At 39.7% G+C, this 144,179-nt stretch overlaps 2 long non-coding RNA genes across 5 annotated transcripts; one reads left to right on the top strand and one right to left on the bottom strand.

The window, feature by feature from the left end:
* Nucleotides 1-56,567: 56,567 nt before the first annotated feature.
* LOC113970244 lies at nucleotides 56,568-121,790 on the top strand. 3 transcript variants are annotated; one of them, XR_003535094.1, is made up of 7 exons: nucleotides 56,568-56,655; nucleotides 87,442-87,536; nucleotides 101,640-101,799; nucleotides 106,694-106,789; nucleotides 110,179-110,249; nucleotides 110,337-110,496; nucleotides 120,906-121,790. It is a non-coding gene; the product is annotated as an uncharacterized LOC113970244 (long non-coding RNA). The 3 variants fall into 3 exon arrangements; XR_003535092.1 differs by having other exon boundaries at nucleotides 101,637-101,799; XR_003535093.1 differs by lacking the exon at nucleotides 120,906-121,790 and having other exon boundaries at nucleotides 101,637-101,799; nucleotides 110,337-111,487.
* LOC113970245 lies at nucleotides 113,712-120,919 on the bottom strand. Of its 2 annotated transcripts, XR_003535096.1 has the most exons (4): nucleotides 120,611-120,919; nucleotides 119,783-119,874; nucleotides 118,801-118,907; nucleotides 113,712-114,313 (listed from the first exon to the last, which is right to left on the bottom strand). It is a non-coding gene; the product is annotated as an uncharacterized LOC113970245 (long non-coding RNA). The 2 variants fall into 2 exon arrangements; XR_003535095.1 differs by lacking the exon at nucleotides 113,712-114,313 and having other exon boundaries at nucleotides 118,662-118,907.
* Nucleotides 121,791-144,179: the final 22,389 nt, after the last annotated feature.

Raw genomic sequence — 144,179 nt, 5'->3', positions numbered from 1 at the left:
TGAGTTTTGACAATTTTTTTTAATACTTTATCTCCAAATTACTGTTTTTTCATCATTCAAGTAGGACCATCTTGCCTGATACAGAATTATTTTTATTATTTTAAACACTAGATTTCTGATTTAATGTTGATCTGGCTTTAGAAAGAACTGCTTGATAAAATATGTGCATTAAAGTTCATGTTTTCTCTGAAGCATCATTTCATTGATATGTTTAAGGTCCTTGTTTGGTCACTTACATTATTTCCTCCTTTGGGCATGAGAATCTGTGTGTGCACATGCCTTGAAATCACCTTGAATAATTCAGATTCTGCAGAGACCAGCCTCTGCATAAATGATAATGCACAGCTTTTCCAAGCTCTTAAGAACCACAGGGCTATAGATAAGAAAATTCAATAAAAATGAAACTCTCAGTCTTGCCTCCAAGTAATGGAATCAACACTCAGCTTCCCAAATTTAACACTTCTAGATTTTCAAGACTTTGTGAATTATATTTCCCAATTCTACAACAAAAATCTCATAGGAGAGAAAGAGATGAAATCTGTGTAAGGGAGAAAGAAAGAAAGGAAGAAAGGTGTTGTGTCCAGTGGCTAGCCTGAAATGTACATTCTAAGTATTTATCTTTTTTAAAATATATTAAAAAAAAAAGGGTTGCCACTGATTGATAAACTGAGGCTTCTTGGTTCTACTTTGTGATCACTCTCCTACTGCTTGCACAAATAGCCTGAATAGTTGCTTTTGGTAGTTTACCTTGTGGTCGTGTTTAGAAGCTGCTCCACCAAAACAAGATTTTATTATTTTCAGAAGTTTATGAAGCAAAGAATTGGAATAGCTGGAAACATACAAAATAGTCTAATGTCACTCAGTAGTTCAGTTATAAACCTGAAATATGTAAAGTAATAATAGAACATTGACATTTACTGCTCAAAATAATATCTGCTATGCAAATCATGTTTTCAACAGCAGAGAAAAGTTTTCAACCAAATAAAATTACCTCATGGGACCTCCCCATGCAAAATTCAAACAGCCTCTTAGAACATCATTGTAGGTGAAGCCACTGAACATCAAGCAGTAGGTGATAAGCACTGGCAATTTTAAAAATGCATCATTTTCAGCAAATGATTGAAGAAATGTCAGCATATAACTTTGCTGTTTCATTCTCATGTGTGTATAACTAATGCATTGCTACTGTTTCTTTGCTATTACTGTTTAAAAGAATTCCTGCAGTCAAATATCAATTTTTTTTTCTGTTAGAGTTTAAGAGGATCCCAAATGTGAGCAATTTATGTCCAGCAAAAGTAAATTTTATATTTTGTCAGTGGTATAAAGATTGATCAACTAGAAATTAATTTAAATAATTCTTAATACGCTTATTGATCTGAAGGCACATTCCTTAGAAGGTTCATATGCACAATCGTAATATATATACATATGTTCATATGTAGTATTTTAAGTATGTAGGATTCATGCCTGCTTTGTTTTTTGTCCTAGTTTGGTGAGATTTGGTCTTAAATTTTGTTTTGATTCTGGTATAATGTAAGTAATAATGCATGTCTGGATACAGGAGAATAGGGACATCTGCATAGCTTGAGTGCTGATCACATCAAGTTTGCTAGTGTGTGGGGAGATGAGATTCTTCTTGGCCCTCAAGCCTGTTTTAAGGGATAAGAATTGCAGCTCATGATGTGGTGCCGACTGACTTTCCCGCTTAGCCCCCAGGAGATTGCAATGGAGTTATTGAGCTACCACGCTGTGCAAAGTGTGCAGCTGTTAGAATCTTTGCCTCCCCACAGCCCTTTAGGGTCTAACTACAAGTTCCTTGAACTCCTCCACAGAAGCGTGGATGGTTCGTCACATAGTGTTGATTTTGCTGAGAGTCAAACTGAGACTGGCTTTCAGATTTAACAGTTTTGGATGACTCACTCTTTCAGAGAAGCAGCTGCAGGGTATTCAGGAATAGGTGAAAATGGCAAGCCAATGACAAATGTCGTTGTGGTGGTGACAGGAGTTGCTAAATATGGTGTAGCACCTCACAGGTGAATAGAAGTGGTGAGCAAATAACATTAAAATACTTGGGCATCTTCCCACAACTCCTAGTATCCCGGGCAAAAAAAAAAAATCTGACCTTAGAACTTCAAAAATAAATAATTAGCCTGTTGCATTTGGAACATAAGCTTAAACATGTATGTTGTTGTCATTACCTAAAGTATTTTAATCTTTAATTCTGAGCTTTGGATCTCTTGTACCCTTAACAGTGAAAGATTCTTTTGAGGTGGCACTCTGGACTTCAGCAGAGATGTGCCAGCCACTGGAGTGGCCTGTCAGTGCATAAATTGCTGGGAGAAAATGCCATTAGTATTTCTTTAGAATGTGAACTAATGTGACCAACCTACCTGCCTGCCACCCTGTTGTTTCTGTCTTCTCTGCTGAGCTACTGTTCAGAGGAACAGGACAAAAAGACAGGCACTGAACTTCCCCAGCCAGATTTACAGAAAAATAACAAAATTCAAAAGCTTTGTTTTTCTCATTGTTACGGTTCTGCAGTCCTAAGAGACCAGCTTCTTAGGGGTTGATACGAGTATCTGTGGTGTACTTAGATGTCCCTGTGAAGTTTTCTAGCTTGGTACATTAGAAGACATTGAATCTTCCACTCAGCTGCTGACACCAGGTTATGCGGGCTCCACTGAAATAAATCCAGAGCTTGTAACCTTTACCATGTTTAGTGAGTAGCCCCAAGCTCCAATTGAAGTGTCTTTTCCCAGTGATCTCTAGTTTAGTTGTGGATTTTTCTTTTCTTGCCATACCTATGTTACAGATTTGCAAAGTCACACCTTCCTGAAAGATAAGGTCTTGTTTTAGGGATGATGTGTTGCAATAGAGGCTCCAACTGGGAGCCAGGGCAAACAATTTACACAGTCTTGTTTTACACAGACTTTAAATAATACAGATGTTAGTATCCAGGTAAGTACACACAGATAAGAGTGGACAAGTTTTCCAATATAATCAGAAAGCCTCTGTGATTTGAAGCCCATTGAAACAGAGATTTGATCTCCTTCAATCCCTTCCTCCCTCTTCTCCCTTTCTCCCTTTCTCCCTTAACTGCTTCTCACATTTCTAGAGCTAGGGGATACCCAGTGAAACCTGTTTAAACCACACCAAGTATTCATCCATAAACTGAAGCCTGAGTTTGTCAGTGCGCAAAATATAACTGGGTTAAAGAACAGTTCAAGAGATTTATGGGAACAAGGTGGCTGACAACCTATAAAGCACGATGATGTGGATGTAACCTCCTAGTTTGGTGGCCCCCAAACTCCCAGAAGTGAGGAGGGCATAAGAGAAGGAAGCGATTGTGTGCCTTCTCTGTCCTTCCATTCCCACCCAGTATCTGCTAATGACTGTTCTCAGAAACAAGACATTGTTTTGCAAAGTCTTATTGGTGTGACACAGTATGTGTAAGTTTTTTGGCAGCCCTTAGCAGAGGGCTAAGGAGTGCAAGCAGCACTGAAAGTAAATAGTCTTTTCTCCCTCAGAAGCTGTCTCTGTCTTTAACGTTTGTGGAAAAAAAGATGGCTTACCTTTACTGAATTATTCCTCTTTTGTAGAGAGTATCCTTCCTGTCAGGTACCAGCTCAGATTCTTTCTTAGGCGCAGATGGAAATTTTCTTTGATATAGTGTCCACTGTATGACACAGAGGGCTGCAGTTAATCTAAAGCAGGTAGCAAGAACATCTATTCATGATTCCTGTATTTTAGGACTTGGTATTTAAGACAAAGTCATATAGGCATATGCATTGGGACTTACTTATAAATAATTCAGTCTAAAGGTGTTTGGAAAGAAATATTTATGTTGATATTTTCATCTAATATGAACATAAATCTCAATGATCTACTAAGCTATATACCTAAATATTTTTAAAGCTTTCTAAGACAGAACCTTGTACAAACTGTGTGAAATTCTATTACTATAACTGTGTTGAATCACTTGGGTTTAGACTCCTTTCCTTTCTTCTTTCTAATTGCATAACATCATCTCTTGAAATGGTGGCTTGAACAAAAGGCAGACTTTAAAGGATTGAGGGCTTTTCCCTCACACCTACACAAATATCTAAAAATACTCTTAAAATTATTCAAGAATGAAGCTTTTTATGTTGAATTTTCTCAGATACATCGTGTTTTGCTTTTCAAGGAGTAAGTCAGTTTTTCATTCGCTGTCATATATTTGGTTTGTGAATATTGCTTTCATTTTTACAGTTATGGAGCATTGCAAATGGATGCCTGCTTGTGATTCGATCAATGAAAGAGCTTTAATGCTATTCTTAGGGGAGGGAATATGTTTGATCATAAGAGCTGAAATGCATACTCTATTCAATTCATGAAAAGTCAAAAAATATAATAGTTAAGTTCCTACTAATTAAGTAAGTCGTGACTGACCAAGAATCAGCCATGGTAATCTGTGATGGTACCATGAAAAATGCATTGTAATTAGGTATCACAGCTTGATTACAAATCATCATTATTATTAAAGTATGCCTCTTTGTTGGTTCCAAGTATCAAACTTGTCACAAGTATCAAGTTTGTCACTGAAAAGGAAAATCAAGTAATAACAGCAACAACAACAACAAAGGAGCATTTATACAGTGCTCCAATATTTAATTATTTAAATTTAATACATAAATACTTTTATTTATTAATCATTATTCCAACCTTCTTTCAAGAAAGACTAAAATGCTGTTCCAAAGAAAATACTTAATTTTAGGAAAGAATTTTTAACACTAAAAGGTTTTTTGTTCAAAGCTGCCTGTCCTTTTCTGTCTTTTATGTGAGAAAAAATGAAAATATGAAAATATATGAGGGCATATGAAAGTAATTCACCTTCAACCCACATCCCTCCTGAAACTCTAAACTCTGTTATGATTCTACAAAAAATATGACAAGAATTATATACTTAGTATGCAGGGACTAGTGCTTGCAGTAACGATGAGGAGCATTTTAGAAGTACAATACACTTTTTTTAGTCTGTCTACATGTCCCATAATTACTTTCATATTCCTTGTCCCTATTACATAGCTATAAAGTTGTATAGAGGGGTAATATTGGAAATTTTGCAAATATGCATTTGTTCAAATGTTCACTTTGCTTGAAGAAATTCCTACCTCAAAATTTTTTTTCCTAAGTTCCTGTTTGGGATGTACATGTTGGCAGCAGTAGCGTATGTATGGTGCACACTGTTGTGTGCCTGTAATAGCAGGTGGGGATGATCCTGCAGAGGTGAGCAGAGAATGCAGGAGACCCAACATCCACACTAACATCTTCGTAAAGAAACACTTCCATCCTGCTGAATAAATGCCCACGAGCAGATGGAGCACATTCAGTGCACCCCAGCTTAGTTTCACCCCAAATGAACACAGTCCGTGTGCTCTGAGATTGCCTTGCAGTGAACAGCAAAATGAAGTAAAGGGGATGCTCAGGAGAGTCTCTTCAAAAGCACACTCCTTACCCCAGCTAAAATACCAGTGAAGCTGGGATTTTCAGACTGAGGTAGAGTATTAGTTGCCCAAAGAGTTGTATTCAGACACTTGGAAAAAAGTATTTCTCAACAGGATAGACTACTGCATCATTTTACACCTCTGAAGTGTAAAACCCAGTGAAGTTTTCTTAAACATAATCTCTTCTGCTTCAGCTTCCAGCCCTATCCTGCCATTTTTAATAGGAAAGCTAACTATCTTACCCTGCAGCAGAGGCATGAAGCCCTGGAGATAATGATGTGCAAAGGTGCAATAAATATGTTTTCTGCACACAGTTCCAGTCCAGGCATGGTGCTGGGAGAGGACTTGCATTTTTTTACTGTATGACTTTTTATAGGGCCAGGTGCCCTATGCTCTGCCTGCTGGCTTTCACTAGGAGTTAAAAGTCCATCTCTTTCATGTTCCTTGAGTTGAAAAGCTTATTTTTATTTCATTAGTATAGCTCTCTAACCTCCTGCTGACTCAGCCTTTCCTCCTGCAGTAAGAGATGTCATGTGGACACAGTCATTTTCAAATATCCTTGTTCAGACTTCATTATAATTTATTATTAGCTGTATTAAGTCTCTCATACGTAAGTCTTGAACAGCTTAGCTATCAGTATGGTGACTGAGCGAGCATACTGGGAAAGTATGTCAGTAATTTCTTTATCTCATCTGATTAATATCAAATATTACAATTATTGCAATTCATTCTTGGCACCCACATTTTTTCATTAGCAACATACCGCTCACACCTCTTTTCTTACTACCTACTTTAATCAGATAAATGAGTAGCTAATGACTTATCTATGCATTGTGGTAGAAATGAGTTTGGGAACTGTTACACATGCATGTAAGTGATGCATAACATAATTATACTGCTAGAAATAAGACATTCCCAGACAAAAAAATCACTTGTGGTTACTCTGAATAAACCAGAAGTCAGGTATTATGTCACAACTGTATCAGAAACTTACTTTTTGTTGAATGAGTATTTTATTTTTTAAGCCCTAAATCTAAGTGTCACAATTTTAAACACATTCTTGATTTTAAAAAGAATTATAGATTTGGATTCCTTTTAACTTTATAGATTTTTGGGCATGTATTTTTATTTTAGAACAGGTTATTGCTCAAAGGGGATTCCATCTTCACAGCACTGCAGGCTGAAATTTTTTCTACATGGAATACCTAATTGGGTCAGTATAAAAAAAAGTTCACAAAGTTCAAAATTCTATCTGCAAAGCAGTACAATTTTAAGTTCAGCAGAATTTAGGTTTGTATCTACTATTTTGAGCATTATTTTGAGGTTGGTAAGTTTTCAGAATGGGTTCTTCATTTTGGCCATGTAGAATACCTGCACATACGATATGAATGGCAGTCTACAGGGCTTTCCCTTTCTCAGCAAGGTTATCTCTCAGCAAGCTGTGAGCAAAAAGCTTCAGAGCCTTCCAGGTGCCCTTTTAGGTGTTGTATTTCATTTCTTTAACCTCTTCAGTGCACTCCAGGGGCAGAGCCTCTCCTGCACCGGTTCAGTGGGTTGCAGCTTTAAGGTTTAGGCACATCTGCTCCACTGTTGGAAAACAAGTCCTAGAAGAAACTTCTTGCCTCCTGGCAGTGCTCATTACATGCTTCAAGACAGCCCTTTTTTCAGGATCTGGTCTATTCTGTATCTTTCCAGAAATAGTGAAAAGGTAAAACATCTGTACCAATAAAGCCTATCCATCTAGGTCTTATTAGTTTTTCAGCCTTTCCTTGCACATCCTCGCTAGTTCCAAAATTGCTTCTGGTTGGTGGGTAAGAGCCTGCTATAATTTTCTTTTCCCTGAGTTATGTAACATTTCCCTACTTCTCTGTTTTAATGATCACTTACCTCTGAATGCAACAGCTCTAAATAGTGGCTTTAAGGCAAACCCCATAGATCTGGAAAAAATAAGCCAATAATATGCCTGAAAACAGAGAGACAGTTATTTTCCAGGTGGTTAAACAGAGATTCTTCACATCAAGGTCCTTTTCCAGCTAATTCCTTTATTTCCTGTTTGGTTTCAGCAGATCTGAATTAAAATAAGATTACTCTACCTACATCTTCCATTACAGCTGTCTGTCAACTGTCTTGAAAGGTAGACTATATGTTAATTTTTGCATTATTGATACATCTCAAATAATCTGTTTGGTAGAAATACTGAATATGCTACAGAGGTTCAGCTAAAGAAATCTAAATACACTTAGAGGCTGTCTACAACAAAGGTGAAGATTTTAAGTACAATGTAGTAACTTATCCACTTGTATTACTTGTAATTAATTTTTCTATACTGTTCTATGTGTGGGTGCAAATAATATGACTGCAAATATTTGCATTTGTTTTCTTCTACATGTTTTTCAAGAAGTAACCTGAAAAGCACACATACAACCTTGTTTCAGGTAGGAAACAACTTTGTTTTGCAGAGGAACCATCTCTGGTTTCTGGATAAAAGTATCCCTGTGGAAAGCAAGGAGGGAACAGTCAGATTGGCCTCAGGGACACGAACACCCAGCTCTTATTGTAACAGCACATGGTCTGGGCATCTCACCAACATCCCTTTGAAAGACTGAACTGTGGAATTAGGTCAGAAAAGGCTTTGCTCGATGCTGTAATTCACTTCCCTGCCATGCAGAAGAGAAGACCCAATGGTGTATCTCAATCAGCATTAGCTGTGTGGCAGCAGGATCAGAGTCCCAGTCACGAGCCAGGCAGTACCATCCCACTGTGCTCAGTCTTGGACAGGCATAGATGAAGAAGCTGATGGCTTTTCCGCAGCTCGTGACTTACTCGGCAATAGATCTGTTTCCTGCTTTGCTCTTCTTTTCTCGGGAAAACACTGCATCATGTGTTATGGAAACATCAAGGATACTGTCTTGCCTGTGCTGTTTAGTAAATGACTTAGTGCTTCTTGGTAGAATATAGATGTCAACATGAATATTGAAAACGTCCAAGGGTGTCATGAGTCCTTACATGCAGGGGAGAGATGGCATGCTATTAATGATCCTTTCCTCCACAAGCAACCTCCAGTCATGTTATATAAGGTTAGGACAGAAATAAAAATAGCCCTTCATTAATCGCAGTCTTGTCTGCTGTACCTATGGCACACTAGACTTATTTAAATAACATTGTGAATTCTTGGTGAAAAAGGACCCAGAGATGTTGCTATTATTTCTGCTGTAGTGTGGCAAGTGTGCTGCTGTGAATAATAACAGCCATGTTGATGGGTAGATCTAAATTAAAAGTGAAAGAGGTTACTCATTCATTGCAAAAATCCATCTTAATGTGAAGATGAGGGAGTTTGGGGAGTCTTTTCATTTTATTTTTGCTTTTAGGTCTACTATGTAGTATTTAGGGTCTTTTTAAAGTTGGAAAACTCTTAATAATATGACAAATCAGCAAAGTTTTAAACAATTTGAGTTCCTTTTTGAATTCTCCTCTACTAGGCAATTACAAACTCAGTGAGGGATTTTCCCCAATGCAAAGTGACATATTTGGTGTCTAAAAGAAAGTGGTGACATTTTTCTTCATATATTTTTTTCCATATTTTTTTTTGCTTATTTTGGTCAACATTTATCAAAGTGCGCCTTGCTGTAACGTCTGAGGTCCTTCTACGTTTGGAATTAGGAAATATCCTTGGTATTAGAGATGCTAGAATGCTAACCAGTGGCAAACATCAAATGATACAGGAACTTGGGGGAGTATAAGCATCATATTTGAATGGGCAGGGCTGGGCGATGAATGTGGGTCAGTGGAACAAAGTACCTGATCTGTTCTGTGTGCTTTGAATGGTTTCATGGCTTCAGGGACTACTCTGGTACTGATGCTCAGTGCATTCCTTGTGGCCCGCATATGGTTCACTGAAGTACTACTTGGGAATTCCCCCCTGCCCATAGCCACAGGAATGGCCGTGCTTGAAAAATATTTCCCAGTTTGCTGCCGTCAGGAGGTTTAAAAGCCACCCTGCTGTCATGTAGCCTCCACTTGCAAAGATGAACTTGTGTATTGAGCAACTTCAGCAGCTGCTCATTGAGGAACTGAAATGAAGATACATTTATTAAACCCAGATTTTGCCTTGCTGCCTTTTGAGTGAGGGTGGCATTCCCATGACAGATCAGGAGTAAGATGTCTGAGGAAGCAGCTTATGATTTGGGTTTCTGTCGTTGTCTAGGGGGCTTTCTCGGTGGCGGAGAACTCAAGGCATGGGTATGTGAACAGCCTCTGAAGTCCTGTAGCCACGGAAACATGTGCTGTGCCTGAGGTAGCTGTCTGCCTAAATAACTTGATTATTTAAAATCAAACACCCTGGTGCAAGAGCAAGTGTAGAAAAAGTTTTCCACTCTACCTATCAAAATGTAATAGTATGACTGACTGCAGATGTAAAGAGGAAGGGAGCGATTTAGCTCTGTTATAAGATGTAAATAAGGAGAAATGAATTTGCTTCCATCTTGAATTATGTAGAAAGTAATTAAATGAAGCCAAGTTGCAGAATTGGCTGATTTGTGTGCCTGAAGATATTATTCCAAACACAAACAATGGAGAATGGATCCTGAAATATCCCTGAAATTAGGCTCTATAAAAAGGTCTTTTTATTTACTTTTTTTTTCTCCTTTGGAAAAAAGTAATTTTGTTCTTTGCTATATGTAAATGTGTATGTGTGTTCAGTGGTTCTGATAGATTTACTTTGTTTTCATTGGTGTCATTTCCTGAGGAGGGGAATATGAATTTTGAACCTATTTTGAACTTTGTGTGTTGGTAATTTACTCAAGAAGGTGAACTGGTAAAAAGCTTTCATCTTCCACTATTATGGGTCCTTGAAGCCAGAAGTCTTCACAGCAGCATGCTGAGAATGTCAGAAGGAATCTGTCCTTTAGTCCTTCCCCTGGATAAATAGTGGTGGTGTTCAGGAAAATGCAATCTGAAGTCTGGCTAAGGAAATGAAAAAGCAAACAAGCAGGAGCTTTATTTTTAAGGAGGAAAGGTACTTGGGACACTTAAGCATCTGCAACAAGAAAGAGAAATAAGGCTAATAAGTGGTAAGATTATGCATCAGCATTAATTTAAAAAAAAAAGCTGAAATTCGATAAATGTAATTCGAACATGTCAAGAAGAACAAGTACTCTGGACTTAGTAGTAGCGGGGTTCAGAAGTAGCACCTAAACTTTGAACTAGAAAGTCAATTATCAATAGCAAGCACATGTAAATAAAATTACATTTTTCTCTTAAGAAAAATTACCCTGTGCCCTATTGCTGTGAGGTGCATTATTTAGTCTTCCCACCTGATTATTTTAGGTAGAACCAGGCAAGTACTTCTAACGGGCAGAAACATTTCTTGGAACTCTTGGAGTTTTATCTTTACATTTTTATTCCTTACAGAAGAAAGTATGCGAAATGTAATTTCCCCATGCTAGGTAGTGATTCTGAAGGAGACAAGTGAGGAAACAGTGCAGGAAGCTTCAAGTGACTGTGTGACAAGGCAAAGCTTTCAACATTTTCTGTAAATTCAGGTTAAGAGATTGGTGCATAGTGAACGGGTTGGGACAGAATAGAGTGCCTGCTGGTTTGAAAGTCAAGGATTCAGTGAGAGCACTGCCAACTTATATATTATACTTAATCAGGTATAACATATATTACTGGTTGTGTTTTAGCCTTCCTTTTCTTCATCCCAGCCCAATGTTTATTACAGGCCTTTGGTGCCTGAAAGTTGATCTATGTGCAAAATCACAGAAGGAAGATGTAGACGTAGATGTTCTCCAGTAGCAAAAAGTTTCTGGACCATGATGGGAAATTCAGGGTGATGTAATACTTTGGTGAGTTCAGACCTAGTGCAACATCTTCCAGCTGGGGTCTTGTGAAACATTAGGACAGTTTTTTGGTCCCCTGAGTCTGTCAGGGCAAATCTGTAGGCAAGACAGTAGCAGTGGGTACATGCTGTGAAACACAACTGCAAGTGAAAAGAATATCTCTTTGTAATTCTGCCATTTGTTGTAACTTTGCATGTGTTATGAATGGCTCTCACTCTCCTACATATTTCCCTTCTCTGTACACTTGCACACAAGTCCAGGATTAGGCAGCTGCCCACACTGACAGGGTATTTCTTTTATTGAGTCACAGCCATGCTAGCAGCAGATCTGAGATCTGAGGACAAACCTTGGCTGCTTCTTGGGAATACTAACAGAAGCAATGTTTTGATTTTTTTCTGGGTTAAAATAATTTCCAATAAGTTGATGTGAATCAATTTGCACCTACCTTATAGATATGCATTTCACTATTTGTATTTTTGAAATATTGAGAGTGAGTTTTTGCCAGTGAATGATCTGTGAGCATACTTTGACATTCCATTAATGTGTCATAACTATTATTCAGTAAGAGGCTTGTATTTAAGCCTGGTAATTGCTCAAGCACTAAAGGCCACAGTAGCTTGAATGCTAAATTTCTTCTGTAATTTTGGACTGATTGACTAGATAAATTGTCTGGTACTGTTTCTACCCCAGGATTAGATGTCTTCCAGATCCACAGACAGTTTTATCAAAAATTGCATAAACATTTCTGCCATAAATAGTCATAAAAAAAGTGATGGCAGATATATGCAAAATGTTTTTTCTTCTCATAGTCATTCCTTGAATAAAACATTGTTTGCAAATTAAACTGTAGTGTTGTTTGGGAGTTTTAATTTACAGGCAAGCAGTTCTGTAGCTAAAGATGTTTATTTCTGTGGTGTGTGAGCTTTAGCTGACAAATGGGGGACATGCATGTGAATGTCTACACAGCGGTTGCTTGTGACATCACTGCAGAGACAAAATAATCCAGTGACAGCTAGGTATCTGGAAACAAGAGTCTCAAAGATGAGGCTTTGATTCCAGTGACAGAAGGATGTCAATGGATTCTAAGTAGTCCCACAAGAGTTGTCAGATGTGCCACATTAAAATTAAAATTTAGTGAATGAGGATAAAACTTTAATGTAGCTTCACTGCCCTGACCTAGATAAAGTTGTTAATTTTTGATTTATAACTGGGTAGAGGATTTTAATCTGCATTAAAAAGAGAAATTTTTCCATTTCTGTGAAAATAAGCATCTTCTTTAAATACTGAGAGTCTTAGACCAAACTCCTGTAACATGACATAGTGGCACCAAACCTATTCTACAGCAGCACCAAGTTCAAGATTTGACATATCCTCTGGACTCTGCCAATGCAAAACTTGGTTGTTTGCTCTCTCTCTCTCTGGACAAAACCGATTGTGACTATATGCAGTTTCAGATGCCTAACAACCACTATGATTTTTGGTCTTAAATGGAATTCTTGCTTGCTTCTATGAAGACTTAATTTCTCCTCAAGCTCTTGCCTCTCTTCTGTTACTGCCTGTTGTTCTGCAGTATCAGCTTGCCAGGAGGCCCAGTTACATACGGGTGTCCCCTGACCTAGTTAACTGTTTGCCAGTTACACACCGAGCATTACATGTGTTTTGCAAAATCCCACATCCCTCGGTTTAATCAAATGGATTATGCTTAAGCAGGGTCTTGCTCTAGACTGAGAATGAGGTTGTTCTCATTTACACCTCAAAGTAGAGCTGTACCTGCTTTGCACACGGTGTGACCATGTCCGAAGGTCAGTGCTGCTGTTCTCTATCGCAGGCTGTGCCCAGCGCACCTAGAGCGTCCCAGGGACCATGAAGCTCACAGAAAACACGGGCTAGACAGGCTGCAGGGGGACGGGGGTGGCAGGAATGGGACAGCTGTAGTGTTGCATTGCCCTCTAGTGACAGGCTACCTAATTAGCTTGTTTCCACCTCACCTTTCCAAGTGAGCCAGATGTTACCTCCATCGGATTTGTTGACATCCAGGCAGGGGTAGCACAGCAGTGCAGAGTAGTGATGTGGCTCTGAAAATGAACTCCAGGAATCCCTAAGCTGAGTTTTGGTTGTGTAGAGCCACCGAGAAAAACTCAGGCCCATCATAAGTTTCACGTTATTGGTTTCCAGACCAAAGAAACATCGATAACCTACCTGCCAACATCACACATTCAGTCTGCCAGGAAGAAAGGGATTTGCCTCCTCTGTGCCCATCCTGCCATTAATACATATTTTTGAAAGCAAAAATGAGCTTCCAGTTAAAGCCTGTCCAACAGCAGTTACAACTCTCTTCACACCTACGGAATAGTAGATAAGAACTGAAAATATTCTCAGAATTTGATGGTATGGTCTATAACAACTCTTTTTTTCTTTTGCTAACTGAAAGTAAGGAAGTTGAATCTGACATCACTAGTGATTCACAAACATCTAGTAACAAGAAGGAATCATATGGAGGAAAAAAACAATTTAAAGTGGCCATCAAGCCAAGGTTTTCACAGAATCAGTGAGGTTATATTTAAAAAAATTACCTGATCTTTTGCTTACTTTCATAATGTCTTTGAATAGTAGACATTTCTTGGCAGCTTCTTAAGCTATATGATATAATTCCAGACAATTAGAGAGCAGGTCAAAGGAAAGAGATTGATTTCCTGATGATTTTTTGAAGGTTATATATCTATTTTTATTCCATACTGGCACAAAGTCACAGCCTTGTAATTCTGTTATGTGAAAATGTTTGACTCAAAATGTCAGTTTTCAAATTGAGAAAGGAAGTGTTTTGATTCCTTTTTCTCTTCCTTGTTTTCCTTTTGAAATTGGCGTGGACCTCCTTTAAAATGTCATTGAAATGAATGCTTCTCTGCATAATATTTTAGACTTACCAAAAAATAGTCTGATTGACTTTAATCTATATGGCTATTTCTCTGTTCAAAAATCCTGTTAAAGAAAATGTTCATTTTGTAATTACTGTTTACATTTTCAGATTTATGATTAGGTTCTTTCTCTTACTCATTCCAGATTCGTATACGAAGTTCCAAAAATTGAGTCCTCCACACTTTGGGAGAACACAAAAACAATTAAATCATAGTCCCACTGCAGTCAGTGGCAAATTAATGCTTCATTGGTTCACAAATTTCAGCCATAATGGTGTCCCAAAGGGCATTAAATCTTGTGTCCATTATTTGTATTTGAGTGATATTGTCCTGCACTCATCCTGCAGATTATTTTACCTTGCCTTCTCCTATGGCATAGCGGGTCGATAAGACCTTGTTTCGTTCTTAGTAATGAACTACTGCCCAGTGTGCCAAGCTGAAACTTAGCGAGTCAAAATTTTGATTTATCCACCCTTGCAGTATCATTACTGGAAGAGGAACTTTTTGAGGTACTCTGCTTATGACTGAGACGGAAAGGAGTGAGTGTGACAAAATCAGAATAAGGAGGAATTTTGTTGCACAGGAAAGAAGAGAATAATACCCTTGTGCCAGATCTGCCTTTCACCTCTGGCTTTGTCTGTCCTTTTTAGTTTCACTGATTGCAAAAAGCACTCCTGAGCATGCAGAGGTGATTCTCAATTGTTTCAAGCTGAAGTTAAGGGAAACCATGTGGTTTTATGTTTCAATTATGAAGACATAGAATTTTAAAGGCATTTCTATTGCCTATGTATTTCTGCTTGGCCATTCTTTTCCTGCCTTTAAAATAATACGTTTAATTGGATGAAATCATTACTCTGTCCAGATGTGCATGTGACATAATTTTATGTGTCTGGGTTACTCTAAAGATAAATAGAAAAGTATCCAAGGTTGGGAAAATTCTCCTAGCACAAGACTGTTTTCAGTAGGCTTCTATTTTTCCTTAGAAGACTATTGGGACACAGACTGTTTAGCCTGTGTTCACATTTAGTTTAGCTCCATCTGAAGTACTGTTTTAAAGGACTGGCATTATCTTTCCAGTAATTTCTTGACTCTTGTTCTTTACCTGCATGCTGTGGTTCTCCACTGACAGTACTGAAAAATAGTCAACCTCTTTTCCTAGTATCTAGCTCAACACACTCAGAAAAGCTACCTCTTAATTTTTTTTTGTGATTAGCTTCTTTTAATGTGCAAGGCTTAAGCTTTGTAGAGTCAAAATCAGAAAGATAAACAGGTTGCCACACAAGTGGTGACAGGGGATATTGTCATGTCACTGATGGGCATGTATAGTACACTTGAATCAGACCATCCACTTTGCAACACTCAGAGGAAAGAGGCCAGTGTTTGAAAACTAGGAATGCCCATCCAGCAGCACTGCAGTTCATAAAGGTTGAGAGCATTGGGTTTGTTCAGTCTGGAGTAGGGAAGGCTCTGGGGACAAAGGGAAATGATTTTAAACTGAGGGAGGGTAGGTTTAGATGAGATATTAAGAACAAATCCTTTTCTGTGAGGGTGGTGAGGCACCGGAATGGGTTGCCCAGAGATGGATTTGCCCAGGTGGTTGCCCAGGGTGGATGCCCCATCCCTCCAGTGTTCAAGGTCAGGTTGGATTAGGTCCTGAGCAACCTGGTCTAGTGAAAGCTGTCCCTGCCAGATGGGATCTTTAAGGTGCCTTTCAACCCAAACCATTTAATGATTCTATGGTAAAGCGTGTCCACCTCCCACTGGTGGGTAGTGAACATGTGCTGAGGCTGAGTGACTTGCCTTTCATTATAAGCAGCAGCAGGTAGTTTAAAGCTAACTCAGGTTTGCCCAGGATGCAGTCAAAAACCTAGTGACTGCAAAGGAGCTGTGCCCTAGCAAGATTCTGGTCAGAAAGGTGGAAAAAATGCATAGGAACTGCAATCCTAATGTCTGTATAACATAGGTTAATAAACTATAGGTTAACACTTACCCTATGCAACTTGTTAGTGCTATTACCTGTACTACATCTTCTATGTGGAGTAAATAGTCAAGTGCTTATTCTGTTTTCCTTTGGTGCTTATTGAGGTCTTTAAAGCTTTCTTTGCCTCTAAGGGTAGGGTAAGCTGAATCTCAGCTCTCTCTGTTTCCAACCAAGCACTTCTTTTTTTCTCCATCAGCGCAAAACCTCAGCTTATTAGGAAGGTCTCTCTTGCAGCAGTGTCTGAATGTACAAATTTTCTCACAATCACAGCTGGAGTGGCTTAGAGTGGAGACAGGTCATGCTGGGATCTTTCACTTTGGCACCAATTAAATTCTTCTGTGAAAGCAGAGGAAGAAGTAGGAGTTTGCTTTTTAAAGTCAATAGAAGCTGCAGAGCATGGAGCAACTTGTCTTTTCGTATGCTGTTCTTTGTAGATACAATATTGTTCAGAAGTGAAACTCATGCCTAGCCCTTGGGCTTAGTTGCCTGTCTCTACTGTCAAATCTGTCCAACTAGGAGAAAAACATCTGAAAATAAGGCCCAAGAATGTTTTGAAGAATGTGCTATTAGGGTAAGCCTTGACAAGTCTTTGTAATGATCAAACTGGAATGTCTTAATATGCAACGTTTTAAAACAGTAAAATGTGATGTCCTTCATGGGCTTTTTAAACCTTGCTGCTTAAGGTAATTCAGAGAGCATACTGGACCTCAGTGATCCTGGGCATAATGATCATTGAAACTTCCCCAAAAAATGTTAGAAATACAATGATACAGAAATACTAATGAGTTGGTGATGAACTTGCTCAAGAACTTAGTGATTCAGGACATATGCTTTCTTAGGGCTTTTGTAGCATGTCCCGAAATTTCAACTATAGAACAGCTAATCTGTTAAATTTTTTACTCAGTGTTAATAGAAGCTGAAGCCTGGTTTATCATTTCCCTTCTTTTTGCCCACAAACACAGGCAAAATTTGCCTGCTTTGGCTGTAGTTGTGCTTTGAATTCTTAGGTTCATTCCAAGAAAATGGAATGAACCTCAAGAAAAGCCGATAATTTATTTGAAGTTCAAAACACGAATCCCATCAAGTCAGATCTAAAAGAAGAGCTTAAGGATTTTTTGCACGATTGATTGACAATTTGCAATACTGTACTAGGTCATGATAGTTACCACTTAATTTTCTGCAGTGACATAGAAAACTGTGATTTTTTTTAAATAGTTTTGCTACCAAGTTAGTGACTAGTTTCAGATCAAGAGAAGGAGTCTGACTGTTCATATAAATATTTCACAGAAATTGGTCTATTTTACTCTTTACAGGTAGAAAATGTTGCTTGGAGAGCAAGTAGAGGAAGTGCAATACATAGGCAAGTGGCATTTAGACTGGATTTGCTTTTGGTTAGTTCTGACTTTTTCTACCACAGAGTATGAATGTAAAGTGTCAGCTCACCTGCGTGATATTTACACCACCTGAAGTTAGAATTAGTGGATATTTGCTCTGGAAGTATTTGCTCCCAATGGAGAATTGATAGAACAATGTGTGACTCATTTGATCAATCATAGCCAATACAGCTAAAATGATAAATATTGAGTACTTCATGGAATAACTTGTGATGCATCTGGAGATAATATTTCTCCTAAGTAATTGTTTGGATAATTGTGTTATATAATTGTTTTGGATAATTATCTGAGTAATTAACATATTTAGAGAAACTGTGGTTTTCTCTTACTGTATAATGATCATAAAAGTTACCAATTAATATGATAATCTATTAGTTTTGGTCAGTGAGTAATTTATTTTAAATTGCAGTGGAGGAAGAGTGCTAATTCTCTTTTTGAATTAAACTGCTGTAGCAAATTTTGTGCACCAGCACTCACATTTGAACCATGCTGCCCTGTTTTCTTTTTTCTTTACCTTTAATTTTCCATGGAGGAGTTTAAAGCAAATGGACAGTTGTGCTTTATGGTTAATTGGCAGTGTGATCTCTGCAGTCATGTCATCTTTATAGAGGTATGTGCTCAGCAGAGGTCCAGACTTAGTGCTTTGTCTCTCCTTTGTGTGAGGATTTTGATTTTGCTGTAATTGTTTTGGAATTAGATTGTGCTGTGGAATGAGTCATCTCCACAGACCGTAGACCATGGGTGTCTTTGCAGTTTCTTTCTCAAAGAGTAGCTACACTGTTTGCCTTTTTTAGTTTGTATTGATTATTGCTGTGGGGTGACAAGAGGTAAAGTAGCTGTGTGGTGGTGCTGCCAGTTATCCTGGAGGAGCAGAGGAGGAGGGAAAGCTAGAAGCCCCAGTTCTCAGGCATATATCAAGATCCCCCAAAAGCTTTTCTAAGTCAAGTTTACTGTGTTAAAATCAAAGTCAATGGAAGCTCAGCCGGCTAAAAATAAACACAGGAAAAAAGTCATAGGGCTGACTTTGAAAAAGCCTTCAAAGTTTAGTCTAAAACCTCATGCTGCAAGGTATAAAAATGAATGTACAGGAAGTATGAAGGAAAGTATCTGAGAAGTTGTCTTGGTTTTGCACAGCTTTAAAAACATGGTGCTATCTAATTCTCCAATTTACTGGCAGTGGGGAGACTTCTCTGCAGTGGTTCAGCTGAAGCAGATTACTTTTCCAGCATTACGAAGCCTGCTGTTACGTGGTCGCAGTGTTGTGTTTTGTCACCTTACAGTGTCACTGAGGTTCCCTATTGCTGTGTGGCACAGGGTTATACCAACTTGCCGTAGCAATATGAGTTAGCTGAGTGTACACATACCTAGAGATCTGGCATGTTTGGGTGGTAGCTCTTCCCTGGACTGGTTCAATAAATAAGAAAAGGCAACCTTATGGCACTCTGTACGCTGAAGCATTAAATACAACCATTTTTCCAGTAATATGAATAACTACATTGCTATCAGCACATATTTATTTACTGTTTTATGGTCTCTAAACAGCTAAGGTTTTCCAGAAGGAAAGGTTTTAGCAGAGAAGGTAATCTAAGCACTGAGAGAAAGAATTATATTCTTCTACGTTACTCCTAAGCTAAGCAGGTTTTAATTGTGTTTGAGTCTTTTAAATTTGCAATGTATTGAGAGTATTGATTCCTTCTTTTTGTACGTATATATTTGTATGTGTGTATTTTTATATCCACCGAGTAGAAGTTTAGTTGCTAAACGAGCTAAAATCAACCTGTGAATTCATGGAAGTTTAATACAGTTACAATTTAACTCAATTAACATGCACTGAGAGTCCCTCGTGCTTTGATCCCTGCTGGCATCACCTATTTCTAATAGTAGGGCAGTTGACTAAGCTATTGATGAATGATGGGCACAGTGGGACATCTGAGGATTTCTATATATAATACCTACTCTACTTTCTGTCTCAGTTCTTAACAGGGTTGTTACATATCTCAGAAACAGAATACAATTTTGAACTGATGGAGGCCAGTTAATGCTTGATCCTCAGAAAAGAGTTGTGGAAACACAACTACCAGAATGGAAATCAAGACAGTAAAGTACCAAAAAGCTTTCTAGGGCATATTGTAAAGGAAAATATGGGTGTCCAGGGATATGAAGGAGGAAAGCTAGAAAAGGGAAATCTGTGCCTGTTTACAAATATCTAGCATTCACGTAATGTTACCATGGAACTATAACTGAAGTGCACTACCCTTTGTAATATTGCTTTGGATAATGCTGAAAGGTATTGGGGAAAACATAAAAAGCTATTGGTTGAAAGAACTGAGGACCAGTGTTCTGGCCTTTCTTCTGAAAGCAGAGGTATCCCTGTGAGCAACCACACACCTCCACACCCAGGTATCTCAGAGTCATACAGTCATAGTCATAGGGCTTCTGAAAGGGCTTCAGAACCCAAGCGGAGGAAGCCAGGTGGGCTTTTCCAGAACTTCTTATGCCCCAGAGAAGATCTGCAGTTATATGAGGCAGAGGCTAAATTGACCTGTTTGAATTCCACTGTGTTGTGGATAATGAGGACTATCCTGTCCACTTGGTAGCTGTTTCAGAGGTAGCCAGTGTCTCTGGAAATGCTACAGTGACTACTAAAAGCTGGTGGTTACCGAAAGCTCTGAGAGGCTTTGACAAAAAATGGCTTTCTTCAAGTTCCAAGGAACTGGTACTGAATTCCCAGATATCAGCTCCCTACTTCTTTTTCCCCTGAGAAAGACTAATCATATGCTTGACCCTTCCCCTGTTTGTAAAAAGTACATGAAAAAATAATTGGATTGACAGTGTGGTATTCCTTCCTTCCTGTGCTGATAGGATAATACAAAACCCTCAGAAGCACTCTGATAACATTCAGTAAAGCTAATTTAATAGTAATTGAATTCTCGAAAGTTCTCATTAGGATGCTAAAAGCAAGCATCTGTGTAATATGAGTGTGGTCAGTGTCACAGAGGAGCATGGGGAACTGATGTTGCAGCTGCCTGTTCTTCACACAAACAAGACTACTTATTTTGCTTCTTAGTAACTTTCTGCAATTGTATTTGAAAGGTTGCAGTGGGGAAAGAAGAGGGAGAGAGAAAAAGTGTTCACACTCTTTTCTTTGCCAGAAACCTATTGGTGTATGTGCAGCTGTATATATTCTCAGCATATACTAGGCCTGATCAAAAGGTATTGTACTCCCTCTAGCTTAAATTCAGTCACTTTATGTTGTGCTGCTGGTATTGTTCCAGTTCATCATATGCTTAGATGACTCAGAGTGTATCATTGTGGTATTTAACATAATATGTTTTCCTCTTTTTAAATTAGTCTGCAGAGAATGATGCGAAATACAATTCACAATTAGCATTTCAGCACTATTAAATCCAGCTTGAAGTGTTTTGATGGAAACAGCAATCTGTTTTATTATTCAGATTTCCCTAAACAAAGCAAGTGTATCAATAGCTAATAGTATATATATTATACAGAATTAAGTGTTGTCTTTCAAATACAATAATATTTAAGGATTGTTCTTTCATAAGCCACTAGCAGTCAAAGAACTCTGTCTCACCTCTTCCAACAGTACTGAATTATAGCAGGTTTGATATGCTTTTGGTTTATCCCCGTCACTTCTGTTGCTCATAACCTACAACAGTCAGACGACAGAAAATGAAGTGGGCTGACTGACGTGGTGCTGGATTGTTTTTGCAAGCGAGATAGTCAGAGTTATTGGCATGTCCATGTTGATTGTGAACCCCTTCCATGTTTGGCATTTAAAGTGATGATCTCTGACAAGGCCTCAGGGACAGAAGAAACCCCAGCTGCAAGAGCTGAAGAGAAGCTAATAGCACATATATGCATTTTAGAGAGATGCAAACTGTGTTGAAAAAAAGGAGGCATGACTCTGAAAAAATGCTACAAACAGAAAAAATGGAGGAGGTGCACGGGACAGAAAAACAAAACAAAAATGAAGTAGAGAGGGGGTTCAGGTGAAACAGGGAGAAAGGTGAAAAGAGCAATGATCTAAATGACCATCCCTCAAAAGCAACGTGAAAATCAGATGGCGGGGATACTGCAGGGTCATCAAATAAAGGACAGAGGTCAGCAGAACATTGCTCTCTCTTTCTCATTAGCAGCACCATGTGCTGTGATGTTAGTGCAGCAATGTGTCTGAGCAGTAGTGCAACCAGGGCTGTCTGATGATCACACATACTATATAGAAAGTCTCTCTCCCATCTAAGATTGCCTGTGCATACACAGTAAGTGTGATGCCTTGTGGAAATTTTGAACTAACCAAACCTATGTGTATCTTGTAGAATTTGCAAAGTATTAAATCCTAGTATATCTCTTTTTCATCTGCTGAACAAAAATATGAGATGTTAACAGGCAGTCTGCAGGGTATTCAGTTGAGTTGTGTCCGCCATCTGGACTGGGGGTTCTTTGCTTCAAGCCAAGATCCCTCTACCTATGACATTTCCGATGGTTTCAATCAAATGGTCCAGTCAAATAGTGCTTAAAACTGTGCTGATGAGGTTTTTACATCCTCCAGAAAAAATTTATTCTACTGGCTTAACCAATACCAAAAGCTTCTCAAAGCCCTTTTCTCAATGTAAACTTTCAGTATTTCTTCTGATTCATAGACAGCATGTTTTTTTTCTTTCTTTTTTTTTTGTGCCTTGCAAGCATTCTTCCCCAGATAAAACAATTCCAATAGTTTCAATATTTTTTTTCACAGAGATCAAATCTCTTTCACTTTGTTCAGCATTCTCCTCTGGGTTCTCTTTTGATTGTCTACATCTTTCTCGAAAGGTGATACCCAACACCTGACACATCAGACCTGCTGAGACTCCAGGGCTGCTGAAGAAAGTAGAAAAGAAGATTATTTTGTACCTATTAGAGATTATACTCCTGTTTGTATAGGGAATATAAGTTCTCAGTATAAGGAGCATTCATTTCCATAGCAGTAGATCAATGCTGAGTCATTTTCTGTTTGCATCCTCCAGATCTTTTCCAGCATGGCTTCTGCTATGGTTAGTTGTTTTCCATGTTGTATTTGTTTACACTGTTCTAGAGCTAGAATTTACACTTAATGAATTACATTTTTCCAGACCATTTCTCCAGTTTGTCAAGAACATCTTGCATTTAATGTCTCCCAGTATTTGCAGCCCTGCACATCCTTTCGTCATCTAACAAAGCACGACCTCTGTTATGCTTGGGTTATCAAGAAAATGTTGAATGTACAAGGCCCCATTATTACTGACCAGTAAGTAACCCCACTAGGAATCTAATTCACTTGCTGACCTTTCTGAACCAAAGTGGAGAGAGAAGATTCACTTTTGATCCTAACTAAAGCAATAATGTAATTGCATGCAAGGAAAATTCTAATAAAGGGAAAGAGAAAAGAAAAAAATGGAAATTATTGTTTAAGTGGTAAGATGCAGTTTTGCTTTCCAGTAGTTTTAGCAGCTAAGTAGCTTGTAACTACCCTCTGTCTTTTCTTCATTTGCTTTTAATTTTGTCCTTATAATTCCTTTTGACGATAATGTTGTATGTTTCCTATGTAGCAGTTCAGCCAGAAGGAACTGACAGACTTACAGATTCCTAAACCAGCAAAATCTGTTTCCTAACTCTAACTTTGAACTAATGATCGACAAGCCCTGGATAGGATCCACAAATCTACAAATCATAGAATGGTTCCAACCCCCTGCCATGACACCTTCCACTAGACCAGGTTGCTCAGGGCCCCATCCAACCTGGCCTTTAACATTTCCAGGGATGAGGCATCCACAACTTCTCTGGGCAACCTGTTTCAGTGCCTCACCATGCTCACAGTGAACGATTTTCTTCTAATGTCTCACTTAACCTGCCCTCTTTCGATTTGAAGCCATTCTCTCCTGTCCTATTGCTGCATGTCTTTGTTAATTCTCCAGCTTTCTTGTGGCCCCTTTAGGTACTGGAAGGCTGCTCTGGAGCCTTCTCTTCTCTAGGCTGAGCAGGCTAAACTCCCTCAGCCTGTCTTCTGATCACCTTCTTTGCCTTCCTCTAGATTCACTCCAGAAGGTCCACATTCTTCTTATGCTGGGGGCCCTAGAACTGGACACAACACTGCAGGTGGGGTCTCAAGAGTAGAGGGGCAGAATCCCTGCCCTTGACCTGCTGGCTATGCTGCTTTTGATGCAGCCCAGGACATGGTTGTTCTTCTGGGCTGCGAGTGCATATTGCCAGCTCATATCCAGCTTCCATCCACCAAAAAGTCCTTCTCCTCAGGGCTGCTCTCAATCCATTCTCTGCCCAGAGATTATTGTCACCCACGTACAGGACCTTGCACTTGGCCTCACTGAACTTCATAAGGTTCACATGGGTCCACCTCTAAAGCCTGTCAGGGTCCCTCTGGATGGCATCCCTTCCCTACAGCATATGACCACACAGCTTGGGACTGTTGGCAGACTTATGAAGATCACATTCAATCCCACAGTCACCAACAAAGAGGTTGAACAGTGCTGATCCCAATACTGAGGAACACCACTTGTCACCATTCCCCACTTGGACATCGAGCCATTGATTGCAACTCAAAAAACTTCAGTGTCATCATTCAGAAAATCTGTTATCCACTGAGTAGTCCATGATCATGAGGGCTTTTGCAGATTGAGAACTTGAGTTTCTGCAAAGTATTTTTTTATGTTCTGCCACCAGGTAAATGCAACAACAGAGCTCATTATAAGATTGACCTGGAGTCTGAATTCAGTAGAAAGATAACATAAGACAACATGAATTGCCACAATTAGTATGACAACTAAAACCCTATGATAACTCAAACATAGGGTATCAAAAGCAGCTACCGCAACCTTGAAACATAGAAAAGATCAAATGGCTCAGAAAACAGATAAAAAATTAAAATTTACATCATGGAACAGCTGAGTATAGTAAATAGTATATGAAGAAAGAATGAATGTTCTTTTTCTGCATTGTATGACACAGACCAAAATGTGCTGTAGTTCAGAGCATCTTTGGGGTATACTCTCATACTCCATACTATTACCCTCCTGATTTTTGATTTAGATTCAACCCTTTAGAGGATTCTTGGAGTGTGTTTAGTGTATTAAGGATGTTTTCCTCATAATGGATAGAGCCTGTGTTTAACACCCTGTGGACTAAGGAACCTCCAAGGATATGGCCAAGGAGAGAATTTGCCCTTTCTGTTTTATAATTGAACAGCCTGATACAATGAGAGGCATATAGAGACTCTAAGTTTAAAAAAAATTTTTGTTATTAGTAGTAAATTGGATGAGGTAGTTCTCTAGGTCTCAAAAATAGAAATATATCAACAAATTGAAAAACAAACAACCAGCAAACTTGTGTTACTGTTACAGTCACCTTGTTATTTCACCCTTATTATTCTTCTGGTAATGTCCTGTGAAGCTTTTCTTCCTTGTCCCTGCCCTGCAGAGTCAGATAGTCTTTTGCGTAGAATCTCGTTAATGTATTCTGAACCTTCAAAATATCAGGTGCTTTAGTCCATGCTAATGATTTGGCCTCCATCTATCAGTGTGGAGAGAGAGTGGCACCTCTGCAGAGCAAGTTTAGGGCATATAAGGTGAATGAATTGCTGCCTTAGAGGTGTGTTTGGCTTTCCCATCCCCTTCTCCAGGTTAGGAGAGACTGAGTGCATGCCTCTGATCTCCACCTCACCCTGCAAGCTGTTCACCTTTCACTGTTTAGTAGCTCTCAGCATTCTTGTTTTGGATTCTGAGATCCAAAGCTCTTTTGCTTTTAAAGCCTGATAAATGATTGCAATAGCCTTGTGCTGAAGAATGGGGAGGGTGGGGAAAACAAAGCAATTATACTCCTCGTAGTGCGGAAAGTCTTGCACATCTGACAATATATGTATAATAGTGACAGAGTAGTAAACAATGTATATAAAGTAAGAGTAAAAAGACTAAATAATAAAATGTATTCCCTCAGCTCTGAGGCTGCATTTAATTTGGGGCATTAATTTTCCAGAATTATCTGAGCTGATACTTACAATGTCATTTGCAAAACGGTTTTGCTATTACAGTAATTTCAGTGGAGAGAGGCATTAGTCTGTCTCATAATCTGCGTACTATGTGTGTGTGAGCATTACGGGACACGTAGGTGAATAGGGGAGCTATTATATATTATTTCTGATATAAATCAAGTAAAAATTAAAGCCTGATGTAAGAGTGTTTCTTTGCCTGAGTGCTCCAGGGCTCTGGGGCTGAGTGCCTCCAGTTATGTTTTCTTATGCTGGAACTTGGCTTGGGAAAATTTGGCTGCCAGCTTAACATTTTTTGCCTCCTAAAGGAGGCATCCTACTAACCAGTAGGCATGAAGCATGTTTTTTATCCATCCTGCAAAGCAGTGAGGTTGTCAGGGTTTGTCCCACAGCTGGTAAAGAAAAACTTGCTCATAGCAAATCCTTTGGAGTGAAACCCTTTGCCCCCTCTGCTCTTGCAGAAACCCCAATCCATTCTCCTTAGCTTCCTCACCTGTGATCTCTTTTATTGTGACACTAAACAACATACTGTTTTTCTGTTTTCACTTCTCCAAGCAGCATTTTATGACAGGATGCAGTGCAACCATTTCCTTCATTTCATTGGATTGTGATTTTTAATATGGGGGGGGTAAGTGTGCATAATACAGCAAATAATAAATATTCTAATTTTGAGATTAATCAGCTTCATCTCTCATATTTTTTGGACTTAGTATATGGACTAATTCTACATGTGTGAATAAAGGCTAAGTCCCTGGTCTCTATTTTTTGAGCCATTTCTTGTTTTAATGCCTTGTTAAAAGGGATTTTTTTCCCCCTGTTTTTGCTGGTTGATACAAAACTTAGCATACCTAAGGACTCTGCAGACTTTTAGTTCCCTAAATTGATTTCTGAATAAAGACCTGCCTGCAAGATATAAAATATCTTGACTGTTTTTTCTTCCTATTTTGCCTGGTTTGTGATGACTACACTCAAAGTCTTGGTGCATACTCTTACTTTTTCCATCCTGTAATGTATTGCTGCAACAGCCTCTGACTAAGAGCATAATTTTTGTTCACCTTATAGCATATTTTTGTGAATGTTCCTTCAGTGCTTCCACTTCTTGATGACTTCCTAAGTGCATTCATTGCCTGCCTCTTTCTGTATCTGATGTCCTTGACATTTAATGCTCTTCATTCTGTAATGTTATCTGGTTACTGGGTGTTCAATGCATACAGTGTACAGGACACACAGTTTGCACTTAATTTCTGCCTTGTCTCTAGTATCTACTTTTAACAGGTTGTCAGCTCCGACAAGTTGTTTTTCACTGAAGTTGATTTTGGTTTGATTTGGTTCTGATGAAATTCTCAACCCTTCAAAAGTTGTAGTATGGACTGATAACACAGCTGCATTATTTTCTCAGTTGTGGAAGTAAAAAATGGAGAGGTTTTCGAAAAAAAGTTTCTCATTTCAAAAAAGCATTTGTATTTATAAATAGTAAAATTTTGTGTAAAACATCACTTTTGATAAAATCTAATTAAGGAAAAATGATGAAAATCTCATTTTCAGTCTTATACATAATGAAATGCTGTCATTTCTCACTTAAAATTCTTCTTATTTTCACAACCTGTATCCTGAACATAAATTAAAACCTGAACAAAAATATTCACTTTTTGAAGTGGAACATATTTATCCAATTATTTTTGTTTTATTAAATTTCCTTACCAATAAAATTCAGCTTTTCCCTTTCTCCCTCTCATAATGAAAACAAATCTGGTGTTTTCCAGCAGAAAAGAAAGTCTGTGTTCAGATCAGCATGCACTGACTTTATTTGCTTAGCATTGTAGGTTAATTTTATTTGTCATGCTATGTCGAGTAGATTCAATATAAAAATGGTGACTGTTTTTGGATATATATGTCAGCATTTGAAAAGAGGGAGAGATTTTGCCCATAGCTGCAGTCTTTTCTGGATTAGTACATCCTGACAATGTGGTTACCCATGTGTCTCGAGTGTATTGAAAGTTCCTTGTCTGTTTTTTTTCTGCTCATAACATTCAATCTACTGCTTCTTTTATTTATATTTTCATAGTTTACATAGATGCATGAAAGACTTTATTCAACTTTCTGTTATTTTTCTGTGATGGGAAGCAATTTATAAGTGATTGCACCAAATTTCCATGGAGACTATTAGTGATCGCCTTGGTGAAAAAGAAATTAACAATGGAAGGAGATATGTGATGAGAACCAGAGATAGTAATGTGCAACTTGACAAAGAACACTGGTTTTTGGAGGTCTAGTTAAAAATTGCAGTATTTGGAAGGTCTGAAAATAGAAAAGAAAGGGGATTCTATTTAGTGCAGTAGATGAATGTGTCTTCCATTCATAGTAATTAAAGGCCTGGCCCATTGAAACCACTTTTATAAGCCTGGATATTGCAGTAGGGAGTATCCAACCATGACATTATGGGAGATGTTATCACACATCAAAAATAAATGTATTGCCTTATGTTTGTCTTCACAGTTTCCTACTTTTCAGTTTTACATATCCACTTGAAACTTACATCTTCATTTTTATGTAAGTCTTGCTTTTAATAAAGGATTCATGACTTTCAGTGGAAAGCAGGAACCTAGTTCTGGCCAAAATAAAGCTGACATCAAACACACTATCTCTCTTCTCTGCTTTTGGAGTTGACTTGTAATATTAGGAAGTCAGATATCAGTCAGTGCAATGAATGAAGATGACCAAGAATCTAATAAAAGCAAATTTTAAGCCCTTCATTGGAAAAATGTAAACCTAGCTTTGAGAAAGGATTAAGAAAACTGCCTTTGAAAGAACGGTCCTATGTGGGAAACTCTGAACTAAAAGACAGGTAATAGCTTTTGTTTTCATTGCTGCTTACCAAAACTGTTAGTGTTTTACACATTGGGAACCTGGTGCTGCCATTCAAATCATTGCACCAGACCCTGTGGTTCCACACCTCCACACTCTTGGTACAATTATGAATCCCCCATTTCACATGCTTTATTGAAAACATCTTGCACATTTCCACCAGAATCCACAGTTCAATGGAATGCAAAGTTTAGTTGTTTGGGAATTTACCATAGCTAGGCAAATTGAAAACCCTCATTCTAAGATTCTAAGGCATAGAGGTATCAAAGATATTGCTAAAGTTCATCCTTACAAAACTCCATCTATTAAGATTAAGTCACTTAATCTCTCCAGGCTATTTCCCACTACTTTTAGCGTGAATGTTCTTAGACTGATGCCTGGAAAATGAATGTATAAACTGAAACAAAAATATTTATCTTCAGCTTTTGCTTTGTCTCTCTCTTATATCCTGTGCTGGTGCTCTTTGTGAAGAGATCTGTGGATACATTCTTTCCCTCCACTGATTTTTTCTCATCAATACCTTCAGTTATGAAAACTACTAATTCCTACAGTGCATGGTTTTTAAAACAGAGTGGCACTGGGGCAAGCGGAAGCCACTGGTAATGAAGTATCCGGAGAACTCTGGCCACACTGCAATTGCACGGCTATGCAAAGTGTTGATTGACAGGAAAATAGTGCTTGCTGAAGGATAGCCTGGTTTTCAGAGTTATGTTTACTCAGATAAACATGATTTTCAGAACCAAGAGCAACCAAAAGCCTTTCATTTTGAACGTTTATTGTGGAGATGTTCTTTATGGTTATTATTCCATTGTCTATTTTGTTAAAAAATTGGTGTCTTTAACAAATGATATTTTCTGTCTTTTTTGTTTTCATGCCTAGACATTTAATACAAGCACTGCACCAAAGATTTCAAAAAAGTTTGCCATTGTTCTCACACAAATCATATTTTATTGGATAAAATAGCTGTGCAAAGAACAGGGAATGACAGAGTCTTTTGAAAACAACACTACCCCTTTATTACCTGCACTATTAAAACCCATTCCCAGAAAGAAATTTCATGACTTTTTTATTAGATTCCTTTAGCAATGAAGAAATTCATCAGATTCTGTGCAAAGACTTAGCCACTACAGTACTTGTTGACTCAGTGGTGCCATTTGCATATTTTACCATTTAGGAGCACATTTTTCTTCTGAGGAAGTAGTATAGATTTTCTCTGCTGTTTAATATTGTCCTTAGCCTGGTATCATCAGATGTCTTCTCTGTGAGGTTCTCTGCATCCTCTGGTCATGTCCTCAGTGGTCACACTGAAGTTTTAGCAACCCATAATTTCTCTGAGTCCACAAGTTCAATGCCAACACGAAACCTCATATGTCAGTTCCTACTTTGCAGCTCAGTGCTTTTCTGCATTCCTAGCCAAGTTTGTTCAAGATCAGAGTGTGGAAAAGTTGCACGCCTGTTCTTTAACATGTTTTTCTCTAAGTTTTGAAATTCAGAAAGACAAAAAGAGCTGCAGAAATTCCTTTAAATAGTCTGATCTAACAAGGAAAGAACAAGCATCCTGTGCGAGCATATAGGACATTTATTACATTTATATGTTCATTCATGATTTTACTCCTCAGGAACTCTGAATGATAAAATTGCAAAGAGCGTCTGGTTAGAGGCACAGGCCCATAGGGAGAATTTGAAAGGCACATGCAAAGCAAACACAATGTAAGAACTTAGATTACAAGGTTTCTTTTGTTTCTTTTTCTTTTCTTTCTTAAAGAAGTGAGAAAATACTTTGAAATATTATGCTTCACTTCAGACTTTACTAGGGCATTGGCAGAGGCAACAACTGGGAACCTAACCCTGGGAACTGCACTTTAAGTTGAATTGGGTATAGACTTTTTTTTTTCTGAAACAGAAGTGTTTTCCTTGTAATTCTGCAACAATTTTCCATTAGGTAGCAATCCCTTTCTTGACTGTTTTTGTCTTTCAGATGTGTTATTTTTCAGTACTGCACTGCATGAATATTTTACGTTTTTCTGTTTCTGATTGTATTGTTCTTTCCTTACTGTTAGCCAGAATTTACTATCAGGAATAGACAGCAGAAACTTTCGATGCTATTGAGAGGCTGAAGATCTCCTGATCTCTATTGCAACCGCTTATAAATTCTTTTCCTCTTCAAATTCACTTCCTCTCCTTGGCCAATTTGCAGCCCAGTGAGCCAACTTTTCAGCTATTTCATATTTCTGCACTTTAACCTTTGATGAAGTGCTTGGCTAAATGCTCTTTGAAGGTGCAAGTACTTAATTCTATTTTTGCCAAATACTGTAGGATTGAAAACTCTGCAGAGCAAGTCAGACTGTTTTTACCTTTTTAATAGTTTTTATTTTTGTTTATACACAGATGCTTTTCTCAACAACAAGAATAAGAAATAAATTAAGGACTTATGTATCTATCATTTGCAAAATTATGCTTGAATTAAATGTCAGGATTAATTCTTGGGCCAAGAAACCCCCATGGAAACAAACAAAAAAAAGGTCAAATTTTGCATATCTTCTGCAGAAGAAGAAGGGCAAGAGCACAGCCAAGGTGCAGAGGAGGGCACGGCCGGGTTTTGCTGGAGAGGCAGCTGATGCTGGGCCAAGGCTGCCGGTCCCTGGTGCCAAGTGCAGGACCCTGGGCTGTTGGCCTCTGGCTGCTGCTGCAGTCCAAGTGTTTAATGGTAGCAGTGGCCACAGGGGCACAGCCCCACTGGGAGATACATGGTGGGTGCACTGCAAGTTCACTGGGTGTTTGCTTCCTGGCGTGTGTGGAGCAACTTCCAATAGCTGTGATTTCTAGTGACAGGGTTCCTAAGTAGTTGGGAGGCAAAGTCAGGACTCTTTTTATGCACATCTGATGGATTCGAAGGGAGATTTCCTGTGGTGGGCTCTCCTTGTGGCTATGGCAGACCTCTCTGGAGGTCAGATCTGGCTCTGCTGCCTGTTCCTGCCCTGTCTGGGGATAAAGAAGCTCAAGGCAATAGCACAGAGCTAAGAGTGGGAGGCTGATGGATTTGAGGATGAGGTGTGCTCGTCTCCTGTGCTGAAGACCTCTGGGACATAGAGACCTCAATGATAGTCGCAGCTTTTAGATTACCTCTGATACATTTAAAAACGTGCTAATCTAATACTGATGTTATTTATAAATTAATATCTTTGATCCTAAACCTACCTGAGGCTCATCTTGACTGTTTCCCCAAATGCCAAGTGTCAGTGCCACAGATTAATGATCAAGCAGTAGGGAGAGCTGCTGTATTGCAACTGGGGAGAAGGATGATATTACAAGGCTGGACTGTGCTCTCAGAAGTCTAGACCAGCTGGTAGAACTATCACTGTCACCAGTCCAGGTGCTGCTCTCCAAGCCTGACCATGCAAGAGTTGCACTGGACTACTGAATCACCTCCATACTTAATGCTAAGCCCATGCTTCCTGTTGCTATTCTGAAATGTAAACATGTGCCAAAGGCATGTACATCCTTTTACTCATGAACTGGGCTCCAGTTTCCGGAAATAAATGCTTTGCACACTGCTGTCAGTATATGAGCTCTAAAAATTGTTTTGTCCTGGATCCGTTGACTTTATTCTGAAAGTCATGCTCTAGTACTTACCTGTCAATCCCCTATTGAGAGCACCCTAACTCTCAGCTGTATTTGTCCCTTTATATATTTTCTTCTCCCATAATAGATCTGGTGCTTTTTTTCACCACAGCCCGTGCGTGGGAATGAAGAAAGGAAGGGTGGGGAAGGATAGGTGGAAAGGCTCTGGCACTTTTGCTGAGGGGTTTCTTGTCATCCACAGGGTTGTAACACTGTCACACATCTTGGAATTTGTTCAGCTGCATTTTCCTGTGGAACGTACTTTCCTATATTCTCTGTGTCAGATAACTTAATCATTGGAGGGATATTTGCTCCCAGGAAATTTTGTCTGAGATCGGGGATACAACTGATTGAGCAGCTGCACTTGACCTAACGAAACTTGTGGAACTGAACTGCTGCAGTCCTCAGCAGCACTTCCCAAGCACACTGCCACAGTCTTAGCTTGTATGTTTTAAACCAGATCTTTGCTCTAGAGTGACTTCAGAATATATGTTTAAGGTTTTTGGAATGATTTGTCTTTCTTTCTGGAATCAAACTATGTCCCACCTTCCCTGAAAACATCCTAATTCAACTCTTCTGGTGAAGGATCACGGACATGGTGGCTATCAAAGCTTGTGTTTGAAGCTTGTTCACTGCCTCACATCCTGAGACAGAAGCAAAGCAATCCCATCACAGGGATGGCTGTTGGGAGGGAGGAGGGGAAGGAGGCATTGAACAGAAAACTGAGATTGAATAACAGAACTGGTATTTTAAGGAGATGGTTTAAAGGATTTAAAATTTTGCTGAGTCTCATGTAACTATAGGTATTATAAAAAGAAATTATAAATCACTATGTTTTCATTATTTGCTGTTGGTCCCACTGGCCTTTGTTGAAAGTAAATATTCATAGTTATTTTTGGTACAGCCCCAAAACAATATCTTACAGCAAGGCATTGTTCTTATTACAATTTTAGAGTGTTTATGAAAACGAATCAATTAGTTAGCTGGCAGAATTGAATTTCAAATGTGAAATGAGCCACCCGTATTAGGTATAACCATACACAGAAATTGTGTGCACCCTGCCATAAATTACGCAGGCATTCAATGCTGAAATGCTGAAATGCATTTCATTGCATTTGAAAGATTTGAAAATCCCTTAATTTGCATACTTTGAAAGATGGCTAATAATTCAGACCTATTCCATGGAAAACACAGCTAGAAAGAAATGTACAAATGCCATAACAAGGAAGCTTTTGTCACTATTTTGCTATTGTAAAACAAGCTAAAATTTTACCATAGGAAGACCTGTGCAGGTAAATCTTCACCCCCATAAAAACAGCTCTAGATGGGCAAACAGATCAAGTTAATACTTTTCAAATTCCGTGGACTAATGATGGATTTTAGACCTCATTATTCTAGAGAAGTCTATTTAATTCTGTTTTCAGTGAAAATATTCTATAGTCTAATCGCTTGCAGTACTGACTCACCAGCAGTAACCATAATTCCCTTATGTGTTTGTCCATTTTCCTTCTTTTCCTACACTCCAAATGAAAAGACAACTCTCAGTAAAATGAAAAATCAGTTTCCTGAACAAATCTTCATCTCTTCAAGAAAAAAAAAAAGGGCTATTTTTCTTGGGTTGATGCAGAAGAACCTCCAATATGACATAGCTGAAAATGAATGTGCTGATATATGCAGAAGAGGGAGTGCATTTTTGACAGGCTGTGTTTCAGTCAAGAGCAGAGAAATAGGCAGCAGTATATAGAGCGGAAAGCCATTCGCAGCAGCACAGGAAACCACGGTGATCTCTTAGGGTGATGTCCCTTGCCATCCTTCCTATCTCAGTGTCTAATCTGTCATGGTTCATGAAGCAACATTTTAAAACCAGCAAGGTATCTTCCCACCATTGTTCCCACTGACAGCTCTCTTGGAACCTCCTGGCTCAACTGTTGGAAGCCTCTTTCTAACTTCAGGCCTGAATACATTAAGGAACGTAACATAATGTAAGGATATAAAAAATGACTGTTCCTGATCAGCCTAGAGCTCTTTCCAAACAAGCAGTCCATTTCTGCTGCAGTCAGAGTCAGGTGACTCTTCTGCAGGAGCACTCGAGCAGAGCAAACAAAATGAGTCCTTGGTATATCCTCCCCACTCTTTTTGCCCCTGAAGAAAGACATTGGCTTGAGCAGAGGTGTCCTGCAGACTGAATGCAGCTTGCAGTCCAATATTTGGGCAATACAGCCCTGTGTAATAACTGTGGAAGAAATTGTTCTTCTTAGGCTATACCATATAGCATTTCCTTTCCCAGAGGCCAGGTGGTGATTTTCTTGCTGACACTGAGTGCTGTCTTATTTCTAGGGGAGTACCACTGAGACTGTGAGCAAGTCACATAAGTAAGGGAATCTTAGATGTGAATTTTGCATACTGAGTTCAGAATTTATTTCACTCAGCATGTTGTAGCCTCTTGTCTTTCTAAAAAGGGTCGCACTTTTTATGCCACACTGTGAGGCTAATTATTCTCAATTTATTTGCACAGCCCTGCATTTACCATCTATTATTCCTGAAATATAAAATGATCTAAATTCTTTTATATCTGGCTGCACTACCTAATTATTCCTCATTTGTTTTTATTCTCTTCCAATTTAGTATCATCTGCAAAGTTGGAAATCATGTTTTCATATCATAATTAGACCTCTAAGAACCTAAGAAAGTTGCTTGGTGAATAAGCATGCAAAGGGCTTGTTTTTTTCCCCTCTTCTATTTTCATTTTAATGGAGATTTAAAGTGAGACAATAAATTAGAAATGCATGAAATTATGAGCTAAAAAAATTTAAGTTGTTTGCCTGTGGGCCATAATGTTTCAGCAACCAGAACTGATATGAAGAAGTAGTTATGATGAGAAAGTTGGTTAGGAATGACTGATAAGGATGTAGAAGATGAGCTGACATGTGCCCAACTGTACTGCATTAAAAGATGTGCTTATTTGGACTGTGTTTTGCTAGTGTTAGTGTAGAAGTTCCTCTTCTGCCCTAGCTACATGTAGCCAGTGTGCAGAAGGAAGTCAATAAGCAGCTGTGACTGTGATGCAGATGCAATTTTCTACCTTAAGCAAGTAGTTTTCTACCCCCAACATTAAAAATGATCCCACCTTTAAAATATGGCTTACAGTACTTCCCGCGCCTCAGAGATACACGTAACCCACACTGAATAACAAAGATATTAACACATTTACAGTATGACAGAAGAGGGCTCCTTTAATTATGTTACTTAGCATAATGCAGCAGAAATCAGCCAGTTTGACATTTTCTAAGGCCAGAAAGGCAGAGCAACTCAGGAGCCTTTGCTTCAGTCATCTGTATATCTGGCAGTCTCTATCTAAAATAGAATGAGCACCGTATAGCATGTCTTTTTTTGTCTCCCTTTGGCTCGAGTTGTAGCAGTTGAATGCATTGTTTCAAGATGTTACAGAGCTGTAGGCAATTCAAACCAGGTCCCTTCCAACACAAATTATTCTATGATTCTGTATTTTTTTCAAATGTGTAGAAACAGAATAAGAGGATAGCTGTCCCATAAACAGACAAACAAACAAACAAGCAAGCAAAGCACACAAAAGGTCTCTCTCCACTGTTCATATTTCATTCCATGTTCTTCTGAGCAAGACTAATGTTGGGATCTGCAGCCCTCTCAGAAGAGGAGCAAATCTGATGGACCAACCCAGTACAGGATCAGCCCTGAGGCCACAGACCCTGTTCAGACCCTTGATTACTCTTCTTCTTCATTTCCACATGGAAGAGACGATGTTCTGCTTCCTGCACCATAGGCACATAACCATCCTCAGCTGATTTCCAGCAAGGAATCACAGAGTGTTCCCTGTGTGAGTTCACACAGACTTTGCAATTGTGACAATAAGTTTATGTTGACTGTGATACCCTCCTCTTTCCAGTTCAGACAGTGCTCAGAACAGCGGAGCTGCATTAAGTTTCCTCCTCATGCTGGTCTATGCCTTGGCTTCACTGTGAGAAATCATAAAACTAGGGGACAGGCCTAGTTTTATGGGAGCTCAGCCATGCCTTGGTGTCAGCTGCTTTGTTGCACTTGAAAAATCTGACGAGTGAAGCTCATTTTCCACTCATTGGCTCTGGGTGCACCAAATGCTGTTGGGAATGAGACAGGCCAAACCGTCACACCTGTGGAATCCATTTGGTGATCTGAGCATCTCTGGGCCTGATTCTGACTTCCCCAATGGTGTCAGACAAGAACAGCCCCTTCAAGTTCAGAACAATTGCACCAATGACAGTATTGTCATGTGACACAAGAGATCAGAGTCACGTCAGACCTACCAGAAGGAACAGATTTTTAAATTGCTTTCTGTGGTGTTTTTAGCCCCCACTTTTTAGGCACATTCAATTACAGATGCAACTTAAGTTATTTATATGTCTTCCTGACTGACAGATATATTGGTTAATGTCCTAGCTGCCAAATTATGCCCACAGGTATGTGCAGCTGTTGTTCTGAGCCAGCAGAAGGAATGTATAGGCATGGTACTTTAGCAGCTGTATCTCTTCTCTGTAGGATGTCAAAAAGAAGAAACACATTTTTTAAAAAATCCAATTGATCCTAATAGGATAAGATATTTAAATGTAGTTATTAAATATCATCTCTGCAGGACAAGGTTAAGGGCATTTGTGTAATATAACTCCATATTTTTCCCTAAATCTGTCAAACATTACTCTTAATTGTAGCTTCAACTATAAATTTACAAGGTTTGGAGTGGCTTGGTTTTAGATGCTGACATTCCTGCAAAACCAATGATGGGTGAGTGAGTCATTTATCTTGAGAAGTAAAAATGTTCATGAAAAGGTTGGAGTGAATACTTTAAAGTCTGACTCTTTCTGTAGAGATCACACTGAATATGGATTAAATTGTTCTTTGATTGCATGGTTAGTCTCCTAAATCTAAGATAGACTGTCTATTCCTTCATGAGATGACTCAAAGATTTCAAGGGGAGTTAATTAATTAAAAATTACAGATTTCAGGAAAAATGCTATTAAACATTAACACATGCCTATTTTTTAAAAAAATTCTGTAACACTTTCAAGCATACCCAGTATTTCTTTAAATATTCAAAATAATTCACAATGAAACCCAATACATTACAACAATCTGGATGTTATTCATATGTGATTAAAGTGATAGGGGAACTCTAAGAGTTTAGAAATTGTGCAAAAAAAAAAAAAGAAGAGGGACAAAGACACCTGAAAATACCATCTGAATGATATAATTTTAAAGCTTGGAAATTGGAACTTGACTTTTATGATAAGAAACCACACCATGATAAAGGATTGTCACCGGAGTTCTCTGTTTTCATTTCCACCAGTTTACCACAGCTCATACTGTTTGTGAGACAACACTGAAATGTGGATAAGGCAAGCACGGATGTACACAATGCCATTTTTTAAAAGAATCAGCACCCTGTTGTTTCCTTTATACCCTAACTTGTAATAGCTATTTAGGATCCAACAGAGTCCTAAATGTCTCATTTTCCTCCTCCCCATGTCCCATGCCATCCCTGAGGTGGTCGCAGTGCTGGCCATAACCCTTCCAAACCCGTGGAGGAGCTGAGCATCTGTGGGCTCTTGTGCCCCATCTTTTCTATTGTGATCAGTACAGGTACCTTGCTGTTCAGTACCTGGTGAAAAGCTAGCACAGAGATATTTTCTGTAGCAATAATTGGTCCTAAAATTCCAGTCATATCTTTGCCTGTATTCCCCCAGCCCCCTCTATCTGGCACTATCGAAAATATAAGTCGCTGTAGAGAGCACTGAATCTCTAACTTTGTAAAAATTTAATCTGCAAATGGCTTTCAATATAATTAAGGAGGAATTCTACCAAATTCTCACATTATGCCTTGATTCAGTAGAGAGGGCTGTGGAGTAGTTTTGAAGAAATTAGTGTGTTCTTAGGCTATTTGTGATGGAAGCTCCTTCAGATTTCATGGCTTTGTCACGCTTGAGATCATGGGTACTGCACTGATCAGCCGTAAAACTGTCCTTTATTTGAAATTAAATGTGGAGAAATTTAAATTGTTCTGTGTGTATACAGACATAAGTAGCTCATCTTTGGCAGTACTCAGATTATTTATACTGCAGCTGCAGTAAATTTGAGTTGCACCAAATGTAGCTCTCTAAATGTCAGCCTGATTTTCTCAAGACCTACTTTTCACTCGTTATAAATATTACTTGTTACAGATGCTAAGACTCGTCAAAAGAGGAATGTCACTGTGTGCAGAAATACGTATCATGACAGGACATTTATTTATTTTTTTCTAAAAATTTAGTAAAATTTTAAATTTTTTTAAAATTTTTAAAAATATTTTACATTTTTTATATGCATTTAAGGATTTGGGGGTATTGGGAATTCACCTTCTCTGTAGGTAGGTACACACAACTTTCGCATAACTTCTGATGACTGCAGTTAGTGTTAATGTAATGTTTTGTACATATGTATGGAGGCACATCCAACAATCTTTTCTAAAATTGAATTAATGCAATCAAATCTAGGAAATGTTAATTTAAAAGCTGACAAAAGAAAAAAAAAGAAATATGAATGTCAATTTATATAGACTTCTTACTGATTATGTTATTTATTATCTCCAAAAGCTGTCTACTTTTTTTTTATATGTATAACAAAAGCAAGAAGATAATTCACTGTTTATAATTTAAGACCTTCAGTTGCTGCCAGGCAATTAGGTGGTCCATAATTCACAGCTTAAAAGTGAAAAGGAATACCCAGCATCTTTTTCAGAAACTCAGCACTGAGCTCAGTCCCCGTTCATATTTTTTATTCATTGAGACAAAATAAAAGGGTCAATGCTATGTATAGGAGTTGGATTAAAATAATATTGATTGTAATTTTCTTGATCACGGGGAGTGTCAATTTTCCCTTTTTACACCATGGTAAAGCAGAAATGAGGAGAATTTGTGTGCATGTGGGACAGATCAGCCACATTCGGAAGAAAAATGGCCTGTCTTAGAAGACAGCTTTAAAGTAGACAGGTCACTCTTCAAAGAGTGTTTTGCTTTCATCATGCAATTATTGGATCTGGTGAAAAAACCGCAACACCTGTGTTCTTAGCTGTAGAGTTTTTAAGACCCTCTTGCCTTGCTTATTACTGTGGATGTTGATTCCACAGTGGGGCAGTCACATTACACTGATCCCAGTTACTGTTTGGTAGTGTTTTCCTTTCTGGCCAGTCACCTTTAATTACCCAAAGTCTTAGCTTCACTTCATTGTTAAACAAGAAGCTAAGGTTCTAGAGAGAAAAGAGATTATTTTTCATTGGGCCTTCATTGTTTACCTTATTTATCTAAACCAGGGACTGTTTGAATGGGATGGTATCATGGAAGTAATGTCAGTTTGGGCAAAGGTCCACAGAAGTTGTCTTAGTTAGATATATTTTTTTCTGCCTCATATATTCATTTCTGACATACTTCCAAACCATTTTATTTACTGTGTCTAGGCTGTGATTTTTATTGATCTCGCAGTTCGCTCATTGAAATTTTCACCAGAGTTACACCAGCAGCTACCATCTTATTGGCATGGTTTTATTATTATAACTTCAGTTATGCTTCATTACTAGTAAAAAACAATTTGAGCAGGGTTTGCAACACTTCTTGGCCATCCTCAGCCTCCAGAGGGGTCAGTGGTTGCTGCCTCCAGGGCCTCCAGGAGGGGTGATGCAGAGGGATGCTGAGCCTGTGGAATACTCTCAGGCACATTCTAGAGGCCAAACACTGCTCCACATAGTCTGGGGTGAGTTTGTGGCTCCTGATATAGTTAGCAAAGTTTTCTGTACAAATTAAAGCAGAAATTGTTCTTTGCTTTAGGTCCAAGCAGGAAAGAAAGAATTTGGTTTGATTTGTAGTAAATATTCTTATATAATTTATGAGAATTAGGAATTGTTGTGTATTCAGCAATACTAGTCCTTTTACCCATGCAGAGCTAAGACACAGAAAACCTGAAAATAGATGAAAATAATTTATATGTGAGACAGAAAGGCAAGAGAAAAAGAAATCAATTTGGCTAGAATATTCCAAAACGAATTCATATTTTGCTGGAGGATCAAGTACAAGGACTTTGAACATTTGGGTTAGCTGGGGGACATCATCTGAATTAGATCCACTTGAAAGGGTGAAAAAGCATCACTGCTCTGTTCAGTAATGCCACAAGTCTTCAGCTTTTGTGGTTGCTGTTATTAGTGTGGCATCTTGCTTTCAGTAAGGAATGTTTACATTTCAATTGTAGCTTCCAGCTTGAGCTCACAGTTCACATTTTTTGTAACAGTTAAGTTCCATTGCAGCAAAGCCTAGTTTAATTCTTCATCTTAAGTTTTCTGTGTAATCTTGATTTCTTAAGCATATTTTCCAGCTCTGGTATTTTCTTACTAGACTCAGGATATGATGAAATTTTCAAAATGCTTTCTATTTATAACTTAACATTATAGAATGTCAAGAATAATCAAAAGCATAAAGAGATGACAGAGAAAAATCCCATTTATATGATATTTTTGGGTCACAGTTTCACTTAGAATGCCTGCTTCAGGAGCTGAAATTTCCCTTTTTAGTGAGTGCAATGTGAACAGAAGTTAACAGAAGATGGTCATGATCACTCAATACCTTTATTAGCACAGGTTATCAAAGTTTAGATCTAGGTGGTTTCATCATAGGTGGTTCAGGACCGGTATCTGGCCCACAGTGTGACTGACTCCCTCAGTGCATGAGGAAATCACCCCAGCTGACAGTTACTGTTTGGCTTTGGGATAAAGCTTCTCTGAGATTTTGAGGGGCTGTGGAAGATGGGGATTTAACATCTCGCTCTGTCTTGCTGACTATGGAGCTGATGGTGCATCTGACCAGGGAGAGAAGAAGGGGGCCTGTAAATCATGTTGCAAGTTGCAGCATAAGGATGTCAGGAACCTTGAAACTTTCCTCTTCCCTCCACTCCTGAAATACAGACCCTGTACAATGGGCTCTTCTTGCAGGACCGACAACTCCGGCAGCTCTGCCCTGCTCCTTTCACCTGCCCCCTGCTACATCAGTGGGATCACACAAGGAGCACTAGACTGGCTGCAGTGAGGGGAGCAGTGGATGAGGAGAAGAGAAATTCAGAGCTATAGCAAGGCCATGAAAACCCAGAATAGGCTGAGGCATAAACAGTGACATGTCATATATGGAATAGTAAGGCACAAGAGTGGAAGAGAAGGCACACATCAGTGGTGTCAACACCTATTGAATTTGCTGTCTGTTGGTACATTAAGGAAATAAATCCAGTACATCAGTATGTCTCCTGATAGTGCTGATATGCATATGCCTGTATATCGTGGTCTGTTCCAGGTGCTGAAATGTATCATGTCTGAATAATCAGAAACATAGAGTGTTATATGTGTAAAAGAAGTAATTAAGTTATTGATAAGTTATAGACATTTAAGTTTTGGTCAAACAAGGACTTTGATACTACATAATATTTGGACACTCATGGCAGAATCTGTAGCCTTGAGTTAGAGTCGTGAATTTCCTATACAATGGCAAGGAAAGAATGTATGATTCACAGTGTTATGCACACCCCTCAGCAGTGAGCCATCTAAGGTAGCAATAGCAGAGCCCTGAGGACTTACTCATGTTTTAAATCCCCACCCTCTTGGAGGCTTAAGTGCTTAACTGTGAGTTTCTCTTCATGCGTTTCTCTCCACACATGATTTACAGCCATGAAAGTAGGAACTTAATCCTCTTCTTCACAGAAAAACACATAGAAGAATCAATCTTTTCTTTTAAAAGGGAACCAGAGAAGTAGGTGGTGATTCCTCTCACCTCCTCCTCAGCTGTTTTTTCAAGAGGACATCTCGTTTCAGTCCTTTTTTCTGCTAGTACAAGCACAGTCTGACCTGGAAAGTTCCCCAGCACACAGGCTGCTGGGGAGGACAAGTACTTTCGAACTCTGCCCCGGAAGATATGGCAGATTGTATAGATTTAAAGATTCAATGAGCTAGGGAGTAGGGGTAAGTGTAACCCTGATTTTGCAGTATAGCAGTTAGATCACTTCCATGGGTTTGGAAGGCTCTAGTCTGTGCTTCATGGGCAATTTAGTTATATTCTATTACTTACTCAGAGACTGATACGTGGGACTCTTTGGAAACAGTTTCCCCAGACAGTGTCCCTATAGAGCCAATCTTGCTTCTTTAGCTCTGTCCCAATGAATGCAAAAATGCTCCAAAATGGCCTAAATGAAATTCCGAAGCAAATTATAATGCAAACCTATGCATTATGCATTTCCTCTGGAAAATTTTAAGAACTGATCAAAATAATTTAAGTAGTTACTTCATTGTGAGCCAGTTAGACAAAGTGTCAGGGTTTAACGCCATCCAGCAACCAAGCACCACACAGCCACTCTCTCACTCCCCCACCAGCAGGATCGGGCAGAGAATCATGAGGGTAGAAGTGAGAAAACTTATGGGTTGAGATAAAGACAGTTAAATAGGAAAAGCAAAAGCCGCGCATACAAGAAAAGCAAGAAGGAGAATTAATTCTCTGCTTCCCTTGGGCAGACAGGAGTTCAGCCACCTCCAGGACAGCAAGGCCCCATCAAGCATTACAGTGACGACAAACACCATCACTCCAAATGTCCCCCCCCTTCCTCTTTCCTCTCCCCAGCTTTGTATACTGAGCATGATGTCATATGATATGGAATATCCCTTTGGTCAGTTTGGGTCGCCCGTCCTTTCTGTGTCTGCTCTTAACTTTCCATGCACCAGCGTGCTGGCATGAAAAGCAGAAAGTGCCCTGCCTCTGTGTAAGCCCTGCTTAGCAATAACGAGAACATGTCAATGTTATCAACCCTGTGTTCAACACAAATCCAAAACATAGTCCCATACTAGCCCCTGTGCTGAAAATTAACTCTACCTCATCCAACACCAGCACACAAAGCAGGTTGGGAGAGCTGCAAGCTTGAACTAAGAAGCAATAAAGTGAAATATTATTCTAAGGAAAAACATGATGACAGTACATGAAAGGGAAGTGATCTGCAGATAAAAGGCACAATAGCAGTAAAAGTCACACAAGGAGGGTGATAGCATGAACTGATGGGGGTGCAAGTGGGATCAGTGCAAATGGGCGTAGAGTCACGGAATGGCAGTACTTGGAAAGAACAGCCTTGCACTGCAGCAGTCTTCAACAAGGACTTGCTACTGCTCAGGTAATGATCTAATTGTGGAGAAAGCCATGCAAAGATAGTTATGTAGCATATATAAAAAAATATATTTATATATTTTAGTTAAACTAGTCAAATGCTTACCTAGTGCTGTGATGTGTTGTTGTAGGACTTTCACAATAACCACTATCTCCTTGTGTGTTTTGATGATTTCAGTTGTTGGTAGTGTAGTTAGCTTCTCCAACCCCTGTACACCACACAGATTTTTATATACACCAGATTCTCTTTTTCTGCATATCCATGAAACATTTGTCAGGGAACATTTAGCAAAATGATATAAAACTAATAACAAAGGACCTATCAACAGACCTATGTCGGAGAGAGTACCAGACAGATGCTTCATACCTGAGCAGTGTGGAAAAAACCTGAAATGTACAAGTTTTCTAATGTGTGCAGTATCATGCATATATACATTGGCCCAAGCTCTATCAACAGCATAGAGTATCACAGTTGTCAGTGCATTGCATGAATGAACAGGCTGAGCAGGGCATGTATGTTATGCATCCTCTTTCTCCCCTGCTCTGCACCGCTAGCAGCACTGCTAAACTTTTGCCTCCATCTTATAACTCCCAACATCACATGCACAAGTCTGGTAGTGTGAAGCAAATTTAGAATTTCCCCCTTTCTCTCTGTGTTATTATGAATGGCTGCAGATGGTTCTGTTCTATACAATGGCCTGTTGCAGAAGGTAAAAGCTATGAAAGTACACACTTACATATGTGAAAAGGATGTGAATGTCAAGTGTAAGCTAGATTGGTTGGACAAGATAACCCGGAGTTTACTTCAAGTTCAATAGAATTACTTATGGAGGAAGAAAATGCGTCACACGAAAAAGGGAGATCTCTTATAGCTGCAAGGAAGGCTGAAGATATTGATGATAAATTGATGATAAGCAAAATTTAGACTTTAATGTTGTAATAATAATGCTAATTAATGACATTAATATGGTAAAAAGAAATGGTTTTAAAAGCATAGAATATGTACAGTTATCTGTCAAATCTAGCTTGTAAGGTCATAAAGCAACATGAATAAGAGCTATTGTTCGTAAAGAATGTATTTCAGAGAACTCGTGTTTTCTCTTCCATAGTATAGACATTTCTGAAAAAAAGCTGAAGGTCACATCTGGAAGGTGGGAATATATTTTCCCACAGAAGGTGCTAAAGGCTTTATGATTTTGCTAGAGCACACAGTTAGGTATATGAAACCATTAAATTTTGACAAGGCACCTGATCTAGATGAATAACATTCACAAATTCTAGAGAAATCATTAAGGTGAAGTAAGAAAAGCCTTTAGAATATCTTTTTTTTTTTCACATCTTTTTAACAGCTAGGGAAACATCAAAAGACAGAAAGGGGTGTTTCTGTATTTTTGGGGAAAAGTTGGAGAGAGAATTCAATGGAATGTGTAATACAGAAAGAGCAATCACTGTTGACTAGGCAATGAAACTTGATGAATGAGCAATATTTCTGTGTGGACAGTCCTGAATAGCCAGAGAAAAGCAAACTAAAGGACTTGTTTTGGCTGGACATAAGAGCCTCTTGAAACTATGTCATATATAGACAGGCACAAAATCGATTACTCTAAAAAGCTAGGTTGAGATAAACATGGAGGCTGCTGAAAAGAATTTTAAGTGAATTTAGGGGAGAAAAAGTGAAGCATGTAGGCTAGAGGAGTACACCTTATAAGAAGAGATGAAACAAATGAGGCGGAACTAGTGGCCAAAGCTGAACAACATTCTGGTATACAAGAGGGTAGTTACTGGTAAGAGAGCTGATTTTGCAAAAGAAAAAAAAAAGAATGAATGGAAAAAGACATCTGTGTAAAGATAAAATAATGATTTTAATATGATGCTGGTAGGAAAGCAGGAGTAAAGTTTAAAATAGTAGAAGAATGCAATTAAACCCACCCCCAGCAGCAGAACACTGAATGTCAATCAGTAATAAGATCTGGACATACATGTAATAAACAATCTGTGCAATGCTTACCGAGATAAATAATATAACATACTTAATTTCCACATATAAACATACTTATACCATATAATATATAATACAGTTATTCTCTTAAGTGCTTAATCCATACAAGACAGACTGATGGAAAAAATGAATGATATTCTGCTGAACTCCTAAGGTTTCAACGTGCTGTGCAGACTGTCCCTCTATCTGTCTTATTTTGTTGAGAATCATTCATAGGATCATAGATTCATAGAATCATAGAATAATTTGGGTTGGAAGGGACCTTTAAAGGTCACCTAGACCAACCCCTGTGCAATGAGCAGGGACATCTTCAATTCATCCTCCTAGCATCTCTGTCATGTTCCCATTCTTTAAGCAAGTAATCTCTAGACAGAACTTCACAGTTCCTTAATATAGCTATAGTTTATTTTTGAGGTTAATCAGTGTCAAGTTTGTACTGCTCCTTTGATTTTTGGATGATATCTTTAGGTTGTGGGCAGAATCAGAAAAGCATGTTGTACAAATGGTGAATTGAGCAGTAAGCGTTGGAGTACAGAAATAACAATAAAGCCTTTAGACCATATCATATTTTCATCTTCATGCCACATATGTCACAGATAAATGATTTTAAGAATACAGAAGAGAATTTTACCATGTACTTTAGCATGCATTTCTTTCTCCTTATAAAGCTTCATACTTCTTTACATTAAGATCAGCTGTGCCGAGTGAGTTATCCTTATGAAGAGGGAAAAAGACACAAAGCTCTCTAAAATTAGGTATAAGACCAGCTTGTCTCTCATAAAAATGTCAGAGTTTTAAGTACCAGTTTCTCACAGACCTGCAAGGTCAGAAAAAGATGTAAAGTCGTACATGGGAGAGAGGAATCAACTCTTGTGGATATTGTCACATGAAACCATACTTGCTCTCCCTGAAGGACTATACGTTATTGAACTTCACAGCTGTGGTGGTTTTGGGAATAGGAAGGATGCTGCAGATGGATAAGTGAAAGCTTCTTACCGAAGTAATTTCAAGGAAAGAAATACATACTTTGGTGGTTGCCATTTTTATAAGTTTTTAAGGTTGTTTAAAGCTGAGTCTCTGGCTTGGACTGTTAAGTACATCCCAGATAATGAGGAGTGGGCAGAAGAAAATAAAATCTAGTTTGAGCTGTAAATGTGGTTGGCAATACCCACATGCTGAGCTGTTGTATCCACAGGTCAAATTCACTTCAACAAACCTATTCCATAGCTCATACAAGTTTCAAATATACTTTATTAAAATTCCTGTCCAGAAAAAAAAATATTTTAAAAAATCCCTTCCTTGTGGAAAACATATCTCACAATTAAAACTGCTCAGGCAGTGTGCTTGCCCACTGCACTGTCTTTACATTTTAACATGTTTATTTATAGGAACACAATTTTTAAAAGCTTCCATAACAAACCATCATGCTCTCCAGGCAAATGCATAAGATGGGCTAGAATCTCCATTTGTCTGTGTTGTGCATGCTCATTTAGATTATGGTAAAGTGGGTATAAAACACTACTGGAACACAATGCAAATGATGTATGCCTCTTTGCAATGAGATAAACGATTATATGTGGTATTAGATCCATAATTTTATGCCTGTTAGTCATCCAATTTTGATTAAGGGAGCATTTATTTTAGGAAAAAGTCTGCACCACTCTTCAGATTTTCTACATCGAGTTGTACGTTAAAGTGCAGGACAAAAAGCAATTCAAGAATAGTGCAGCTGGGAATGATGTGGTGAAAATAGCACAGCACAGAGCTGAACAGTCTTCCTCCCAGTAGAAGAAGTACAAGATGGAACTGTTAGTTACTGGCTTCAAAGGGAATTTGTGTTTAAAGGTGCTTGGGCCCTTGAGCTAAACACTTGGAATTTCCACATTGCTCATAAAATGCTAAAACTGACACAGGATGTATTCCCTCCAAACACCAAAACCTTCTCAGGGTGATTCCAGATTAATTTCAGATTAGTTGTACATGCTGTGGGGTTTTTGATAGTTCTTGTAGATTTCAACAGTTACATACAAGACAGATACTCTTGAACCAAGTCAAAATCAAAAGAGGAAAGGGAGAGATTTAAAATTTTATTGCTACCTCCTGAATCTCTCTTGTGCAAGTGTTATGAGTAAAATCTGGAAATTTTGGTTTTTTTCTTTCTAGATAATTGAGTTGACGTAGCACAGAGAAATAATTATCCCTTGTGACAGGTAAGATGGGTAACTCAGTGCCAGAAGGAAGCAGTTCTTAGATGTACCATGAGTAGAGGGTTGCTATTTGGATTCAGGAAAATGCTGCCTCATGAAACATATAGGAGGGGTCTTCTCTAAGGCCTATATCTGAGTATGTGTTCACTTCCTTTATAAGGGACTAGCTGATTCCTAGGGCTACCTGGCCCTAAGCTTGTACATGCACCAGAAAAAGAGAATGCATCTTTAAGTACATCTGAATTTAAAACTTCGGTTCAAACATGTGGGGAATAAAGGGTTTTGAAATATAAGCTAACAACTAAACTTTCTTTATGTTGTATCTTAGGCTCCTCTTTTATATAGGCCAACTAAGTGGGGTGCAAAATTCTTATCCTGGCTTACAAAGGAAATAGTCTGACATAAGTCAGGTATTTCAAATCATCTGTCATTTGAAGCATGATGCAACCCTTTGAGACACAGCTGTAAGGGCTTTAAATTCCCAGCTTATATATCGGCCACTGTTGAGCTGCTGCAGAGGGTCAGACCACAGGCAGGGGGATGGACCCCAGGCCCTGTGATGCTGTGGCTGCCCTGCAGTGGAGAGCGAGTTCAGAGCTGGCTTGGGCAACTTCTGCAACCAAGACTCAAGCCTTTGACAGCAGAATTTGCTGCCTGGAAGATGTGGCTCCTCACTGAAGGGGAGTGAGGTCCCCTGATACCTACTTAGTGAACATAGGTTGTTGGGAAATTTATAAGGCCAGAGTTTTCAGTCCTGGCAGAGTGACTTAATATATATTTAAACTTACATTAGCGAGGACATATTTCATATCCTGGTTTTCTTTTCCTCTAAATATTGCCACTGTTTCAGTGAGCCTGTAGGGCATATTTTCCTGAAAGACAGATATGCTTTTTCATGTAACACCCCATTAAGTAAAGCCCTTTAGCAAGGACAAAGAGTCTCTGAAGATCCTCTTCTGGCATAGCATGTTTACAGACTGAAACACAAAGCTGGCTGTTTCATCGAAAAAGAAAAAAATTTCGAAGTTCCTTGTTAATTTGCTGATTGCCCTGAAATGTTCTGTTTGTTTCTGTTTGATATTTCCCAAGAAAGCTGCTGCTTCTTCTTCTTCTTTAACCTCTTTCTAATAGCTTTGCCAATACCTTTCAAGCATTTGTTTTTGTGTCAAGTTTGCATACATCAGATATATGTAAATGACAAGGGTGTTGGAAAAGGCCTGCTGTAAATATGCAAGGCTCTGAGCGCTGAAAAATTAGTGAGCTGCAAGTGTGGAATAGTTGTACTGTGATGGATTTGGCCTCCAGCTGTGGAAATGGGGGGAAATATGCACACAGCTGAAGTGTGCACACAATAGTGAGGGATGTCAGGTAAATCTTACAGAATGGCAGTTTGGGGTCAAAAGTACCATCTTGGTGCAGTGGAGTGATTTCAAGAGCCTTATCTCTCTTCATCTTCCATATGTGGATTAGTAAAGAGCAGCAGAAGCAGTGAAAAAAGTGTGACTGACAGTTTAATGTATTGCTTGGCTGCAGAGCTATTCGAAACAAATTGTACCATGTGGAGCTTGTGGCCATGGGATCGGTGTCTTCCTGATGGACGTGTTCCATGTTCTTAGCTTCAGATCAGCCTTGAACAGCTTTTTTCTAATTTTTCTCTGCCTGCCAAAGTGTTCCTATCAGCCGTTCACAACTTCAGTAGAATTTATTTCTTTCCACTTACCATGCACAGGAAATTTGACTCAGAAATATGAGATGCAAATATTATGCAGGGTTGACCTTTTCATTTACAGGGTAACTAATTAGCTTGACAAGTAACACATTTAGTAAAATACGTATATGTCATTAGATAATCCTGCCTACCTCTTTATGGTTGCTCCCTAAAATACATCCTACTTTTGTTGCAATTAACTGCAGGCTTGCTGTTGACTTCAATATGAGCAGGACTACAGACTTAGACTAAATGCAAAGTAACTTAATGCTCAGTCTCTGATCCGGCAACTTCATAGTCACTTCTTTAGTTGTGCTTTGGCACCACAGTGTAGTGCTGACTGAGTACCTTTTCCAGTTCTGCTTACTTTTTGCTATAGGACAGGACATAATGTGTGGTATTTAATATGAAAGACAGTAAAATAGAAACACTTTTAAAGTAAACTTCAAGGAAAGTTAGAAATTTCTCAGGTAGACTAAACTGAAGTATCAGTCTGAACATGACTTTAAGGAAAGCGTGTTCAACTGGCTGGACAGATTCCTTTAGCTAAGCTATGAGACAGTATTTGTGCATAGACTGCTGTGCTGAGGTCTGCACAGGAGCTGTAATTTATATTGTTACTTTGCTGCAACTAAGTGGAGAAAGTCATGGTCCTGTTCATTATTCACTGTGGGTGGCATCCTGGTGGCATTCAAAGAGCCTGTAGAGAGGTGGTTGTGTCCTTCACTGAAGGAAGGGGACAGAAGAGGTGGTTATGTAGATGCAAGGGATCAAAATAAATGACCAAGAATTTGACCCAGGTCATCTAGGCAAACAGAAAGAGGCTGGCCATGTCAAAAACATAAAGCCCACTCCAGGTTGCCTTTGGGAGTCATTTACTGCCATGAACAGATGTTCTCAACCACAGTTAACCTTGAATCCCGCATGGTTTTGGGTCTAATGTAGGATGATTAGCATTCCCTAGCTCTGGATTGCTGCATCTAGTTTTTGGTGCCACGTCACAGTATGGTGTGGCAACAGAGATAAATGGTACCCTGCTGCAAATGGTAAGCAGTGATACTTTGCAATTCTAATGAACCCATCCTGTGCTCTTCAGTGTCCTTTAAACTTTGACAATTAGGAAGAGTAAAGAAGGGGGAAGAGTCTTGCTAGATGGGAGGTAACAGGGAAGCAGAGCCTGTGAATGCCTACAGCAAAGAGAGCAGATTAATTTCATACTAATATTTTGAATTGTCCCATTCCTCTTTCAGATTTGTTTTGGAAGAGGCTGATATTTTTATTATAAAATACATCAGTTAACTACTCCACTTTTAGATATGCTTTTTTTTTATCTGGACCTGAGCCTGATGTTGCCATTAAATCTACTTTGTCCTTCTTTATTTATATTCTTCCTTGTCAATTTATTGCCTCTTTGCCTTTAATGAAGCAGAGGTGGCAGCTTTACAGATGGGAAACTAAATCACAGAGAAACTACGTGACTTTTTATGTGACCTATGCACAGAAAATTAATAATCACTCTTCTTGACAGGTGCAGGCACTACATGCAAGTATTGTAAGTAGTTTAGCTATGTAGGCTGTGCTGGTTTGTGAAAAGTTCAGTTTTTATGAGAAAACGTATGAAAGATCAGTGCAAATTTTCTTCTTTTCCTTACATTTTTACTCATGGTGCATACATTCAGCAAAGGCTTTACATACCTTTGGGTCCTTTCCTGGCTACCATTGGGTTGGATTTCTCTCCTCTGTTACTAAAGTGCCATTGCTAAAGCTGCACTAGTTTTGGGTTTTGACATGGTCCCTCAGCAGAACTGCTTCTTCGTGGAACTCTCTTTATCCTCCCTGCTTGGTTTCCTTTTCCTTTGTGTTAGCTTGTCTTCATCCCTTACAGACTTTTCTCATGCTCTTGCTTTCTCCCTTCCTTTTAGCAGAGTCTCCTGTTTGAAGTTTAGAGCAAGTCTTCCCTCTCTGTTGAAATATTTCACTGCCCTCTGCCATTCACTTTGTTCTTTCCCCCTCCTAGGAGCAGATGCCTGTGATGACACCATCCCCCCAAAAGATTGCTTTGCTAATTCCTATGATAGAGAACTTGTTGTTTTTGTTTTTGTTTTTGTTTGGGGTTTTTTTTGTTTGTTTTTTTATTTTGTTTTTGCTTTCTATTTTATCCTTTTTGCATTGGGCTGATCATTCTCTGGTGAGCTCAGCAAGGTCACAGGAATCATTGGCAGGCTTGTATAAAAGGTTATCCTATATGATCCATATGAGGCATACAATGAAATCTGTGATGTCTATTAACAACTCCCAAGATTTTATAAATACCAGAACTTTAGCTGAAGTCTTGCTACTTTTAGTTGTCAGACCTGGAAGATTGCTTATCATATTTTACCTATGTAACAGTACCAGGCCTTACATGCATACAGAAGTAGTCCTTGGGTAGATTGTCACCTTACTTAGCAACATAATACTAAGGTTTGAAAAGGAGCTTATGGGAGGTTGCCTGGCTCAGTAAGACAATTTTAAATCAGGTCACTTATATGTGTGCCATTGCTGGATTTTTAACAGTAAGGCGATGATTCTGAAAGGTTTGTTAGCAAATATATTTGAGAAGTGAGGAGATTGTTGAGGTGCTGCTAGGTGAAACAAAGTCAAATATCTTTCAAGATGCATGAAGAAGAAGAGCAAGGAGAATACAGTTCTGTCAGCTTCTTCAATAGCCAGATGAATGATAATTGATGCTAGAGGCAAAATTTTATTTTGTGGGAATGTAAAAGGTTTTTCTACCAAGTGTCAGTTAAAAGTTAACAAACTGAAATATATTTCTCACCAGACATATCATGTGTGTCTGAAGGATAGAAAGATCTTGAAATAGGAAGGGGGGATATGAGTGAGACAGGAAGTACAGAACAGACCAAAACTTTCACCTGCAACCTTTTTTTCTCCAGAGAAAAAACTCTCCTTTTTCTCATATGTTCATTGCAATGTCTGGCATTTCAGTGTGCAATGGCAGTGCCTTTTCCATGTACCAAAGTGTTTAAACTAAAGTTTAGCCTAGGTTCTTAGATGTGAGAATTTGGTAATCAGCAAATATACTGCTTTGCAGATGTGGCTAATTGTGTGACCCATGACTAAAGCACCATTTTGAGACTCTGAATTGATTTCATAGAGCTTCTCTCACTTTCCCTCATAGAAGGCAGAAATGGAAGAAACATCTTAGGGCCTATGACAGCCAGGGAGCAGTCTGTGATATATCATCACCATTGGACAAGTTTGCTCTGAGCCCAACCTATAAACCTTAAAGTGTCTGATAAGTGTCCAAATACTGGCATCTTTCTTTTTTGCTTAGCCATAGTCAATAGCCCCTATCAATGAACTGCTTCTACCAAAGGAAATACTCCTGTTGGAATGGAGAAGAGCTAAAGTCTTAGTCTTATGCCTCTGCTACAGGTCAAATAAATCACCTTGAATTTTTGGTACAATGACAGTGGCAGCTGGGAAAAACAATTCATTAAGGACAGTTGCATTTCTCCAAAGAACTGTTGTCCAAAATAAAAGATTCAGTGCAGAAAGAAAATAATCTAAAATACTGTTGAAATAGATCGTCCTTTTTGGATCAAATGTTATTTGTAGCACTGCAGTGCTCTGGCTAAGCACCACTGCTGGCCAGTTACCCACCTCCTCCTCTGCAGCACCAAGCGGGAAGCTGGTTCACCACAAACGCCTTTATCTCCACCTCCTACCCATGGGGCAGATGGAGTGCCTGAGGCCTTGATGCTGCTTCTGCAGAGTCAATTGTAGTGAGAGAGAGAGAGCTGGAGAAGTATCCAACCCTACTGGCTTTAAATTTTCACATTCTGCACCATCTGCAGAACAGGAGGAAAGGCAAATTAAGAATCCTTCATTTCAAATCCTTGACTTGGAATCCCAAGGTCATGCGACAATATACTGTTTATTAACCTGTGCAGGTGATAATGATACAGGCTGACTCTTGTGTCATAATTATTATATTTGATGAGCTTTTTAAAAGAGTGACAGACAGCAGATTCAGTAATCTAAGCTAAATGTATGGTAGCGTATACAATGCATTATGCATTTAGTTGTTTCTGTATCAAGCATTTCACGAAGTGATAGCAGTATGAAAATCTCTGCTGGATTCAAAATGCAGAATTTGGGTACTGGAGGAAATTACACTGTGCTTAAGTTCCAGAGTTCCTTTACACACTCATATAACAGCATGACAAATAGTGTATAACACATGACAACTTGTGTACCAATCTTTACCAAGTAGACTCTGCTCCACAAAATATGCACCATACCAACACTAGAAAAGAAAGGGTGCCGTTGTATTGTAAATATCACCTTCTGCTCCTCACTCCTGTATGGATCAGGAGTCTGGTCATGGTATAATTAACTCACTTTTTCTTGCTTCTTGGCTAAAATATCTGGATTCCTTTGGATAGTCATCTGATAAATCTATTAATAACTTTTCCATTGCCTTTCTAAAGTAATTTGGCTAATGTGCAGAGCTGAACTTCCAGCCAAGTCTGAAAGGCTTTTTTCCCCATTTAGAAATTGCAACTGTTCCTTATGTGAAGCAATAGTTTTCCCTTAGAAGAGGGTAAGATGGCTCTATTAGAAGAGCTTATGGTTTTCAGATATGCCTCTTGGGTACATTTACACAGAAAATGATCACATTGAAGTACTTATGAAAGGCAAATCCTTTTACCTCTTTTGAAGCTGGCATGGGGCATACTAGGTAGGTCTGGATAACTGTGCTATGTTTTTGCAGAGCCTTCCTCTGTAGGACAGGACAGCTTTGAGCACCATTAGAGACATATCTGCCTTGTTGTTATGGATTTACTAGCTTTGATCCCCAGCCTCTGAAGATGAAAAACTAGTTGGTGTCAACAACTGCAGTGACTTTTTGTTAATTTCCAGGCTGTATCAAAGAGTGGAACATTTTTGTTGGGATTGCATCAGGACATGGCCTCATGCAAGTGGGATAGAGGTAGGCTGGGCACATAAGGGACGGCTTTCCCTCAGGCTGCTGTGGCTTTCTGTGACAACATGATGGCAGAAGCAGATTGCTGGGGTACATGTTGGGGATGAGCCAGTGGCATTAAAGCAGCAGGCAAGAGGCTGCATGCAGCATCCAGTTCAAGCTGGCATTTGTGTCTGGTCTGCAAGACACCCAGCCTTGGTACCGTCAGGCATAGTGCATGTACAGCTGGCTGCCGGCGGGTAGGGTTATCTTAAGAAACAACAAATCTTGTGTAGGGATGATAGGAATATTTTCCCATAAATATTCCTTGAGCATAAATGATTGTGATGAAATCATAAAAGTAATTGGCTCTTGTAACTCCTTTTTTGAAAACAAATTAAGCCTAAAAACATGTAAAGACCTCCTTCCTTTCCAGAATATTATTGAAAATTAATAGACCATCTGAGCCTGCAGTATCATAAAGTCTGTATCCATTTTTTTTCACATACCTGCAGATTCATCTCCAGCAGCTGTCCATCTGTTTGCAGGCTGTTTCCTAAACCACTGTGACGCCTCAGGTGCAAAAGAGAGAGACAATAATTAACAATGTGGCCTACAGCATCTTGGGGAACAATTAATTTTAGTGAATGGACAGGGGGAGGAAGAAGAGGGAAGGTAAGCTTTGCTCATTTGTCTGCTCATGCGTTCACAGTTGTGCATATTGGATAGATGTACATGCAGATATGCATTTATCTCCCAGGAAGACTATTTTCAGCATTCCAACTTTCACTCTTTCGGTGGCTGTTGTGCGCAGAAGCTACTTGAAAATGACAGTGCCATCTGCGCTGAGGAGATTAGGGGGTGTCAAGGAATATTCTTTTTCACTTCTCACATTCCTGCTTCTCTCCATCCTGTCCCTGGAAAAATCCCAGCTTTTAACCTGTCAAAACAGTTTTAAAGCTGGTCTCTGATGTATAGAAACCTGTGAGACAGAACCATGACAGTTATGTACTGTCAAAGGAGTATGACTGCATAAAAAAAATGAAAACCCAACACTGTTGAATAAAAGAACAGGGAAATGTAGGAGGCTGCACTGGCATGTGGGGTAGGTCTTTCATGTACATTGATCAGGGAATACTAAATTTATATACAGGAAGACATTTGACTGATTTATATAGAGAGAGATTATAGAGTATATACACAGAACTAAAAATTAAAGATCTGCACATCCAAAGAGAGGTTAAAAATGAAAATCGTATCATGAATTAGACTTTTCGCCCCAAAAGTAGGTACTGAAATTAGAAGACTAAATCCATTTATAAGCTCTTAAATGCAAGTGGCCTCATTTCCGATGTGCTGAGCAACTGCTGCCTCTGCTTGTTTCTATTATTAACATTGGTTCTATTTCTGAAAAACAGCTGTCAGGAAGGAGATCCTACAGGATCTCCTCTGATGTGTCTAGCTGGCAAATAGCCAAGTATGTCTGCAGTACCTACATGCCATGTGAGTACAGCTGGAGATATGGGGAAGTGGTGCCGAGCTTTCTGACTGGATGTGTAATCTTCAGGTAGGAATCTGGCAGAGATGCTAAGGGAGGAACCCCACCACACTCTGATTAAGTATTTTTCTGCTTTGACTTCTTTTTCGTATCCCTCTGTCCCTCCTTCTTCTTCACACACCAGTGCCCATGTTGAAGGCAGAGGCTATTTGAACCAGAAGAATAAACTCTTGCAGTGTTGGTTTTGAGTGTGAGATATCACAGATGTGACCACTTACATCTGGGTGGTGCACAGGCAAATGAGGTTTTTCAAAACTGGTTCATATCTCACAAGTGCATGGCCAGATTTGTAAAATGGTTGTGTTAATAAAGGGCACCTGAAAGCTTAATTGTGAGCCCAAGTAAGGTGGTTTTTAAGCCTTTGGCTTTATTCTGCAATTTTGTAATTGCATAAGTGTATGTGCTGCAGAGAGAAAACAAAGTGCCCCACTGGAAAGCTAGTAGTGCATTTATCCCCTCAGAGAACAAACTCATTTGCCCTTTTCTTTTTATGTTGTTTATTCAAACAATTAAATAAACTTTAAAAAAAAAAAAATCTGCTCTGAGCCACTCTCAAATGTTTCCAGGCAGTAAAATAAATGAGAATCGGTAATCTAATGCAGAACTGATTTGAGCGTGTTTACATGTGATTAGGAAGCTAAAAGGTTTATTCATGCCTTTGGCTCTGTATGTACGTAGAAACAGCTGCATGAGGAGGCTGCTGTTGGCTGACTGCTTTCTGTGCAAAAAACCCCCAAAACTTGGGCATTTGTCTTTTTCTCCTCCAAATGCCCAGTCTATGACAGCAGGGAAGACTACAGAGTGTCTTTCAGGATGTAAAAGCTGTCATTTGTGCATCCAAGGAAGGACTGTGCTATGAAGGTAGAAGTATTTTTCTGTAAGAAAGTTACATGCTGGGAAAAAATGTGAACTTCTCTGGAATATGAGGAGTGGATTATGTTAATATCTGCAAATCAACTTTGCCCTCTTGATTCACTTCATGCTGCATCAATTATACTGTAACTTTTCAAACTGCTGTCTGTAAGTAGCATTGTTAACTATAGCCAAAATTTGGGAAAAGATTATCCTTTTAAAATTTGATTGCTTGCTCACCAAGAAAGCAACTAGAATGGGGGGGGGGAAAGCTTTACCAGATCCTACAAAGAAAAGGAATTCTGTCTATTTCCACTTCTAAATACAATAAAACTCCCAGAAATCCCCATTTTTGACAATATAAAATATCACAATGTGAAATATAATTTTGTTTATATTATATATGTTGTTGCATAGAAGTACATATCACACAGAGGTTCTTTATTCTGCCAAAATGCGACATTCCACTCTCACAAGAGCTTACTCAAAACCAATTTTATATGGGGAAATTCATCAAAATCCATAGGTTCCCATGAATTTTCTCATACCACTCAAGCTGCTAACTCCAGTGAAAGCTGTTCAGTTTAAACATTTTCAACCTGTCATAAGTTCCACAGGCTTATTTTGGTTTAAAATGTAGTTTTTCACATCCTGGTTTGTGTTACTCCTTTTTTGCATTATGAATGGAAATGAGTTTATGACCTGAAAAAGAAAGCAAATGGTAGAGTAGGGAGCTCTTCCGTAATGTAAAGAGTGGAGCATAGAGCAGACAAGGTAAATTCCAGTATGCAAGCTTTGCACAGCTGTAACTTCTGTAATTCAGTGATATTTCTTTCATTTCTTCCAGTTCTTGGTGGAATGGCTGCTGAATATAAAAGATGAGATGCTCTTAACTCACACTTTTAAAACACTTGATAGCAAAATTACTCTTTCTCTTTAATGTCAGTAGGGGTAATATTACTGCTTGAAAGAATATCAGGCTTCCATGATCCAAGAAAAGTTTCCTCAGTGCTAAACATTCACTTGTATGATTATAGACAGTCTAGGTACTGACTTTCTGATGTTAACACAAAAGGAGCTGTATAAATGACATTAGTGAGTAAAGGATGAGAAGGAAGAAAATGTAAAGTGGGAGTGATACTCTCAAAAGATTTATTGGAAAAAAGTGCTTATTGGGAAAAGCTTACCATCTTTAGTAATGAATGAAGAATCTAACAGAAGGAAAGCAGGATAAAGGTGGCTGTTGAAAAATTAGCATTTGAACGTAGGGGAGAATAATATAATAAGAACTGTCCTAGGCATGAATTCTATGCTGGTCACAAGCACAGTTGGAATCTCTGCCCTTCCTGACTAGCTATGATCTATCTAAACAAGGTAGATGCTACGACAAGGCATATTCCTTCTGAGAGGTTAGAGTGGGGTGTGTCTGTTTTCAGATGCTCTGCATGTGCCCTGAAGAAAAAAAAAACGGAGCAAGCAAAACCAAAAATAACGACAACAAAAAAACAGATGGGAGGAGTAATTCTCATGCTCAAAAATTGTGACATTATTTAATATTTCATTGAAGTTATATGAGCCTAAGGTATTTCAAGGCTGTTTGGTCCTGCAATAATAAGGCATAGAGGAAGGAGCAATTTGGTAGCAGTAGTGGAAATGTTCATAAATTATTTTGAACATGCCTTGTTGAAATGTTCTTGGTTTCAGAGAGAACGGGTTCCTTAGCCCTGTGTAATGATGAGCCTGGCCTAGAGCAGTAAGAAAGGAGAGGAGGCAATCAAATGAATTATAAAACAGAATCCAGAGTGCACTACTAAGGGAGAGGGCTTTTTCTCAGTGATTGTGTCTTTCCTGCTGCTGGCAGTCCATGATGACATGGTAAAGCTACCATGTACCAAGAAGAAATTGAAGGAAAAGAATATTAATAATATGACAAATTTTTCTTCCTCCCTGTCTACTGTCAATGATAGACCTCTTCATTTCTACCTCTACCTAGGAATGGCTAGTAGTTACTGTATTACCCATCTCCTGACCTACAGTGGTTCCTTAGCCATGATATGCATATTTTAACTCATTTAATCTTTCCTTTGAAGTCATTCCCTCCAGCTCTTTGTCATTTGTCTTGCTTTTGTCTGAACTCCTTCCAATTCATCCTGGCATGAAGGTAGCTAGATGGGGGTGTTTGGAGTGTGCTTTCAAGAATATGCTGTCAGAAAGGGCCATCCAACCCTTGGCCATCTCCCAGGTTGACTTGGTTAATCCATGGGAACACTAAGTGGGGCCCTGCAGCCTCCCTGCTCCTAAACTCTGTATCACAAACTGCACATTGTGGAGCACCTAAAAAAAGATCTGCAGAATGCACTGGCTGTTAGTTTGGGTTTATTTTTTGTTGTTACTGAATACCACAATCCCAGTTCTGATCCTTCTTGCTGTGTATACTCCTTAGATCTTTTTCAGCATTGCTATCTTTCTCTTTCCTTTCTCCCACAGAATATCTGTGCTGCAGTGTATGATTCATCAGATACGCTCTTCTGCATTTTTCCAATATGTATATCCTTCAGTGTTTCTAGACAGTATCATGAGGCTTCTTAGCCTTAGGTATTTGTGTTTCTCCTCTGTGGGCTCCTCCCATGAACTACAAAATTGATTGTTGTCTGGATTTTATGAGGTCAAGTCACATAACGATCCCCACATAACAAACAGCAGATTTTGGCTCAGTTTGCTGCTCTTTTTCAATTTCCCAAGTCTCTCTCCAGAAACTTAGTCAAGAAGACAGGCTATGTGGTTTCTCAAAATGTTTCCCTGCTATGCTCCTCATTTGGAACTGAAATTAATTAATAATTCTTTCCAGCACTTGTTGACCTTCAGTGATGCTTAAACAGTGGGTTCTGCAGCCTTGAAAGTGAGACTATAAATAACTGAGATCTCTTTGGTCAGTTTTTAAAATAAGAGATTGCTGTCCCATCCCCAAGAAAAAATACAGTTATTCTTGGTAAAACTAACACACGCTCCCCTCACTTTCCCAAATGTGAAATCAGTGTCAAAGGACAGGGTAGTGGAAATACCATGTCAGCTGTCTCAGTGTGATATTACAGGTAGATAAACTATGGTACCCTGAGTATGTCCAAACCAGTGGATGTAAGAACATTTTAAAATGTTTCAAATGCCTTATTATAATCAAAGTTTTGTACTTACATCCTATTCCATCAACCATGTAGTTCATAGTTCTGCCAAAAAAGCTACCAAGATGATATGCATTATTTATTCATTAATATTTCATGATTTCTACAGTATATTTGTCTGGATGTTTGTTTGCTTGATTCTCTACTGTGCATGCTGCTGATTCCCTGTACAGTAACACTTAGCTAAACCTGTATTTTGTTCTGAAGATTCTTGTTACTATGGAAGGTCTCCCTGCTTACTACTTTCTTAGTTCCTTGTTTCACCATAGCTTTTGAAAAACAACAGTTAAATGTTTCTCCAAATGCTGAATTTTTAATCTCTCATCATGTCTACAATCTCAGTCTATTCATTCTGAAACATACACTCTCATGAGTGTAGATCAAGAGCAAAAGCAAGGCATGGTAGTTGGGAAAAACTGGGAGATTTGGCTTCAGAAATGTCTTCCTGATCTGAACTAAAACCTTAATGGAGATACATGTGGAGAGCTCATTTATAAAACATATGCACTCAGAAATACAAAAAAAAAAGTGTGCAAAGTCAGATTTCTTTGGGCTTTGTTTTTGGAATTTTTTGTGGAACAAAGAAAAAGTTCATGGATGTCATAAAGATACTGTAAATGACCTTATCTACATAACTGGGACTTCAGCTGACAGAGACCATCTACCTTCAAAAGCATTATTTGTATGCACATTTAAGCACAAATCCGTGCTATGCATTCATGGAAACAGATACAGAAAATTATTTTAGATCACAGAATCACAGAATCAATTAGGTTGAAAAAGACCTCTGAGATCATCAAGTCCAACCCTTGACAGAACATCACCTTGCCAACTAGACCATGGCACCAAGTGCCACATCCAATCATTTCTTGAACACAAGATAGTCAAAATAATTCCAGAAAGGCCATTAAGGACAGTTATCAGCTGCCCACAGATAGCTCCAAGGGCCCTATGAGGTGCCTGTAGGTCCCCCAGATGTCTGCCCAAGACTGGCCAGTACCAGAGAGGTCCAGGACCGTTCCCTGGAGCATGAGCAAGGAGCTGGGCTGGGGGCTCCACAGCACCCAAACAACATGAGGTGTCTATGTTTAGACATCTGAATATCAGGAAGGCATCCAAATGAGCTCTTCCTAAGGAGCTCCTTAGTATTCACTTACTAAAAATAGAGTTTAGGCATTTGCATGTGAATGCCTAAATGTAAATGCCTTCACACCAAACTGAATTCCTCCCTTGCTGTCAAATGTGTAACTCAATATGTATTATCAAGACTAGGTAGAAAAGTATATGGTTGCATCCAAAATCATTCTGTTTCACTTTGTGCCTTTTTTTTTTCTTTGTTCGGATACCTGCACTAATTTGCTCCAATTAATTAGCTTCCTCATTGTTGCTTTACAGACTTTGAGCAAGCAAAGATAACTAAGCAACGGCCTGATATCATCTCTTGTTCTGCACCTGATGCTATGTGCAATGAGCACATATGTCACCAACGAGTGATACATCTGTCATGTCGGGATATGGCAAAGGCCACTTTTCTGAGGAGCAGGGCACAGAGATAAGGAAGATGAATAAATAGAGATATAGCTCTACTGCTGTCAGAAAATTAGCTGTTTCAGTAGTCCCTGATCACACTCTGCTGGACCCATATCCTACATATCTATAACCATATTCTGTACAGCTATAGAGATGAGTTTTCTTATAATGGTGGTAGTCGGACTGATTAATGTAATGCCAGTCAGAGACCAGTCTACTTCTGTAAATAATGGCCAGTCTTTGCGAACGAAGATTTTTTGGGAAAGGTCTTTTACCTTTCCAGCCTGCGCAATGGATTTTTTAGGTGAGACACAGCATGCGCTGAACTGAGCCCACCCTTTAATCCTAAGGTTCATCTGCCGGGGCCAAGCAAGCTTGGACAATGGCAGTGAGGTCCTCAGGACGTAGGTTTGTTTAGAGTGACCTTCTCATAGATGGATGGCCTCACAGGGCTAACGGGCTCCATCTGCCCGGGGGACCAGGAATCGAACCTGGGTCACAGCGGTGAGAGTGCTGCATCCTAACCACTAGGCCACCAGGGGTCCCCAAGTCTATTTCTGTAATGCCAAGATAATGCCTTTTTAAATAACATGAGCTCCTACTTCTGTCTGAATGCTGCTAAGCCTCAAGAAATATATATGGTTTTATGAACTTCAGGATCATCTGTCTTTTCTCCATGTCTTCCTATCACTTATTCTCCATCTTCTCCTCAGTTTCCCTGTGCCTGTGTGTCTTTGTCATGAGTGGGAGTGGGACTTTAGACACAGTTCATTAGAGAAGCTCTCCCATTGAGTCACGAGCTGCAGGAAGGACCCCCTTGCTGCCTAAACTCCTTCTCAGAGAGGAGCCTGGGTGCAGCTGGATTCAATCTTAGCCCCAGACTCTGTCCACAGTTTTAAGTACAACTTTGTGCTGCAGATTTATAGGTGGCAAACCAGGTATATTTATATGAAATGAATTCTTTATTATGACAAATGATCAGATAAAGTATCTTAATCAGAATTATTTACTACACAATGTAAAAGAAACTACTAGTAGTGTATAGTATAGTGCACTACAATAAAGCAACTACAGTAAAGCAATTATATTAAAGCTAGTAAAATAAGAAATAATTACTAAGTAGAGATTTTATGTAACTCACCATACCAGTGCTTGTGGGCAGATCTCTTTCACTTAACCTCAAGGAGTATCCTTGATTGGGTGTCCCCACTTCAAGAGAGAATCTCCACACATTCCAAGAAGAGTACTTTAGAAGAATCTGATTGTATGACAGTGGACGGACTGTTATAGCATAAAGTGATTGACTGTCAGTTGCATGTCTCCAGGTCAGCTTAGCAGCTTATCTGCCAAATCTTTGCCTCACTACCAGTATATTGATTTGGGGTTGAAGAGCCAGACTGGTTTTAGCATCACCTGATGCCCCTCTCAGCCCACCACTAATAGCTTGCAAAACAGGGCATTGTTTAGGTCATTTGACCACATAGGGCAAAATGTCCTGCCACAGCCCTGTCCTTTCCTTTCCTACTTAGCCTGAAGGACGCTGTCCTCATTCACCTTGGACCTGACTTACCACCTTTATTATGCTGTAATGCCAGTATCTTCCTCCACTTTAGCCAACCAACTCTGGCATGGCAGAAGCAGATTTTAAACCTATTGTCAGCAGATGTTAACTGGAGATATGCTGGGGCCTGTGATTTTAAAGGACACTGTGGTAAAAAGGATTAATGAAAACCTGTTACATATGGAAAAGACTATTCCTACCTAGTAACAAAGGCAAAATTCACTCAAAAGCAGAAGGTCAATGCAAGGGAATGAATATCTAATTATAGCTTGAGAAACCAAGATGATGATTTGTGGGGGCTTCCTACACAGGGATAAATTTCATCTGGCAACAGCAAGACTAGGCAAGTCTCCTCAGGTGTGGCCAGGGCTGACAGGACATGAGGCAGGGCTGGCCAGGAGGCTGGATCACCATATTTGCTTGGTGGGAAACCAATGTGCTCAGCTCCAATGTTCAAAATGATGTGCAGCTCTAACTACTATGCGAGTGTGTGGCTTTCAGACAATCTATGTCAGATGTCCAGGCAGCTGAATGCAGACAGTTGGAGTTTGGCTTTCTCTGCATTTGCTCAGACAGATGTACCACTTTCTCACTTATTTTTCCTTTTCTGTGTCATATTTCCTGGAGTTTATATGAGCAGTTAACTGAATATCTAATTATTCTCTGTTTTATTACACTGAAAAAATGCATGCAGCTTTTTAAAACACTGCCTTTTGCTTCAAGGTGGATTGGTGATATCTCAAAAGCTTCATTCCTTCCCTTTTTGCAGTTGCTTAATGTCATGGTTTGAGAGCCCCAAAATCCAATTCCCTAGTTCTAGCCCCCCTCCCACATCTCAACCCAGTGTGAGATGGGTTTTCCAGACACCACATGAGACTCAAAATGGGGGGAAGGGATTATATATTACAATACACTGTACAAATAAATATTATAATACCTTACATACACAATTTCAACTATCTCTACCATGACAAAACAGTATTAACAATGGATCAAATCACTTCTCCCTCCAAATAAAAGTCCAGGAGGGAAGAAGGAAGAGATCCTTTCCACTTATGAGCAGCAAGTCTTTCTAGGGCAACAGTGTTTCAGCTTCAGAATAGCAAAAGGTGTTGAGTTTTGGAGTTTAGCTGCACAGGTCTTCATAGTTTAGTTTCTTCTTGTGCTCTGTGGATGAGTCCTAAATCCTGACCTTAGCAGGCATGTTTTACCTTACCTTTTTTTCTAGGCCCCCACTGAGATGTCTATTTTTCCCCCCTACTACTGAAAGCAGGCTTTCCACCTCTCATATTTTCTCTGTGTAAATAAGGCTCTCCTTACAGTTTATCCACTCAGCAGAATTAGCAAGTTTAACAGATATTTCCATGAACCTCTCATTTTTCTCTAGAAGTTCCAGTGGTTTTGGCACTGCATCTTTCAAAAGATGTCAAGTATTCATCATAAAGTTTCTTTACACGGAATATATCACATTCTCTTGTAGTAAAGTGCTAAAGAGGTCTAAGCTTTCCACTCATGGTAGATGATGTACATCTTGGAATCTTCTGTTAAATGTGTGAACATTTTTCTCTCTTTCAAAAAAAATAAGTCATTCCTCATGAGTCTTCTCTGTAAGATGAGCATGACCAATTCTCCTCATGGTAGATGATCATTCAGCTGCCCCACAGCTACTTATTTCAGCTTTAATTCCCCACCAGTCCTAATGGTCTTTGGTAATTCCACCCACCTCTCATAAGCAACAATTTCTGCTCCCTGTGTCTGCACCTCTAGGCTTGAACAAAACTCCTGCTTTACCACCAGCAGGGTTCTTCATTGGAAAACCAAGAGTGCAGTCAGTTGTCCCAGTCTGGATTGAACTCTGTGCCTGCCTTTCAGCAATAATACATTCTCTGAGATGTTTTCTGATACCATCATTGCTTCTGTGTAAGCAGGTTTCTGATGTCTACATGTTTATACACCTGACTGGCTCAATGGGCTCTGTTTGGTTCGGTTTACAAAGTGCTGCTTTGTTCATGGCTCTGTAATATCACCCTGTCCTTTATCAAGAAAAGGCTTTTCTATTCCAGTTGCTTGCTCTCTGCCTTGGGAACAAGATTTCCTCTGAAAATTTTGTCTCTTTTCTACACTCATTTGTATAAAGAGAAAGCAAGCAAAGCAAATATACACTGAATCTCCAAAGCATTGCAAATTGGTCTTGTGTTGTCAGGGAACAGCTATGATTTAAATAAAATGACAGGCAGGCAGAAGTCGTGCCTCAGCTTTGCTGTTCTTAAGAACTCCTGGAGGACCTTCAGTGTTCTGACACACCATTTTACCATTTGATTCTCACTTTCCTACAACTTGCCAGAGTTAGTCCTGTGCTGCTGGCCAGTGAAAGATGCCTCTTACACAGAAGTTCTTGCATTACCAGCTTCCAGGCTGGCCCTTGCATTAAAATGGAGTGCACCCTGCTGCTTTACAGATACCCTGTAATACCTTGTATTGCTGTGGTGGACTTTGCTAGAGCATTCTTAAAGGCTATGCCAGTACGAATGGCCTGACACAATAAAAGTAAAGTGAACTGTACATTTGCAACATCAAAATTGAGTAACACACTCACAGAGCCTTATAAAAATGTAGGCAATGGGAATACAGGAAACTCAGGATTGGTGTTATCCTTGTATCAAATCCAGGAGACCGAATGAAACTCCTTCTGTTGGCAAGGTATAAAAGTGGATCTACTAAGTGAACTCGAATATGGTCTATGCAACATGTCCTCAAAGTCCTGGCTGATAGAAGAGTGCTGACCCTAATGTGCCAGGGTCTCATTCTGTTTCCACTCAGAATCAAAGACTTCCCCATGCAGTTCATGGATTTCCTAATCTCTCCCAGCACATCACTGGCTTCCACCCATCACTTTGAAAATTATGTTGTTCCTTGTCAGAGACAGGTGCAATTATTCCCCTCTTAGATTATAAAAAGAATCAGATAATATCTGCTTTGGTGTTTGATTAGGCATCCAAATTTAGTTTCTGTAAAGGCAGGAAACCCTTTTCCACAAGGCTTAGTGATATTTTTCTCATATAGATGACATATTTCATGCAAGTATCATTTGCATAATTACATAACTATTCAATTTGTATATGCTACTTACTGCTCGCACTTGTTTGAAACTGCATTAGCAACCAACTTCCCTGAGGGAATATGGGGTTAAGGGGTGACATTCACTTGAACTCTGTCCTTGGGAGCACTAATCATGCACTGCATGAAAACTAGCTGTAACTCCTGTTATTTATCATCCTCAAACAAAATAGGTAAAATCACCAAATGATATAGATAAGTCTAAGGTCACAGAAGCAGAGCTTATACTTGACTTAAAATATGCAGTTGAACTTTTATGGTTTGATTTAAAATTTAAATTTAAAATATTTTAACAACTCTATATACTTGACACTGAAGTAATGCTGTTATCTGTTACTAAGACTGACTGTCCTTGTGAGGCATTTCAGTAACAGTGCATAACTTAACTAGAGATGGAAATCCCTAACTGGACCAGCATGCTTAGCTTTCATGAAATAAATACACAGAGAGGTGATGTTGCTGAACTGATAAACAGCAGCAAATACAAGTCATAAACGGGATGGCAATTTCCATTCTTCTCATATCACAATATTGTGGTCCCTAAGCCAGTGACCTTACAGTCTAAAATAAATACAAAAGGGAGATATCGATTCCTGGGGGTTTTCATGTAAGCCAGTCAATAGGATGGGACATAAGCAATGTTGTTCTAGTGACATACCCCAGCCTGATTTGAAATGTCATTGTTGTTTTTGTAGGATAATTTTAGGTTAATTGTTATTTGGGAAAGATCAGGTTAAACTTCTCTGTTTTTGATTTAGTATTAGATAGTTTATGATCTCATTCGTACAACAGAGGCTCAAAAGCCCTTGTCCAGGAAACCCACAGTTCACTGTGACTGTAATTTTGTTTCCTTGTGAAGAGTAGAAAGGAATTTTTGGTGCTTACTGTAGGTCTCTGAAGGCTATACTTACATGTGCAAGAAGTTCAGCGTCATAGAAAGAGATCCAGCTGGTGCTGAGGACTCAGTGAGGGCAATTTTTTCCTATTTCAGGTGAGTTTTACTTCAAAGCAGCTCTATTCTGGTCCAAAGGACAAAATGGTTGTAGCAGCTGGAGGACACTAAACGTGTTCCTCAATCTTGTCTTCCATTTCGATTTAATTTGAAAAGAGTATGGTTAATTGTAAAAGAATCCTCTGAGGCCTTTCCATCACATGAATCAAAGCATGCTAAGTGGCAACAAGTGTGATATCTGCCTTCAAAAAGACGTTCATGATCTGAAATAAAGAACAAACTTTTCATACTCTGTATGAAAATAAACACAGCTGCACTAAAAGGATTCATTTAATGTCAGAGTCCCATACTTTGGGATTTGGCTATGAAGTCCTTAAGTAAGCCTGAAAAGTGGCAACTTTCCCCATAGGCACTTCAGTATAAATGCCTGGATTTATTATTTCATTGCTTTTAATATTTTGCAGATTGCTGAAAAAGAAACTTGGAACATCCTGATCTAATTTACTAATTGCCTGAAAAATCACCTGTAATAAACTATGTAATAGTAAAGGGAAATGGTGATTTCAGTCCAAGCATATTATTCTGTGTCTGTAATTCCTTTTTCTGTGATATTACCATTCAGATGCTGCTGAGGTTTTATAGGATGCTGAGCTCCCTGCTCACTGAGCATTAAGAATATTTGCATGTCTGCAACATTTAAGGAAATACAAATACATTTCAGCTGTTCTTTTTTTAAATAAGCAGATCTAATACAGCTTGCTCTTCAATTACAGTGGTAGTTTAACGTCTTTCTCACTTAATGTAACTAGCTTGCTATAAAGAAAAAACAAACCATTTAACACTAACAGATTTTCCCCTACCCAATCTTTCATCGCAGTTTCTATAAATCAATGTAAAAGCACAGTGATAAAAATTATCACTAGCTGGAAATTACCTTGACTGAATTCTGAGACATGTAGCTCACCTAGAGGTGCTGGAACTAGAGCAGTCAAATGTAGTTCCAATGAAAAGTTACAGATTAGAGCTGTGAGTGTGGAACCACCTGCCTGGTGAATGGTCCTGAGTTCATATAAAAAGGTTATTGAGTTGCTGAACTCATAAAGATTGAAGCAAATAGATTCTGTCTCATCAGGTCTCAAGAGAAAAACAAACACTGAAACTACTCTTCTTAGGATGTAATATTATAGCTGAGTTTTCTATTACAGGAAAATTTACCCTCTGATTTGCAGATATAAGAAGGAAGGAATAGCTTACCAAGTAGGAAACTAATGGTCTTGAGCTAATTACTTAAAAAAGTTTGTTGGCATGCAGAAGCCACAAGTTCAAGCTCCCCATCTCCTCAAATAGACCACCTGTGTGCATGATATTTTTCTTGGGGGATTACACTCTTCTGACCTGGGTCAGTTGGTCCAGCCCAGTCCAGGAAATAATTTAAATTCTCATTTTCAAGAGGGAATTTTTCTCTGGTCCCCAGACGCCCCTGAATCTTAGAAACCATGACTAAAGCTGGTACATTTCTATCAATGGCAGTGTTGATGCAGCAATATATTCCTGCGAGAACACTTTTTGTCAAGCCAACTGTGCTTGGGCTTTTATCTTTCACCTCTCAGATACATTATTGCAGTCTGTCTGACGAGTTGCACAGACTTTCCCACATAAGGTCAGACTTCTCAGCAGCAATGATTCCAGGGTCACTTTTCACTTAAATGAACATTCAGTTTCTGAGATACAGCTAGAAACCAGCTTTAATGAAGAATTTGCCATTGTGCAATCAATAAGCAAGCTATCTGAGTACTTATGTCTGGAACACAGGGTTACCTGATGTTTTTATTAGAAGGGACATGTGTGATGATGTGAGACTTTCTCGAAGCAGCAGATTCTCTCAGCTTGAAGCTTTGTGTCAGAAACCACTGAAAAATCCCTCCCCGTGAAACTTTTCCCTTTGTACCTAGCACTTCGCCATGACCCCATGGATTCCCAGACTTGTCTCAGTTTGCATATGGCTTGTCTGCAATATCACTTGAATTTGTTACATCCCTAACGCTGATGTACTCTAAATTTGTCAAAATACTGTGTCTAGACAAGCTTAAAATCAAATTAGGAAGGCAAAGAGAAAAGCTCTTGATTACGGAGATGGAGCTGCTGCTATGAAAGCATCAAATTAAGAATGGCAAACTTGTGTCAAAAACTAATCTGTTCCCCAAACTGTAGCTGAGCACTTCAGGAAAACTGCCTTGGTGGCTGCAGCTGAAGATTAGCTCTGTGGGCTCTCCTGAGGTGGAGTCCTTTTGAGTAGAGCAGATGCCCCTGCTCTGGATTGCCTCATTCCTATGATACCTGTGCAGTGCAAGCATGCCTCTGCACGCAAATGAATCTTCAAAGCAATTTGCTAGGAAGGTCTGCTTTCCCCTCCTTCTGGCTAATCAATTTAGAGAAGCTTATTGTAGCACACTTTGCTGTTTGTGCAAATGGAAATTAAGTCTTGTTTGAGCTTGTCTGTGACTGGGATAGACAGAGCTCTTCTGATGTGTTGATTTTCCATACCTTGATCATCCACCTGTGTCAGAAGTTGTTTGAATTGCATTCTTTCTGACTACTCCCTTCCTGGCCAGGGAGCTTGTGAATCTTTTTGTGGTGCCACAGCAATTTCATAGAATCACAGAATGAGTAGGTTTGGAAGGTCGTCTGGTCCAACCTCCATGCTTAAGCAGGGCCATCCAGAGCACATGGCACAGGATTGCATCCAGATGGTTCTTGGATATCTTCAGTGAGGGAGACTCCACACCCTCTCTGGGCAATCTGTTCCAGTGCTCAGCCACCCACATAGTAAAGAAGTTCTTCCTCATATTCAGGTGGAACTTCCTGTGTGTCCATTTCTGCCCACTGTGGTTTGTACTATTGCTTGGCACCACTGAGATGAGCCTGGCTCCATCCTCTTGGCACCCTCCATTCAGATACTTATAGACATTGATGGGGTCCCCTCTTCTCAAGGCTGAACAGGCCCAGCTTCCTCAGCCTTTTCTCCTAAGAGAGATGCTTCAGTCCCTTAAGCATCTTTGATCGCCTCCCACTGGACCCGCTCCAGGAGCTCCTCTTGTACTGAGGAGCCCAGAACTGGACACAGCACTCCAAATGCAGCCTTGCTAGGGCTGAGCAGAGGGGCAGGATCATCTCCCTTGACCTGCTGGCACTGGTCTTCCTAATGCAGCCCAGGATACCTTTGGCCTTCTTGTGCACAAGGGCACTGTTGGCTCATGGACAGGTTGTTGTCCCCCAGGACCACAGGTCCTTCTCCACAGAAAATTCTGCTTTCCAGCATATCAGTTCCCAGCCTGTACTGTTGCCTGGGGTTATTCTTCCCCAGGTGCAGGACTCTGCATTTGCCCTTGTTGAATTTCAGATAATTCCTCTCTGCCCATCTGTCCCACCTCTCGAGGTCCTTCTGAAGGGCTGCACAGCCCTCTGGGGTGTTGGCCACTCCTCTCAGCTTTGTGTCACCAGTAAAATTGTTGAGGAGGCATCTACCTTTTCATCCAAGTAATTGATGAATAAGTTAAACAATACTGGGCCCAGTATTGAACCTTGGGGGACACCACTAGTGACAGGCCTCCAACTAGACCCTGTGCCATTGATTATGACCCTCTGGGATCTGCTGTTCTCAATCCACCTCACTGTCCATTCATCCATTCCGCACTTCCTGAGTTTGCTTGTGAGGATGTTGTGAGAGACAGTGTTGAAAGCCCTGCTGAAGTTGAGGTAGACAACATCCACTGCTCTCCCCTCATCCATCCAGGTAGTTGTTTCATTGTAGGGGGCAATCGGTTGGTGAAGCATGATTTGCCTTTAGTGAATCCATACAGTCTACTGATCCACTTCTTGTCACCCATGTAGATAGAGACAGCCTCCAGAATAAGGTGCTCCATCACCTTTCCAGGGATTGAGATGAGACTGACTGGTCAATAGTTCCCTGGATCCTCCTTCTTGCCCTTTTTGAAGACCAGGGTGGCATTTACTTTCTTCCAGTGCTCAAGCACCTCTTCTGATCCCCACAACCTTTCAAAGATGATCACGAGCGGCCTCGCTGTGGTGTCCACAGCTCCCTCAGCACTCATGGATGTGTCCCGTCAGCGCTCACGGACTTGTGCATGTCAAGTTTGCCTAGGTATTCTCTAACACAAACCTCCTTGACCAGGGGAAATCTTCCTTCCAATATCCCTTTACCCTCATCTCCTGGGTCAGAGATTCTTGAGGAAATCTTTACTCAGCTCCAGATGTCTTGACTAGTTGTCCTAAGGCCCTGAGGTCCCCCTTGATTTTTCACAGCCTTCTTTTTGGTACCCACCTGGAAGACCAGTAGCGTGAATAATCAGTGGGCCATACCATGCTGGAAAGTTTCTGGGTGATGTCCCTTACCCAGGGGAGACAACACACCCCCCATGGGTTGGGTCCGGTCAGCATATCGGCCCCTCCATTCGTCTCGAAAGGGAGTCACCTTCTATTTTTTTTATGGTATTTTTTTCAGGTATTTTCTAGTTTACCTTCGTTTTTTCTTAATTGAGGAGGCCATGAAGTGGGGGGTAGGCTGCCCTGCCCTAGGCTACCCCTCCAACCTGGATGGACCTTCATCCACACTCTCATTTCCCTGGTCCTCGGATTCCAGGGCCTCATACCTGTTGTATAAGGGTAGCTGGGGAGGTGAAGTAGGTCAGGAGGGACTCACCTGCAACTCTGAGCAGAAAACCATTTCCACTTCCCTCCTTCTCTAAGGTGCCCTCCTTCTGCCTAATGGTGAAGGGGTAGGGGATCCATTGTTTCTTGTGAAGTGGATGGCGAGTGTGTTTGTCTAAGGCATGGTAGAGTGCAGCTCCACCAGTCAATCTCTTCCTCAGAGTCCCTAATACTTCTCAGTCTTTTTCTTCATCTCTCAGCTCTGCCACTAGGCCTACATAGGATTATGTATAGGGTGTTTGTGATTGTCTTGCAGTGTAGGGTGAATTGCTGGGTTTATACTGGGGTTGCACTGGGCGTGTTAAGAATACTTGTACCAATGTGGCATTTTGCTCACTGCCAACCACTGAAATTTTTTGGAACTCCTGTCAATCATGATACAGGCTTCTGCCCACCCTTACGAGCAACATCTGCATGTAATAGCAACTATATACCTAATATCTCACTATTTCTGCCTCCTTATAACCAACATATCCACAGATATCTATATAAACAGGTTCAAGTAAGGCAAGGTATTAAGTGCAAAACCCAAAGAGACTCATAGAAGATGAGCTGGCCAAATACTGATTTTTTAACTAGGCAAGAAATTTTGACATGGAGTATGCTCTGGGGGGATGTACAATTGGAATATTTCCCATAAATATTGGGAAGAATGTTTAGACTGTGTTAAATAAAGCTTTTGAAAGGTGAGTGGGAATAATATTGTATAATGCCTATTGCCCATAACTAGAAGGTTGTGTAATGTTAGTAGCTGTATAGAATTAGAATTTTTTTTGTGATGGATAGATAGATGATTGATAGATAAATAGGTAGGTAGATAGATAACAGAGAAGGGAAGCTAAAGCAGATTTCCAAGCATTTTAACTCTCTGCTGCTATTTAACAGCACAATCAATAGTTCCGAAAAGGGAAAGACATTTGCAATGCTAATTACAATTCACAAGTGGGGGCGTACTGAGTGGGTGGAAGAGTTAGTTGTTTGCTTGCCGAGGGACATTTCAGAGCTGCTGAAGTTCTGATACTAGTAATTCTTTTTGTAAAACAATTATCTGGCTGACTAGAACACAGGAATAATTTCTAAATCAAAGAAATCAATGTGGGTGGTACTTCCTCAGGTAGTGATTTTCTGGCAGTTTTTTCTGGTTGTCTCAGTGCTCCCAGTGAGAGGAGAGATGTGATGAAGAGCTTCTAGCCATGGAGCTAGTGGGACCAATAGCCTTTGCTAGCTCTTAATGGTCCACAAGGCTTGTCTCTTCATCCAAAATTTTGTCAAATATCTCTGTCTATTTTCTGGTATCTACATTTTTATTTCTGAATAATAATGGATATTTTTACCTATGGTATGACCTGAATCTGCCAACCTTATTTAACCTGATTAGTGCTCTACTCTGTGTATGCAGAGAGAGATTTGTTGGCCCTAGTTGAAGCACTTGCAGAATAAAGTACACACCAGTGTGACAGAGGATGACAAAACTGAGCTCTTCACTCCTCTTTTCCTCCTTAAGCTAGGGTGAAGGTTCCCTGGATTCCACAAACTGACTCCACAGCGTGAGACCGTAAGTTTGTGTGTATAAGACCAGAGTGCAGAATCATTTTGGGCAAGAAGAGGAAGAAAAAACAATATTCTGATACCAGGTCTTGTTAATTCCAACTCTAAGCATGTGGGATGAAGTAATAGCAGAGGCACCCATCTCCTGGCACTCTGCAGTTTGCTGCTGGCCTCCCAGTGTCCCCCAGGATGTTCAAGAATAAGCTAGGGTTGGATGTGGTATGGAGTCATGTTACCTGGTGCACTCAGAAACAATTCTTAATTTGGTCTAGGTAAGAATTTCTGCTTTATATAGGTTAAAATGTAAATGTCTGTGGCACTTAGATGTCACAGACATATAGTTTTAAATACCTGAACTAAGAATATTAAAAGAAGATCAAATAATAATGTATGAGTTCTTTTTAATTTTTTTCTCAAACAACTAACAGAGGAGTGACTACTATTATTACATATGTTTTTATCATTAAGAAATGGAGGTATGCAATTTCCTTTCTAAACAACTTTGAAATTAGAGCAAATGTTTTCACTTCCTGAAACAAATCAGGTTTTTTTCTAGAAAAAAATCCTGAGATTCCTTTTTAACTTCTGCTGAATTAAAAAAAATAATTATTGGATAAAGGGGAACCTGGAAAGGGTAATAGATTTTCTTTTTCCATTTCAATACGGTGTTGTGAAGTTATTTTATCATGTTCAACTTTTCAAACCAGTTAAAAAGCTTCATAAAATAAATGCAATAGTTCATCTCAAAGCATTTTAATAATCTCCAACTTTTCCCTAAAAAATCTTATCACCACTTTGGTCAAAGTAAAATGTACTTATTACCTGCAGCAGTATGAGAACATGATTACTCTGAAGTACAGGAGATATCTATTACTATGATCTTAAAATGTCTGCATTGCCTTGCACCCACACTCTGCATAGTCCTTTTCTGTAACATCTGGGTAAAGCTGGAAAAATCTGACTGATTACAGTGGGGTTAGTTAGAATATATCCAGAAGTAGCTGCTCTCCCTGCTTAGACATAGGCTGATATGAGTTAACCTGGCGGCTGATGAAGAAGCAAAGAAAAAAGCACTTAGGTTAACTGTGTGATAGTACAGAAAGGTGTAATGGTATGAACAGTCTTCTTTTGTTTCCCTCTCAGAAGGTTTCAAGAGTCTTGCTGTTAATATTATATTTTTTCATTGAAATATTATTCAGTGTCCCTTAAGAGGACTGAGACGTGGTTGTTCCAGCTATGAAATGAGGGTGGGAAGAAGATGGACCAGGCAAATGGGAACCACAGGGACAATCTAGCACAGAGGTGGTTCGGGACCTGTGCTCCAAATAGCCACCTGCCCTGCAGGCTCTGGGTAGAGTGGCTAGATTGTTTTTGTGGTTTTAAAAAGTATCTTTTGGATATATATGGAATGGAAGAATTTTGAAAACGCTGGTCCTGCATACCTATTTGCAGTTGGTAAATCTCTGGCTATCAGCTCTTGTAAAACAGTTTGGAGATCATAGAATCATAGAATGGTTTGGGTTGGAGGGGACCTGAAAGATCATCTAGTTCCAACCCTTCTACAATGGGCAGGGGACACCTTCCACCACTAGACCAGGTTGCCTGGTCCAACTTGACCATGAACGCTTCCAGGGATGGGGCATCCACCACTATTGCAGTGCCTCACCACACTCACAGTAAAGAATTTCTTCCTAATATCTAACCTAAAGCTGCCCTCTTTCATCTTAAAGCTATTCCCCCTTATCCTATCACTATTTGTCCTTATGAAAAGTTCCTCTCCACCTTTCCTGTAGGCCCCTTTATGTACTGGAAGGTTGCTGTAAGATCTCGTGGAGCCTTCTTCAGGATGAACAATCCCAACTGTCTCAGCCTGTCTTCGTAGGAGAGGTCCTCCAGCCCTCTGATCATCTTTGTGGTCCTACTCTGGACTCATTCCAACTGGTCTACATCCTTATGTTGGGGATCCAAGAGCTGGATACAGTATTCCAGGTGGAGCCTCATGGGAATGGAGTAAAGGGGAGAATTACCTCCCTTGACCTGCTGGCCACGCTTCCTAGAGATTTCTTGGTTTGGCTTGTAACAAGATAAATGAACCACTTAATGAACTATTAGTGGGTCATTATGTCCTGTGTAAATATTGAAAAAATCAACAAATAAATACAATAGATACCAGTTTAAAAAAAAAATCAACATTGACGAATTGCAACAGGGCTGAAGCAGCAGTAAGATTCCTGTTTGAGGAAATGCTCCAAATGAACTCCAATAGGATGTGTCTTACTATCTGTAGTACATGGGAGTGTGAGATTCCTTTAAAAGACTCAGCAGTGAGGGCTTATTTGGGTTTTTTTGAGGCAGATTCAACTGAGGTGGAGTTAGCTTGGGGTGAGGGAAGCATGCCCTGATTGGGAAAACTAGGCTGTGCCACGTGGGTCTGGGAAGGCTTGCTCAGATCAGAGGGCCAGGTAGCTGCTCTTAGGTGATACAGAGCTCAAGTTAATGAGCTGACAAGACTTCTAGCTTGCACAGGGTACAAATGTGGTACTCCTGCTCCTGAACATGAATTGTCTTTAGTGAAGTGCTTGAATGCCAAATGAACTTTCTGAGTGAAACCCCCTGGGCACAAAATTATATTTTCCAATGAAAGTTTATTTCCTCTGAAAATTTCCAATCAATTATTCCACTCTTCTGCTAGTTTAAGCATGTAAAAATGTTTTTATGGCTTGCCAACCACCTCAGCCTGAGGTTGGCATACTTTTCTTATTCGCACTTAATCGTATCTTCGTTATTTTTAACAGATTCTTTCAAAGTTATTGTTTGTAAGAATTGAAAGATCTGTGGAATTCATTACAAGATTATAAGGTTAATCTGCAAAGTGATACAGAGATTCTTCTTTCTAAAAACTCTGAGTATTTCTTATGTCTTTCACAGATATCCAAGCATTACTGAGGGTGTGACCAATGCTCTTCCTGTCTAACCCTACAGCCCAGTAATTTCCCTTGACTGTCCTTGGCTCTATGTCTGCTTTTAAATAAAGCAAAATCACCCTTTTCATAGCCAAATATTAATATTTGGTTTAAACAACATTAGGGCTGTGATATAAAATCCAGGCAACATTAAAAGAAGATTGATGATTTCTCCTTTAATCACATGGCTTTGTGTCTTGGTGCATGCTTGGCATGCATTGTCAGATTAACTGTGGTAGGATTTACAATTTCGTGGAGTTCAGTGCTTCATCTTTCACCTTTGGCAAACATGATGATCTCTTCTACCACAGAGCTTCTCAGCAGGGTAGCAGTCTCTTGTGACAATACCAAAAAAAGTGTACCAAACACATTACATCAGGTGGCATAACATGTCAAGGTGATTTTGAGGAGTATAGCACGTACCAATCTTCACTTATGGCTGCTTCCTATCAGGAACTGGGAGGAATTTGGTAAGAAAGCTTCAAATTTATATATAAATATAAAAATTAAATTAAAAATAAATAAAGCTGTTTGAGTGAGATTTGAACCCTGGAGAATAAAAGCATGTAGCAATACTTCTATTATTCAGATATTAGAAATAGTAGTAAAACTGTTCTCTTTTATTTCCTTCAAATAAATATGGCAGCTTTTTAAGTTCTAAACCATTACATTAAAACATTAACAATCTCTAAACTAGCTCAGATTCAACTTGACGAAAACTAGAAGTATCTTGAGAATGTGAATAAGAAGAGAAATACGTTTTTGTCAGCAGAGTGACAGCAGCTTCTTTTATGCTTTTAGAGGTGAAGAAACTAAAAATGAGTTGCATTATGTTGGAAAAGAAGAAGAAAACTCAAAGTTCTCTGACATAATTTTATTTTGCAGACCCTGGTTAGGAGGCATAGTTATAATTGGAAAATGAGAAAGACCAAATGTTCTTCATGAGCTTTTTGTTTTTTCTAATATATTGAAAAGATGCTTAGCAAAATCAAAGCTGTGCGAATGATGTTAGTATTTTCGGGTTTGGAGTGGGGATTTCACAGTATGTTGGGTAGTGGCTAACATAAGAGGGTCATAATCAAAGAGGTTCAGATGTTGCATATAATGCATAACACTAGGAGCTGGTCTTGAGAACCAGCATTTGTCAGGATGTTCTTTTACCCTATAAAAATATATCTGTGAGGTAGAGGCTGTGAGATGCCCTCCTCAAACAGCAGAACTACAGCAGAACATGTGGCTGGGTGTGCCAGAGATGGTATGTTCAACCCAAGGGCTTTCAGGGTGCCTTGAGCCACAGGTCACTCTAATTGATTTGATTTGCTCAGATTGTCTTTCCAAATACCTGCCTCACTGTCCTTCTCCCTTAATGCCTCCTCCTGCATTTTGGTCTCTGTTCTGCAAAGACTTTAATGTGGCTGCAGGACAGTGCACGGATAGACTCTCTAATGGCTCCGAATGTGCCACACAGAGCTCATGGTCAACCTGGGGTGCTTTGATCTACCTTTGGCATCTGACATTTGCGTATCCAACTCAAGAACTGGTGAATGGACCATTGAACCTGCTCAGTTCTGTGTCAGCACGTCTCTATTCTGCTTTTCCTGACTCACAAATCAAATATTTCATTCTTCAGCACCATAAGAGGCTCCCTCAGCAACTGACATATTTGACAGCCACACTGCACTTCAAAGAACTTCACAGGGTTGTTAGCAGTAGCAGGGATTTTTCACAAAGTTGTATTTTTAGCACAGAGTCTGAAGGAATGACTTGACATATAGTACAGTGATCCTAACCTTACTCTAAGCACAATAGGCTGCTTAATTTATAACTGCTTTTGGAAATAAAAATTCAACATAGAATACTTAGCAACGTCAAATCTTCTGTATAAGAAACACAGAACTGCAGAAATGCTGGGTGAGCATTTATTAAAAATAGCTCTGATTACGTTTTTCATTCCATAGTATGACTGATGACCTAGTTTTCCCTATATTGTTTATTTCATGGATTTCTGGCTGATATCGTTACTGTCAAAGGTACAGGGTTATAATGAAAATACATTAACTGACTGGTTTAAGCTAAATACTTTCTGTAATATTTGGAACAAAGGAAAAAATTCTGTTCTGGAACATCTGTTTTCTGAAATATATTCCAGAGTACAATGGCAATATGTTAAATCTCCTTGTCTGTTGAGTGCCCATGTGTCTTCTTTTTGACTCATCCAGGCATGTGGCCAATGATGAGTATTTCTAAATTATCTTTCAAAAATCCAATAGAATATACAAGGTCAGTGAATTCACAAAAGTTGTTTCACCTACTCTTGATTGCCTCCCTTCTTCTTCTTACTTTCCTCATTTTGTCTTTTTAATTTACCTATTTTTCCCATATGGTATCGTCTGTCCTTTCTAACTACTGCATTCAATGAGGAATTGGAAACTGAAGCAAGTAGAAGGTGAGCTTGCCATTATCCTAACACACTGGCTTGCGTGGTATTACACACAGACATCTTCTCACCTTTTGGTTTCTTGTTCTTTTTTTTTTGAATCATTTTCTTGTGTGGATGTGCCTGACCCACTGGGTTACCTTAAAGATGGGAGTTGAGTCTGTGCAATTAAGCTGGTATCTTTTTTGGTCTTCTCTAGGCTGATGGTCACAGCTCTGTTGTGGCTTGTGCAAACTCACTGTAAATTTACTGAGCTAATACCACTGCAGGTGCTTGTCTGGGCACTCGGCAAATGTTTGTGGTGTACACTCAGACTTGCCTGAGTGTGAGCGGTGAGTGTGTGCATTGTGGAACAAATTGTTCAGGCTACCATTTATGTGGTGGCACTTAATTTAAATCTCCACTCTTCTGAGTTGTGGTAGATGCACTAACTCTGTTCTGTACGTGCCCTCGATGGAGACGCTGTACCGCTGCTGGAGCTCTGCTTTCTGCAGCCTGGTCTGTGAGGCCTTGGGGGAGTTCACCATCATAGATAAGAGTGTGTGTTTGTTGTCTCTTAAACAGACATTGAGTTGATTTTTGTTGATTTAAACAGACTAACATGAAATAAGACTACTGAAAATTCAAAGGCTGCAGTTGACAATTGAAAGGGAGGAGCATTTTTCTGGGTGGATCTTCCTGGGGTTGCTGAATGGGTGTCATAACATTTTTTTTTCTCTTACGCCATGTTTGTCAGTGCTGCTCCCTGCTCTAGAAGAAGTTATGTAAATATGTCTCTCTCTTGTGTTGCCTTGGATTTAGTTTTCCTGTGCTACTACTATGAATGCGAAAAATTGATTTCAGGAATACTAATTTGTTAATTTCAGTTCCCACATATGATGGGTTTGACTTTTTTTTTATTTTATTTTTTCAAAAACATTAAAAGTTGTACTGAGTCTTTTATCTATTTTTCTGGTTTATCCTAGCCACACGGAAACCCATTTCTAAAACTTGCAGTGTATAAATACTGTTTAAGGCTTTCTATGGATTTATCCACCACATTTTAAATTAAACTGGGGGATTAATTTGTGTTGCATATTCTTTCATTATGTGAATTTGTCCACAGGACAGAAAACATCAAAAGAAAGGTTTTTGTTAGAGGAAATATTGTGAGGTTTTCTGCCTCCCTTTTGCAAAAGATATGAAACAATGAAAAACCACAAATACTAAAAACTGTTAATATGAAGAATATAGTCTTTCTAAAATCTAGGTAGCATTTTCTTGCATCTAAATCCATGTTCTATGAATCTTTGATGTGACATAAAATTGTAACTGCTGAGTGGGGAGTGGGACAGAAAGCCACAGGAGCAGCAGCTCTCTGTTATCTTTCTTCATTTCTATATTAGTGCAAATAGAAGGAAACCTCTTTTAGAATTCTTTTATTCTTATTTCTACTTATTGAACTTATTTTAACTTATTGAACCCTTTGGTCAGGTTACAATAAAGATTTGAAACCAATCAGACCCTGTAAGTGAGCAGTGGGTCAGGTAGCAGGTGTGTAGGCATCAGAGAGCATTTTCCTTTCCACAGCTGCCTGACTCTAACCCTTCTGCAGCCTCCTCGTCTCCTTCCTACCAGATATGTCTCCCTGCCTAAGCCTATGCTATTTTGTGATGGTTATCTCAGGCTGTAGGTAAGGGAGACCTTATTTCCCAATCCCGTCCCTTTCAAAAAGATCTAGGTTGCCCCGGTTACAGATTACACATTGAAAACATGGTTCTTACACAACCACCCAGTGGGAACCCAGATAACTACTGGATACAAGTTTTTCTTTCATTTATCCCATATACCAGGACAAGATCAGCTAATGTCTGGAGCATCTTATTAGCCTGGGCCATGTGCCATCCCGTCTTGATCCAAGTTCTCCAAAAGGCCTCTGAAGACAGCAGTGCCCTGTTGGTGTGGACACTGTATGCAAATGTGCAAAGCTCACCAGACTTGGACCTATGCCACTGGAGCACAGGACCAGCTTAGGGCGCTCTCATGCTGACAGAGCAACTGCAGGTTGAGATATCCACTCCTGCAGTGGTTTCGAGTTCATGCTTTATTCGCAATGTGGCATTGCACCTGAAGGATGCTGGTATAAATGTTACTGCTCTTGATGCCAAAAGTCCTCTGAGTTGTTGTGCTTGTAGCTGGGAGAAGAACTGTGTTTGAATTTTTTAAAAATTCTATACAGGTGTGTTTGGTGAGCTGGGATTTGGATTCTTAGGTGATGAGAAAACCACACAGAGGTTATGATGAAGTACACTGGAGCTTCTAGGTGGGCTCCTTTAGCTGCAGCATAGTTCCTCACTACTGAAGGACCCTGGATTATGGGCTTTGATGGAGAAAGAGTTTTGTGCAATCTCTGAGTATGTGTCTCTAAATATGACATTTTAACTTGAAATCTGTAGTCGAGAAACCACTGAAATCTCTTGAGCAAAATATAGCAACCAAAAAACTAAACCTTTGAATCAAATGAAAAGGCCAAGTTAAACCAGCTGAGCTAGTAACATTTATGTTCTCCTGCTTTCCTCAGGTATTATAAGAAACTGCCTAAAATCAAAACCAGCAAAAAGTCACATAGTTTATCACAATGTAAGAATACATTCTCTTTCATGATGAGGGTCATAGCTTTGTATCTTGGCTGAATAATATTGAATCAAGGAAAGAGTATTAACTAAAAACTAAGTTTTAATTAAATCTACAGCAGTTGCTATTTTTCAATGTACATAGGAAGAGATAGGGTATGATATATTTCCTTGATTGAAGAATTTTCAAGTTCCAGCTGGACAGCACTTTAATTAACTTCATTTTCTACCTTTTCTCAGCTGTGGTCCCCTTCCATTATGGCTCTGAATCAATCTTAAATGTAACATTTTGGAAAAGACAGATTTCTCACTGTGTGAATGCTAAGCTAAAACCCTTGAACTTGATATTCTTGAAGTTGTGGTGTCAAGGGGAATGTGGGGAAGCCAAAGTGAAGATGATGAACGTGGGAAGTGTGTCCCATCGAAGGCTGGTGTGCAGCACATGCTTTTAATGGAGCTACTTCTGTTTCTGCTGTTTGCCAGCTGTAGTGTGACACTGGGGATCTGCTCAGTAAAATGATAACACTTGCACAACAAACTGTTTGTCCCTGGCTGGTTGACAAACTGAGAGCAGCAGTATCATTACTGAACAAGAGCCCAGAGTCTCCTCCTTGTCATCCTCTCACACTGAGCTATTTGCTAGCAGTCTAAAGAGAGCATCTACTTCACAGGTTAAAGTTGAAAGAATTTGTAGAAGTACGCGAGAGCCCAGGTCGAGGTTTTCCTCAAGTCTGGCTTCAAAGGTGTGGATAAATCTTCATGAGGGCTTTGCACAACTCAAGCAAAAGGCTGGAGGAGGGGACTTGTCACTAGTGGAAGCCAACACCAGTTCTTCCTTCCTGACAGTCACTGGAAATGTATTTTATATCACATTTCAGTGGGTAAAATATGACAGGTGTTATGCATGTAGTAACAATAATTTATCTTCTCAAACAGTTTGGATTTCAAGAGAAGGATATCAGCCAAATGCTGTTGGCCTTTGTAAACTGATCATTTGGGAAGGCTCCATTGGGAAGACAAGTGCAATGCGTGGGTATCTACACCGTGTTTTATAGCTGTGCCTTTATTTCTACTTGGAAATGGCAGAATTAAGACAGACAGGGTGTCAGCACACTAATAGCATCTAAACCAGGGAGTTGCCTGTGAGTTTGGCACATCAGAGAAGTCATGCCACAGCATGTCACGTGTAATATTAGGGACCATGATGTTTCAATTAGTAAATCAAGGTTGAAACTTAGAGATGGTATTTTTTCCTCAGGATTTGTGTTTAGTGAGTTTCTTTTTTTCCCCCCTTGTCAGTATTGTAGATAGCATATCTTGGGTCTCAGTGTTTTTTTTGTGAAAGCTTCTGTTGGGTCTTCAAATTATCTAATTTATTTGGATTATTACAGTTACAGTTACTAGGATCTCAGAGGCAATACTACTGCCAATTTATTTCTTTTTATTTCTTTTTGTTAGTGATGCTTGTAGTGTTACCTCTAGGACAAAAGAATAGGAAGCTTTGAGTGGAGGTGTAGTTGTTTAGCTCTCTATCTTCCTTGCTGAGACAGAGTATGGCAGTGCTGCAGTGCAGTGATACTTCAGCTGGCATTAAACTAATTATTTTGGGTACATGAAGCATTCTGGCTACAGCAGAATGAAGTCAAATATGCTCTGATTTTCCCTGCCAAAAGGCTTAGCAACTTGGGCACCAATGAATGAATAACAATAAATAGCAATGTCTGGATAGGAACTTATGGGGATGTCATGGTTCAAGCCCAGCTGGCAACTAAGTACCAGGCAGCTGCTCACTCACTTCCCACCCCACCTCAAGTGGGATGGGGATGAGAATTAGCAGGGGGAAAGTAAAACTTATGAGTTGACATAAGAAATGAAATGAAGTAAAATATAATAAGAATAGAAAAGAAGAGGGAAAGAGAGACAGAAAAGCCTAGAGAAAAAAGTGATACACAATTGCTCATCACCCACTGACAGGTACCCAGCCCATCCCTGCACTGCAACCATTCCATTTCTGGGTAACTCCTCCTGTTCATGGACTGGGCATGTTGTTCTATGGGATGGAATACCCCTTTGGATCAGATGTCCCAGCTATCTTCCCTTCCAGCTTTTGTGAAGCTCTTCACTGGCAGAGCATGAGAAGTCCTTGACCTAAGGTAAACACTACTTAGCAACAACCAAAACGTCAGTGTACTACCAATATTATTATACTGAATTCAAAACACAGGACTGTACCAGCTACTAGGAATAAAATTATCCCAGCTGAAACCAGAACAGGGAGAGCTTGTCATTCTGAAATTTTTCATATTCCCTACATTGCTTCTGTAGTCTTTTATCTCTTTTTTTCTAACTTCAAAGGAAAAAATGAAGCAAAGAAGGATGACAGAATGCAGAAGCTGTGGGCAATGCATCATCCAACAGCAGACACTTGACTGTAGCTATTTCTCAGGCAAAGGGTCTGTGCAATAATTCCCATGTTAGGCAAAGCTGACACCTTACACAGAAAATAAGAGTTGAATTGAATGAGAAGATAGACTGGATTGTGGTGATCATGTACAGAGCTCAAGCATACTGACCAGTGACTCAGCTGTCCCCTTTTGTTCCCCTCCCTCCAATTTCCCATTCCTATTCTCGGGTTTAACACAATGACCTCTCTTTATCCCCCACTGTCTACTCTCAAATAACTTTCCACCCTGACTACTTTTTCCTCACCTAACTCTGTATCCAAACTTGGTGTTTCTGGTGGGGTTACCTAGCCAATCATTTAGCAATCACCCAGCAAGTTTTACTCTTCAAAATGTCCTTAGTTCTCTGCTCCACTGTCTGTGAGATTTCATAGAATCATAGAATCATTTAGGTTGAAAACGACCTTTAAGGTCATCGAGTCCAACTGTTACCTTAACACTGCCAAGTCGATCATTAAACCATGTCCCTAAGTGCCACATCTACACTTTTAAATATTTTAAATACCTCCAGGATAATACCTTCTCTGGATCACTTGTCCCAATGCTTAATAAACCTATCAGTGAAGAAAGTTTACCTAATATCCAATCTAAACCTCCCATCTTGGCCATCCTTACATCATTCCCTCTTAACCATCTGTGAAATTTAGTCATTCTTCGTGATATTATCTGTAACTGGATATTAGGAAGCATTACTTTACCAAGAGGGTGGTCAAACAGTGGAACAGGCTTCCTGGAGAGGTGGTGGATGCCCCAAGCCTGTCAGCATTTAAGAGGCATTTAGACAGTGCCCTTAATAACATGCTTTAACATTTGGTCAGCCCTGAAGTGGTAAGGCAGTTGGATGAGATGTTCCTTGAAGGAAAATGTTCCTTGTACTGTAACATTGTTCCTTACAAATGAAATAATCGATTCTAAATATGTTCAGACTGGATATAAAGGATATTTCTAATCAAGAGAGAGGGGAGTGTCTGAAATGTGCTCCCCAAAAGTGTTTTGACCAGAACAATCCCCAATAACAACTAATGAAGCTTACAAGACAGCTTCATCAAGTGTGAGTGAATGTGGTTGCAAGTCTGAGTTAAATTTATCTTGTGATGTGCCTGTGATTTGATACCTAATGCTGGTGCCAAAACAGATCATAAGGAAGTGGCTGTGTTTTCTTCATAAATTTTAATAATGGCAAATATAGACCAGAAAATAATATGTATAGTTTCATTCCAAACTGCTATTTGTGTTCTGTGATCTTCAAAACCCTTTTACAGTTAATATTATTATTATTATTATTACTATTATTGAGGGTTTGAAGCATAGAAGGAAAGAAAAATTTTGCTACAAGTTTGAAATTTCAACCTAGTTTTACAAATAAATATCAAACGTTTTTGAAGTGCTGGCAAGAAAGAATAGTGAGAGAAAACAACTTTGCCTTTTCCCCCACTACCACTTTCTATATTTTCTCTAAAAGCCTGCAGTGCTTTCCTGAGGAACTGGAAACCTTGCCATAACTTTTAATTCCTACAGAAAGGAGGCCTGACCAGAGTTTTCCAGAGCTAAACATGTGTCTCAAGCCATTTTCATGTTTTCATGATTTTGCTTTCTCCAGAAATTGAATCCAATATCAGAGAAATATGTTTAGTAAACGATGTTCTTTTACACAGTGGAAGAAGAATTGATATTTTAATTAAAAATACAAAAAAATATAGGAGACTGTGGACAAAAACGTTATTTGCAGGATAGCACACTAAACCTAGAAAATTTAAAACTATCTATTAGAAAACTGAGAACTCAGACCTGGGTGAAGTGAAAGATATTTGCATTTAGTCCTAGCCCAAGCTGTGGAGTGTGGAGGAGAACAGGGTCCTGAAAAACATAAAGCATTTAAAATCTTTATTAGTTTTTTAAACTAAACCCTCCTAAACATATTTGAGTTTTTAATTTTTTCTTTGTTCTTGACATAAAAAATGAGGTGAGAGAAGTATGAAAAATGGAAATGCAGAAATTTAAGACTCATGTTAAACAGTTTGATTAAAAATTTGAAGATAAGATTTAGAATCTTGGCATTCAAATAACCAGCTCCTTCTGGTATCCTTTGCAGAGGGAAGTACTGGATGTGAGTATAAAATGAGGATAAAATATGATATTAATTTGCACTGAAGTAGCAAATATTCTACAGAAGTCTCAGGTCATTAATCTATCTTCCAGCTAAGGGAACTACATTAATAGCTTATGGGATTTACAGGGCAAGCTTCAATTTAATGGTTCACCCTAAGTTTGGGGAAAATAGGAAAGGGCAGGATACTGGAGGATACATTATATCTTGATGCATTAAAATCAATGGCAAAACTTTCTTGGCCTAAAATGGCCCCTAGATAGTTTCTAATTTCATTGCTGCTGCTGAACGTTAATTGCCTGTCTGCAAAGTGGAAGAAACTATATTTTCCTGACGTGTTAAAACTGACAGTAATCCTCATAGCTCTGTCTTGAATAGGAAAATAATCTGAATTAATGTTAAGCTTTAATTGCATTTTTGGAGGTGAATGGGATGGAAGTTGTTTTTTTAAAATGTGACCTCAGCCTAAAAAAGACAAATATTTGCAGTGAATTATAAGACGATACCTGCAGGGTCACACAGTTTCACTTGTGGTATTTTCTAAGGAGCTCTCATCAGTGGAGTGCTGCCTGTGTTTTGTCACTAGTCACTATGTTCTTCAAATTATATTATTTCCCTGGGCTCTGAAGCTAGGTGAGAAACCCTTTTTTATGTTTCTTGCTGTTGGAGATAGGGTCTGCCTTTGTAAATGGAGAGGGGAGCATATTACATAGTTTGCAGCTGATTCATGAGAAGGCTCAGAACAAGAAATAGGGAATAATGTCGTAATTTAATAGCTGAAATTCTGTCTTCACAGGGGAGAGTCACTAGTACAGCACCTATAAATCAGTGTTGGTGCAGTGCATCATCAGATACGCAACCTTTTTTAAGGTGATAATTCCCATAATTTGGGTGTTGACCTTGTTCTATGTTGTACAGACTTGTAATCTGTGTTTTTCTGAGTGATCCCCACAGGTGGGACATTTCTAATGTGAAGTCACACTGTGAGGCACCTCTGAGTGTGCTAGGAAGATGAGATTATAAATATTCATTGCTCTTGCAACCTTGGGCTATGAATGTTTCAAATTTTATAAGCTAAGCAGAACTGGGCATAGTCAGAGAGAAAAGAAAATCTCAAAACTTTGGTAATTCCAGGTGATAAATGAAGCAGAATGAGTAGAAAATGAGAGTTTTTCTGCTAGGCTGATTTTGAGCCAACATGCTAATTTGATTAGGAGAAGTACATAAGCACAATATAAAATCTAATCACTTATGACAAAACCAAGTCAGGCTGGATTTCCCTCCCTTGGAAATACAATAACTGCTTTGTGGTCTGCTTTCATCACTGAAACTATAGGTTTGGTCACCTTACGGGTGTAAGGAAAAAGAGTGGGTGCTGTCAGGCTCCCCCATGCTGTCCCATCCCTTCCCATGGTTGGATTCCCACCACTGGCCATGGGACATACAATTAGAAAAGGGACCACATCATGAGCCTGGTGAAAAATCTGGCTTGGATTGTGTATAATGCCACTAGCAGTTTCTTTCAACTACATGTCTGACAAGTAAGGGATGAAGGGCAGCAGGAACTAATTTCATTCCTTTCCTACTTCATTTGTCCAGGTACAGAAGAAGGACTTGCTAATGCTGGGTGCCTCCCTGTGCTCTGCAATGAGATGCAGCAAAATCCAGTCCTCAAGCCTCCTTCCTAAGATCAGGTACAAATGTGTTTGTTTTTTTTTCTTTCTTAAAGAGGAGCTTTACAGATAAATTATCCCAAGGGAAAATATAATCTTATATGCCTCCCCTGACCACTGATAGATCTATGTGGCAGAAGTTCAAAAGGAACCCTGCTGCCACCAGCTTCATGGCACTGCCCTGATGGAGCCTGAAAATCATAACCCAGCGCAACTCAGAGTGTAATTGTTTTCCCATTGGGTTCGTACTCATGCAGTGTCCCTTCTGGCACAGGTAAATCTCCAAATGTCTATACCACTGGCTAGCAAGAGCCCTTTTCTCTTTTTTGTTGTTGTCTTTTGTTTTCTTTAAACCAGGAAAGACTGTAATATCAAAAGGTCATCATATTTTCACAAAATGAAATCACTGTTTCCAGTCAGCCCTGAAGTTCTCCTTTAATACACAAAGCCTCTCCTTGTTTGTGATGTGTTAAGCAGTACGAATTCAGTGGAGAAATTGGGAATGGCCGCCTTGAGGGCGACTGGCAGAAGGGAATTCTCAGGATCTATCACAGTAGAACATGGTAGCATGAAATATAAAAACGGGTTCAAAATGTAGATCCACCTCCATCCAAAGTCTTCTTCTAATACCTTTTTTTCCTCCTCACTTGGGAGTTTGGTATTGCTGGGGAAAAACAAGAAGAGAATTTTGAAATTAAATGGATGAAAATTAGATAATCCCCAGTGACCTATTTTCTTATAAGATTATGGAATTGTGTAAATCAGTGTGGTTTTTATAGTGATTAGAGTATGAGAGTGCCTGCATATATAGAGCTGGGACTGCCAAGGCAGGAGCTGAGTCTGGGACTCCTCCCTCTGTCTCTTTCTTGCTATTTCTTTTAGAGAAACAGGATTCTACTGAAAACTCCTGGAGAGTATCCTACTGTCACCTTCAGTTCAAATTTCATCATACTTCCTGTTGCAAGGGCTTATCCCACTACCCAGGGGCAACCAACCTAAGATGGGATCCTCAGGATTATCTCTGTGAAACACAGCTGGTAGTTCTTCCGTTTTTGCCACTATGCCAATTTTCTATTCTTTCCTAGCATGCCAGTTGAGCTTCTTATGAAACTGTAGTGGAAAAACAAATCAGTGTAATGCTGCAAACTATAAAAATTATTCATTTAACAATTTTTATTATTATCATGAACCTTAAAGGGGAGGGAAAAGGGGGAAATGTTTTAAACTCATGTCCCTTTCGAACAGATAATAATGCTCATTTTTTGACGCCATAAGCCCAAAGCACAATATTTCTTTAAGATACTTCCCTTTGCTTGGGGCTCTTTAACAGAGCTTAAAGACATCCTCGTCCAAAAAAAATATACTGTGCACTTGAACAAAGTACAAAGCAGGTGGAGTAATGGTTAAAATCATTAAAATCTTTACCCCCAGGATTCTGGCCTGCAGCTTGTCCCCTCTAAGCTTATGTGATGACTCATATGCATTTACATTCCCCGTGCTTCACACGGCATCTGCTGCTACACATTTGTTGAAGGATCTTGTCTTTGAACAGCTGGTGACAACCCACTTCCTCTTGCTTTCTTCAGCAGAGATTTTTCAATTGTTTCTTGTTGCTTTGATGTGAGACCCAGTGTTGGAAAAACAAGCCCATTTACCCTGATTAGAACCAGCCCTTTAAACACTTGCCAATTAACAACTCATTTGCTATTTTTCTAAGGACCGGGAAATACTTTCCCTTTCTCTCCTTTCATTTTATTCAGATGTGATTCCACATAAGCAGAACAAACTCAAACAGGTCTTATATAAAATGTTATTAATGTTTACCTTATTTGCTCCCTTCCTTTTGTCCCACAGAGTTGGAGAGGAAGGGATCCTTTGCTTTCTTCAAGCTAATTTCATGAGCTTGATGTCATGATAACCAGACTACCTTCTTTTACTGCCACTGTCACTAGTGATGAGTTTTATAGACATGACCTGCTGAAAACCAAACAGGAGAACATCACATTAGCAACACTGATACAAAAAGTGATTAATTTTAGTTACTTGATGCCAATTCTACTAACAGACATTAAGAAAAATAATTTAATATGCATGTGTTCTTAGCAAAATTAGAGACAGTCTGGTTTATGCAAGTCAAGTACGTGCAATCTTCTTTCAGAGATTCAATCTCAGCTATTTCTATGTTTTTATTCTTTCTGAAGTAAGCTGATGCTTAGTTACTGTTTTTTTCTTTTTGTTTTCTCATTCAACACTTCATATTTCCTTGTCAGGGACCACCTTTATTACACAAATGTTTTAAGGAAGTACTAAACCTTCAAATGAGGTCATCTTGTTTTCTATTTTGAAAATACCATTACTTATCTCAGACAACTCCAGTAGTAGTTACTTGAGAAACTGCATATGATCCTACCAGACCTAAAGGTAAGAGCTCTTCTGCTTTGAAATACTTGTGATTTATTACTGATTCAATGACTATACCACTCTGTAGGAATTTTCCAAGTGGAGGGTTTCCCCTTTTCCATAATTCAGGTTGAGGTTACAATCTATTGTTTAGCCTGTACTGTACTGTTTGTTCCTGTAAGTAGTATCTGTTCATATCTTCACCTATACTTTGCCAGTCCCTTAAAACATAGGTATAATTATGATACATGGCTGTTTAGGTGTTCTGCACCTCTCCACAGAGATATCTTTGACAACCACTGCATACTCTGAGTTGAGTTTTCCTTTGCAAATGTCACAGAGCATCTGATTATAGAGGAAGGAGTTTTCTTGGAGAGTCACTCTTGCTTTTTACCATTGGATATGTTGATTGTTCTTCTCTAATAAAGAGTTCCTTGGCTCCTGAATTTAAATACTGAATAAGCACACATATTTACTGAATCGTTGCCAAACTTGTTTTTTATCTGTTTGTTTCCTATGGCAAGGGAGAATTTCAAATCGCTTTGCTGCTCAGGGGAAATTGAAAACAGGATCTATTTTTGGTTCTCATTTAACTTCTCAAGATGGATGAGTGGAAACCTGTTATAACACTAATTTACTTAAAGATGTATTATGTGCACTTTGCTAAAACGCTGAGGGGAAAAAGCTTTGCTTTTGCAGTTGTTTGACCTGAAGCCAAGATCCTCCATGAAGCTGTATGAAGAAGACAGAATTATCCATATATTTTTATGCATACAGTATTATTGAACCGATTGGCCAGCGAATCTACGCCCTTCTTAAAATATATTTAAAAAGACAGTAGGGGGATACAAATGAGCTGAAAGTGTACCCTTTCTCTGTAGCTGTGCAAATCAAGGACTGATGTGGAGCATTTGGATGAATCTGCTCCCCACACCTGATGTCAAAACAAAATATTGCTTTCTTAGAGCCAGAGATTAAATGTTTCTCATTTTACAAAATGCAGTCCAAGTGCAAAGAGAGGTGCTAAAAGTCTCGATGTTATTTTTTTTACAACAAACCATAAAGGTTAGTTGTACATAACTGTTAGATAATTTTTACTGTATTAGCTGTAACTTCCAGTTGAGCACACCATGGTGCTCTACAGCTGAGTGCATAACATCTCTTGGTGCATGGGGCAGTATTGGTAAAAACTTATCCTGCGGTTACACCTGCTCTATGAATAGCAGTGTCATTTGTCATGCATTTGAACACACTGCCTGTTCAACACAGCTGTTGACAAATTTTAGGTTGAGATAGATTTGTTCTCTAGTTCACAGACTGGCTCTTTTCCCCCCCTCCATTGTATTTCGTCTCAGGCTAAGGAGAGAGATCTGCACATAATTGGATATTCAACACCTGTGTTTCAATTATCATAATATTTGAAGAATCTGGTGCTTCACTTAATGTTCCTCAAGTAGTTCTCTTGATTATTTGCTATTGCAGAGCTGCAGTAAACTTGTTTGTTCCTCCTTTTCTCTCTGCCGGAATTTGATTTCAGAAAGCAATCTCAGATAAAGAGGAGATTTCAGAGTCCTGATCACATGCTGCTGTTGTTGGCTTTGTTGCTGCAAGTGGCAACATAGAGTATACTTTACCTTACACCATATGAAATGCCAGGAGCAGAATACATTATTTTATTGTGATGTAATTTTTTTTTGTGAGCTGTTCCAGAACAGGCATATCTGAAGGCCACAATAGTTGTGTTCAGCAAGAATTTTATATAATATTTAATTACAAGACATACATGTATCGGAGGGTTTTTTGGTGAGAAAACAGCTCAGAGCACATACAGCAACATATCTCTTCTTTCTCTCTCTTGGCAATTACCCTGGAGTCATCCTGCTTGCATAAGCTTCAGGTCAATAAAACAGATTTCAAAGCATAATCCAGTATCTGCTGAGACACTAACTTCATCATGTGCCTGCAGAAAGTGCATATTTTTTCATCATCTCTTTCTCCTAGTGTGATTGTTCTTCTGATTTTCTTCTATGGAAGGATCCCGATGCACATTCAATGCGGTTTCATTTAAAGAATTTCTGCATGTCCTTGTTTTCCATCAGCATGCACCTTGCTTCTCTGTTTGTAATTCTGGGTAAGAATTGTTAGTTTTGTTTGTACAATTTGCAAAATTCATCGGGTCCAGAAGGGGCAAAGTTTATCACAGAAGTTTGATAAGATGGATAGATTCTCATTACAGGAAATAATAGTAAATTTAATGTAATTCTGTGTTTCATTATGTTTCATTTCATTATGTGTTCTGGAGCTTACAGAGTACTCATTTATTTTATTGTTGGTTTCAATAGCACTGTGGTGTGCTGTATATTCTAGGCGGTGTCAGTCATGATGAAATTGAGAATTTTCAACCCTTTTCATCTTTGGTTTTGGTGTAAAATTAGGCAAAATTTTGAAATGGTACATTCCATTAAGCTGGAACAACAGAAATTTTGGACATTTCTGGTTGAAAGAAAATTCTTTTACAATCCTCAAATGGAAGAGTTTTGCTTTGCAAATTCCTGTAGCCTAAAGCGAGTTATAGTACTGGTCCTTATAGTTATAGTACTGGTCCTTATTCAATTTCATGGTTCCCAGCTGCTACTAAAGCTCCAAAACTGAACTATAGGATTCTCATACTATATCACATGGAGGATATACATCCCAAGAGATACACTTCATTACAGCTGGAGTCCTTTAGAGATCCCTGCCTTGCAAAGAGTAAGGGCTGGAATTAAAAAGTAAACAATGCAATGTAAATACAGGGAAATATACTGGAAAACACAGAAAATCCAGTATACTTCCCAGTATATGTTTTTCAGGGGAGTGTTTCTGCTGTGCTCTACTCTGCTCTATTTCCAGGTATGTGGAATGCTGTATTATGAATAATAATTACTCCATTATAGATTAAAAACTTCAAGGGATCACAGTTTTCCCCCTTGTTTTAGAGAACAACACACTAGAGAGGGTTAAAGTGAGTGTACACTCTTTCATTCCACATGTCTCCTGAGCACAGAGAGCAATAGTTTAGTAGAGATTTTAGGGTGAAACCCACTGCATCACAATGGCCCTCTACAGAAAAACGTTCTGACCAAGTACAGTAAAATTGCTGAATGACAAATTGTCCTGAGTGCAGAGCGGGATTTACAGGCAAGCAGGCAGGGTAGATGTCCAGGTTTTCCACAGGCTACATCGAATAGCGGTACAATCTATCCTGTGCAAAGTGAGAGATAAGAAGGGGCCCAGGCTTGAGCCTGAGTCTTTTTTGAGGACTAGGTCTAATCACTTCTGTGAGCACAGTCAGTAGTTCCCAAGAGAGCATGTACAAAATTCATAGAATCATGTAGTTTGGAAAAAATCTTAAAGATCATCAAGTTCAACTGTATTTGGACTCTGGATACCATATAACCATATTTAAAAATGGGTACTATACCTTCCAATTTTGTAAGAAATAGTTTCAGTTTAACTCCATCTCCAATGGTGGCTGTCAGATTTAAGGAAAAGAAAAAAAAAGAAAAAAGCGAAGAAAGAGTTAGGTGTTCTTTATTGTTTCTCTGTGGATATTCCCAATAAACAATGGCATGTCCTGTGCACCCAAACCTTTCATCTGACACATAAAGAAAAGATAATGCCAGGTATTTTATTTTACTTGATTTTCTTCTTTTCTCCCAAATAATTGTCTTACTCTTCAGAAACATGAAAGAGAAGCTAAGTAGGCCTCAGTTTCTGTTGGCCAAAAATATTTTGAATCCTTCAAAGGAAAGCATACATTTGGATACAAGAAGCCACAGATGCCATTTCATTTTCTTCTTCAAACATACTCTGATGAAAGACCTGCTGACCTTTTGTGAAAGATTGCTTCCTGAGAATATGGTGAATTTCTCTTCTGTTCTTCCCTCTCTGGAGATCAGTTTGTCTTATGTTTATAGAGAGTAAATCAACCACATCTTATTTCCTTGGACTGAAGAACCCAACTAGCCTCTCATCTCTTTGACTTTTCCACCAGCTGTTCTTCATATGCTTTGATGGGAAAATCCACCCATCAAAGCCAAGGAGTAGACACCTAGGACTGTGGCTGTATTGCAAACTATTCTATAGATGCATGTAAAGTGATAGGAAAAATCATCTGCTGAATTGCATTATATCAAGAATAATTCATCAGGTAAACCCATGACATTCTGGGAATTCAGATACATACAAAAAGTTGTAATATAGACTTCATGTTTCTTCTTAAACATGCAGAGCTCTATTTCTTCATAGATAAGCATGTATACAATTTTGTTGTAAGTATTAAAAAGTAATGATCTTTCAACCCCTATACTCTTTGTTCCATGTCAGCAGCCTCATAACAGATTCACTGGCCCCTAAGCTACAGCTTGTCACGAGCAAGAGACAAATGCTTAGAGAGCTTTCCCTGTGTTTGATTCTTGTAATCAACTTTATTTCCTCTACAGAATTCCAATTATCCCATTAAACAATGAGTCAGAATGCTTATATTGATACAGGTGCCTTAATTGGTTAATTTATATTTGTGCCAGCCCCAGCTAAGAATTCATTTCCCTGAGGCCTCCTTAGACAACCACAGTTCCTCCTAAGTCTTAATGGTAATTCCTAGCAGGCACAGTACTTGAGCACAACATTTAGACATACCCACAAGCACCCTGCACAACACACTAATCTGTGTTTAGCCATACATATACTTGCTGCTGAGCTTTTATTTCCTTCCACCTTGTAATTTCTAACCTATTTAGTTTTAATTATAAGACTACAGCACTGACCGTATGCTTCCAAAACCCATTTGCAAGAAAAAAGTCCTAATAATATTGCTTTTTTTAGTAGCACTCCAAAGCAATTAAACACCTATTAAATGCCAGTGAATTCAACTGCAGTCTATCATATAAACATTTATTTGCATATGCTGTCTGCTGAGCGACATAATTTTCATTATTGACTTATGAGGATAGAAATAATAGACAGACTGTTTACTGAACTGTCTTTAACTCCGCATCAACCAAAACAGCTAATTAAATGTGTAACAAGTTTCACTGACATAAACTGGGAGATTTTAAAATCAAGGTGAAGAGAAGGACAAACACTAGTCTGTTCTCTGTAAGATTTGTTCTCACCATGGCAATAAAATAGGATATCTAGTCCTGTAAATCATCAGAGAAATCAGACAGAACTACAGGTAGATTTTAAAAAAATAATTTACCAGGAAATCAGTTTTTCAGGACCAAGCAAACCCACTAGTGAGCTGCCAGGATTATTATATTACCAAACTCACATCCTGATAAATGTCATGAGCAGGAGCGTCTTCTATAGTCCCTATAAGGCAGTTTCCAAAGGAGCTATAGAGTAATTAAGTGCTCTACTCAAGGGACTGTAATAGTTGTTCCTCAACTTCATTTCCAGTTTAACTTACTTCACTGATTTAATTTCTTTCCTTCTGCCGATGTAAATTAAGAACTCACCTTCTCCCCTCCTTATTCTGCTATATTAACTGGCAGCTTGCAGGCAGGAACAGCTGTAGAAGGTGTCAGAGTCATCCCTAGTCTGTAGACATAGTCCTGTACTTGCCAAAGGCAGCAGCTTGTAGAGAGCAAACAACTTAACCTGCATCTTTTGAGTTGCAGGCTAATATTCAGAATGGGGGATGATTCTGCTTTTCTGTTCATGGGATTGTGTCTCTGTTTATTCTTTCAGAAGACACACTCAGTTAAAGTAAATTACATCAAAGTAAATTAAACCACCAGTTTCTGCCAATGATCATGTACAATACCTGTTTTACGTTTTCTCTTGTGCCTCATGTAGTGGGTTGACACCGGCTGGACACCAGGTGTCCACCAAAGCCACTCTGTGAGTCCCCTCCTCAGCTGGACAAGGGAGAGAAAATATAGTGAAAGGCTCATGGGTTGAGAAAAGGACAGGGAAAGCTCACTGACTAGTTACCATCATAGGCAAAACAGACTCACCTTGGGGAAATAAGTTTAATTTATTGCCAATCAAATCAGAGTAGAACAATGAGAAATAAAACAAAATCTTAAAAACACCTTCCCCCACTCCTCCCGTCTTCCCAGACTTCAGTCCTGATTTTCTCTACCTCCCTCCCATCCAGTGGCTCAAGGGGATGGAGATGTAGGCTTTGGTCAGTTCATTGCTCGTTGTCTCAGCCACTTCTCCCTCTTCAGGGGGAGGACTCGTCACTCTTCCCCTGCTCCAGTGCGGGTTCCATGGAAGACAGTCCTCTATTAACTCCAACATGAGTCCTTTGGGCTTCCCACAGGGTCACAGCCTCTTTGGGCATTCACCTGCTCCAGCATAGGTCCCTTCCAGGGGCTGCAGGTCCACCATGGACCTCCATGGACTGCAGGGGCCCAGCCTTCCTCACCATGGCCTTCACTATGAGTTGCAGGGGAATCTCTGCACCAGCGCCTGGAGCACCTCTTCCTTCTCCTTCTGCACTGACCTTGGTGTCTGCAGGGCTGTTTCTCTCACATATTCTCACTCCTGCAGTGGGTCCATCTTGTACCCATCTGGAATTGGCTCTGTCAGACTTGGGGAAAGCTTCTAGCAACTGCTTACAGAAGTCACCCTTGTAGCCCCACTGCAACCAAAATCTGGCCATGCAAACCCAATTCAGTTCAATTGTATGACCTGATGTGTCCTTGAAATGTGCTAAAAGCTTCAGATGCATATAATTTTAAATAAGAAATAAAGTAATATAATTTGACTGGCAAACCCCCATTCAGTCCAGCAAAATAGTGGTATCTGCAGATGATACATTCCAGCAAAGCATCTTTTTATACACATGAGCTGACAGGAAAATTTGTCAGTGGTTTAGTCACCACTCAGCTGAATCACCAATCTCTTTTAAAAAATAGCTTGATTGCAGCGAGGGGGTTCATGCCTCCTACAGAAAATTAGATTAAATGCAATACAACAGGTACTCTGCAGAGGTATATTTTGGGATAGAAAACAAATCTGTTTCTCCTTGTGGGTGTTGGCTAATATTTTATATTGCTCAAGTAGTATCTATGATAGACTGGAGTGCCAATTGCTGCTGTGCAGCAATATGAAATAATGTCATCCCAAATGTGCCATCTTTAGGGACACTGCTTCTGGAAATGATGACAAAACCAGTGAGGCTTCTCCTCCCAGGCTTAAGTGAACTGTCTAAAACAAGTTCCTGTTCACAAAAAGCATAATCTCCACAAGAGAATAATAGCTGCATTTAGGATACCTGCCTTAGGGAGGGAACCACTTAAGATGGTGACCTAGTCCCCAGATTAAGCTCACCTAGGCTCCCCAAAATAGCAGTTGGAACACCAGGCTCTTGAGCAGAGAGAAATTCCTATAGGACTCAAACACATTTTGCAATTCTGCTTCGTAAGAAATTCAGCCAGGATCCATTTCCTTTTTTCCGAAAGATTCACTGAGATATTTTTGCAGATGTATGCAGTAGTACCTGATATTTTGATTCCTCACAGTCTGTACATTTAATGTTTTTCAAGAAATGTGTTAAGAAAGAGGGTAGAGGAAAACAGATGAACCAGTCTGGGTTACTTGATGACCTATCCAAGCTTTACTCTCAAAGTCAAAAGGCAGTGTTCTGAAAGTCAGAGCTGAGTAAATTCCAGCAAGTTCAGCATGTTCATCAGGAATATCAGAATTTGTGAATTATTGTCTTCTCACTGATTATGTTTGTGAATGTGAAAAAAGTTGTCAGGAGTTTTTCATATCTCTGGAACTTCTACGAAGTTTCTTCCCTGGTTTCTCTGGTATCTACAAAACTGTGAGTGAAAATGGAAGGTTTTTCCCTTCAGGTGGGACATTTCTTGGATCTCTCTGCTTTGTTGGTCCACTGTTTTTGTAATAGACGGAGAAATTTTATTTCTGTTCAATTCTAAAAATGCTTTTTTTATATATATCCATCTTCATTTTCTACTGTGAGGTGCAGCCCTCAAAATATCATGAGCTGGCTTTGTGGTATCACAGGCTTGTATTGCTGACTTTGCAGTGACAGTGCTTGTAAGATTTTCAGATCGGTTTTATGTCATCAGGGAACTGATTGCTGAGAAAATTTGTCAAATATTTGAGTCTTCATTGAAAGCAACTTCAAGCCTTTTTGAAGGCTTTCCTACGATTTGCTTTACAGCTTGGAAGAAACACCCAAGATGTTCTGGGAATTTGAGTTCATTCATCTTGCAAAAGCCACTGAAACAAATTTATACTTCTACGTAAGTGTTATCAATACATACGTTCTTTAGGAACTGGAATAAACCCAATATAGCTACGCACTTTCCAGATAAGAAGGGGATGTCCTTTAACATTAGAGCAAGGATACCAACAAGCCACAAAATACTTTCCGTATTTAAACAAGCTGTTTCCATACTGAGGGTTTTTGTACAGGAGTCTGTGCTGAAAAATAATGAGGAGGCTGCAGCAAAGAAAAGCAGGGGTGGAGAGATCATAGATAACTGTAAACTAATCCTGTCTTTATTTTTCTTGAGTTTAGTCTGGGTCTATCCCAAGATACCCATTATAAACTGACAGGGCAGATGAACAAGCATGCTATTGGGACACCTGTATAGGCAGTACCAGTGAGAATGCTGTTGAGAGAGGCTGGGTTGGAATACGTGGGTGGTAACACTACTGTGTTTCCTGAACAACACATAGAGCTTAATTTTCAGGGTCTGAATAGTTTCAGACAGTTCCATTGTGGGAACAGTGCACATCCTTTTTTTTTCTTTTTCTTTTTGTTTATTCAGCTCGTTCTATTAGCACTTGCCAAATTTTGTACATTGTTCATTTCAAATATTTGCATCCCATCCTAATGACTCTCTTACAGCTACCATAATACATACTGGGTATGTATCATTGCCAGCTATTCCATTGAAATTACAGGTGATTATATCTTGAGCATTATTTGAAATGTATCATCATCACGTGTGCCATAACTTATGAGCTTTGAATGCATGGTGTAGCAACAGTGGGATTATTGGCAGAATATGATGTGGAATAATCATGAATATTCATCCAGAGACTGCGTTTCCTGTGTTTATGAATTGTTTTCAATCTCGAGGACTCCATCAGTTGCTCAGATTCCTCAGGGGTGGGAACTACACAGAGAAATCCCATGACAATTAATTATTCATTCATTTTGCATAAGAAAACAATAATCTTCAGAGTTCATTTGAATCAGTGTTTAAAATGGAAATCTGAGAAAGCCTTTCCTGCTGCTGGAAGTGAATAGCAAATTAAAAGCTTCCTGGAAGACTGCACACAATTTCCACATGTTCTGAGTAGTGTGGTGTAGAAGGGTTTGTACCAGCACTGAGGGACAGCCACCACTGCAGAATTATTGACTCACTGCTCTCCGCAATTGTTGTCCAAATGTGGCCTCAGTAGAAATGTCACAAGTAAAATTAAAATAGCTTTGAGAAGGTCTGAATAGACTAACATTGACCTTCTGGGAGTGTGAAAAGGAATGGTACTGCTGTTGCCAAGCCCATGCAGGAAGGAAGCTGTAGTCCTTGTCCAGATGACTAAAGGGAAGCAGAAGTCTCCTCCATTTCCCAGTTCAGGGTCAGCCCTACCAAGGCGGCTCTCCAGGGGTCTGACCAGAGTGTGTTTCAAGGGAGAGCACAGCTAAACCAGTACAGCAGTCCTGGGCTTCAGTGAGTTTTAGGTTTTACTTCTCTTTCGACCCATAGTGTCCACAAGAATCTGGTAGCTGATGGTCTTGTAAGTGGCCATAAAATACTGCAAATACCCAGCACTGCTCAGAAAGTCTTTCAGAAGATGCAAATGTGGAGAGCACTGACATTTGTAGGTGGAATTAGTAGTGGTCTCCGGAGCAAAATAATGTTTAATTCATAGCACTTTTTTTCCTACGCAAAAAGTTATGAAAATAGCAATAAAATTAACAATCCATGAGAGCAAGAAGTCAGGCAAGAAAGGCAAGAGACCAGCATGGCTGAGTAGGGAATTGCTGGTCAAACTAAAGGGAAAGAAGCAAATGCACAGGCAGTGGAAACAAGGACAGATGACCTGGGAAGAGTATAGAGATGAAGTTCAGTTCTGTAGGGATGGGGTGAGGAAGGCCAAGGCAAAGCTGAAACTGAACTTGGCAAGAGACCCAAAGAGTAGCAGGAAGGGATTCTACAGGTATGTTAACCAGAAAAGGAAGATCAAAGAAGGTGTAGCCCCCTGATAAACAGTACTGGTAAACTGCTAACAATGGATGAGAAGAAGGCTGAGACACTCAACAACTTTTTTGCCTCTGTCTTCAATAGCAACCTCTCTTCCCACACTATAAGTGGATGGACAGCAGGACGGGGACTGGGGGAGCAAAGTCCCTCCCACTGTAAGTAAAGATCAGGTTCATGACCACCTGAGGAACCTGTACATAAGTGTATAGGACCTGATGAGATGCATCCCAGAGTCCTGAGGGAATTGACTGCCACTCTCCATGGCAGTCAGGTAAAGTCCTAGGTGACTAGAAAAAGGGAAGCATTGTGTGGGTTCTGATGTAGCAAATCATGTGGAGAGACAATGGTAGGGCCGGCGTGACCCAGGGGAGCTCTTTGAAGTATCCAGCGTGGGGACTGTGGTGGTCCTTTCCCTTGGCAATGACACCCAGGAAAAAGGCAGTAAAAGTTCTGGAAGCACTGGGGATTTTATCCTGTTTCCTGAGTTCTCTTGATGCTTCACTTCAGGAACCCCCTCGCTTTCCGGCAGGTCCCGAGATGCTGGGAATAGTCCCTCCCTGGCCCAGCTCAGTTGCTGGGAGGGGGGGTCCCCCATGCTCTGAACCATGTGATAGTATGAAAAAGTTCTCCAAAAACTTTCCCATTTAATTAAACTAAAACTAAAACAGAGAGACAAGATATAACAGGGAGAAGAGTTCTCAGTCTTCTCAGGAAGAGACTCCTTTTATCTCTCCCTCCAAGGTGATCAGTGTTATCAGCTGGTTTGAGAGCCCATTTGTGCCAGAGCAGTGCAAAAGGAACAAAGCATGACTGAGAGATACATGCAGTACAGTGCTTTTCAGAGCTTATTTTTAGACTGGAAATAATGTTGGTTTTAATCTTCCTTGACAGCTGTTTTCAAAGGCACACAGAATGGACATTGCTATTTTACCTGTCAATTCAACCTTGTTTACAAAATCAAGGAAACATTTAAATGTACCAAGATTGTAGATTGTAGCTTTCTCTCCAGTCCTTTTTTTGTCTCAGCTAAAAAAATCTGGTAACTAACTGATTTTAACAGAATATGACATTTTCTTTGCTGTGCACAGGGGCAGTGGGTTTTTGGGATAGAGCAGATTTCCTGTGATTGACTGGACCTGTGTAGTGGGCCCCTGCAGAAGACCTGGTAAATAGGATATACTGATTTCTAGCCAAATCTAGGCAGAGAATGACCACAGACCTTGGTTGTAGAGACCTGTATATTAGCATGAGTAACTGACAAATAACCTGAGCCCATCCCATGACTCTCCTTAGCTTGTTCCAGCAGAGACGTGTAGGAGTGTACCACTCAGTGCCCACTTGGACCAACTCAACTGTTAAGCTGCAGCAGAGATGCCTCAGTGTGGATCCCATGCAGTACATGTGGACAGCACCATCTATGTATCTTGTCTTATCTTGAGATGGAGCAGAATGCCTACATGAGTATTCCTTTACCTGGCAGCAGAAATCATCAATAGAATTGTTTACTTCTACAAAAATCCTAAAAAAGCTGTACAGACCACAACAACAATGAACCTGGCTGCTGTTGGGATGTGTGCACTGTGCCACGATCCATGTAGGGGCTCATCCAGGACTGTGATAGGGTTGCCAGCATCAACAGGGAGGTGAGATTGCTATTACCTCTTCTAGTGCATCTATTAGCATCAGAAGTGCTGTCACAGTATCTATTATTGATATCACCTCTTACAGTACTTCTATTATTTATACAATAAGCTAGTTATGGACGCCACGCCGGCCCGGGGGCTTCGCGCGGACGGGAAACTTCCGCGCTGCGCGCACGGAGCTCCGCGCCTGGCCGGTGGCCCTGAACACGCCATGCGGGACCCCGCTAGGCTCGGGGGCTGCTGCAGGCGCTGTGCAGGACGCCGCGCCGGCCCGGGGGCTTCGCGCTGCGCGTGCTCTGCGCGCGCGGTTTTGGACCCCAGGCAAGGCCGCGGCAGGAGAAAGGAGAGAAAGGGGGAGCCTTGCCAGCAAGCACTGCACCCCCGTGGAAGATGAGAGCACAGCTTCGGAGCACACAGAGGTTTGCCGTTCCAGGTTTGGGGAGGGAGGGAGAGGGGGAGGGGGACGGAGCAGAGGGATGGGTGTTGAGCTGGCCATGGGGGTCCTTCGACTGGCGGGTGGGAGAGCAGGGCTGTCCCGTATGAAACATCACATCACATGTGAGCAGTGCACCTGGAATTTGTGGTAACACAGTGGGGGAAGGATAAGGTCTGGGTGGACAGAGGGTTCTTTTGATTGATGGGGGTCCCGGCCAGGCTGGGGCCTTGTAAGGTACCTCAGCCTTGGACAGGTACGGGGGCCAGAACGGTTGGTCAGTTTGTTTGTTTGTTTGTCTATTTATTTCTTTCGTTTTGGCTCTCCTGCGGCTACTGCCCAGGTTTGGCATGTTCTGGATATATTTGCTTTGCTCTGTTACAACCTGAAAGAGTGGGCAGGACAAAGGGTTGTTACTGGAAATAAATGACTTGCCCAAATCGTTCTAACAGGAACGTAGCCTATGTACCCCTGTGTGGTTGCGAGCTATGCTGGCGAGGGTTCATGCCTTCGGTAGGGTCGCCCATGCCAGACAGGTCAAAACCATAGGACCAGATAAACTACATCCCTGGGCAGGATGAGCTCATTAGCCTTCTGGCAGTCATCCTAGGAGAAGGACAACTCTCATCCCAAACCCGGGCAGATGGAGCTCGCTTAGCCCTGGAAGGCCATCCATCTCAGAGAAGGTCACTCTAATCAAACCTACGTCCTGAGGACCTCGCTGCCACCGTCCAAGCTTGCTCGGCCCTGGCAGATGAACCTCAGGATTAAAGGGTGGGTTCAGTTCCGCGCATACTGCATCTCACCTAAAAAATCCATTGCGCAGGCTTGAAGGCTTTACCCACATGCAAAAAGTCCTGTAGCGACGGGCGAGGGTCGAAACGGTAGGTGAAAGATGCACTGGGAGCCGCAGACTCAACCCTGCATACAGGCGGTTCAGGATATTGGTCATTTGAGACTGACGGAGATGAGAGTCTCTTGGGGCAGCACCCTGAACGACCAAGCAGCCTTTTCAAGGACAGCACTGCTTGCTCCACTCGGAGAGGGGCCTAGAAAAGGTGGCCTAAACAAAGCTCATCTCCACCTTCACCCGGTTGGTTAACCGCAGACCGACGGGCATCTTCTTCCAATGCGGTCGCACAAAGAGCAAAAGACAAAGGCATGCACCTGCCTCCAAAGGTGTACTCAAATTAACTCTAGCATGTTGGAACATCAGAACCATGCTCGATTCTGCCAATAGTGGACGTCCTGAGCGACGTTCTGCCCTAATTGCCCATGAACTGGGTCGTCTCAACATCGACATTGCTGCTCTCAGTGAAGTTCGCCTTCACGAGGAAGGCAGCCTCAGAGAACATGGTGCCGGTTACACGCTCTTCTGGTCAGGTAAGCCCAGAACCGAAAAACATCTCTCAGGTGTCGGCTTCATGATCAAAAACTCCATTGTCCCTAAACTCGAAAATCTGCCGACAGGTCACTCTGACCGCATTATCTCCCTACGCCTTCCACTAAACAACAAGCAACACGTTGTCATCTTCAGTATATATGCCCCAACTCTCCAAGCTGACCCTGCTGAAAAAGATAAATTTTACACTGACCTGCGCTGTCTTACCCAAAAGGTGCCCGCAGATGATAAGATCATTATCCTTGGTGATTTCAACGCCAGAGTAGGTAAGAATTTTGAAGCCTGGAAAGGAGTATTAGGCAAGCATGGTGTTGGAAACTGCAACGATAATGGTCGACTTCTGCTAGAATTCTGTGCGGAGCAACAGTTCACCATCACCAATACTATCTTTCAGCAGAAAAATAGTCTGAAGACAACCTGGATGCACCCCAGGTCTAAGCATTGGCACCTCATTGATTATGTCTTGGTGCGACAGAGAGATGTCCGCGATGTCCTCCATACCCGCGTGATGCCCAGCGCAGAATGTCAAACAGACCATCGGCTTGTGCGCTGTAAACTCAACCTTTATCTCAAATTCAAACCCAAGAGGGGCAGTATCCCAAGGAGAAGACTCCAAGTTAACGATCTCCAATCAGCCACAGTAAGAGAACGATTCCAGGCAAATCTTCAAACTAAGCTTGATAACCATTCCACAGATTCTGCAGTTTCCTCTCCCGAAACAATTTGGCAGCATATTAAAAGTAGCATCCTGCAATCCTCTGAAGAATCCTTAGGGTTCTCCCTCAAGAAGAACAAGGACTGGTTTGATGAAAATAATCAAGAAATCCAGGAATTGTTGAGGAAGAAGAGAACCGCCCACCAAGCACACCTTGCACTGCCTTCCTGTCACGCTAGAAAAACAGCCTTTCGTCTTGCTTGCAGCAAACTCCAACAGAAACTCCGTGACATCCAGAACAAATGGTGGACCGATCTAGCTGCAAAAACTCAACTATGTGCAGATACAGGGGATCACAAAGGATTCTATGAGGCCCTGAAAACAGCATACGGGCCTATATACCAAGTCCAAAGCCCACTACTCAGTGCAGATGGTCAAACGCTTCTGACAGATCAAACCTCCATTCTGAATAGATGGTCTGAACACTTTCAGACTCTTTTCAGTACCAACCGTGTAGTACAAGACTCAGCAATTCAGTCCATCACACAACAACCGGTGAAATACGATTTGGATACTGCCCCCACTCTAGGAGAAACCCTCAAGGCCATACAGCAGGTGAAAATCGGCAAGGCAGCTGGGGTTGATGGAATCCCACCTGAAGTCTGGAAACATGGGGGCCTTGCACTCCATGCTAAATTTCATGAGCTTGTGGTGCGCTGTTGGGAACTAGGCGAACTACCTTCAGACCTTCGTGATGCAGTCATCATCACCTTGTATAAGAAGAAAGGTACTAAATCAGACTGTTCAAATTACCGTGGTATTACTCTGCTCTCCATTGCTGGCAAAATCTTGGCAAGAATACTCCTGAACAGACTAATACCCGCTATAGCAGAAGAAATTCTACCTGAAAGTCAGTGTGGCTTCAGAGCCAACAGGAGCACCACAGACATGATATTTGTTCTCAGACAACTGCAAGAGAAGTGTAGGGAACAGAACAAAGGTCTCTATGTAACCTTTGTCGACCTCACCAAGGCTTTCGATACTGTGAGCAGAAAAGGTCTTTGGCAGATTTTGGAACGTTTAGGTTGTCCCCCCAAGTTCCTTAAAATGATCATCTCACTTCATGAGGATCAGCACGGCCAAGTCAGATATGGCAACACACTTTCTGAGCCCTTTCTAATAAAGAATGGTGTGAAACAAGGCTGCGTTCTCGCTCCTACCCTATTCACAGTCTTTTTCAGTATGATGCTTCAAAGGGCCTCGGCAGACCTCGACGATCAGGACGGTATCTACATTCGATATCGTACTGATGGAAGCCTATTCAACCTAAGGCGACTGAAGGCCCATACTAAGACCCTAAACCATCTTGTCCGGGAGCTGCTCTATGCTGATGACGCCGCCCTTGTTGCCCACACAGAAGCAGCTCTGCAGCGTTTAACATCCTGCTTTGCAGAGGCTGCTGAGCTCTTTGGGCTGGAAGTCAGCTTAAAGAAGACAGAAGTTCTCCATCAGCCTGCACCTCAGGAAGTCCCCCACCGTCCCCACATCACCATCGGCCAGTCAGAACTCAATTCAGTCCAACAGTTTAATTACCTAGGCAGCCTCATCTCCTCAGATGGTAAGATTGATGGGGAGATAGACAATAGGTTAGCGAAGGCATACAGTGCTTTTGGAAAACTCCATAAACGAGTTTGGCGTAATAAACACTTGAAGAAAAGCACCAAGATCAGTGTTTACAGAGCCATAGTGCTGTCTACTCTTTTATATGGTTCCGAATCATGGGTCATCTACCGCCACCACCTGCGTCTCCTAGAACGCTTCCATCAACGCTGCCTCCGTACAATCCTTAACATCCATTGGTCAGACTATGTGACCAATACATCTGTTCTCGAACAGGCAGCAATTACGAGTATTGAGGCCATGCTCCTGAGAACGCAACTGCGTTGGGCAGGGCACATCTCTAGGATGAAGGACCACCGCCTCCCTAAGATCCTGCTCTATGGTGAACTTGCCACTGGCTGCCGCAAGAGAGGAGCTCCAAAGAAAAGATACAAGGACTCCCTGAAGCAACAACTCAGCCTCGGGCATATTGATCACCATAACTGGTCCACTCTGGCCTCTAATCGGGAGGCCTGGAGACAGACCATTTATAACGCTGCTGATGCTTTTGAGAAGGCACGCAGGATCACTCTTGAGGAGAAAAGACAATGCAGAAAGAATCGAACCTTGCAGAATATACCATCTAAGGAGTCTTTCTGCTGTGTCTTTTGCAACCGGACTTGCCTTTCTCGTATTGGCCTTTTTAGCCACCAACGCGCTTGCATGAAAAATGGGTAGAGCCCTTCCCAAATCTTCGTTCGCGAAGCCTAGCCATGATGAAGCTAGTTATGCATTTCTTATTCAGATCCCAAAGGAATGGGTACCTCCTTGGTGCAAAACGATGCTGGGAGATCCTTCTATTTTCATAATCGCTTTGGTTTCATTAAAATCCACTGGACAGGTACATGTTGTGGTGTCAGAGCATACTTTGCTACTGATTTTCTGAAGTTCTAGGTATTACTATGCTTTGTCAGCTTCCTTCACTGGCTGAGAATGATTGTTCTCATGGTTTCTATGTTGAGCTGACTTATCTTTGCATCCTTCCCTTCAGTGTTTTGGGAGTGCATCCAAATCCATATTTTCCTACACAGAAAAGCCAGTGATTGTACAACCCCATGAAGTAAGTATGATGCTACTGTTAGCAGTAGCAAAACTTTTAGTCCCTGGGTGGTGAGACAAAAAGGGCTGAGGGGGGCAAAGAGCAAGGTGCACACATTCCAAAACCTGGACTATCTGTTTCTTCTGCTTAAATTTGACTGACATGAGGACCACTTTTGGCTAAGGTGCATGACCCATAGGTCCAACAGATGACCAAGAACCAGCTACAAATGGGCAAGACATTAGGAACCACAGTTGTCTCCCTGATCCCGGCCTTTATCCATGTTCCAGCAGCTATATGGGGTGAGCAAAGATGGGGAGCAAGTGGCTGGGGAGGCTCTATGCGAGGTGAGGGTGTATTCACCCAGGAGGGATTCCTCCCACCAGGATATACCATCAGGTTAGGGCTGCTCTTAGTTGTTTGACCAGGTCAAACTAGCTGGAAAAGGGCCTGGTTTGAATGTGCAGCAGTAGCAAAATACGTAGCTGAAGACAGGGAGAGAGGACACTCCCTGGAGAATGAGGGCAGGTTGGGTTGTTGTAGCCCCTAGTTAATGAAGCTACCAATACTGTAAATGGCAAAGGGAAAAAGAGGCTCAGGCAGAGCAGCAGCAAAACAGGGGACAAACACATTTTAAACCTTTTCCTGCTATCTCAGTAAATGGCTTTGATCATTTCACAGAAACCAATGGGGGAAAGAAATTACCTCAGAGAGGCAGAAAATCCATTTTATTCTCCTTTTTCCTTTTTTCTAATGTGCTTTCCAATACAGATATGGCAAAGGTACAGAACAAGAGCAGAAAAAAATAAAGATAGTAATTTCAAGAAAAAGGCAATGCACTAAATGCTACCTGCTGTCTACCCCATTTCAGATAAAAAGTAGTGAGCCTCACTGCATGCTCTAATCTCAAGAATTCAAGTTTTATGTTGAAATCTGTGCTTTCACTGAAATTTTGGGAAAAGTTTAAGGAAAGGCAGAAAGAGAGAAGAGAAACAGGCAGGGACTAATCAAGGCCTAATTTGTTTCAAAGTCTGTTCTATCCAAATATCACAGAGAAGTGCCTTAACAGAAGAGATGTTTTGTCAAAGGAAAGGCAATGTGAGATCATAAAATGAAAGATGAAAAAGTCTTAATAGAAGATTAATAGAAACATAAATATCCTCAAATTTGTTAGAGAAACAATGCAAAGAGCCTCAGATGAGACACTTAAAGAAAAAAAATGTGCCTAGTAATCTTGAAAGAATGGTAACTACAGTTATGTCAGTTCAAGACAGCTAAGTTGAAGCTTTTCTATCCATTCTTTCTCCCACACTGCCCTAGGCTTGTGATCGATCACCAGCTGCCATTGATACAGCAGCTGGTCAGAGACTTTGCCAGCAATGGTGATGTATTGAAACTTCAGTTCACAAAGGGTGGGTGAGGCCCACACCACCAAAGAAGCACCTCCCGAGCTCTGAGTTTAAAGCCCCCCTACAAATCATGCAAATCAGAAACAGCAGCGTGGAGTTTTAAAGAGGAATAGGCATGGTGGAGGCGACCACAGGAGTCACACAGCTCAGAGCGGGTACAAGTCAAGACGCAGTTTATCGGCAGCTTCCCCAAGCAGCCTGTGAGCTCATGGATGATCTGGAACGTGTTTCTCTAAGGGCTCTGGATGACTTTTTCTTACATTGCAGTTTAATTACAAAGTCTTTTGCTCATCTTTACCTTTAGTCTTTCAACCATCCCAGATTCAAACAAGTAGACAATATTTTTAGGCTCTTCCAACCCTACTGTTGTGGAGTGCTCCTGAGACAGTGACATGCTTTAGCATTTTAGGGCTCTTCTGTGCTTAAGGTCCCAATTTGTTAGAGGTTTAAGTAGAAACAAGTAGTAGTTTTCTATCGTATCACATTTAATGGACAATGCTAAGTGTGCCACACTGCTTAGATGTCTCTGAAAACCAAAAAGGAGTAGACCTTCTAATCTGTGAAATCAATATAGTAGCCAGGTCCTAGGATAGGGTCGCTCAGCCACTAGATTTGTTTTTTCTTGTTTATGTGTACAGATACATCTGAAGAACAGGGGAATATCTAAATGGCTCACAATTTTTATACAGCTAGGTTGCAATTTCATGAAACTTTACTCTGCTCAGCTAATAGGCACTAGCACCAAGGCCTAATACAAAGCGAGGCCATTAGAAGGAAACTTGTTGGACAACTCTTTGTCATGCTTGGCTTTGTTGTGGCTAAAGATCACTCCTGAACATACTGCTTTAAAGAGTGATCCCCATCCATGTATTTATCTCTGCTGCAGGGGTTGGACTTGGGCCAGAAACTTTTAAGTAAGGGGGCTTTCTGACATATTTTACTGTGCTTTGAAACAAAGATCTGAAAGATTTATTGTATTCTTTAGTAAGTCAGTGTTTCTTCTCTTACTAAGCTAATTATATGTGATTGAGCTAGGGATGGCTATATTAAATATCACAAGATGAAATTTACTTCAAATACTGTATGGACACAAATATGAAATTCAAAAATCACAAGGGTGGATTTTCAGTAAGAGTTTTGCTTGCTTTTTTGCTAGTGAATGCCCTCTGTAGTCCCTCTCAATGGTGATAACTGGTTACATTCGTTTATACGTGTCAAAAGCAAAAACATGAGGAGCCTTTTTAGTCAGCTGTACAAAAGCACCTGCTGCTTGTCTTGATTTGATAATTGAGGGGAAAAAACCAAACTAAATCAAACCAACCAGATTACTAGATCTGCATAGGAAGCCAAAGAAGCTTTCTTGAACAAAGAAAGTTCATTGTAACAAAATGACATAACCAGAGCAGAAGTGGGACATCATACTAGCCACAGAGGTCTAGACTGTGCGTGAACCTGTATGAGGTCACCATGGTCAGCAGCTACATGCTGATTTATATTGCCTCAAGACCTAGTTCCTTGCTGATAGTGAAAAAATAACTCATTTTGACACTTCTTTTCTCTAACCAAACCAGAGACATAACTGTGACCACTTGAATAACATATCACCCAACAAATCTCTATATTCCCATCTTCTTCCCCTTGCTCATCAGACACTTAGCCTGCTAAGCCTGTCTCATTCCCTCATCCCCAACTCATACAGTCCAGCACCTCATGGGATCCTGCAGCCCTGCACTGTTTTTCTGCAATCTTTACTTGATCTGTTCCTTATGCTTCTCCCTGTAGGACTCCTGCAGCAGCATTGCCACAGCTCAGGGAAAGGATGTGGCTTCATCATGAGGATTGCAACACAAAATGTTTGTCTCTTTTCTGTTGGCCCCTCCTGAACCTCCTATCTCAGGTAAAAGGAGTTAAGTTTAATTGTTTTTCTCTGATTTCAACAGGTAAATTCAATTAGCACTAGGCTCATGGATTTGGGCTGGCATCTTTGCTACAGCAGAATTCACCAATATCTCTGATGTTACAAGAATATAACAAAAACACTGAGAACCACTGAGGTGGAGGTGGAGCAGCATTTATCTCTAAAAAAAAAAAATTTTCAAGGTAGTGAGTTGCTCTGTTCCAAATAACCTGTGCTCTTTGGGTAAAACCAATATAGTAATATTCTCATATGACTTCAAAGCCTTCCTGATTTTGAGACCCCAAAGCAGCACAGGCATTTTATATGTCAAATACCCACTATGGCAACTGTGAAACTCAATGCCACTTTGATATACAGCTGCTCTTGCCTTAGGGCTCAAGGCAGGATAGCTTTACTATAAAGGTGCCAGATCCAGAATCACAACTAACATCTTGCACTTCCCACACCAGTGGTCCCTCGAGGCTTGAGGAAGAAACTGGGCTGTGAATAACAAGGTATCTGAACAGTTGGTGACTCACTAAAAGTCCATGGTCTGAGATATTGAAAGTCTGCCAACAATTTTATCGTAGTTGTCAGTGAGAGGAAAGATAAGAACAAAACCACAAAATGTTGTTGATTTTTAAAGGTCAGCATACTTATGGTTCAAAGTCACTGTGGAAGGAATCTTCTGGTTTTTCACAGAGATTTCACTGAGAAAGAGATAACTAAAAAAATGTGGATTACCTGCTCTTAATATACCTATAAATTAGTGTTCTGAATACAGGTAAACCTAGTCTATCAGTGGTCCAAATTTAACTACATATTCTTCTTTGTGTTTCCAATGTTGAATTATCTTGAACTTCTAAACATTTCTCATCAAAGGAATGCCAAATTTATGGAAATATTTGCTTGTGCATTTTATTGTCTCTCATCCCAAAGGTGGTGTAAGGTAAGTTTGTGCAATGGGATTACCAGGAAGCAACCAATGAACCACATGTGCTTGTAGTTCATCATCTGTATTGAGGAAGGTGGGAGAGCTCCAGGAGTTAACAGTTGTGTCTGAAAATTGTGCTTTCTTTTTATTGTAGTCTTACTCATCTTTACCAAATTGACAAAATTGCATTCAACTGGTTAAAAAATACTGGTAATTGTTTAGATTAATGCATCTAATATCCCTGTGGGTTTCATTTTACAGAAAACAAATTTAACAAAAAAAAATCCTAATCAAATTATCCTCAATATGAGTTATAGTATGTTCACAGTGCTGCAACACACAATAAAAATGAAAGATTCCAAACCAGTTAAAAAAAAGTTAAAGACCATGGGAGATCTGTAGGTCCCTGAGATAGAGATGGTTAGATGGAATAATTTATCCTGCCAATGAGTCTTGCCATGTCTGACTGCATCTGTCTCATTTGTTATTTCTCTGCCTCCTACTTTATATGGCTCACAGATGTTACCCTCACTGCATTTTTGTGAACTTGTTAACAGAATACTAAGATCTTTTTCTATGTCCTGTTCTGTTAAATGGCTCAGTCAAGAACATTTATTAATCAAGCATAATTTCTTCCTTTTCCTCTGCAAATTCAGTGTAAGACACTGTCTCTTTGAAGTATATTGTACAATAATGAAAATATGTTCAATTGTAGGTAGACACCCCAGATGATCTATTTGATATCTCTATACTGTTCTATTCCTAGCTTGATTTTTTTTTCAGACTTAAAGTAGGATCATTAACAAAATCTTTTAAAATATGGGCAAAAATAGATACTGAGTATAAACTGACATAAGCTGCTGTTTCTCCCTTACTGAGAAATTCTTCACCTTCTGTAGAAAGTTTTGCGACTTCTTTGTTTGGCACAGGAGAATTAAAGTTAAAACTCAATCCTCCCTCACTCTCATTGCAGTTGTGGAGCTGCTTTCTGCAGAGGTGAGAAAAGCCATTGTTTGTCTTCATACTTCCATGCACTGAATAAATCCCTGGCACTGAGGATGAGATACAGAAAAGTAATGTGCAAACTTGCATTGTGCAGGTGAGAGGACAACTCTAGTACAGTCACTGGGTTTTTCTTTATATTTCTTTGAGACCTTTGTTATTTCCTTAGCTCTTCACTGCTTGCATAAATAGCATTTTATCAGCAGAATACTGATGAAGAGCCCTTATAGGGTTATCCTGACTTAATTTAGCAAAAAAAAAAAGTGGATGTATCTTTTGTTAAGGAGAAACTCAGCCTTTCCTGAAATAGATTTTTCTATAACCCTCTAATTTATGGCAAATCTAATTCAAAGTTACCAGAATATTGCATTCTTACTGGGTCTCGTAGTGTGTACGCTTTTTCTCCTTTAATGTTAAAATTTTTAGAATTACTTTTTTTTTCTTGGAAACTTGTGATGCTAACATTCAAAATAGGGGACTGTTTAGCCAGATGGATACTGGAACAGTAGCATTGCTTATTAAAATAAGCAGCACAGACTTACTGCTTTGCTTTGCCTTTTGCTGTCTTTTTTTATCCTCGTGAACTTTTAACGCCATGCTGAAGATGAAAAGTGGAACTCTTGGGAAAAGAAAAATATTTTCCTGATTTTTGTCTTTCAAAGAAATGGGACTTTTTAGAAAAATGTACAGTAGTTGAATGTACTATAAAATTTCTTAGGAAACTGTATTTATGTGGCTCCCAAAGAGAACTCCTTCTTGTCCTGCATCACTTCCTCATGACTAAGCGGCAGTATGTCATAGAAAACGCACGTCAAAGGATTTAGTCTTAGCCTGGTTTTCTGAAGGAAAAGATTTATGCCGCAGTGGTTCATATGCACATGTGTCCTGCCCATCCTTAGTAACTTTGCAGCCCCCGGTGACTCAGTGACATCTGACAGAGCAGTGGAGTACATAGAGAGTTTAATTCTGGCAAAGTTCCTGAAGATCCACATGGGAGAGACCTGTTTTGAGGGAGAGAACTTCAGACTAAAGTTGGAGAATTTGGGCAGAGAGTGGTCAGGCACTCTGATGCATGTCTTTTCCTTTTTACCTCCTCCTCTACCTCTCTGCTCCTTGACTTGTAGATTTTCTTGTGTCTAAAGAGTGGTAATATGTCTAATATGTTCACACTTCAGCCTTGACATAACACAACTGAAATCTTTGTCCACCACAAGATGCAAAGTAATTGAAACTCAAGGCTTCTGGCATCTGACCAGAGACATGGAGTCTTCAGAATGTCTCAGCAAATTTAAAGTATTTGATTCTTCACTAACTAAACCCTTTATTTTATATGTATTAAGTCAAAAGGAAGAAAAAGAGGAAAGAGAACAAAACAAATGTTTCAGGGAAGTTCAGCACAAAAGACTAATTTGTAGATGGTAGTAATCATATTCCTTTGAAAAATCTCTTAATGGCATCAGGCAATCCAACTCCTGTAGTTTTTGCAACAACCTATGATAAAAAATTTGCCTTGCCTTGTTGTTTTTTGGTTGGTTGGTTGGTTGATTGGTTTTGTCTTGGCCTTTGTGTGTTTATGGAATTTTCCTCCTTAATCTTCCTTAGATTTAGGATTAGAACTCAATCCTCACACTAGGGTCAGAAGTTCACTGAATTAATCTGTTGATGCTTGGATCCTTGGAGTGGGTTCTATTTTATTATGGAATGCTTAGGAATTACTGAAACTTCAGTGGAGACTGTTAATGAGAAGCTGGAAGTCCACTGACTAATTAATATGTTGTAGTCTCTTTCACTTGGTTTTAGTTCTATACCATGGCCTGGGGGGACATATCTCTTAGGTTTCTGGCAGCAGCCTCATTATTCACAGAAATGGGCAATAACTTCTTCAAATAAAACCTTTTCATTGATCTTAAAAGAGAAATTTTAACTTTGAGCTCTTTATTTAGTTTCATAGCTATCTTTTTTGTCATTTTTGTTATACTGGGACCCTGAGATCTAGTCAAAAAGGTCACATCACTTTGGGCTATGCATCATTAGGACTTGCAGGTCAAATGTGCTTGAGTCAGGAAGTGCGCAGCTGTGAAACTCTGAAACAACAGCAAATACTGAAGTTTAAATGGATGGCATTTCTCCCTAGCAGTCACTTCAGAGTAAAATCACACAATGCCATTTTGGTTCTGGAGGGACAGCTTTCAGATACCTTTCAGAAAAAGAACACAATTCTAACCTATAACCTACAGTCAGTAGAGGTCAGAGCCACAGGCACTTTTAGATGTCCAGTTTCCACCCAGAACTTCCTCTTGAAATCAAGAAGAAAATGCACACTCAAATAAGACATGGTGGTTAATTTTGAACCTTTCAATTGCCTCTATGAAACTAGTTTTTGGTGTCTGATCTACAAAAATCACCAAAACTACCAGCTGGGATTTTCTGACCATAGGGATGGCTGTGGGGATGTTATCTCTGGAGACCAGCGCCAACTCCAAGAGCTGCTCTCTGTCTCACTGAATTGTAGTTTCAGGAACACAAGGATTCACTCTGTATTTTGTGAAACTATCCTAATTTTTCAATAAATATAAATTAGTCAGTGTAATATGAATTTGTTGTGGTTTTTTTTTTTTATTTTCAGGAAAACATTCTCCAGAGAATAAAATAATTGCTGCAAATTTGTGATTACTGTATGGAACAGTTTTGAGTCATGTTATGTAACATCCAGCTGAAAGATTTTGACAACATGCAATGATAAGTATGATGTAAGAGGAATAGGATGGGATAGGATAGGATGGGATAGGATAGGGTAGGATAGGATAGGATAAGATAGGATAAACAGAACAGGTATTCAAACAGCTACCAGTGAGCACCCTGAAAGAACATACTCTTCCTAGGGTTGAAATCTGTATTCACATGGGCTGGTGGAATAGCAATATGTATTCTACATGACCACATTAATTCAAAGAACTGTTTGCATTTTTGGAGGGTGTAGATTATTCAGAGATTTGGTGTTATTCTATCTGTTTTATCAGTTCTTTATTTTCCCCTTGCTTATTTCCCCACTAATTTTCACCTCTGGTCCCTCACATTAGGAGGTCTTTGTCTTCACTGTCTTTGACTTTTGGAATCGTTTGTTCCCTGTAGTGTAAACTGTACTCATGGGAATGTGCCATCAGTTTTCATATACCTCCTGCAGTCTGGAGAAATCACATTAAATTTTTTATATTGGATATTCTCACTAAGACATTTAAGAAACAAAGTGAAAACCAAGTTGAAAGACTTTTCAGTTGTTTGACCCAGAAGCTTCCAATACAGGTGCCCCACAGCAGATTGTGTGTGCCTTTGCTGCATAAACATGTAATAGCAGTCAGTGGCATCAAAGGCTGGCTTTGACACATTCCTCAATAAACAGTTATTTCTCACTAGGGTATTGCAAATCCCTCATATTACAATTTGAATTTTATATTTCTATGACCTAAAAATAGCTCAGGTATGATCTACAGAATCAATGGATATTATAGACATATTTAAGAAACGAAAGTTTTGTCAATGCTTGGAAAATTATGGAAAAATATCTAGTTTACTGCATAGGTTTAAGATTTATTGTTCCCTCTTCTCTGTGTGTACAGAATACAGATATATGGATAATTCCTCCAATGACTTTCAAGGTGGTTTGCTGAATTTTAGAGGACTTAGATACACCATTTTCCAATGGGTTTGAAGTTGCTAAGTGACTAGGTAAAACAAAGGGACCAGTAAGGGATAGACTTACATGAGCACATCCCCGATTGCACTAGGGAGACTACAGGTGAAATAGATGTTTTGACTGTTTCAACCAAGGCAAAAGCATTGGTCACAGCTTAGTTTGTTAGCAAATTCAGCCGTAATTCATCTGTAATAAATCAGGCTTTGCTGCTTCTACTGCTCCCAGAACTGTTTGTTATATGTTTATTTTAGGGTTTGGCGCCTGCCATAAATTTGGGGCTGTTTTTCAAACAGTGACAGTGATATATTAGTATGACTATGTTGGCTCCCAGAAGTGGGACTATAGACATGCTGAACAAACAGAAGCTCATGTTTCCTTTTTCTAAAAAAAAAATAAATAAAAAAAAAATCACCTGTCATGAAATTCATCTGTGATCAGAGTTCATAAACATGGTTTACTGTTGACCAAAAAGGCTTTGAAAGAACTCACTCAAGAACATTTACTGATTGAATTCAAATTAGTGTGCTCCCATTAATTTTTTTTTCTGATAATCTAACTTAAACATTATCAAAATTATCTGAACAACACAGGACTGGATTGTATCTCCTAGGCAGGCTATCAGTGCAAGGACAGTGCAAGACTCTAAAAGCAGCCTTTTCCTTTCAAGACTTTTTCTCTATTTCAGCTGAAGTAAGAGACCTGTTTCCAAGAATAAAATTAAGGAAAAAATATTTTGTTTGCCCTGAAAGTGTAGTGTCAAAAGAATATCCATCTTTGCCAGGAACAAGGTAGGGAAGAATGGAGACAGGGTCAGAAATACAGATCAGGAATGGGGAGCTCCCAGAGACTGGTGCTTCCTTTATGGCCCAGGAGGAATTTTGTGTGCAAGTCTTAGTGATCAGAAAGCAAAAAAGAAATGGCACAAAACAGGATGGGCATACCAGGGTGGGAGAAACAGTGGGAGACCCAGGAGGTGAAGTAGCAGTACCCCAGTGGGGTTGTATCTCAGTGAAAACACAATCCAGAGCAGGCTGGGTATTGAAGCAGAGCAGAGAGGGGTGAGGTGCCGGGGCAGGTGTACAGAGAAAATGAGTGGAAAGCAATGAGAGGGAGAATGGCTGAAACCTGAGGATACTGAACACCCCACAACCAAAAAGAGCAGAAGACAAGTTTCTTTGCTGCTGGAAAATGCTTGCAAAGCTCACTATCCAACTACATTTCTTGTCTCTGGTAGTAGCTGGTTCACGTAGGATATAGACATTGGTTACTTTTAACTAGGGAGATTATAAACCGAGGTGGCTGTGTAAGATGGTGCTTCAGTTCTATGCATCCCGATACTTATTTTTGAAGACAACCCAAATTTTGGTGTTCCAGTGCATTTGAGTTGCTGACTTCGTAAATCTAACCTTGTAGTCTTCTCATAATGTGTTTGTGTTAATAGAGATATATGCTTAAAGGGAAAATGCCAGAAAACAAAGCCTAAATACAAACAATGCAGCTGGCATGAACCCCAAACCAAGAGAGAGACAAGGTTGTTGCTACCTGTTCCTCTCCTCCTTCTCTACCTGCAGCCAGAAAAAAATGTTATGTTTTCCTAAACTGGCACAGATTTCATTTGCTGGCAAGGTTAATGGAGAATAGAAACTCAAGGGTAGCTTTTTTTGTTGCACCTGCTGTGTAAATGGACCATGATGAATTTTTAAACTGTGAAATGTGAGATTTAAAAACAGGAGGAGCAGAAATGGTTATTATTGGTGCTTATATTATTATGATGATGGTCTCAATAAGGCTAGAACACCAAAGCTCTGAACTCTACAGTGAGGAAACTCAGACAGAAACAATTTTAAATCTTCTCCTCCAGATCCCTTTACATCCTTCCTTGTCTATGATAGCACTCGCTCTCTGATCTCCCTTCAAGCTATAAGCACACAGATCGCCAAAGCCATCTTTTTTTCCCTTTTACCTGATTATGACACTTGCAGCTCTGAAACGTTATTTATGCTGTCGTTCTCTTCGTTATTTTCTCCTCTTTGCTATCTCCTTCAAAGACCACGCAGTTCTTGTTCCTTGTTTAATCCCTCTGGCATGCTTCCAAATACCCTTAGTCCTTTGCAGGTGCTTCTCCATCTTTTCTGACAGCTTAGGTGAGAGTTGGCTCTTATAGTTCCAATTATTTGCAATATTTTATCATGTTTGGAGATCAGGTCTGGATGAGCAGAGAAAATGTCTTTCATTGCATAATCTCTTATGAACCTCTTTGGTTTACAAAAAGGAAAATATGGAAACAAAATGGAAACATATGTGAGTTCTTATGCTGATTGTGAAAAGGCTGGGTAGCAGCCCATTGGAGAGAGATGGAGTACTGGAATCTGCACAAACATTCCCTTTTGCTTTGAGGTTTGTTTATCATTGGCATGAACTCTGTTTTAAACAAGCAAATACCAAAATTATCATCGCACGCTTACCTGGATCTAATGATTGCCATCTAGAGAAAAAGCTTTTCTACCACATGTGAAAACAAAGCATGGTTCATAAACATGATATTTGAGAGAAAGAATATGGTCAAAGAAAAACTGGAATAGCTGTTTCTTCCAGAAACTCCTTCCTTTAAAACCATTAGGTGCACTGTGGATGTAGTGGCGTTATATATTCTAATATAATGGAGAATTAAAAAAAAAAAAGAAGAAAGGTTTTTGAACTTGCATTAAAGTTTGTTTGTACATCACCATAGCCTTTTCTCTTTCTACTGGCCAAACATGAAATGAGGGTCTTTGTGTTAAGGGACCAGCTTCACAAACACCCTCCTGGCAAGGTAGAAGGTGTGCCCCTAAGTCACTGGACTGGATCTCAGCATTTTTACTGCAGGTTGTATCATACCTGATTGATTCCCTTCGGCCTCATGATTCTGCAGGGAAGACGAATGTTTATGGAATTACAGCAAGCTGAGTTCCCCAGACACACATACTCTCAAAGCAGGCCTGCTTCTATAGAGTGGAAAAGCTTTGATTAATAGGAATAGCACTAGACTTTAAGGCGCACTTTATTTCATTGATGAACTTTGAGGTGTCTCCAGCAGCAACGGTTTTGTAAACTGTAATCGTTAACATCGCTTATTCAGGATTTACAAGAGAGACTAACATTGCCTATTTTTTCAGGCTGCTACAGGGATAAATAACTGATGTTGAAGAAGCAAATCAGAATCTCTGTGGGAAAAAAAAATAGAAGGAAAAAGAATTGTGTGTGGGTTTTAGAACCAGCAAGGCATTTTTCTGAGGTGCTCGTAAAAGTACATGCTGTGATGTGACTGTGTTATAAAAGAGGGAAGGATGATGTGTGGGCTCCATTATATAATATTATTGCAGAGCTTAAATGGTGAAGGGTCACAATAGAAAAGGGATATCATGGAAATCAATTTGCATCATATACCACTTAGAACATGCAAAAATTAAAGTGTTTGTTCAAAACCACTTCCATAACAGGATTAACTGACAAGGAAATTAAAAATTATGTAAGAGGAAAAGCTGAAGAGATAATCCAGGATGATCCAAAGGATTTTGCAGATATCTCTGTACTGTTAACAATCTTGTCATTAAATCTAGCAATTTAATGAGCTACATTCTCCATTGGTACAAATACAGTTCCATGTACACACTTAATGCGTTTTTTACTTTGACATAGATCTAAGCATGATATACTTGTTTTAGTGTATCATATTGTACATCAGTACACATATATTTAGCAGTGTACTCCTGTTGAAGGCAGTATATCTGTGTTGATTAAAAACCCAAGGATGTGGTTCATAAACCATTACTTTCAGGGATGTCTGAAAAAAGTGCTTGAAATCCTGCTTCATACTCACAGTGATGTATAACACTGGCTTGTATCTGCAGTTTCATCTGTCTCTTGGTGGTTAGTGTTGTCAGACATTTTGACACATTCTTTTTTTATTGGCTGAAAAACAATGTAATAGTAAATAAGAATAAAATGAGCCAGTTGTCTTCACAAGAAAAACATTTTAGGAAAGGTGCTATTATTTCCTTGATGATCAAGTTGACCTATTGAATTTGCATGAATATCTTTGTGGAGTTACATGACTGTATGAATATAGACAGTTTGGGTCCTTCTTTGTCTCACGGGTCACACTAGGAGCAACATGTGACAAAAGCTGACTCTCGACTAGTTTCTTATCATGTGCTCTGTTACAGCCAGTCTGCTGTGGTAGGAATGTGTTACAAAAGTCAGAGAGTGATTACTGTCCTTCCTTCTCCTACCTTTTGCTTGTCTTTTATTGCTTACTGCTCCTGGAGCTTTCTTGAAGCAAATTGAGTGCTGCCCTTAGCATCTCTCCTTGAAGTTTGTTGCTCCAATCAATCTCTTCTTCCCATGAATAATCCCCACTTTCTTTTTTTAAATATTAATTTTTACTTCACTTTGGGCTTCTCTTGCTTCAGCCGGCTCTCTTTGCAACGCAGCACACGTCTCTTCCCCTGAATGTGAAGTGTGCAGATCAGCTCAGTGTTTTATAATGTCCTAATTACTGTACTCACAGGTTATGGGTTATAACAGTACGCCAGAGGGTCAATGAACCTTTTAAGTTAAACGAGAAGATGTATCTTCATGGGACCTAATTAGAAGGTGAAGTTAATAAAGAGAGCAGGGGGAAAAACACAGAAAGAAAGTCAGATACTTTCAAGAACTGTTGAAAGAAGTAATTTACTGGGGTCCTTTTAAGTACTAGCTGGGCTTTAACAAGAGGTAAAGTGTGAGTATCTTTGTGAGAGCCCGATGATGAGAGTTGGAAGTGGCCAAGTGGCAGTTCCCTGGCGTACATCCTTGTGACACGTGCTAACAGGAGAGACAGGAGGAACCAGAGTAACAGCAAGAAGCTTGAATGGCTGCTTGCATGGTGTTGGTAGGCTAAGCAGAGGCTGGGGAAGCAGTAGAAATAGCTTCCTGATGCCTTCTCCTTTAATGCTTCCTAGGAACCTTGTGCCAGAGGAGGGGAACCTGCCTATTGACATGCCTGCATTGGAGGGCTGGAAGTAGAGACAACTTCTAGGGCAAATAAACCCAGAAAGCTTCAGTTGGAGAGCATGGAGACTGTTAGACCATAGACCTTTACTGATGCTATATACTGTTGGACCCCTGCATTTTTACGGGGGCTTTCTGTTGGGATTTTGAAACATTATTCTGAAGCACTGGGAAAAATAACTGCTCCAAGACTCACTATTTCTGAATCATTCAGTTACAATGTTGTTTTTAAGAATTGTACATGGAATGAAAATAGATGATGTCTCTCCCCACTCAGCCTTGGGCAGAAAAATTCATGATGAGTTTGGAATGGTGTTTGTTGTATTTGAAAAAGAAATTTCACTGCACTGATTTCCTTCATTATTAGTGATTCAATACTAAGAATAGAAATCTATTATTCTTATTATTCCATGTTCGTGTTCCTCATCGGAGTTTATGTAAACAGGTCCCCATGTATATGTGTAGAAACCTATTGAATTCTGTATGAACTAAGTACTGGGATGTATTTTTTCCTGCAAATGCAATTTGCTTGAAAGGGCAAGACGCTGGCTTTGACTTTCACACATAAATCTCATTTCCCACTTTGTATATGTTCATGTTATTCTCAGATTCTTTCACCCTTTCAGCATCAGTGCACAGGTCCGAGGTCCTTTTTGGATCCTAAACACAGAGAGGATTCCCGTTCAGTATGTAAGATACACCTACTCCTTAATGTTTGGGTGTTTGCTAAGCACAAAACAAATCTTTTATATTTACTAAATTATTTGCATGAGAACGTCACTTTCTTTATTTTTTCCAATGGTTTTTTTGTCTGTTTAGTTTTGGGTGTTTTTTGTAGGCAGAATGAGAATTAATAAAATTTCTGTGATTTAATTTTCATCACTTGTTGGCAAAAAAAATACAAAGTGTATATTCTTTCTGTTAAATTATTCTCTTAGAAAAATTCTCATCTGGTATATCTTTGTGGACCAGGCATCAAATGGATTCACCAGGCAGGTTCATGGCACTGTCTGTCAGGCTCATCAAAATTATTACTGCTTTGCCCAGTACAAAGCCTTGATGCTTTGAAAGTGTGGGCTTCTGGATGGAATGGGTCATCCATGGAAAGAAGAGCAACCATGATGCTCTGAGAACATCAGATGGACCTACAGCCTTCAAATAAACATAGAACCATAGACTGATTTGGGATGGAAGGAACCTTAAAGACTATGTTGTTCCAACTCCTCTGCCATGGGTAAGGACATCTTCCACTAGACCAGGTTGTTAAAAGCCTCATCCAGCCTGGCCTGGAACACTTCCAGGAATGGGACAAATGTGTCCTCTGTGTGCTCAAGGGCATACAGAATTCAGGCATTGCTACTACAGGTGGTTCATCTCAGCTGGCCTCCTGGCAGCAGCACTTTGTTGACTCCTGTTGGCAAGCAAGGAGTGCAAAGAGGAGCATGCCTGGTTGAATTTCCTTGTTACTTTGGTGTGCCTCAGGATGCTGCTGTGAAAAAGCAATTCCCTACCAGAACCAAGGAGCAGTTTTGAACTTACAGTGAAGAGAAGTCAAATTACAAAGGTCAATATTAAAAGAAAGAGTGCATAAAATATTCAGAATCATGAAGGGAAGTGTTTGGGCAGCCAAATTTGCCTGATGGATCTGGGCTTACCTTTGGTGAGTGACACTGCCCTGAAATAGCTGACAGGGGTGTGCAAGCAGATGCTCAGGCACTGTGTTTTTTTTCTTGTGAGTTTGTTTCGTTTGTTTTTTTGTTGTTGTTGTTGTTGTGAAGGAGTAGGAGAGATTTTGGTAAGTATTTCATCCCCAGATCCTATGCATGACTAAACTCCTTCTAATGGAGCTGAAGCACTTCGGGGCCTGCTGTGAGATGGCATAGTCCAGCAGAGCAGCAAACACAGCTGGTGAGAATGACTATTTATAGAAAATTAAGATAAATCTAGATCTGTAAGATTTGTCCTCTAGCAAGGTACTTGAGATACCTTGTGAGAAAGCATGAGGAAATGGTAAAGTGAAAATGAAGATGACTGAGGAAACTACACCAGCCTTCCCAGGAAATGGGGGTAGTCTCTGTGGGTGTCACACGTGTCAGTGTCCTTGTAGCAGCCTGCCATCATTGATCAGATCAATCTCTATTCAGAAGATGCAAAAACCCTTCTGTAAAGTCTAAAAGAGGGAAGTTAAATTTTTTTATATTGTAATGGATGGGAAAGAATTTGGGTAAAGGTTGAAAAAGGAATTGTTTCTTGTGTGTGGAAGTGACTTGTGGAAGCAAAATACTCGGTGGAAGAGTAGAGTCAGAACACAATACAACATTCCTTCATAAAGCAGTTTTCTGTAGATTTGATTAAATATATTTTTATATTGCTGAGATATACGTTACACTGCTATAAACCTTGCACAGTTGAGATGTCTGTACTGTTTCACATTTATCTTTCCTAAGCTTATGCTAGACTTTTACCAGTCTTCTGCACAGCAATGCTTTTATTGGGTTGGCTTAGACAGTTTGTAAGGCTTTATTTATCACTCATTTTATGCTATAGCAAAGGACCTACTCTCATTGCTTTGTTTTCCAGTTGTTGGTGTAGCTTCACTAAAATTGTTACTTGCATTAGGTTTGTAAAAAGATTAAGAGCTGAACTTCAACTTGTAGGGAATAATGTGTGTGTAATAGTTCATGTATCTTCAATGAATTTGAAGCACTGAATTTGACCACTGAGATGAAAAATATGCTTTTTTTGACGTTATTTGAGGGTTTGGCCATTCATTTCTGTGAACCTGCAGTCTCAGCCTGAATACAGACTTAATTTCTCAAAAGCTAGTCAGTGTTCATGTTGTCTGTGCCAATATTCTCAGGGCATACATTTCCCCATACATTAATAACTCAATTTTCTGAATAAAGCAGGGCCAGTTCAGTTGTTAAGGTTTTGTGGACAGAGGACATGGAAGACTGGTTAGCAAACAGTGAATGCCAATTCACACCTGTACTGAACCATTGAAAAGTCTGAATACTTAATACTGAGCCACAATGAAATGGTGATATTTGTCACTGCAGTGCCTGAATAGCTCCCAAGGCTAAATGGGGAAGGGTTACTCACTCATCTTTTTCAGTAGGAAAGAAAGGTAAGAAATGAGGTTGTCCTTCAGTGAGAATAATTTGTCCTGAGAAAATCTGTAGGCAAATTTGGAATTGAGTTTGCTTCAAGGGCCATTCTGACGTTTTAGCAGAAAGACCAGGGATATTCCAATTGCCCAGTCAGAGGAATAAAATGAAAGCAAAAAGGTTTCTATTTCATGAAGGTCATACCAAACATAGATAACTAACCTAAACCCTCCAGAGTAATTCTAGGCAAAATGTCTTAATTCTGTTCCACAATTCCGCTTTTCCAAATCGCACACAAGTTATCTGTCCTTAGGTTAAATGGTCCTACCAAGGTGTGGGCTGATGGGCTGAAATAAAAATCAATTCCACTGGTTAATTATCAGTTAATCAGTTGCAGTTCTTTAAAAAGTGCACTTATGAAGTTGCTCTGATTAGCAATATAGGGATATTGCATCCCTGGGCTTCCCAAAGTGCCAGGTTTTTCCATCCTCTTAGTCATACGAGGAGTTCCTTTACATTCCCTTGCTAAGGTTACTAAAGACACTTTACTGAAATGTGCCTTCTATTTTGAGCTAGAGACAAATTAGTGCCAAATTATGTGCTTTCGCTGTGCTTAACTGGTGGATAATATTTTAAAATATCACTTTGTAAAAACTCTAATTGTCTCAACAAATCTTTTTTTGGTAAACAGAATCTTCGCATTTCTTTTAGTGCTTTATTTTCAGGCAGTGCATGCTATTGAAATGCATGAGAGGAAATTAAATGCCTGTGATTTAGTAAAATGTTCATTTAAGGAACCGGTGGTTTTGCTTATTAGCATTTTGTAACAATTAGAATGTTTCTTGGTTTCAATTAAGGCAGTATATACCCGTTCCATACACCTGGATTTTCTTAAGTTTAATGTCTCTCATTCTCCCTTTTGCGATAAGCTCAATACTTGGCTAATTTAATTTTTCTTTCTTTTTTTTCTTTTATTTTGGCATCACTCCTCTAAGCTCCAGCCAAGAGGAAAGCATTGCTATGCTATAACATGCAGGATTAGGACATTCCTTAGAAAGCCTAGATTTGCAGGTGTAGGAGGAGAGAAGAAACAAATGATATGAGAGAAAATTAGAAGAAAAAGAAAAAAAATGGTGGTTTTTTTGGAAATTAGGTATTTCCATGTTACTTTTTGATTGAGCTGGAAAATTGACCCAACATGACAAATTCTAAAGATCCTCAGGTCTAAAGACCCTTTCTCAATTAGGTGAATTGAGAAAGTTTCATCTTTACACCCACAATGAAAACGGTTACATGAATCCCTTTGTTTGCCTCAGTTCCTTGGAGCCTCTGCCTGTGCTTGGGCCACTGCTGTGAATCACACGACTCCTCAGACTGCCCACTGTGGCCCACACGCTGTGCCTGCAGAGGTGTTGTCTCCTGGGGAAACAGGACCCATGGGAGTCCTGAGGGCCTATTGTTCCCATAATTTGAGTCAAAGCTTTACTAGCAGATTGGTTAATGTCATCTTGGTCTGAGGCTGTATGTTGGATTTCTTCCCAGTGGAAAATTCTCCCTTATCTCTATCTTCTCAAAAAACAAAATAAACAGGAAAGTATTGAGCAATCTTCAGGTTTTGCAAAAATAAACAGTTGCAAAAACAAATTGGCTTTTGTTATCACTTCCAGAGCACAACTGAGACTGAAACACAGAGTTAAGTAACTTGGCCACGATCACATAAAAACCATGAGTGTAACTATTGAACCCACACATCTTGAAGGTCTTGCCTGCATGAACCCTTAGGTGGGTCTAAAAGTTGGAGTTCATTTGTTGCCACCTCCCTCAAGGTGCATGGAAAATGATTTTGCAGTTGTACAGTCTCTACTTTGTCTTGAGAGAGTAAAAAAAAACAAACCAAAAACCTGAATAAAACAGAAAAACACTTTTTTTTTTCTTTTCTCTTCCTTTTCCTTTACCTTTCTATTTCCTTTGTTCTTTTCAGGTGCAGGAAGACTACAGAGTATTTACAGTCTATTTATTAGCAAGAATTATCCCCCATTTCTGCTAATACATTTAGTGAAGACAAGTTTGCATCATTTCTGCCAAGGGATTTCATATTAGACAGAGGATAATGTTTAACTTTATAGATGCCAGTGATCATTTCCAATGGGAATTTACTACATTGGCTTGATTTTGTGTTTCTGAAACTCTCATTACAGCTGCATCAGGCTGTATATGGCAGTTCTGGGAAAGGAAAAGGCTCAGTGGGGATTTCAGTGTTCCCAGTTTAATGGTTTTTGTTAACAAAAAATAAAAGCAGAGACAGCAATCAGGGATAAGTTTGGAGAGCTGCAAGGAGTCTAACAGGGAATACCCACGGTGGGGATGATTTGAGTTGGCTTGTTTCCCCATGGCAACATAAGACCTCTGGATGTTCCACTGCTGTCCAGGCTGCCTGAGAACGCAGGTGTGGATGGCAATGGGGCAGAGCTGGAGGCAGGCAGGGGAGGAGAAGGAGAGGAAAGCACTGCTGGCAGGGTCTGCACAGGGGCAGCCAGGACCACCAGCTAAGGGCAAATCTGAGATGAGGGGTTGGTAAATCTGCACCTTAATTACGGGTGTCTTGTAAAGAAGTTCTCCTAAAGCAAATGTTCAGTTTCTCAGGTTTCAGCAGAGGGACAGCTGAGCACTTTTTGGAAGCCAGTGGAGAAAAAAATCCTGGCTGCCTATGTTTTAGGAACTTGAGTCAAGTGCCTGATTTCCCCCAGCTGGATGTATAACTCTCTCATCTTCAAACTTTAAGCTACTGAATGGACAGTAGGTGCAGCTGAAGGAGGCAGAAGTAATAAATTCGCCCCTCTGTCAGGAACTGCCTGGTGCAAGTACTAACCAAGGAGGAGAAAGTCCTAGGTCTGTTCCCAGGATTATAGCTCCTCTTTTTTTGTTTGTTTGCAACTGACAATGATTCTTTGGTGTAAAACATGTAGCCAGTTTAAGGGCCAGATGCAGGTTTCCATCTTTCATGAATGTGCCCTAACCATTAGAGTCTTAACCATCTGGGTGAACAAACCCGTGAAATAAATATGACTGAGCGGAGAGGTTTCATTAACCAGATCTGTCATCCACAGATATATTCCAGAATGAACCACTAAAAATCAATTTTGTGCATTCCTTAAATTTAAATTTGCCTTTGTGATAACCATGGCAACTATTACAGCTAAAAAAACCACAAGTGGAGAAGATAAACACTCATTTTAAATTAACAAATGGAAACTACAATGGGAAAATGTGGTTAAAGAACCTAAAGCAACTAAATGTTACTGCATATGATCACTTTGGTGTTTAATACAATCTTCTTTCTTCTTTAACTTTTAATTATAACTATATATTTCTGTGCATTCGAGCTAATTTTCTGCTGGTATGTCAGAATACCAGAGTAGTTTTTGTAGCCTGCTTTCTTTAACTGAAAAAATCCAGAAATAGTTTAATAAAGAGGCTCCAATTTCTGATCTGATTCATGTGCAAGAGCCCAGACTCTCCAGGCTATAGAATGAGATGTATAAAATTCCACATGGCTTTCAAGGGGTGAGGGAGCAGACAGATGCCTACATATCCTTCAGGAGGTAGTCCTAGCACAAACAAAGTGGTTGTAAGGAGATTTATGGTTTAATGGAGTAGGTTTTAAAGCTGTCTAGAGACCTGCCAGTGCAGGTACACATTGATGAGTGTATATCAATACACTCCTAAGCATCCTACGTACCTAACTTTTGTAATATCTATGGAAGTTAGGTACCTACCATACTGAGCCAAGTTAATAAATCTCCCTAGCTGCTACCTGTGCTTTGAGATGTCCAACAGGCCTGTGTACTTAGTTTCAGCCTTACATATTAATATCACCTGTGAAAACAATATTCGATCATGACTGCAAAATCTAGCCATACTGCGTAGTATTTACCATGCAAATGATTGATAAAATTAGGGGCATTGTCACTAAAATGAAAATACTTTGTATACCTCTAGATGTAAGCTACCATTTTGGATTATTTTTGCAGCAATGGTTCAATAGAAATCCATGCCAGTGACTATGGAGTGGTGAGGGACAAACCTAGCTGTTCTGGCAAGACCTCACAAATACTGTTCTGCAAGAAGGAGCTTTTCTCCCCAGCAAGTCTTTTGACCACAGCTGGCTGAGAGGAAATCAGAGCCAATGCTTGGAGGAGAGACTACAATTTGTGCACCTCTGAGTCCCCTATGAGAGGCATTGGCAAAAGCTGGAGTGTAGGCAAAAAAAGAGAGGCAGAAGAGCTGAACTGAAATACTTTACCAGTGGGCTATTGTCTCTAAAATATTCATGGTTTTCTTTCATTAAAATTTTCCAACTTCTAATTAGAATTGGATGGGCAAGTTCTGTAAGAATGATTTTGGCATAAAAAGCTGTTTTTCCGTCACCATGTCACCACATGGGAGTTGCATAAGCCTCCATTCTCTTGTGTGATGTGGACTCACCAGGAGAAACAATAAGATCATTTGGTTTCTGAATAGGGCAGGGTACCATGAAGGAGAAAGACAGTTTGGGGCTGAACTGACATTTGACTAATGTTTGAGGAATATTCAATAAACTGCTTGGTTTTTTTCAACTTGGGAAATACTCTGTCAACACAAAGCCTTTCAACACTCTTGATTATTTTTTTTCTCAGTATTTCTATTTAGCAGCAACCGAAGAAACTCTTAACTACAGTGTTAAAGAAAAAGTCAGATTTGGATAACCCCTAGGGTGGTGATTCTAATATTTTACGATTTGAAGAAAAAAGACCCCTTCCCCATCTAGGCTACATACTGAAAGTGTCTCCTGTTCTATGAGCCCTTCTGGTCTTCTGCAAAGGGAGAGCACCAGTGAAGGCTCAACAACAGCAATGCTTTCTTCACTTTCTCCACAAATGAAACATAGGAATTTTGTTCCTGGATGGCTGCATGAGGAAACTGTTGACTCTTGTTTAGGTCACAAATCTCTTAAAAGGTAAGGACACGTGAAAAGTACCACTAATCCAGACACCAGAGTGACAATGTAGGCCAGCTGAAGAACCAAACTTACATTTTTTATGTAAAACTTTAGCTTTTCCAAAAATCTTTGAATAGAGCTATTCTAGATAAACTTATTATACTATCATAATTTACCTGAAAAGTCTATTTGCAAATTCAGGATACTTGCATCCAGAGATGCAGAGCAGTTGTACAAATAGTTTAAATATTTATTTCAGGTAATGAAGAGACTAAAAAAACTACAGATTATTTTTACAAATTACAAACATAAAAGAGGATAAATGCATATGATATATAACCTTGAAATTGTTTCATGCTACCCAGCACTGTGTCTTCCTTTCCATTTGTCAGTGACAGTGAAAATTATTGAGTGGATTCTCTTGCAAAAGAGTTTCACCAGGAGTGAGATTAAGGCAAAGTCACCAAGCGGAAATTGAAATAAACCCTCCTTTATCTCTGTTTCTTTGCAGCACAATTACATTTCAGTAATTTTGTTTAGGATGTTTTTTATATATTGCTCATTTGAGACTCGCTGAATAATTTCATGAGAATAACTATGTTGTTACTGGAAGAAGTTTCTTGTTGTTGTAAACAGCAGGAAAAAACAGTTATTAAAAACTGATAAAATATTGGTATTTTTACTGCAAAATAACCAGTAGCTATTATTGGCACTACTTAGAGTTCATTTAATTTACTTTGTTTTCAGTTAGGGTTGTGCATACAGAAAAGTTTGCTTTGGGTTTTGCTGCTAGCTGAACAGAAGCAGAGTGAGAGATACAGCACTTCAATGCAGTATTTATGGGGAAAACACCACGCATTCCTGCTGGAGCTAGTAAAGCTGCCTGTGGCTAAGGCTGCTTAATATTTGCCATTAGCTCTATTTTCATTGCTTTATTGCTACACAGAACTGCTCAAGCTGAAATTTGCTATGCTTGCCTCTGCCTAAGGAAGGGTTTTTTGAAATATTTCAACCATAATTCCTCAGCTGTTTTCCAAGAGCGAATTTAGGAAGAATAAGTAACATGTAAGTGGTTTCTGCTTCTCTTGGGCAGTGTGCTAAAGACTAGCAAAAGGCTGAAATTCATGCTGTGCTGCCTGTAGAGAAACACTTCATTACCCTCTGCCAGAACACACGGTAACACGTCTGTCTCTCTGGAGACCACATCAGGATCTACAGGGTCTGGTGAGGATAGGGGTGCACATTGGCAGGACCAAATGGACAGCTGCCACTGGAAATTCACAATTAGTTGGGTAAAGGGGGCTGGCTGGAGAAGAGGAGAGAGTCCAGGGAGACCTTCCCTTCCTCCCCCATATACAGTGGCAGAGCAGCAGGGATCTCCATCTGCCCTCCCCATATCTAGGAGAGTCACCAGTGTGGCTTCTTGGCCAAGGTGCCACACGGTGGCACTGGGTTCCCATGACCACTCAGGAGTGTTAGTAGCAAAAAATTGCTTTAACAAGTCAACTGACTTGGCTTGGTTATCCCTAGCACAGTGATTTCAGCTGCTGCACAAATACAAACTAAGCGCTCAGTCCCCCAGGCAGTCACTGGTTTCCTGGGGTTAGTGCCACAGTTCTTCACACCAGGATGCTCATCGCTTGGAGTGACTCACTAGCTCTGGATATCATTGAGATTCAGACTTGTTCATCTGAAAGCTGCTGCTGAAATTCCTGGCAAGTGTCTCCTCATTAGCAAGAAGTCGGTTTTGACTGACCTCTGCTCCTGGCACACAGCCTGCCTGGATGGCACAGAGGTTGGAGGTCAGAGCCTCCTGGCCTCTGTTCCTGCCCATGGACCATTCCTTGAATGAGGTCCCAGAATGATGATGGTGGAGGCATTGTTAGTCCTTTTTCTCTGACCTTTTAACATAGCTATGGTGGGACAAGGTCTGGCTAAATGGTCAGTCTCTGAAAAGACTTGCTCAAGTCCAGTTTTTAAGGTTTCTCTAACCGTCTTATAATAAGCATGTTCCTCTGTGTCTTGGCTCTTTCCTAACACAGTGTTGAGGCAAAGTAAGGTAGTAAGTGCTCAGGAAGGGTCCAGAAAAAGTTCTTGTTGCTATCGCTGCTGAAGTTAACAGCTTTCTATCTGTCTCTCAAGCAACTGAGGGCTCCTACTTTTTTGACAGATGGATAATGGAAGAGGCTGCAGAAAGTCAACTCTGACATGGTTAGGGATATGACCTGATGCCACTGTTACCTGTTAAGCCACTGCCTTTGAGAATAAATTTGTCAAGGTTGTGCTTGTGCTGGAGCTGTTTATAATCTTTCCAGCATGAAGAAAAAAATCCCCTCATTCAGAATTCAGAGTCTGCTAACAAATAGTTGTGTAGATCACTGGCAAGGCATGAACAATTTCTCCTGTCTAGATGTTTGTCCACCACACCTGTAATGACCCTGGCCAGTTTGTCTTGTTGGATCCACTAGTCATCCCAACTATTAAAGTTCTCTTCATGTGACATCTTGGAACTTGATGTTATTTTATTTCCATAAAAATGCTTTGTTCCTTTGCAGCAGAGACAAGGAATGTTCTTAGAGAGTCTAATGACTAATTCACATGTGCCTCTCTTTTTGAATTTAACTAATTACTTTGAGCAAAAGATAGATCATACTACTTGTCCTCAGAATTCAGGCTATTTCTACAATTAAAGATGATATTTCTGCAATTAAAACTGACTTTTAAAGGTGGCCTAGTGTGTTTTTCATTTTCTCATTATAATTTTCTACTCTAAAGAATTTTCTTGTCTGTGAGAGAAAAAAAGACCTGTGTGCAAAACTGAGCAGTAGTTTTATCACTACTTTACTTTTGCTTTCTTGCAACAAAACCTCATTTCATATTCTTACCCCATCATTACTGTAAAATAATTTCAAACTTATTTGTAAAGAGATCCAGCCTTTATATTGCTGTTGTGATGAATCTCAACTTAATTCAGGAAGTCCGTGTTCAAAAAATATCTTAAGCTGGTGTAAGCCGAAGTCTGACAAATTTTTCTCCAGCTGTATAGTATGTTACCAACGCATGTCCATTCTATGAGAGTCACAGGACCTGTCAGAGATTATTACCCTTATTTTAGGGTCTTCAGAGGGACCATGCTTTCTGCATCTCACTTGCAGACTTTAAACATCATTTGCAACTTTGAGCATGGCTGTAAGTGCCACATGAGATCCCCTGGGTCTAGGGTGATTTGACTGAGTGTGAGGGCTTTCTTCTCACTGTCTGGCACCAAGCTGCAGAAAGCAAACCCCAGTCAGCACCTCTTTGCATCATCTTAACACTGGGCAGACATTTGTACTGATGTAGTTGAAATCCAGTTGGATTTCTGGCTGATGGGGATAACTACATGTTGTCCTTATAGCTTGGAGATAGGTGAAAAAAATTATTTTTAGTATCTTGGAGACTGTCTCTGCAACTGGTTGGAAAAGAACGGAGAGATTTAGCAACCTCTCTAGAATCATAGGATCGCTGAGGTTGGAAAAGAACTCTAAGATCATCAAGTCCAACCTTAAACCCCAAGCCCACCACTAAACCTTGTCTCTAAGTGCCACATAAACACACCTTTTAAATACTTCCAGGGATGGTGATTGAACCAATTCCCTGGGCAGCCTATTCCAATGGTTGACAACTCTTTAGGTGAAGAATTTTTTTCTAATATCCAATCTAAATCTTCAAAGAAAAGTGAGATCATTTGCTCTCATTCTGTCAATTGTTACTTGGGAGAAGAGACTGACCCTCACCTCTCTGCACCCTTCTTTCAGGTAGTTGTAGAGAGTGATAAGGTCTCCCCTGAGCCTCCTTTTCTCCAGGCTTAACAACACCAATTGTTTAGCTCTTCATAAGACTTGTGCTCCAGACCCTTCACCAGTTCCATTGCTCTTCTCTGGACTCACTCCAGCACCTCAATGTCTTTCTTGTAGTGAGGGACCAAAAACTAAACACAGGTTTCAAGGTGCAGCCTCAGCAGTGCCAAGTACAGAGGGACAGTCTCTGCCCTGGTCCTGCTGGCCACACTATTTCCAATACAGGCCAGGATGCCACTGGCCTTCTTCGCCACCTGGGCACACTGCTGGCTCATGTTCAGCTGTTGCTGACCAGCCCCCACAGGGTCTTTTCCTTTGGGCACCTTTCCATCCATTCTTCCCCAAGCCTGGAGCATCACCTGGGGTTGTTGTGACCCAAGTGCAGGGCCTGGCACTTGACCTTGTTGAATCTTATACAGCTGGCCTCGGCCCATCGATACAGTCTGTCCATATCCTTCTGCAGAATCTTCCTACCCTCCAGCAGATCAACAGTCCACCCAACTTGGTGTCATCTGCAAACTGACTGAGGGTGCCTTCAATTCCCTTGTCCAGATTGTTGATAAAGATATTAAATAGAACTGGCCCCAACACTGAGCCCTGGGGGACACCACTTGAGACCTCAAGTGTGGGAATCCACATGTGTCCATTGTGCAGAGTTTCTAAATCTTTCTGGAAAAAAAATTAGTTCACTTCACAATTACCTTAATCATGTCTGCAGTATTTAATATCTTCCTTAAAAGATTTTTTTTCACGAGCTTCTTGCATTACACAAATAAAATAGTTTGTTCGCTAATCATATGGTAATTCAAATTATTTCTGTGTGGTACAGTTTAATATTAGCATGCTCTGATAATTGCTAGAATTTAATTTATTTCAATATGTATCTGCATGTTCCACAGGTCTCTCTCTTTCTCTGTCCCATGGGAGAAAATGACCTTATCACTTCTTTCCTTGCTAAAATTTTGCTCTATTCCCCAGATACCAATTGCATTTCCTTTCAGATTTGTCTAATTGATTGATGGAATTAAACTAAATTCAGAGCAATTGCTCTCAACCTTTAAATAGCAGCTGGGTTGTGGCTTCTATTTCAGACTTGAAGAGGAGCCAGTGTTCCCAAAAGGGCTGTTGTGCCAAAAGCCTGCCTGCTTTGCCCAAGGACTGGTTTTCCTTTTTCCCCAGAAGCCTTGGTTTGCACACAATCTCAGACCACTGAAGGTACAACACTGCCACTTTAGAGTCTCTACCATTCTAGGCAGAATCTATTTCATGTTAATTCATACTAAAAAAAACATTTTTTGAAGATTGCACTCTCCTGGATGGTAGCCAAAGCTGCCTGTGTCCCATCAGTATGCTGCAGCACAAAGTACAAGCTTCAAACAGGACTAATATACAAAGTCAACAGAAATTATTATATTATATTAAGTTCATAGCGTCAATTTAATTAATAAAAGCATAGCAACAGTTTAAAATTAGAACAGCTCTATCTATTCTGTGCTTTAAAATCAGTTTGCCTCCGGAAAGTGGGGTAGGATTTCACTCCATGTTTTTGAAGGAACTTGGTTCAGATTAACCTGTTAATTGCCCTTTAGAGCTGATGAATTTATTTCTTGTACCATATTAGCTGTACTGCAGATAATACTGGGATAATACTTCAATAATCAAAATAATGAACTTTTGAAGCCATGCTATTTCACTGTATGGTGTGAATATGCAGTTCCCATTACAAACTCACAGGTGTTTCCAGTATCTGAATCATACAGGGAGGTATTGCCTTGGAATCTCAATTATCCAGACACAGGAGAAGCTTAAACTACTTAAAGAAAGGAGAAAAATATATGGCATCCCAATACTGCTTGTTATGCACAGCATTCAAACCTTGGTGTCCATCACTCACCCTTTAATATTCAGAAGGAAGACAAAGCCTCTCTTGGGCACTCCTCTAAATAAATAGGTGTTTCTTTTTTGTGAGATGCCTCTCCCAATGTCAGGATTAGCCTCTCTTGTAGTTTCATGATATGAGGGGGTTGTATCTCAGCTTGAGGGGGAAAAAAAAAGAGGGAATCTTTATTGGCACACTCAAGAATGGAGAGGAAGTAATTCCAGAAACATTATAAAAGCTCAGACACCTCAATAAATTAAGGTTGGAAACCTCCTTCAGTCAGCATTAAACTTCAAAATTACAGCTTAAAAGCCAAATACAGCAATTGGCTGCACCATTTGACTTTTTACTGATATATATCTGCTTTGAGATGGTAAAGTCAAAAGCAGAGCTGACTGTACTTGTCTTTCACTTACTTTCCTTAAAAGGTTAAAAAGAAGTCAGACTTTCATGTTGGGGCTGTTTTAAAATGTGTCACCTATTCAATTGAAAGAATCTGTCTATGCCCTTTGAGAGCCCTTCTAATTATAGATGCTGAAGTGTCCTTGAGCTTTGAAGCAAATGCTGTTATCGAGTTCAATATATTGTACATTGGAGATGACTGTTTTATCTTTCCATCCAAAAGTGCATTTTCAGTTTTTGGTCACAGATTAACTTTAATTACCCCTTCTAAAGCTAAAGGCTCTGTAACCACCTTAAAAGACAGGCATAATTCATTTACACACAATGAATTTTCTTCTTTTAAAAGTGACTTTTTCCAAGCAATGAGTTCTTATTTCCCAATGTTGTATTCATTTGATCACGGTGATGGAGTTACCGTTTTGCACTTGCTGAACTGATTTTATCAATGTTTTGACTAAAGAGGTCTTAGCTACATACTTCTTTGATGTAGTTTAAACAAACTCTTTATTGTTTGGTTATTTTCTCTGTATTTTGGAGTATGTAATTCTGTGAGTGCAAAAATTGTAAGGAAGAAACACTGGTGCTAGAAAAAAAAGCCAAATTCACAAACATAACAGAATTATTTTAATATAGCTATAAAACAGGTTAAAAAGGTTTGTAAACAGAAGTGATATTGGTCAGGCTTTCTAACACAAATGATCTCCTTTCAGTCTGAGATAGAAGCAGAAATCTTTCAACTAAGTGGGGTGGAGAACATTTGTTCTAAGTTTAACTTAATTATATTGTTCAATTAATTAGTAACTGCTGGATTCCTGGAGCATATAGGTGACCTCCTGATCGTGAGGACTGAAAGTCTGGTTTCACTCATTGACTTCAACATAAAGCCATTAATCACCACTCTCTTCTCTTATACCAGCACCGTCCTTCTGGATGCCACAATGAAAATAAGCAGCAATAAGTTAGGAATTATCAGCTGCCATGGGCTGATACAATTACCTCCACAAACCAGCCGTCAACCACAGGTCACCAAAAAGTCAGGGGTGCAGAGCCAGGTCCTCGGGTGCTTCTGTGAGTGCTCTTTGCAGAGCACTTGTGGCCCCCACCTTACTGGTGAAAAGGGACCTCTGCCCAGGGAGAATGTTCCTCTGAGGTGAGAAATTAAACTGCTTTTTCAACAGGTGTGATAATGTGTGTGCTGCTCCCTGCACATTTTCCTCACTTGCATTCTTGGACCATCAAAGCTATAATGATGCCATTACTACTTATTTAACCTGTCAGAGTATTTTACTGAGTTCTTAAACTATCAACCCAGAATATGGTGGTAAGTTGTGCTGATGGAGTTTATTGTTCATGAAATACACCTTTCCAATTCTAATGTGCATGTATTTTCTTCCTTGGCAGTACGATCTCCAAAAAAACCCCAAAGATTTTAAATGGAGAAATGCAGAATTCCTCAGGATTTTTAAAATCTTATCTGTCAGTTCCAGAGGGATGTCATTTATGCATAGTTCCTCCTTTAACAATGTCAGTTACTTTTTTATTTGAAAGTATTTTTGAAAAATACCAGACTCTTAACAATAGAACTCCACAAACCTCTATGTGCAGGTCACCTTCTTAAGTCATTGGGAGATTATATTCAATGAATAAATTGCAACAACTTGAACATTACAGAAGTTCTCAGGAACAAGAGTGTGCTGTACAAGAGTATTTTAGGGATGACATAATAAGATAGGCACTCTGATAGCTGCTTTGGCTGATCTCCTAAAGCCAATAAGCTGGTACAGTAAACACCAAAGGCAGCTTATTATGCATTTTCTGCTTGATCACAGATTAAACTGAATGTGAAGAAAAAACTTCAGACAAAGAAAGTTTCTTTGTGTTTCCCCAAGAAAGTGACTCATCTGAATTGTGGTGGAACTACATCTTTCAGCATAAATGAATACCATAGGTCTCGAAATTTCATGTTATTAAAGTGATTATATATTCCATATGCATTAATTCTGCAGGAGGTGAGGTATAGATTTCATCTTTTGTGGCTACCAAACACCCAGGCCAGTTACAAAAACTTAACAACATGTGAATGAGAAATTTCAGTTTTGTGTCAGATAGCACATACTGAGTAGACATAGTGCTTAAAAAAATTGCATCATTGCTGCATCTATACCTGGAGTGATTATTTTGATTTAGTTGTGGATTTATAGGAGAGAATGCCACCATATCACTGACATACTACAAAATCAAATTCCACGTCTCAAATATTTCAGTGGGTTTCCCTCGCTGCTGCTGTGCACTGCTGCCCAGGACATGCAGGTTTAGTGCCATTACTGTACTTGAAGTGGATAATAAGGTGAACTGCAAGCCTTCTAGGCTTTTTCCCATCTCTATTTTATGCTTTTCTGAAGAGGAGTAAGTACTCTGAGTCACTGATCTGGAAGTAGTTTCTCACATCATTTTTTTTAAAGAGAAAACAAGTAAAATATGCCAAAGACTGAAAGATAGGAACAAGCTAAAACATATGTTGTGGTTTTATAGAGAGAACATGTGTATATTCTCACTTTTCTTTGTGTTGTTGAATATCACACAAACCAAACAAAGGATAACTAGCCAGGATTTGCTTATTGATATTGCTGATCAAAGAACAATAGAATCATTTAGATTGGAAAATACTTTTAAGACCAGCAAGTCCAACTGCTAACCCAGCACTGCCAAGTCCACCATTAACCATGTAAAGGTGGGTCACAAGACCTCAACACAAGACATTTAAAGCACTTCTAAGTTTGAGAACAAACTAAATTGTCTGTAAAATCAACCAAAAAAAGCTATCATCTAAATTGAAGATATGCTAATGTATTCTCATAGATTTGACAAGAATAAATGCACCATGATCGAAGTATAGGACACTCCTTGTTTCTCTAGGTTATTGAGATTTCTTTCCATCTAAACAGCCCTGACTTTTACCTCTCATATGCACAAGGAATCCAATGGCTAGCATGAACCTGGAGCTTTCTCCATTCTGTGACAGAATCTCTGATAATTAAATGGCAGACATTTGAAATGAAATGAAAAATTGAAGCTGACAAATACATTGAAAAAGAGATATGTAATCATCTCAAGGTAATATCACTCTATTTTACATCCTGCAACCCCTTAATAGATATTGTTACTCTAGAAATCATGCCCATTATTTTTCAAAACCTGTATCTTAGGCATCTTATTAACCAGTAGAAACCATAGGATGGTAGAAGTGCTGAAAACTTTAAAAAAAATGAAAGTACTTTCTCCAGGACGCTCTAGTTTTTTGCAAATCTCTCTCCAGTTCCAGCAATCAACCTTGCTATATATTATCATATCACACATTTGGGGGCTTTTTTCAGCATTCCTTTGATTTTGTTATATTGAGAAATATATTTGGATGAAGAGGAAACATGGACTAGTGACACTCTTGGAATGACATTATCAGTAGGGTTGAAGAGTGAGGCAGTTTGTGAATGATAACTAGGGATTATATAGAAAGAATTTAAGTAACAAAACTATGAAAGACATTGTGAGGAACACTGAAACAAAGATATTGCATTTATACGTAGCCTATAGCCTAGATTTCATTTGCCATTGTATAGTCCCTCAAAGATTTCCATACCATAAGGAAACATTTTACTAAATCCTTTTACATAAAAGCTTTACTTATTTCTCTGCAGATTCAGACTAGATTTCCATTTCCTTTAAGTACCTTTACATCTCATTTTGAGATCACAGGTTAAATACTTTCTTGGAATTTCTTAATTAAGAATAAACATAATGTAATTTCTGAGTATATTCTGCCAAATTTCTAAAGAGATTGAGGCTGTCTCAGAGGCAAATTGGTACTTTACACAATATTAACTTCACAAACAGAACTGTTAAGGACTTTTTTGAGTCCAGTAATCATTGATTCCAGACTGCTAAACAGCCCATTGTCAAAATCGGTCCTCCCTACTGCAGGGGAAGGGCTAGAGCATCCCAGCATCCCCCAGCCCCTCCAGCACAACCCAGCTTCCCGTGTCAACTTGGACAGGCAGGAGTGGCAGGAGCAATGTGGCCACGCATGTGGTTCTGCAGGTCCAGATGCACTCACATCTCCTCCATCACTGAGCACTGCGGCAGAGAAATCATCTGACTAGTACAGCCTGGCATTTTGTCTCCAAATGAGTGAAATAATGCTCTACAAAACATCTGGACTTTTCTGTCTGGCTGCTTGAGATCTCTCTTTGATCCCCACATGATCAAAGACTACTCTGTGTTGTACCAGGCAACTGATGAGCACTCCCCCCACACATTTGGGGGCCACTTTGGAAATAAAATCTTTATCACAGGTTTAAAAGACTGTAATTAATTCATTAAGTTTCTTCTCTTACCTTTTCTCTTTCTCCCCCCCTTCTTCTTCTTCTTCTTCTTCTTCTTCTTCTTCTTCTTCTTCTTCTTTTCTCTTCTTCTTCCTCTTCTTCTTCTTCTTCCTCTTCCTCTTCTTCTTCCTCTGCTCCTCCTCTTCCTCTTTTTCCTCATCCTCGTCCTCTTCCTCCTTCTCCTTCTCCTCCTCCTTCTTCCCTTCTTCTTCCTCTTCATCCTTTTCCTTCTCTTCCTCCTCTTCTTTTTTATCTTTTTTATCTTTCTTTTTCACATTGTATAATTTTGGAATATATCTTCTCACTTTTGTTCCTGGTCCATAACAAGACCGATGATTCACTGAGGCCAGCAGTAGTATTTTTCCAGCCACCCTTGCTCTCCACACATTGGACTCCAAGGTGAAGGTCTTGATGACTTCTGGAGGCCACAGTGAGAAACGTTTGAAGTTTTTGCAAATGTTTCTGCAAGAAAAGAGTAGAGCTGCAACAAATGTAAGCCAGTGCTCTCCATTGCCATTAATTGTGATACCTCACTAAGGATGAGTTTCAATATATAGAAAGCAAGGATGAGGATGGAGGAATGATTTTATCAAAGACCAATGTGCCTGATTTAGACAGGAAGACAATATCTCTGGGTCTGCCACAATGCACATGAAATATATTGTGGGGCATATTGAACCAGCAGGAAACTAAGTATGATTTTTCAGGTTTTCTCATGATCTTTCATGCTACAGAAATTCAAGTAAGTTCACAAAGCCTCCTTTCCAAGTCTGATCCCTTGCCATTGTATTAATCTTATTTGACTGCTCAGACAAACCTCTGTTTTAATGATTTTCTTTCTACAGAGTAGTTTAGAGTACTGTAAACATGTAATTCAGTCCAGTTCGCCTTTACTTAAAGGCAGTAGAAATCAATTATAATCAGTGACAAATGATAAATTGGGCAGAAGATGCACTTTAATATTCAAAAGGGAAATTTCACAGCCTTAGATATTCAGGTAAAACTTTGATTGAGCTAAACAGATGCTTAATTTCCATTGAAATATTGAAGACTTAAACACCCACATAAAGTCAAAACCATGCTTAAGATCTTTGCAAAATCAAAATTATGCTGGTATTTACCCAAGGTGGAGTGATTTTTACTATCTTCTCTATACTCTTTAAACATCTCTCATGCTTTAAACATCCTCTAATACTTACTTTCAGCGTTTATTCTTCTGACACTTATCTTTCATCTTTTGTCTTGCCAGGTTTTAGTCTTTAAGATTAGAGGGGAACCTTTGAACAAGCAGGCTGACTATCTACACACAAAGGCTTAAAATTGGCCCCATTATCCCTGTCTGGAGACCAGTTACTCCTGGTTAACTGAAGCACAGGTTCCAGAGAGCCAATTAATCCTGACTTGTAGTTATCAAATGTATTACTCTAATGTCTTGCTCCTGTGGTCAAGGCCTGTCATGTTTAGAAGAAGTTTGTGCTTTATTTCTCAGCTGGCTGTGGCTGGCCTCTATATTCAACCATTCTCTATGTCCTGATCTTTGCTAAAGTTGAGTCCTTTTGCATCTTTTCCCCAGCAAGGCAATTTCTCAGTCATTTCTCATGTCATTTCTCACTCCTCTCTTTGACAAGATAAAGAGACTCCTTAGTTTTTCACTGTGAGAAATTTTAATAATTTTTAACTAAAGTTTATTTGATTTAATTTAATAATTTTCAATAATTTCAATAATTTATTTGCTCCCAAATAATTTTAATTTCCTTTAAAACGTGGGCCAGAACTGTTACCTTCTGGAGTAATATTGAGTTTCTCGTTTAAGATACTGAAATTTTTTAAAAGTTCTATGTGCTGGAAGAGAGGGTCTTAATCTCTTTGTATGGCCTGCATCCCATGTTCCTACACATACAGCTTTTCTTTTGGCTCTGTTTTAGTGATTTGGACTCAACTTACGGTCTATTGAGCGCATTCTCTGTTGGTGCTCTGCCCTCATTGCTGTAGACATCATTAGATTAATTCCTGTATGTAGGCTTAAGCCAAATTGTATTAGGAATGATTTTATATTTGTTTCTAGAACACAAATAGAAATGATGAAGAGTATCACTTAGCAGTAATTTTGGTGAAAACCACTTAAGAGATGTCCTCATGGATTGCCCTTTGAGATCTTAAAAGAGTTCAGTGTAAGGTTATTGATATTGTAAAGTGCCAATTTCTCAACTGGCATATGTGTGTGTGTGTTTGTGTGTGTGTAGTGATAAAAAATAAATATACATCCCTTACCTCTGTTATGTATATATAGTACAGCAATCAGACAGGAAGTAACCTCACTGGAGAATGAGATCAGGTTTGTTTTGACAAGTCTTGTTGCAGTCAAATTGTGTTGACTGACTTTCATTGCTCTGATCATTATTAAATAATTTTTACATTTGCCTGGGGTTGAAGTCAGAATAACTGTACTCTACAATTTCTCACAATAGGCTGATGGTCAGGTCTGAACACTTACTGTGTGGAATTTTGTTAAACCCTATGAGTTAGTACTGAAGGTATGTACATCAGTCACAGATCTCCTTGCCTAGCTCTTTTATGCTGATATTTACTCAGGCCAGCTAACTTTAAAAATAGGTGGCAGATGAAAATAACATTTTTTTAGCACCTTTTGAATAATAAACACATCTTCTTCTGTCTTCATGAGTGAGCTATTCTGCTTCCTTCCAGACAAAAAATTATTATTGAAAACTGTACTATTTTCCTTCATTACCAGCTGTGCTGTCACTATTCTTCCTCATGACAGGTATATTTAGTATCACTAAGATTTCTTTTTCTCCTAATATAGTTGTTTTAATTCCCTAATACCATTCACACTGCCACTCAATTGTATCTTTTCCAAAGTTCTTCCCTTTTGACTTTCTGTGCTCCTAAAGTTTACACTGGCTTTACACTGACTGCTGTCTGCTCCTTCACTTCCTCTTTGCAACATTTTCTGCTCAACTTATCTTCATTTTGCTACTGAACTAAAAGGAGTTTTTAGCAAAACATTGTGTTTTCTCAACTGTACATCCATGGCTTTTTAATCACCTAATATAAGTTTCTGAAGAGTCCTCTGAGAAGCCAGAAAAATAAGATTGTCAGGCAGATTATTCTCTGTTTTTCTATGCTGAATGTAATCAGATTGTGATCGCTGATCTCTGGACTTTGCCAGCGTCCCCTCCAGCGATTAAAATCTTATTTTTTTTTAAAACCAGCACAACAAAGCCAACAAAACAAAGCCTGCAACAGAGTTGCTGTGAGACATCATTGCTGTGAGAATGTACCATCTACTGCTTGGGCTCGTTGTTTTACCACAGGCTCCCTGGGTGAAACCTGCAAACCCTCCAATATTTTTTTCCTCTTTCTCTGCATTAAAAATAAGTGCTCAGATAGGGAGTGGTGCTGCTCTCTCGCTCAGAATCATACTGTGCCCTGTAGCAGCCATCCCTACCCATCTCCCCCATGGCAGTGACCCCTCCTGGGTTTTGTCTGACATGCATCAGATGCTGTAATTCTCCATTTCTCTCAGTTGTACAGTACTGGAGCACCTCCAGGTCTATAACTGTGTTGCTGGCTGGGTGAGGAGGAAGAAATAAGCAGGGAGAGATGGGCTCTTGAGCTTGTCCAGCCAGGGTCCCATGAGGTGTGGGAGAACCTAGCTCAAGTCTGACCTCCCCTCAACACACAGCAATACAAAAGTATTGCCAATGCTGCAAAGTCCACTTTTGGGTTACACCAGCTGGATAGGCCAGCATTTTCTGAGCTTGTCAGCTGAGTCTGGTTTGAACTATCTCCTCTGGGCAGAAAGGTGAGTAAAAGGATGATTCCTCCTAATCAGAGAGAATTATAGGAAGTGGCCTCAAGTTGCTCCAGAGGAGATATAGATTGGATATCAGGAAAAATTTCTTCACCAAAGGGGTTGTCAAGCACTGGAACAGGCTGCCCAGGGATGTGGTGGAATCACTATCCCTGGAGGTATTTAAAAGACATGTAGATGTGGCATTTAGGGACAGGGCTTAGTGGTGGACTTGGCAGTGCTGAGTTTATGGTTGGACTTAGTGGTCTTAGAGGTCTTTTCAGTCCTAAATGGTTCTATGATTCTAAGAAATGGTATATGTCTTGCTTCCTTCTGTGGGTGGACCTCCAAAAGACCTGCACAAGCTTAGTGTCAAACATCCACTGCACTTCATGAGTCATTTTGAACTTCAAAATTATTTACACATGGGAAATGAGACCAGAGCAAAAAGGTAGAAAAATGCTGCAAATTTTTGAATAGAAGCACCATGAGGGTATTTCTTCGCAGTACTGTAAGAATCTGTTGATATCAACCTACTTGTAATCTCTACCACTTTTGTTTGAAACAACGTAATATGGGGGTTTTTTCCACTGATGCTCACTCATTTTTAGTTACCTTTTGCTTCCTAATAAATTTAGAAAACTTAAATTGAAAACAGCTATGACCTGCAGCCCCTGCTCAGTATCAAAACTCTGTATGCAATTGCACCTAGTATTTCAGTTTGCATAACTTATTTGTGGCTTGTTATTAAAGCTGCTTGCATAATAAAATTAAATGCAGTTTACGTTTAGTAATGTGTCTGTTCACTTGCCTGTAATCAAACTGAC

Source organism: Neopelma chrysocephalum, unplaced genomic scaffold (genome assembly GCF_003984885.1).
Source record: "Neopelma chrysocephalum unplaced genomic scaffold, ASM398488v2 Primary Assembly neopelma1_76, whole genome shotgun sequence".
Lineage (NCBI taxonomy): Eukaryota > Metazoa > Chordata > Aves > Passeriformes > Pipridae > Neopelma > Neopelma chrysocephalum.
The sequence above is the reverse complement of the archived record's forward strand: the minus strand, read 5'-3'. Positions and strand labels throughout refer to the sequence as shown.